Here is a 144,179-nt window from a genome sequence, read left to right on the forward strand (position 1 = left end):
TGAAATTCCCTAGATTTACAAACCTGAGCAGGAAAGCACTTTCAAGTACAGGGCAAGCATAAATCTCTATTATTAGAATACATATCTCACTTAACAGTGTGGATGTGATGGTTCAGAACTGGCATTCATGTTTCACACTGGTGAAAGCTGCTGTTAATGGCCAGTCATGGGATTCTCAGTCACTGTGAAGTGTTGTGACAAAAAATCATCTGCATGTATCAAGGAAAATTCCCCATCTCTCTCTCAGCATGTCACATGTTGGAAAAAGGATGAAGCACAGGAAAGGACCTTGTGAGAAATGAATTCATAAACCAGAAGCAGAGCTGCACTTGGACACACAAATATGGTGCCTCAGAAATAGCCTGTGACCTTTCTTTTAGCAATTGCTGTGTAGGTGGGATCAAGGGCAAAAGACCATCTCCAAGTGGCTCAGTCTCTCACTGTGAAGAGAGATGAGCATGTGAACATTTGAAGGTGCTCATGTGTCACTGTGAACAGGAGGGTGTAAGGGTCCCTTGTTGTCAAGTGCAACTTTGTGTACTCACACCACCCATCTGGTATGTGCAGCTTATTAAAGGTAGGTGAGCACACAGAAAGGCAAGCCTATGATTGTGAAAGCAAACAGAAACTTAGGAATTAGAAGACCAGAGCAGGTCACCAGCTCCTGAAGAATCACAGTTGACTGTGTTGAAACCTGCTGCATTCCCAGTACTTGAAAAAGATTTCAGGTGCATCAGCACAGGTTATTAGAAACCTAATCCCTTTTAAAAACAAACTTTGTGGGAACCATGCAGCACTGCTCTGTAGTAGGGTTGAAATACAGCAGTCTTTCCATTATTTACATTTCACACAGCCACATCAGGAGATTGTGCAACTTCTGGACTACCTTTATCATTAACAGGGAAAAGGCAAAATATTTATTCTCATTTAATCTGATTAAACAAATGGAAAAACTACACTGGATGTTTCCATAAGGTTGAACTAAAATCTAGGTATTTCAGTGTTGCTTATCCTCATGTTGATCTTAACCTGTAGTGAAGAGGACAGAAAATTAACATGAATGGAAGGAAGAAAAAGTAAGAAGAAATCCCAGCTCCACCTCTGTACAGTTGTTGAACCAAACCTAATAATTATGTCCAGATTCTCTGCAAGTGTTGTGTGAGCATTCTGCAAGTGTCGTGTGATTGCTACAGACTGGCTTCAGATTGGCCTTTTGCTGTTGGAAGGGAACAAATAATATGAGATGGAGTTCTTACACAGGCTTCAAGTAGATTAGGGGCTTGCTTTTATTGCACAAATTGAATGGTACAAAAATCACAACCACACATTCAGGATGGACAGTCTGCTTAGGAATACTAAAGACTTTAATGGGCAGCTTCCTGTGTGGTATTTAATTCTGAGCATGTTAAAAGAATATTTTTGAAATGTTTCAAATATTGTTGTGAAATAACTAAGGAAATTAATGAGATAGGACTAAGTTTGGTCAGGTGATGCTTGATCAGTGATTTTTGCTTTTTGGTGTCTGCTAGGTGTGGCAAATTTGTGATCAAGTTTAATATTGCAGAGAGGTTCCTAGGTCTCAGTAGAGAGAATCACTGGCTCTGGTGATAACCACCTGGGAAAGGTGATGGAAACTTAGAAAGTTCTCAGGGTGCCTCTGCAGTGACTCAACTGTTTCTGTTCTGGATGGCTGAACAAGACTATTTAACCAATATTTAACCTGGATTTAACCCAGGAGTGTTGGTGTTCCGTGTTTTGTGAGACTAAACCAATCAATCAAGAGCTCCTTGGTATGTCTGAGAGGGATATGGTTTTGAGTCCAGGAGACTTTGAGGGGAGGAATGTTCAAAGAGGCATTGGGCACAGTTGTTTGGGTAGCGTGGGTTGGGTAGCGTGGGATGGCTGCAGCCAGCTTCAGTAGGAATTGTCAATCAATTCACAAAAGGACACTGTCAGAAGAAAAGGGAGGTTTGGCTGTGGTGGCAGCAGCTTTGATTAGCTGGATTAGACATGTGAGAGGAGAATACTGTGTAATTAATTTCTCTCCCTCTGTGCTTTGTCATGGAAGATGGCCCTGATCAGAACTTCTCTTGGGACTGGGGGTGTCTCACTAAAATGTGAACTGATTGGGTGAGGATTTCTCTTAGGTTTCAACATGGAGTGACAGAAGTTTGTCTAAACTCCCTTCATGATGAGCTGCAGGTGGTAAATCCCTAAGGTGGAAGGCATTAAACTAGCTGTTTTTCTAGACTATAATTGTGTGTTACTTTGGGGATAGAATTCCACACTGGAAAAGGTAAGAAGATATTTAAACAGAAAAAAAAGCTATACTTGATGTCTACTGGGCAGTCCTAGAGCAGATGCAGCAGTCAGAGGTACATGTCTGTGAAGTTTTTGAGAACTGACTGATGTGGTCACTTTTCTTTTTCTCCAGAGGAGAGGAATGAGATACAGCTGGAATTTCTTTGCTGATTGGTTGGACAACAAAGCAGGCTTACAGATGTTTATGTTGAAAGAAAAAGATGATGTCAGTGTTACACATATGAAGCAAACAGGGACTGTTCAGCTGAGGAGAGGCATCCATAGGGTTCCCTGTGTATCAGCTGTCACCATCAATTGTGTTGCAAAACCTGAGCTCATGGGGGTGAGGTGAACACCAGCCTAATGTTAAACATGTTGACTGCTGCTTTGTGAAAAATTCCCAGTAAGGCTTTCTTGTTGTCTGGGAAGACTTAACCCTTCTAAGACACTCTTATAAAGCACCCAAAGGAGAGCTACAAAGATGGTGAAGGGCCTTGAGGGGAAGTGTGAAAAGTGGCTGAGGGCACTTGGTCTGTTCAGCCTGCAGGAGACAGAGGGGAGAGCTCATTGCAGTCTGCAACATCCTCACAAGGGGAAGAGGAGGGGCAGGCACTGATCTCTCGGTGACCAGTGACAGGACCCAAGGCAATGGCCTGAAGTTGTGTCAGGGAAGAGTGAGTTAGGATATCAGGAGAAGGTTCTTCACCCAGAGGGTGGTTGGGCACTGGAACAGGCTCCCCAGGGAAGTGATCAGAGCACCCAGCCTGACAGGGTTCAAGAAGTGTTTGGACAATGCTCTCAGACACATGATGTGACTCTCAGGATGTCCTGTGCAGAGCTGGACCTGATCTTTGTGAGTCCCTTCCAACTCAGGATATTCTGTGATTCTTCTTGTAGACTGAATCTGTAAGGCTACAGAAATGTGCTGTATAAAACTGTGTGTGCAGAGTTGTGTGTATTTGCACTTGTCACATTGAGGCTGCCCTATCTGTAAGACTCCTGTCCCTTATTAGACTTGCTGTGTGTCAATGGGTCACCAGTAAGACTTGGTTACAGATAGTGAAATATGTTAAAGAGAGGCTGATTTATTAGGGTTTAACTGTCATAAATCCAGCTGCCAGGAAGTTCAAGGATTTATTTAATGTGGAGACAGTAAGTGAAGGATTTGGGACAGGACTGAGGAGGCTTTGCTGTGAGTGCTTCTGCTGAGCTGAGCAGTTGTAACAACCTGCAGTCCCCTTGTAGCGAGTGCTTTGGTTAATGTCATCCAGTGTTTCCCTTCTCTTGTCACAGTAACCAAGTCAGTGTGCATCATTTGCATGAGCTTTGTTCAGGATGCTGCTGCTTAAGTGCAGAATAGGTAAAACAAGTGTACTTTAATTTACAGCTGGTGTCACTGCATCCAATGCTTACACTAACTATAAAGCTTTCGTGGGAGTGTAATCCGAAACCGTGGCCTGGGGCTTGGAGGAACTTCCTGGACTCCTGCTGCCATCCCTCCTTGGGGGAATCCTTCGGGGCGATGCTGATAAATGTCACTGGCTAGAACAGGTGGAATATCACGTTAAGGATCTAACCATTTTGGTATGTTTATTTAAGTAAAATAACCTGTGGAGGTAGGAATGAATTCTGGAACTAAGGTTGTGAAACATCTTGAATCTGGACTAGTGTCCTCAGCTCAAAGGTTAAAGGATCAGCTAAAGTATGGGGGAAGGGCACATGTTTTGGAGGCTGGTCTGCAACTGTGTCTGAGGACTGGGTGAGTGGGTACAGAACAGCAGCTGCTTTTGCTGCTATGCCACTGGTGCTGTCTAGATCTGCAATTATAGGTATGAAAGGTTTCTTTGGGTCAATGCAAGTAAATTTGCGGAGTTTCAATGTCACATCTAGAGCATATAAAGCCTCAGAGGAGTTGCTGTTACCCTGGTCAGGTTTAGAGTATCCTGAAGTTCTCCTTTCTTTGGTAAGGGTGGTCCTTACTCTGAATGAACATTTCTGGCATGTTTGGATGTAGCTTGCCTTGCTATTTCTTTTATAGGTTTCCAGAGGACCACTTCTCCCAGACTTCTAAGTGTAAATTTGATTAAATGTCAAACAACTTCACCTGAAGCACAAGGGAAATAGAAATAATAGCTACTGACTTGGCTCTTTTACTGTACTGCTGTCATGAGTTAAACAATTGAAAAGCCCACTGAACCCACACAGGCTCATTTCTGGCAGCATTCATGCAATTCTGTGCTTGCATCTTTGCTGCTGCAGGGATTGTCGCATTTGCCTGTTCAGTATCTGGATGATACATCATTTTGTCACTCATGAGGTTTACCACCAGATGCAACCATAGATTCAAAAAGCATAATAAAGTATCTTCATGAGGGGTGGTGGGAAAGAGTTCCTATTATTTTCATTTGGTTTTACAAGCAACATTTTTCCGAGTTGCTCTTCTTCCTTTCCCCACTTTTCAAACCACGTTATTCTGATGTAAAATGCGTTTGGCATCAGAATCTTAAATTATTCGTTTGTTGTGCATTTGAAAACACCCATTTGTGTATTTCTGAAAAGGACAGTAAAGCTTACTGCTGCAACAGCCTACACTGGAAACAATGCTTGAGGCTCCCAGCAGGAAGATGATCCCCAGGGTCGATGCGATGAGGTGTGTGTGAGAAATAAGACAACAAAGGATATTTGCTTTCACAGGCAGGAGAAGAGTTTCAGTTTCTGTTACTATTTCAATATTATGGGAAACTTCTTCAAGGCCACCAGTGTCTTTCCCTCCAATCAGCATGGCAAAAATCTCTATCTCCAGTTCAGCCTGCAAGCCTGCAGCCACCTGGGAGAGACAGAGAATGACTCACAAGTAAGGTGCAAGTTTCATACATGGTCCCCTTCAGGAGTCCTTGGAGCTGGAGACTGATGCCCCAAGCATGTCAGTGTTAGAGGCATTTGGACAGTGTCTTTAATGCTATGCTTTAATTTTTGGCTAACCCTGAAGTGGTCAGTCAGTTGGACTAGAGGGCCATGGTAGGTCCCTTCCAAATGAAATAAAATAAAATATTCTATCTATTCTGAAAAGAACATAAAGGTAGGGAGGTACAAAAGGGGCAGATGTGAGGAGAAAAGAAAAGAATGGAAAGTATTCCAGCTATCTAGATGGATTTCTGTAAGGTCTTTGACACAGTCCTCTACACCATCCTTCTTTCTCAATTGGGGCCTTTAAAGATCCCTTCCAACCCACACTATCCAATGATTTCAAGTACTGGGTTGTGGCTAAGGCTCTGGACTAGGAGGTTTGATTTGCATTCTGGCACTGCCTCTGCACAATTCATTGCTTCTTGATTCCATGCATTGGCAAGATATTGCCTGGTATTACATGGATGCTGTGGCCAGCACTATTTATTCAGAGATAGTGTGTAGGTAAAAAGACAGACTGAACAAAAGCAGAAAGAATGAAAGCTTCCTACTTAGTGAGATAATATGCTATGGTGCTTTGCTAGATAAAAAACTTAAGGTGGAGAACAGTTGGAAGCAGGACAAGAAAGGATTGGGGCAATAGTTTACTAGGGTCAAATCCTGAGGGCAGGAAGTTAAGTCTAGGCATAAGACAGAGCAGATATAACAAACACCCTAAGCAGAAGGCAAAACTCAGAGGCAGTGGTAGAGTAGTCCTGTTTGCTTTGAAAAAACTCTCTATTACTTCACTGCTTGACCTGCTGCTTTCCACTGAACTTAACATTTTTATCACTCTGCATTCAGGCACAGGCCGAGACTCGAGTGCTAGGAACACTTAGCTGAAGGTGGCAGAGGGACGGTGGAAGACAGCATCCCTTCAAGTAACCTTAAACAAAACTGTACCCTGGCAGCTCTATTCCCAGATAGCTGCTGTCCCAGAAAGGTGCCCTAGCTAGCCTGAGGGCCAGCTGGGTCTAGGAAAAAACCCAAAAGCTCTCCTGTGCAACCTACAGGTCCTGGTGTGTACATCACTCTCAGTCCTGTGTATGGAGGAGGCTGCTTCACCCGAAACCTGTCAGAAAGAGAAGAGAATCAGTTTGCCAGAAACTGTTTCAGGCAGGAGAAATCTCATCAAGGCTGCCTGCTCTTCCTTTGCTTTTTTAAATGACAGCAGAATTTCTTAGCTCATCCTTTCCATCATAATGTACAAGTTGGACTACAGCAATTCCTGGGCTTCTTGCCAAGGCTCAGGTTTCTAACAAAAAAACCCCAAAGGAGCAGATGAATGGGCCAAAGTAAGCCTCCAAAGAGCTTGTTAACATTGCCCGGTCCTTATAAGAGAATATGAAACAGCACCATTTTAAATCTGCACATTCAAAGGTAGCTGAAGTACAAACAGCTTCTTGGCAAACACCTGTGTGTTGCAGACCCAAAAGTTCATAACAATCTTTATTTCATGTCCTTTGATGTGATTCTATTGCAGGAAGCATGATACTGCTATGAATTTTGTGCAAATAATCTTTAATTAAATTGTACCAACTAAAGCAGAAGTTTTGCTTCCTCATTTCTTACTGATTGTTTCACATCTGAGACTCAGTCTTTTTGTGAATGCAACTTCCTACTGCTCAGATTTTTTTTTCAAGATCATTAGATCAGGTATGACCTTTACTTATGCATTGCTCTGGAACTGATCCTGCAGATTTCATTCCCCCCTTACCAGCATGCCCTTGCACCAGAAGCTGTTAAAGCAAAGGCAGTAGAAGAGGCATTCCTAGGATATGGCTCCATCTTATGGAAAGCTCTGGCAGACCTATGAAGTGGCTGTGAGAATTCCTGTGCTTTCTCTGAGTGGTAGGTCCAGAGAAACTGTACTTAATTTTTGTCAGGATCTATTTGGAGACATAAAAACCAGGGTACTAAGAATTCAAACTAACCTTGAGAAGTTCACACCAACATTCTTCATGATTACAATGGTTGCATAAATGCAGCCTTCCTTTAGCACTCCAAATACCACCCTGGGTGGGATGAGATGGAATTTGGTAAGATCCTGTCTTGTTGCAAGAGAAGATGTGCTGACCTTTCCTGAAGCAGGATCTTCTATCTTTGCAAACAAAATATGAGACAAAGAGAAAGTTGGTGGCCATTAAGTCAGGTAGAGAATTACTTAACCTATATTTAACCTCTGTTCACTCACCCTGAAGAATTACAAAAATACATCCTAATTGAGTAAAAACTGAAGCAGCACTTCAAATACTGTCTGGAAATTTATCCTTGAGGTGTCTCAGGGAAAATGGGGGAAGATCTGCTCTTTTGGAAACAGAGCTTTCAAGTAAGTGCCTGATGCAGAATGAGTTTTTCCTAGCAGCTGAGAGGAAAGGTACTTCTGGAATTGCCAATAAACATATATAAATTGCAACAGCCATGTTATAGTAAATAGATTCAAAATACCTTCCAGCATTGCTCCAGGGTGAAGATTTTATGGAAAAGAGATGACTCAGATGATATGAATATTGACAAGAAAGATGTTATTTTTTACCTTTTTATTTGGTATGGTGGTTGGTTTTTTCCCCTGAAGGCATGATGGTAATATTACTCTCTCTTTTCTTGTCTGTCCTGTAACATCCACCATCAGACTTGGAACTTTCTGTTGAAAGGCTGTCTCTTCTGCCCCCTCAGTCTTGTCTGGAAGGGAAAGATTTCCAAAAGCATGAAAAAGTGACAGATGGATTGAAATTCATATTGCAAATATTATGTCAGAAGTTATAAAAAGATAGCGAGCTGCTCCAACTACATTCTGGAAGGCAGGTGTACCTCTTGTGCTGCTGGAACCATCATCTTCTTTGGATGGATACTGCAGGGGAAGGCCAGATGAAAGGGATGATTCACTTGTATCAAGAAATTCAGCTGCTAAAGGGAAAATAATGGAACACTGAGTCAAGTGTTTTTTATGATCAAAATCTTTTTCATAAACATGTGAAAAACAACATCAGTCTTTAGCACTTTAATTTACATAGTCTTGGAAAGCTGCTACATAACCATGAAAGGCTGGGAAAATCTGCATGCAATGTTTTGCTCTACTGGGCCACAGGGATCTCTAAAATGCCTATTGTGTGATTAGTAATTTCTTGTTCTCTGGCTAACTGAACTATAAACCATAAAGGACTAAAAGAAAATCCTGCACAGGTCTAATGGTGATTGAAAATGAGGAAATATGGGAAGTAGTGGGGGTCTGATAAAGTCCCACAGAGGACTATTTGCCTGATATGAATCTTTGCTGTGTATGACTTTTAATCTCACTGTATAATTTCAGTAACTTGTTAGGCTGCTTTTTAAACAGAACTGAAATATTCCTCTCAGATCTGAAAAGCTGAAGCTGAGATAATGATCCCTCTTTCCCTGCTTCCTGTCATAGAGTCACTGTCTTCCTCCTATGTCCTCCAGTCTATCTTTAGCCTGCATGTTTCCTAGTCCATATTGCTTTTGCACCAGTTCCCTCTTACCACTGAGTTTCAGAAATAAATCTCCCATATTTTTCCTACAGTCATACTAGTTATTTTCTAAACTTGGCTCCTTGGTTCTTGTTCACCCACCCCTAACTATTATTTATTCCATTCAAGTTTCTTGAGCATTTTTCATCTATCCAATTCTCATTCATAGCATAATTCTTCAGCTTAGCATCCAAAGCTGATGGTTCTTCCACATTCAATGATGTCTGCAAGGGCTTCTTCCTCCTGAAGAAGATACAAAACTGATGCCAGACAGTCGATTACCTCCACTGGGTTCTCTTATCAGCCTCAGAGGCCAGGTCTCACTTGTTTCTTTTTGAAGTGGAGGAAGTTCCTTAGACATTGCTTCCAAATCAGGAAACTGGAGAAAAGGAAGAAAGAGGGCTTAGGTTTTGCAACTAAACACCTAGGAAAACCAGACAGCAAACACCCTTCTCCCCTTGCAGAAAAATAAATGAAAAAATTTTTAAAAAAGGAATGCAAAGGAAACAAATAAGCAGAAACAAAGTGGTGACTATAAAAGTGGTAGAAATAGTTACATCAGATTACAACCTACATTTCTGAGTATGCTTTATGCACTTACATCATTTACCAGTAGAAAAGCCCCCAAGATCATCTCTAAATTAGGAGTGTTTGTTTTACTTATTCCCTTTCTAATAAGCAAGGAGAGGGGTTTGAGGGGTAAGTAAAAAAATCCTGAGGTTGAGCTTTGCCCTGAATCAGGCTCTCTCCAGAGCTTATGTAAGGAATTTTATAGAGTTTGTTATCAGTGAACATATACCATCTTCATCTGCCATGGTTGTCTTTTGTAATGGTTTGTTGAGATAAAAACCCCAAATTGTCTTTGGGAGCATGGGAGATACTAGTTGGCCTAACAGACTTCATCCAGTTTTCAGCTGCATTACCTTTTGTTGGTAGAAGGTTTTGCCAAATTCAGATTCAAAATACGGAGCATAAATATCATTTATCAGTGCTGCGAATAAAGCTTTCTGTTTATCCAGTTCTTTCCTAGGGATGTTTTTCACATTGTTGGTAAGGAAAAGAAAGAAAAAAAGCATTATAACTGAGTTCAACTTGTTTTTCAGTATTGTGCATCAAAAAGTGGATTTGGTAAAGGCAAGTGGCATTTTCTTGTGTGGTTCATCACATGAAGTAATATTCTTGTAATTGGCAATTTTCTTGGAGGTGGATTAAGAATTGACTGGTCAGAATGCAGACAGACAACAAGCTGCCTGCTATGAGGAGCTCCTCCTCAGAACATACTCCATTTCTCTTAACCTCATGGAACATGTCTGGGACTGCCACTGGTGTCTTTCCAACCTTCCAACAAACACTTCAAGCTAAGAATTGGTATTCCAGATACATTGCTAAAATTTTGAACACAAAACTCATCTAATTTCATTATCTTATCACAGAAAGACTTCACGGCTCTGTGGATACAGAAAAAGCTGTTCAAACTTCTGAAGGTAAGGCTGACCAGAGTAAAGATCAGTCATGTTTTCAGCTTGATATAGCCCAGTTTTACACTATTAGAATTTCACTGACTTGCAGCAGGGTCTAATATCAGCTATAAAATGATCAGTCTTAATCATACGGAGAGTTTAAACACTGGTTTTAGAGCCAGAATTGCACATGATGTTCTTGGGTGCTGACTGCTCAGATTTATATATTGAAATTATTTTTTAATAGGATCCAAAACAGTGTGAAATGCTATACGAAAATGTAACTCTGAAATTCTAAAAGGCTTTTTTATCTCATGCAAATCAGAAATAATTAAGAAGCAATATGGAAAGCCTCACATGGAGTGCTGTGTCCACTTTTGACCTGTCTGGTGCACAAAAGGGCCACAAAGATGATTAAGGGTTTGGAAGACCTCTCATGTGAGTACAGGCTGAGAGAGCTGGGACAGTTTTGCCTAGAGAAGCTTTGAAGCACCACCATGTGAGATGGTCTGGGGTTCTATTTGAAAAAATCAGCTTTTATTTGTGGAATACCTGAATCTTAACCTAAAGCGTCAGCATTTGAAAATATTAATATACAGTATATTCTACACTAGTGGCAGAAGCTGAAAACAAAACAAAGGGCTTCCGACTTCAGCCTTGGTTTGCATCGTGCAAGTTAACAGTAATGCTGCTGGGTTTTGGGAAAAAAAAAAGACAAAAGAGACTCAAACCACTTTTACAGCATTTCTGTTGAGCAGAAAGTACCCCATTATTTGCAAGCAAGCCATTGCACCATCACCCAAGACCTGGTGAAATCAGTAACATTCTTTACCAAAGCAGATTAAGCTGGCTCATAAAATAACTTGATCCTACTAATATTATTACCAGGTCTCTTCCAGTTTGCTTTTCCACTTGGATGTTACTCCATCCGGACTGAATCACCCAGAAGAAAAAAAGAGAGAGTAGTGGGAATGAGAAAACTAGTAGTCTTCTATAAATACAAAAATATTTACAAGATAACCCTGGAAAGAAAATGCTTTTTGTGAGAGTATGTTATGTAAACACTTCAGGTGGCTTCTAACTCAGACTCGTATGGTTTGCACAAAAATGTTTGCTTATATCTGCATTTTTATTAGATCATTCAATCCAAGAAATATGCAAAGTCCTTTTCCAACAAACTTTGAATTATCTTTCAGATATGGAAAGAGAGCCATAGAGGGACAAAATAATCACAGGACAAGACAGTAAAACGTTGCCGTATGTATCTAGGGATCTAGATTCCAGCCCTTAATGACAGTCAGTAAAGCACAGTGCGCTTGGCTCCACCCTTTGTGTCATTTCCATTTGCACCAGTGCTTGCTGCTCTGTCCTACCTGTCCTGCTGGTCCTGTCTCTGTGCAGTGCTTGCCTTCCGAGTGTGATCCTGGGCAGGAGGAGCCACTGCCTGCTCATACAGCTGGCTCACACGGGCTGCAAGGGGAAGGGCATTGATGAATGGGCTTGCTCTGCTGCACAGGGTTATGAAAAAAAATCAAAGGATATTTTTAAATGCATCCTTCTGCCACTTTATGGAAACCTAACAGAATCTTTGTTACTGTGAGGGAAAAGGCAGAAAGAACTTCATTCCAAAATCAAGATCAGAGAATTAACAGATAAGAAGTTGAATTCAGTATTGAAAGGAGAAGAAGCAGATTAGGTTCACACTCCCACCCTGTATTTCCTGACATATTTTTCCGTTCTTTCAAGATACAAATAGCTGTGAATAGGAAAAGTTGCTGACATTCAGCCACTCTCTAACTGGGGTGCTCTGAGGTCTTTACCTACAGCTGAAGAAAATAATGTGGGCTTTCAGGGACCCTTATTACATTTAGATTGCTTAAGCTTGCTTGTGCTTAATTGAGGTTGTGAAGCAGCCATAATCAACATTCTCATGGAAGGAACTGCTAGTTCAATATATAAAATGGAGAAATGCCAGCCTTTCCACATTTAATATTGTGACCAGCTCTATTAAAGAGTTGTCCTGTCCTCTGACATATTTTATAAAGTGTGTTGTTTACTTTATACCTTGAAGCTAAATCATGGGTCCAAAGAAATTTCCTTGTCTAAAAACAATTTTCTGTGGCGAAGTTTAGGAGATGTGAGTATTTGAGAGATATGATCCTATTAGACTATGACAATATCTCTTAGTGTTCTGGGAATTACATGAGTTCAAACTTCAAAATGTGGGGGTTTTTTTGGTCACCTTCTTCACCATAAAACATGATTTTATTTTTCAGCTTTTTCTATTTTTACCTGTTTCTAAGAGCTTTTCTTTCCCACTATCTTCTTCATTAGCAACACCACATTAAAATTGCACCTCCATTTAAGAGGAAGCTGTTCAGCAAGAATTTGTTGCAGCAGTTTCTGTTTATTTTGCACAGTATGGCGTTTTTGACAAGTAGAAATATTCTTGACAAGGAAAAGAACACTTTAAAGATGAGCATCACAAGGGGATAGAATGTAATGAATTTTTCTACAGAAAAGGGTGATGGGTTTTTATAAGAGATAACTTTTATTTGTACATCTTGATGTACAAATGTGATGTGACGGTTTGAGATTAGATTTTGAAGTGTAATAAATGACTAGGATTTACTTAGTTGCTTTGAAAAACTTGTCTGAAAAGTTGTTACTTGCATAAAAATAGCCAAGTATTGTCATGGCTCTTACAGCTAAGAAAATTCACTACATGAAAATGTCAAATACACATGCCTAAAACCAGGAATTATTTTTCAGACGTACTGGATCATTGATGCTAAGAGGTCCTAATCATCTGTGAGAGTTACACAGAAGCATGTGCATAGTACATAGATGAATTCACCTTTATATTGCCTCTTTAAAAATAATAGTACAATACTTTTAAACTTATTATGATATTTTTTAATTAAAAATATTATATATATTTAATTTTAAAAGTACAGGTATTCAAATTTTTATTACCTTTATCACTGAGCTTTTCAGTTGACTTTTTCCAGTCAGGGAAGGACTGCAATGAAGTAGGAATAACTGTGACTACATGAGAAATAAAATTCACAACAACATCTTATTCAGAGGATTTATATTATAAACAAGTGCTATCTTGTTATCCCCACTCTTGTAGTCACATTGTCAGGTATTTCAGTGTGTCAGAAAACATACGCTGGGAAAAAAGGAAGTACAATTTCCCTGTTCTAAACAGGTATTTGACTCCTTCTTGATGACCCACTGCATAGATAGCTTTTTATTTTATATGGTCACTTTTTATTAGGTCAACTAAGCTAATTCCTAATCAAATTGAAATCCTTTGGCAAAAAAATCTGAAAAAGATGTACCTATATTGTATTAAAATTAGACTCCCAACAAGTTAAATGGGAAATGTGTTCAGGAATTTGCAGGCTTTGTTACTGAGGAGGTCTCATGTGGCTGGCTTACAGTAAAGTGAATGAGGGTTAAGAGGCTCTAAAGTGTTTCCTTTATTCTCATGCTGTCTCTGAAGCAGTTAACTGGAAAGTAGAGCTCCTGACCAGGCAGTCTGGGTTGTAACAGAGCTATTGGAGACTTGGGAGCAATGTGACACTGATTCCTGGGTCACAGCAGGTGCTCACTGAGACTGCTGCAAACAAAAGAGTTGTCCAATGTGAAATCTGTAACTGGAAATGAAGGTGCTGAAGGTAGCCAGGACAATCAACAATAATTAGTCACTAGACAAGTTCACTGGATCTGAGCAGCATGTGAGGTTCAGCACCTGGGCCTCATTGAAGTAAGTAAATGTCTGCCTAGAGGATAGATGCAGATGGAATTACTGACAGATCATTTCTCTGTCCCTTTTTCCAGAAAAGCTGTGATCCTCTTCTATTTACCCACCTTTCCCATTACCTATTCCTCTCCTTTTTCTTTTTGTGCTCTAATTATCCATGAAAATTCACAGATTATGTTTAAAAAAACAAAATGCTGCTCAGCAGTAATAACAGTATTCCTCCAGACTGTTTTTGTATTATCCCAAAAGCAGGGTTTAAATTCTTACTATGGAGGTGGCTGTGGTTGAAATAGAAGTCTCCCATGTGCAATGACAACAGACTGGAAACATTTTCACCCTGATGTTGGGGGATATTAAAAAAAGTAAATTACTGGAAAGTAATTTTGGTCTGTGTGTTTGGGAACATATCATTCAGTAGAACTCTTGAACTGTTTTGAGCATTTCTTCCCCAAATGGCAGCAGTGCCCAGCTGAATTCAGACCAGCTGAAGGCTAACTGTGGCTCTGCTTTACCATTAATCTACACCAGAACTGGCTCTGTGCTGCTCTGACATTTGCTGGTTTATGAATGGATAATGTGCTTCAAGCCGCACACTTCCAATGCAATACAAGGGTTTTGTTGAAAGAAATACTTAAAAAAAATTTGATTTTCTCACTGTAACCTGTTCAAGGAGACTTGCAGCATTCTCCTTTTCCTCTTCTGTTCTTGGTTCTTTCACATTAATCTCTTCCAGCTCATTTTCCTGCTTTAAGATGTTCTCTATATATTCCTGGTGGAACAATGAAAAGGAAGAATAAAGATGCAGATGTAGGCTTAAAATAGATATTTACATTGACATAATTGTTCCAGCTGCTACAGAAAAGAAGCACATTTCTTTTCCCACATCTCTTTAAATCAGTTGGATAGAAAAAAGGGTTTTGAACACACCACTCTGCCAGAAAGCTACATGCAGTACAGAACTTTACTAACAGACAGGTTTGTAGAAACAAATGTTTCCCACAACAGTTCTTTTTCACTTGTTTATATCTCTTTAATCTTATAGGAGAAAGGAAGAATATTTTCCTTAAATCTTGATTTTGCTCTGACAAAGTGAAGGTGAGGCTAAAGATTTAAGACACTTCATTCTGGAAAAAAAAGGAATTAATTAAATATTGATTTATGAGCAATGAGATTATTTTCATTGCACATTTATGCAATTGTTGCAACTGTTTTTTCAGTGCTAGTAATTGCAGTTCTTCCTTCCCAGTGTAATAAACAGCATTCAACTTTCTCTAAAAATCAACAATATATCTGGGTGATGAATAGACTTCCCTTGCCATTTTGGTGTGGAACTTTTCTTACACTGTTTCCCTTTAAAAGATCAGTATGCAAATTAAAGAATAATTTTAATATATTTATAGACTGAAAAACTGGTAACATTTCATTCTGATAGACTTGAATATCCCAAACATATCTGGGCTGGCCAGCTGTCAGTGTTTTTCTATTGCAAGCATGTTTTCTTTGAAATGTAATGTGGGTAAAAAAAAAATTATATAAATGGCTACAATATATTACTACCTTCACACATGTCATATGCTGTTAACTTACAAATTCAGTCTGCAATGCCATTATCAAAATAGCTTAAATGAATAAATTACAGGACACATATATTTTGTTCTTCTCTAATTCCTAAGTAATAATGGGGTTTTGACTCTAAAATCTCTTCTAAGAGCATCTTCACAATATGAATTAAATAAAGGAATGTTTTACACTAACACTGAGAAGGGCAAAGCTGCTCACCTTTGGACACCATCTCAGAACACTGGCACAGGAGGTCTAGCTTGTACCCTGCTATGAGCAAGTCACTAATGAGGGATGACCACAAACCTTGTCAGAAGGCTACACAGCTATTTCCTAGACATGGATAGAGTAACAAACTCAGACTGAAATCTGGAAATGTTCTACATTGATTTATGAAAAAAATATATAACCAAAACCAGAGTGTGTCTCAGTGTCTCAGTGACCAAGTTACTTGCAGAATTATGGTGAGCTAGAAATTCTTGTTCAGCTTTATAGATTTAAATTCCTAAGGTTTTTTGAAGGAAAACAAACCCTAAGCAAAATAAAAGTGAAGTAAGAGATATCAATATTGACAGCAAGGAAATCATATGTTAGAGTACTGTCGGTCATGTATGCTGGATTGGATCTCGTGTATTTGCTCAGAAAGCTAGGTTTCATAAGAGGTAAATGAAACAATTGAACTTTTTCAGAAAAACACTTACAGCACCTATGTATGAAATAATTGTTCTTCAAGCATAGTCGATATTTCTCAGGTATATACTTCACAGTTATCACACCCAATTCATCTACTTGTTTGTTCTCTTTTGCTTACTGGAAGAATGAATAAATGTGGTTGAACTACCTTGAGGGAAAGATGCAGTTTTTCTCTTAGTTCATCACAGAGTGGCTTATACTGGAATAGCTGGCGGATCTGCAGTTTTTTGGGACATTTTCGCACGGGGGCTGGCAAGGACACACGAGCTTCTCCGATGCTGAGACCCCTCCAGGCATACCTTCTCACTAGGGGACCTTTGATCTCCTTCTGAACAGAGAGGAGCAAACAAAAAGAGCAAAACCCAAAAATGCACCTATTGGCAATATGTCTCAGTGGAAAGGCGTGTCATAGACCTAGACAATAAAGCCAGTAGATTCCTGGGAACAATTTATCTATGCTAAAACATATTCATTTGATAAGACAAACTCCCCTTAAAATTGCTTTATCCTCTCACTAAGTGTAAAAGAATGGGACCATACATTTCCTGACACAGCCTACCATTTGCTCTGTCTGCTTAATAAACTGAATTTAACATTCTTACTGTTTAGAGCTTCATTTCCCCACAGAGACAAACATCTCTTGCTTTAACATGAAAAGACAGTTTTGAAACAATTATACCTCAGGAGGAGAAGATTCTTTCGGAGTCTCTGGCTGTAGATATGGAGGAACAATACTCTCTGGTTCTTTCTTCATTACCCAGGGGGATGATTCAGCCATAGGCCGGAGGACAGTAATACTTAAAACACCTGGTTTAAAGACAAATTTTGCTAAGAACCAGTTCAAATTAAAAAACAAAAAAGTGTCTCAGACCTACAGAAAAAAACTACCTATCGAAAAAACATCTTATTGCTAACACATAAAAGTCCTTGCATCCATGGCTACAGATAATATCAGATCACTGTGTTGATTATAGAATAGTGGTACAAGTTCAGATTATTCAGCCCATTTGTAACAATAACTTGCTTATGCTACTTGCTTTGATTCTTGGTTAACAGCTCAGTTGTATAGTTGTGGGGAGTAGCCCAAACAAGGAAGAGCACAGCATTGACCCATGTGTACTGAATACTAATCTCAGAAGTAGTAGAACATATTCAGAACATGCATAATTCTTCATTGTGTATTATACTTCATGCCCTGATCACTGGATGGATTCCATTGGAGATTATTTATTTGTATTGTTTGCATAAATTTTGATGTTCTTCAAAATATTTTTTCCAGCCCAACCCAAAAACTTAATCTACTGTGATCTATCCCACAGGCGACCTTCAAAATGGGTATCACCACTGAGGTACTTTGTCATAATGATACAAAATTGTGAAACTTTGCTGTAAAGACAAATAGACCCAGTATTGTGAAAGGTAGAGCAGGAAGTCAGATGTGCTACTATTACAAATGATTGCTGGCTGTAAGTAAAATTTTTTTACTGAGATTTTGACTGGGTATGTATGCTCTCCATCTTTCTGATTTTTTCACCTTCTGCATTTTTCTGGCTCCCTCCATGTCCCTTCTTTTTTCTTTTTTCCCATGGCAGAATGACTTCATTTGGTTTCTGCAGTCATTTTTGTGAATAAAAGTACATTTAAAAATGTGCCACACTTTATAAGAGTAGTAAGTGGGAAACCTGTTTTATGTCATATGCTTATGACATAAATCTATGAGAAATTTGTCTTAGGACATTATGGCTTGAAGCAAATTTCTGTCATCATCCCCTCATATTCAGGGGAACCATACTTTCCTCTTTTTAAAGATTTTTTTTTTGTTAGCAACTACCTGTTGCTACAGTGTCTTTTATAGAAACACAGCAGATCCAATTACCTTTACAACAAGCAACAATTCCAGGATATAATTTCTTGCATTGCTACTACAATGTGGTTGTTACCATGTAGTATTGGCTATTCCAGTCACATTTTTTCAGCTTTTTAATATGTATCCTTTCCAAAAGACAGCCTAAAGGTCAACAACAGGGCATCACTCTCCTCATTGCTACATAATTAATGGAGACTGTGATACATTCAAGTTTTTTAAATGATAAACACAAAGAATATATTTAGTTGGCAATTGCTTTTATTTGTGTGACTGAAAGTGGATAAAGATATGCCATTTGTTAGTTCACTTATCCCTTAACAGTGTCCTTCAGTTAATTCTCTGTTTCTCAGAGTTTTCCCCCAAACTCATTTCTTCCACTCCTAGAAGGCATGGATCCTTATTTACAAGGGTAAAAACATTTCCTGCCCAAATAAGAGTTTTGAAACTTTTCAGTTCTTTCTATTAGTAGCCTGTCAGAGAAGAAACATTTTCTACCTGGCTGTTCTTGTACAGGATCCTGCAAGACTGCAGTGGCAGGATCACTGCAGGCCTCAGCCATATACTCGCGTACATCCTTTGTTCGCAGGAGCTCCGTTCCAGAACCATCCTCAGAGATGATGAAAAACCTGCACAGCCAAACACACACACGGAGCTCTATGAAGAGAGCAGAACTCCAGCATGATGACATCAAATGTACAAATACAGGCAACCGAACAAAGGGAGCACAAATCCATGAACCTTGTAAAATACTGTGTAGTGAAGAAAAGTAAGTGTTAACCTATGAATGCAATGCAGTTTACCTGGGGACATGCTCGTTATCAGTGACAGGTTTGTTAACATTATCTGCTGCTGAACTCCTGTCCTCCTTCTCATCAGAACCACTGCTGGGAATGCACACATCTGTGCTGCCATCAGCCAGGACCTATAGCAGAAATTATGTGAAATTACTTGAGTTAAAAGATCCTTTTAAAACAGTGACTTGCTGGAGAGCTTTAACATAGCCTAGCCCAGTGAAAGAGATAGAAAAACACATTTCACAATGAGCAACTGGAAACTCCCAGGAAAAAGAAATAAAGAGGAAAACTGAAAAGACAGTAAAACCCCAACAACATTTCTCGAAAGACATGCTGTATCATAAATACTAATATCACACACTGGTATTTAATAAATTCCAAAGGACTGTTACACAAAAATACTCACTCACTGGTCAAGCCAGGTAACTGTAATACTCAAGACAGACATTGATGTATACATACTTAGTGAGCTTCTACAGTATTTTCCTTCTTGAAAACACTATGTGCTTATTAACTAAGGTAACATTAGCATATTCAAACAAGATAACTAATAATGACCTAAAAAGGAATACAAATGCCTTTTTCAAGATACAATTTAAATAAGGGTGATTCAAAGCACAGTCCATTAACTGAATCTGACATACCTAGTTTTTAATCCTCACTTGCAGACCTGATTATTTGCTATAGTACAAATCATGCTAATTAAAGGTGAGCTAAATTGTACACCGTGTGTTCTGTTTCAGTCTCTCTAAAGAGGGATAAGTATATAAAAAGAATATCCATCACATAGTCAAGAAGATATCAGAAACCTGATTCTGGCTACTTTAAATATTACAAGGTTACAATTTGACTTTGAGAGAAGTTTATAATAGAATGTAGAAACTTGTTTTCTTCTGTGTATTTTACCTTGAAAGTATTTCCTTCAGGATCCATCATCTCACAAATAGTGCTGGAAGTGTGTTTCATAACGTATCTCCCTGCTTGTTTCTCTTCTTCCTTGCTGCTGAAATCATAAGCTTCATGGCTGTAAACTGCTGAGCAGTCTTCATCAAAGAAAAGAAAGCCTCCCTTGCTGGGTAAAACCTATGACAGCAAAAAGGGAAGAGGTTCAATCCTCAAAGGTGAAAATTCTAAATTAAAGATACTGTGAAAATGAAGAACAGATACAAATCAAGAGGACAGCTTTCAGACATTCAATATTGAATCATCCAATTTAGAGGAATCAAAGGGGAGAAAGAAGGAATATGAGGTCCTAGAGGTAGGCTGATCTGAGTCTCTGTGATATTTAACTTCAGGAAATTTGAGACTCTGATTTAAATACACTGTACATTTGTGAGTAAGTATCTAAACATTGGCAGAGTATGAAAGAGATAGAGTAATAGGGATTAGTGAAAACTACAGAGAAGGGAGGTAATGAACCTGAGAGCTGCTAATGGCAGGGAACTTGGAACACAAAGATTAAACATCACTGTTACAAACTAAAAATAATTCCCACCTGATATGTTCCCTGTGGCTTTGCTACAATAGATGTCCCATCTCCAAAGACAGTACAACAGGTACCATCCTCCCAATCTGCTACAACAGTAGCAAACTCAGGATGCTCTACTCGCGTACCTTTGCGCTTCTTTGTGATGGCTTCTGAGGGTTCATCTAAAAATTAATGCAGAACAATGAGACAGGAGCACAAGAATCATGGAAATGTCTTAGGATTCAATTTGCTTTTTCTCTCATAGTGCTGGATTTTTATCTTTTCAGTGCAAGACCTTCATAAACTTCATAGCATCCTTTATCACATATTTTTATGTTATGTAAACAATATGCAATCTTTTAAGTTCTGGACTTTGTATTCAATATAGGAACACCCAACAGTAAAAAATATCTGTAACCATCTGTAGCTGGCCAGGAAAGTACACTCTAATGTACCAAGTATGGTACTAACCATAATGATCTGCATATTTGCAATACACAAGTTGGATCACTGAAATTCTTTGTGTCTGTAATACAAACTCTAAAATGTGAAGAAATTCCTATTCAGCGACACAAATCTTGGAAAACAAATGATAACAGGCATGTTAATCTGTTTACTGCCTTTCTATTGAAGAGATAGGTCAGTTCAAGGGATTTTGACTTTTGAAATCCTACAGGGAGATGTCCCTGAACATTTTCTGCTAAATCAATAATGGTCTTTCCCTCCACTGTGTTTGAACAGCCCAGATGCCCACACACTAAATTGTCCCCTTCATTTTAATTAAGGAGAACAGGACTTGTCTTGCAAATGAAGCAGTCATACAGAATACACCACCAGCCAGAAGAGTCACAGATGATCTTTAGCCCAACTTATTTCAGGCAAATACAAGTTTCACTTTTCTTGGCAGGCCATTTTCCACAGGCATATTCAGATATTTAGTACCTCCAAGGCTGGTGAGTCCATGGCTTCACTGGAGAATGTAAGGATGCCTTGGTCCTTTCATACCTCTTCAGTTAAAACTCAAAGCTTCCTTGTTATCATTAGGGCAGGGGAGAGAGGGCAATGAACACACTAAAACCCTGGCACAGTGGTCTCATGGGGAAGGAGGACCATATAGGTACGAAAGAAGGAGATTAAATTACTTGCAAGAGTATAATTTTTGCACTGAATATACTGCTGAAAGAAAGCAAACAAACTAAGCCTAGACTGCACTAGTGGATCTATTATCTAGGCTACTGGTATAAGCCACCTTTAGTATATATTTGGACAACTTTCTGCTTCATAAAGTATTAAGTGCAAGAAAAGTAAGTGCTCCCCTTTAGATATTACCTGTTTCCACACTACCCTCTGGTACAGAAAGGTCTTCACATTTTTCATAAAAAGATGTAATCCTGGTACCATCAGCATGTTCTACTACTTTGTTACCATCTGGCTTTTCAACAATTATCACTTCATCTTCTCGTACAGTCATAATCTGAAAGAAAGAAGGACTACTTATTTATATTGGCCCTGCGATACTTGTGACAGCAGCAACAATATTAGGGATCAGAACTGAAATTCTAAAGAAGCTTGCCTACCACATTGTCATCTACTTGAGAGACAGAGGAACCACATTTTCTTCCAAATCTAAAGCTACTGCATTTCTAACAGTGCAGTAACACAACCTGTAGGATGCTTTAAAAGAATAAATCCTACAACTTATGATTGTTAGCCCTGTCTCTTAGCTTATAGACAGTGCTACAGTAACACCAAAGCAGTTAATACCATTCCATCAGCTGGGTTCGTGGCCTGATACATTAAGAGAGGCTTCAGATCCATTCTTGTGGCACCCTCTGTGCCCACTAGAATGCCTAATGGAGTTGTTGTTATCCAGGTTCCTGCCTTAGGTTGTGTAGAAATGGCCTTTTCAAACTCATCAGACTTCTGAGACGGTAGTGATGTCTTGTCACTGCCTTTTCCTGCAGAAACAAAAAATTTCTGTATCAGACTTGATGTTCTCTAAGGCAAAAAACAAAACCAGTGAAGTTCAGTTTGTGAACATTGCTTTTGACAGAATTGCAAAATGAACTATTTAACAGGCTAGAAGAAAATTACAACTCCTGCTACTCAAAGACATGATCTTGAACTAGGCTTATCTTATGTACTTCCTTACAGAAAAAGTAAATAGCATGCTAATGCCATCAATCCTGTGGTGCATCATAAGAAAAGGATCTCATTATGAAAGGCAACTGGAGAGATCTTACTAGGAATGTTCTAGAGAACTCTTGTCTCCCATATTCAGGAAAAATAGACAAAGTGTATGCAAAAGACAAGTGTAGTCCAGAGAGCAGGCAGAAAGACTTACAGCAATTATCTAGCAAAAAAGCACCCCTGAGGCCAAAAAGAGATGAAACTCTTAACTAGAAATTTGTCAAGAATAAGCAGGGGAGAAGGTGAAAAAGTGATCATAAATAAAGGACAAGAAATAAAGGATATACACTAGTCAGAGATACTGAGAATTCATATTAGAAAATGGTTTGTCAGAGTTGTTCTTCTTTGCAGGTATCTAAAGGAATATCCTAAGAAAAAGGACTGGACTTGACTCAAAAAGTCTCTTATTGAGACACCTTTCTCTTTGGCAGCAATTTTTAGTCACCTATTTCCAATAAATTTTATGTTAATACGACAGGTCAGAATTATTCTGTGTACTAAGTAATACCGACAGTGATCTTGGACTACACTCTGAGGTATGAAGTAAACATTATTTCGTTCTTTCTCAGTCAAAATACAATAAGAATGGCTATATTACCACCAAGCATATGTCCATACAACCAATTGATAATGACCAATAGTAGTTGCCTTGGAATACATGGAGTGAGAAAGAAAAATTTATCCTCTGTGAGAGAAACATTTCTTAATTTAAAGACTAAAAACTGTAAGAAAAAAGTAAGGACTTAACACTACTGTAGTTACAAGGATTTATTTTAAAAAGACCTTGTGCTCACTCTGCTATCAATGAAGTTCTTACACAACCTTTTACTTATTAGAGTCCTACCATGTTAGAAGAAAAATAAATTTGGAGTAGGAGAGAGATGATTTGCTATGAAGGTAACATAGCAGTGTGCAGCAGCTGAGTACAGATAAATTTGCATTTTCACATTGTCAGAATTTTCAGACTAAAGATATATGCTCTTTGTTAAGTATCATCAGCCCTGCTAACTTTATATCTGTCCAAAACACAAGAAATATTACCTTTCTTTGTGCTATTCTCAGATAAATGGTCTGATTCTGGTAAGGGAGATTTCACCTGTATTTCATCTGCAGGTGGGGGTAGGACAGGACCAGAATCAGGGCTATTAATCACCGTGCCATCAGCAAACAGAATCTACAGAAATCAAGGACATACTTGAGGTTAAAATAAATTCAAACACCACAAGAAAGTCTTAAAAAATGTGTCACAAACGTGATAGTCACTAGAATACTGTAGGTGATGAAGAGGAAAAAAGTAAAATCACTCAGAATGAATACAAGAAATAAAGAAGCTATCTTGAAGAGAACTAACAGAACAGACTATTTCAGTTGGAAGGGACCTACAATGATCATCTCGTCCAACTGCCTGACCACTTCAGGGCTGACCAAATTAAAGCATCTTGTCAATGGCATTGATCAAATGTCTCTTAAACGCTGACAACCTTGGGGCATCAACCACCTCTCCAGCAAGCCTGTTCCAGTGTCTGACTATTCTTGTAAAGAAATGTTTCCCAATGTCCGGCCTGAACCTCCCACAGTGCTCCTTTGAGCCATTTCCATGTGTCCTGTCAGTGGATTCCAGCGAGAAGGGATCAGCACCTCCCTCTGCACTTCCCCTGTCAGGGAGCTGCAGAGAGCAGGAGGTTGACCTCAGCACCTGGCTCTCCAAAGCAGACAAGCCCAGAGCCCTCAGCCACTCCTCTCAGGATGCACCGGCCAGCACTTTCAGCAGCTTTGCTGTTCTCTGGACTCACTGCAGGATCTTCCCACCCCTCTGGAGTGGTAGTGCCCAGAGCAGCTCCCAGCACTGCGGGTGAGGCCGCAGCAGCGCTGAGCACGGAGGGTGATGGATGATCCCCCCTGTGCCCGGCTGTGCTCTGTGTTTGATGCCCCCAGGACACGGTTCCTGCCCTCTGGGCTATGCCCTGCTGGCTCTCACTGAGCTGCTGCTGCCCCAGCACCCCCAGGGCCCTCCCTGCAGGGTGCTCTTCAGACTCTCCTGTCACAGTTTGTACTTGTGCCTGGCATTACTCTGTCCTATTCTGTAGAATCCAGGAGTTGGTTTTGTTAAATTTCATCCCATTTGTCACTGCCAGAAGGAGTGCTATTTGCTGCAGTCTGTGGATCTAATTAATGGGGACTCTTCTAATAACAAAAAGCGTTATAAAAACAAACAGTAAAGATTATTCTTTGACTAAATGGTCATAGGTTAATGACTTTTTTTTTGGTAGCAGAGATAATGCATAATATGTATTGACATATTGACCTGTACTGAAATATTACACATGTCTAGGAGTGCTGTGAACTTTTTTGGCCATTATGATATTCAACAAAAAGAAGTCTTGGTTACTCATCAAATTATATCTGGTTTCTGAGATCCATTACGCTCATCTCTTGATATGCATGTTCTCTGTGTGTCTAGATAAACTCTAGAATTACTCCAAACATCCCTAAATTAATTTATAAATACAGTAAAATGTAGAAAAGAAATGGACAACATATAGAAACAACTCTTGAAATTGTTACTGTAAGGAATAATTTATTTCTTCTTTTTTGAATGCTGTTCATATGCAATAAATTTCTGATGACTCATAGACATTAAGTTAATACAAAGAAGGATGCACTCATCATCTGTTTAAGCAAAGACTAATGCAAAATCATTTTAGGCACATAAGATCTACAGTTTTTCTCTCAGGAAATAGTATGTTGTGAATATATAGACATACAGCAGCTATTTCTGAAATGGACATATTTCTCAGGAATCCTGGCAAAATGTTTTAACATCTAGTGTGATGAATAAATGTAAAGAACTTACACTAGGCATTGTGATCTCCTTAGACAGGAAAAAGAAATTCAGGAAATAAGGAATTATTTTGACAGATTCTGAGTCAAATTAGATGGTACCTCTTTCTTCTGTTTGCTAACTACATGTAGAGTCTTAGAGTTTAAAAAAAAAGTTGCTTGTGGATTGATTATAAAATTTGCAAAGATAGCTTATAGCACCTAAACTAACAAAATTCTACACAATAAAAATATGTGTAACCAAAGCAGGTACTTAGGAATATACAGACGTTTCCCCTGAAAATTTAGGGTATGTAAATGTGTCTACAGGAGCTCATGTCTTTTCTGGATCCCATATGAGTGTTTAAACTGAAAAAAATTACATTAATGCTTTCATATTGCCAAAAATACTCAAAGCTGAACTAATCCACACTTCAGAAGTTTAAGTTTAGGAATGCACTTCTCTGAACCATATTCAGCTATTTCCTAATAACAAAATTGCCTAAAACCTTTTAGTGCCTGAAATTTTCATACTTAAATCTCGCTAAGTTCTGACTCTGAACAAAGCCAAGAGTACTTTAGTCTTGACATGGCTGCATAATTCAGTATTACTTAACTCCGTCATCTACAAACTGGACACTTCTCAATCTCAGTAGACAAAAACAAGTTTAAGGGTAATCACTTTCCATTTCATTGAATCATACTAAATTGCAGTGCTTGCAATGAATTCTACCAAACATACCTGGGTAGATCCATCCATCAGGTGCTTTATGACAGTTCCTTGACTAGTGATGACTCTTGACACCTCTTGTTCTTTTTGCCTCGCTGGAGGTGAATAAAGATGACAGTCCTTTACCTTTTGGGGATAACTCTGTCTAACCATAATTTCCAGAGCAGGCTGCTTAGCCTGTTTACTTTGGGTGTCTTCCTGCTTGATTTCACTTTCTGTAACCTGATGTTCCTCCTCTCCACTTGGCATAACCTCTTCCTTCCCTCCACTTGGCATAACCTTTTCCTTCTCTTCCTCATCTGCTTTGCCGTTACTTTCCTCTACTGTCTCTTTCTTTGCTTCAGTGGCAGCGGCTTCACCTTTCAAATATGAAAACAAACTTTGAATTACTTAGTACTGCATAGCACACATTCAAACAGTGCTACACAGCCAGCACCACGATGTCGACAGAAGATGTGCAACTCTAGGTGAGACTAACCCTCCTTGGCTGAATTTGTAATCCACAGAGTAAAAGACAGACCCTGATTCCAGTGCAAAGTTCAAAACAGTCACCTACTCAGAAACTCTGCATCCTCTTGTGAAGGTGGCTGTCTTTCCAAATGAAAACAAGGGGAATGTGACGATGGATTTCTTATGGATGCTAAACTTTTGGAAGACTAACATCATATGATAGGAATTCCCTAACTGCCCATAAAGGTGAAAAAAACCCCAACTGAGTTTCACCAAGTTTGAATTTGTAGAGAAACCCAAGTAATATATTCTGTCTGCTTGAGCAAGTAAATTTCTTAGATTAAATGATGGCAGTGTTTTGAGTATGCTAAGGGATACAATTATGGTAATTTTATTGAGAGACTCAATGTAAGTGTCTGTAATTGCTCGCTCTGTTCACCTCAACTACTCAGCATTTCAACTTATGCTTCCTGCCAAACTATGTATGTTTGAGAACACTCTCCATGTTCATTACTTCATACCAGATTAATCAGAGCACATTTACTGAGCTGTACAAATTTGTTGTACATAGGTATTAAATGACATCTGTACATGGCTGTTTTTAGAATTAACTAGACGACAAAAAATTTCACATTTCTCTGATTCAAAACCTAACAGCGTGACTAAAAAACTCCAAGATTTAGTACAGTTTAGAACATGCAAAGATGAATCTAACAGTAATTTTCAAAAACACTGCAGAAAATAATTATTGCAGAATATTTGTCAGGCACAGAAGCTTTAAAGTATCCATATACCCTATCAGTCTTCTAAAGGAAATCCAATGATAAGGGCAGAAAGGCTTATTCTGGGTGTTTTCTCTCTATGTACTGGATGGCATAAACCAAAGGACTTCTGTGAAATAATTCCTGTTTGAAACTGATTACATCTTTTAGAAAAGCAACAACAAAAAAAACCCCCCTGATTGTAAAACCAGCAGCAGAGACTCCATCAAGCCTTGGTTAGTTTTGTTAATAATCCTTACCATTTATGAGTGTAACATTTTTACCAAATGAGTACAACTTAAACCTAGTACAAAGTCCTAGTTTTCAGTTTCAAGCCCCTGAAAATTGTAATAACTTTGTATACCTGTGTTTACCACCTATCACCAATTTTTTGTTTTCTTGTACTTCCAGGCTGACACTAGTCACTCCTTTGACCTTTTCTTTGGTACTTAAATGGAATTCTCTGGTGAAAAGAGCTTATTATAAGATACATCTTCTGATGCTTTAATCATTCTAGCGATTCTTCCCTGAATCTTTCAAATTATGAACATTTTGTCTTGGGGGTTTAAGTACATATGCTTTCAAAGGAAGTGCAGACATGGGTAATGTAACCATCTTCCTGCTATCGCTCAAGATTCCTCTATATATATGTATTTATTTATTGAATTTGCTTGTTTTTCTTTAGTATTCCAATCTATGTGCATATTCAAATGATTATCCAACATGACTCTCAAGGGCTTTTTAGGGTTGCTACTTCCTTCCCCTCAATCTTTTATGTTCAACAACTTGTGATTCTAGATTTCATATTTGTTTGAATAAAATCATATTATTCATGTTGCAAATACTATGAAATAGACATTATGACAGCCTTAGCATTCTGACATGTTGAAAACATTAGAGTTTAACATCTAAACCCATCAATGAAGAAACAATTTTCTTCTGTAGTCTTTGCTTCTCTGAAATTCCTTACTTTGCAGTGTTTCAGAAAACTAACCTTGAAACCTTTCACTGAGGAAAGTTAGTACAAGTCCGTTGGGACAGGAGACATTCAAACTCGGAAAAGCAGGAGCATCTGACACCTCTTGTGCTTGGGGAACTGGTTCTTGCATTTCTACCTACAGAATGAAAAATTAATTAGGTTCTAGTCCACATTTTAAAATAATAAAGAAAATTGAAAGTACAGTTTTAGTGTGTATAGATTCCGTTTTAACAGTGGTTTGTTTCTTTTTTTAGTGCTGTCTACCACTCATATTTAACATTTTCAGAGTTTATGGATTCAGAAGTGGAAATATTAGTTATTTTCTTTGATAATGCTATCTTTCATTCACCTTGAAGAATCATCCCCTCAAAAACCTATGTAACAATGGACTACACTATGCCAGTAGTCATAAGATGAAAAAAGTTTTGGGTTGCAGACATAGGTTACAGAGAGAACTTGTCCTGTTATTATTCCATATTCTTGCTTTTTAGGAGGAGAAATACAGGGGGGAAATGGCAGATGTTTTGTCATCTGTTTTTCAACATTAAAGATGCTGTATATTTTACAGTTAATTTACATAGTATTACTGGTAATTAAGGCTACTCTCAATACTCTAAGATTGTAGTAACAGCATCATGAGGTAGAAGTCACAGAATAGGGCAGAAGTAACCCTCAGTTGTCATCTAATGCTCCTTGTCTAATGGTAAAAACAGTAATCAAGTATAACTGCACCATTAGTGAAAAACTCTAATGTAAGGTATTCTAAAAATTTCCAGGACTGGAGGTTTCCTGGTAAACTGTTCCAGGGCTTTACCTTGCTTAGCCTTACTGACATTTTCCCAGAGACTGACCTGAATCACTACTGCAGAAAATCAGTTTACTTCTAAATATCTCTAATGATACAAGCTCACATAATAGATGATGGTTATTTTTAGGTCTTTACAGAAGGCTATTCTGTCTCTCAACTCAATATCAAAGAAACCCAAACTAATTATTTTAAATCTTTCCCTCTGGTTAAGTTTTCAAGACCTGTAAGCTTTCTTCATGCTTTCCTTAAAATTTTCAGGGTGGCTCATGTTTTTCTCGCAGTGCAGTATTCACAACTGGACACAATACTACAACTGAGACTCTACCTGCCCTAAAAGAAAAATTACTTCACATATTTAGCAGGCTATACTCCTCTGCATTTACATCTCAGTGGTCTTTGCCCTTCTCACAGGAAGATGGCATTGTTGACTTACGGATAGCTTCTGATCCATGGCAACTCTCAGACCTTTCTCTATAGAACTGTTACTGACACAATTGTTATCCATTCTCTAGATATATACAGATTATTTATATGTAATTGTAGAACCTACCTCTTATTCCTACTGAATTCCATCCTATTTTACAGACCATGTCCATGTGAATTTGTTAAATCCGATTTGGATTCTAATCCTGTTCTCCAAAATACTTGCAGACTCAAACAGACAGGTGCTGTATGCACTAATAGGGATACTCTCTATGCAAAGTAATTCCAAACCAAGTAGCTAAAAACCTTTTGGTTTAGAAGTCATCCTGACAGATTTTTAATTATAGGGCTATTTTTCTATAGGGTTCATTTGTGCCCTACAATTGCTGTATGTTATGCTGAGTGCTGTTTGGCAACTCCCTACACCACTTTCCATGATGAAATCAGGTAAAGAGCCCTTTTTGTGGATATGCACAGAACAGCCACAGTGTTACCTCAACCACAAGGTACTAAAAACTACTTCAGAAGAGAAATTCAGAATTCAAAAGATTTCCAAAAGATTTCCAAAGATTGATTCATACTTTCCAAAGACCTGTACTATGATAGAAGTGCTTCAGTTAAAGGCTAAAGTAACTTCCTCAAATTGCTAGTTCCTGGCTTGTTATGAGCTTAAAAGACCAAATTACAGAGCAAGGTACTGCAAAACTGTCTTCACTAAATTGCTGGTTGGTTAGACTTTTGAATATGGGTTTTGGAAAGACCAAAGAAATTCTACTTGGTTAAACTAAAAATTTAGCAGTTCTTTTAACTGAGATATTAATAATCATAGAATGGTTCAGGTTGGAAGGGACCTTAAAGATTGTTGAGATCCAACCCCCTTCCATGGACAGGGACAGTATCCACTAGACCAGGGTGATCAAAGCCCCATCCAACCTGGCCTTCAACACTCCCAAGGATGGGGCATCCACAGCTTCTCGGGGCATCTGTTCCAGTGCCTCAATCACTTTCACAGTAAAGAATTTCTCCCTAATATTTAATCTTAATCTTTCAGTTTAAAGCCATTTCCCCTTGTCCTGTCACTACAAGCTCTGGTAAAAAGTTCCCCTCCAGCTCTCTTGTAGCCTCACTTAGGTACTGGAAAGCATGCTCTAAGGTCTTCCTGCAGCATTTTCTTCTCCAGGCTGAACAACCCCAATGGTTTCAGTTTGTCTTTGCAGGGAAGGTGCTCCAGCCCCCTGATCACCTGCAGTGTAACAGCTGTAACTGTAAAGCCAAAATTGACAAAAGAATGTGGGCCATGGCAGACTCACTGCTTTACATCACGGAGCCATAAAGAATAAGTTTATTAACAGCTGCCAGTATGTACATATGAGAACAACTGAAAGAATAAAACATATCCTTAGGAGCACCACAAATTGTTAGGAGTTTGTAAAGGCACAGCTTAAAGCCCTCTGAGAAGAATATATGTTCCTTTTACAGAAGTTCATGCTTTTGAATCTTTGTTTTGTTTCTTTGGTTTGGATATTGTCTCTGCTCTCACCTTTTGTTCTTCTTTCTGTACCGCGTTATCAGGTGGTGAAGGGGCTAGTTTGCGACGGCTTCCTTTGGTAGAAGCTTTTCCTGATTTTCCTCTGTCAAGCTTATCTTTTTTTCCCTGAGATGGTGTAACAACAGAAACTGTTGGAACTACCGTCGGAAGATGAACAGAAGGGATGTTCAGAATTCTTTCTAAGACAAGAGCTGCTTCATCATCTAAGGAAGGAAAAGCAAGATTTTCAATGTAATTAAGCTTCATAAATGTAGATGGCCATGTTTTTTTAAAAAAGATTTTGTTCACTGAATTTTACCTTAAAAATAATAACCACAGTGGGGAAGTTTGTTATTTCAGATAGAGGGACTGTATATATAAGAGTACTTAGAAAATCTTTTCACAGACTGACAACTTATTAGCCCAAAAGACATCTTGAAACTATGGCTTCCCACAAGTTGTCACTTAGTTGTCACCTCAAAAATAAAAAAAATATAATTTCAAAATTATTTTTTACTTCCAGAATACTTAGAAGTGGAGAGATTCGGAATCTAGTATCTGGTAAATGATCACTGTGTTCTGCTTTATCATGGACTGATCCAGCATAGGCAGACTTGACAAATTTTGTACTACATATTCTATTTTGCTATAGTTCTTCAGAAAGATTCTAACGATCTAGACTTGATAAGGCTCTTGCAATTCTTCAAGCCAAGCATTAGGACAGCCTTCTAGGCATGTCAACAGGAAGGATTCATGTTGCCTTTCAAAACAATTTCTTTAAAATAAAAGAAATACAAATTTACATTTTCTGTAATTATTTCAACAAACTGACACTTCATTTTCATAGAAATTTCACCCATGCCTTTATTTTGGTTGCCCCCCAAAATAAGAATATGGTGTCTGAGGGTAACAATGGAAAACAGTGGATTGTCAAGACTGAGATAAAGTGACTTTAGAAATCTTGAGAGAGATGTAAAATTCCAGATACATACATTCACATGTCTAGGACTTGAAATTGTACTCTCATGATTTTGTCAAAATATAAAGAGCAAGTGCAGAGGTTCTATAGTATCCAGAATCAAAAGCCCTGTAGGTGCTTAAGCAGTCATAAAGAGACAAGGAGATTATTTCTAACAAAAATGTAAGGTGATTGGAAATTAACCTTTGATAATGCTGGAGAAGACAAAGAATAATTCAAAACTTGAAGAAATATTAACATCTGCTCCGCAAAAGAAAAAAAAGTTGCATAAAGCTGAAAAACATCTTGAGACCTTTTGTCACCTTAGCTTGCCTAAAAGAAAGATGAAATAGATAAAGTATGAAAAACAGTAAGAAAAATGAGAATTAGAGAGCTTCCAGAAAACTATTTCAGTACTGCTTGAAAAAAAGGTAATTTGCACACAATTTAACTGATCAGTGGAGAGAAACTGCACATTTCATGTTATACCATTCTGCATTAGGGATGGATGGCATATGAGAATCATCTAAGGGATTATTTCTGGTCAGAATTATTCTGAGCACTTGGAATACAACGACCCATGGGGGTTTGGCATAAGCAATGATCATAGAAAAACTGCAAGCAATGAAAGAATGACAGTTTGCAGCGCTCTAAAGCCCAACATGGCAAGGATTATTCTAATGCAGAATAGGATGATTATGTGCATGTGAAAAAACATAAACATCACAGCTGACATGTAGGTGTTTAATCAGACATGTCTCTCTTTTATGCCAAAATCCAAGTTTTTGCAGGCCACTATTGTGAATGCTTTTTTGACCCAAGTCTAAGCAGTCTATTTTTTTAGTAATTAATTTGTAAAATATATTTGAACAATTAAAACTGAGTGTAGAGTTGAATGGTTTACCACAGTCCACACAAAGATGCATTCAATTAAATGTTTTCATATTTTAAGAGCTGAAAAATGCTGGAATTATTTTCTGATCAGAGAAGGATTTCACTTTTATCCATAAGACGGTTTCAGTGGCCTTCAAATGTAATGGAAAAAAAAGCTCTTGGTAAAAGCAGACGCTGTTTTCACTGTGGTTTTCTGAAGCAATTGCTTCCAGTTGGTGAATGTGTTTATTGAAAGGCTCAGAGAAATCCCTCATTATGTCTGCACAACTGTAACCTAAAGTCCAACTCCTAAAGTAAAATGAAAACTCCAGAATCACCTATATAAGTTTACAAAAATATTATTTCTTGGAAAACCAAGAAGACTCCACAGCAAATCACATTTTCTTTGGCTCAAATTAATTGGCTGATTTTGCTGGGCTACTTAATAACAATACTTGCACTGCTCTGTTTTCACAGTAAGCAGAAAAACTTGGAGACCTCCCTCCATTTTGAAAATTGAATCAGAATATTCTTGACAATGTAATCTCACTTTGAGCCTTGCTGAAAATTCTCTACCATGTAGTAACAGCTGCTGAGAAAGGAAGAATTGCATGCAACAAATTATTGGGTTAAGGAGTATATGAAGGGGGAAAAAAGGAAAAAAATTCCCCCTATGGTTCTCAAATATCCTCTTCTATTTGCTTACTTTACCTGCCTCCCCTGTAGGTCCATAATAGCTCAGAGACAGCTGGATTCCATTTTCCAAGGTGGCTGAAAAAGATCCAAACTTGCTCACAGCTTTCTTTTTATTTTTCAATTCTTCTAAAAAAAAAAAAAAGTAATTAATTTTAAGGACAGCAACACATATCAGAACCACCTGACCTGTAAACCAATGGCTGGTGTGAGAAGTGGGGTTGGTGTGAGAACCTTAGTGAGGATGACTAGCCTAAATAGACTAAATGGAGCAGGGAAAACCAGCATTCCATTCTTAGGGTACAATATGATAGTCAGTTTTGTGCAATACACCTGTGGTTTTTAGCCAGAAATAGCATTCTAATTAGTTAGATGTGTAAAAACAGGTTTAACAGCAACAACTAATGTAAAGTCTTATGGAATTTAGGCAGTTCAGGAGTTATGAGTCCTTGTTTCTTGGCTGATAAGAATGTTAAACTGCCCATTTCTCTTGCATGTGGCCTATGCACTAATAAAAATCACTGTCCCTCGCATGCTGTCACAAGGACAGGAGCTGAACTTCAATTATCCCTGAGGTTCTCTTCCCTCCCCTCAGGATATTCTATGATTCTATGTATGTACTTTGAGGAGAAAGTAAAAGAAAGGACAAAAAAGTTGCAAAATTAGATCCAAAGACAGGTCTGGGATTTGTAAAAGTGGATCAGGAGTCAAACTCACATAGAGGGGCAGATCAAGGTGTCAGGTGATGAATATGGCATGGTGAAAACCACATGAACTAGGCAAGATACACCTCCCAGACACTGGATCCTACCTTGCCTCTACTTGCCTCTACTTCAGCTGCTGCTGCCTTAAAGAAATGTTCTATTGGTAAGAGAAAAACTTGGGATTTCCCATATGGGCAACATATGGGAAATATGATATAAGGGCGAGGAGTAGCAGAGAAGACTACAAAAGCAGGTTAAGGCAGGCCAAGCTATCTCCCAAACTCATCAACATGGGACACATCCTGAGACCTTGCCTGTTCCTATTTCTTGTCTGTCATTGCAAGGCTTATTGCTGAACATCACTTGTAGGAAGATGTTTTGGAATTTTGACTGCGTTACACATTTACCATTGTACCATCCAGCCACTGTCAAGTATCAGAGTGGATTGATTCTTGTCTTCCCTACTGCCTTTAAAAAGTGCTCCTGTTTACATGGGAGAAAAGCCTTGCACTTGTGTCCAGTAAATACAACTTGCCTCAGACACTCACACTCTGGCAGACCCTACAATGATACAGGTCAGCTGTCAGAAGTGCAGACAAAAAAAATCTAGTCTGTAGAAGGGATGTAAATTTTGTATTAAGGCAACCTACAATTACATTGCTGGTAAGCAAAGGGGAGAAGCAAGAGCAGGATGCTTTCTAACACTTGTGAGAAACAACTGCTCACTTTGAAAATTTTAAAAGGTTTAATAAACCTTAGCAAAAATACAACAAAAGGACTACATAGGGAAAAATCTGCAGCACTGGGAACTGCCCCTCATGCATACCACATGGCTGGTTCATCTTCAGGATGGATGCTCAGTCTTTTATACCCCTGGGGGTTGCATCAGCCAGCTCTGGCCCCTCCCAATTCTCAGTCAGCTCTTCTTTGCCATTTATCGGTGGAGACTGCTTTCCTGTGACTTGATTGGAGATCATGCTGCACACCTAAGCACCAAGCTTTTCCATTCCCAGCTGCCCCAGGTAAGGGGCACCTGTGCACGCCTTCTTTTTACCTGTCCTAGACAACCCCAGCTGTCTGATGGTCACAATACAGGGGGAAAGGGGACTATGGGGAGAACAGAGGGCATCTAAACCACAATAACATAACTATACACCACTAAAGCTTTTCTTAATATTCACACAATAGTCATCCCTTAATTGCAAGAGCCAATCATCTCATTATCCATTTATAACACACTGATGAAGAAGAAAAGAGCTAAAATGTATAAGTTATCCTTTTCCAATACTCTTCAGTTTGGTGACAGGAATTCCATAATGGTTTTGGCAAACATATACACAAATTATTAGAAACTGTCTTGCTTCTTGGAAACACACTTGCCTGGGTTCAGAAAGGATTTGGATTCAATGCTTTCTGAGTATGAACAGTATATCAACCAACAGATGAAGTTGCTGGATTGCAGAAAGATCTGTTTTCAAAGCAAAGGTCTTGAGGCCATAATGCTATGGTCATCTGACCCACAAAAGGAGGTTCACATCAAAAGGGGAAATCTTCCCTTTCATTGTGACTTTCGTCACAAAGTCACAATGGTTTTAAGATCCAAATGAGTCCAATAAAGAAGAAAACTATTTTCTTAAGGAATGGTGATTTCCTTGATTTAGAAGAGAGACTGGTTTGCACATGTTGACCTTCACTGTGCTTCTACATCTTGCTAAGACCTCTTTATGCAGTGCTTAAGTCAGTCAGCTGGATTTTTGCTTTATTTTATGGAACACTGACTTTTCTTATTCTCTGCCAATGGTAACAATATATTTTCTGTTGGTTGGTAAGTTTTGCATCCAATTATTAAATACATCAAACTATTAATTCTTTATATCGGTGACATCAATCCACTGACCTGATGTAATTTGCTGTTCTTCATTAATTTCTTGCTCTTCAGCTTCCTTGAAGTTTTCCTTGGGGTCTGTTACATGAATGAAGAAATTGTGCTTGTCTTTCATTACTTTCACCTTTATCAAAGTTTCTGTAAAGCAATAGAATACTATTATTGCTTCCATCAGGCTTCAGAACTTACTTGCACCCAAATAAATGGTGCACCTGCTACTTTGAGTAAAGCACTCAAAAAAAAGAAAATTGCTCATAACTGGACTGAATCATGTAGTAGAAAACCAAGGTGACAAAATTAAGGTTATCTGAGTTTAGACTAAATATATTATAAACTTTCTGATAATTAAATCTGAGAGTCTGCAGAAGACTCTGTGGCATAGAGATATTGCATTTGACTGGAAAAATAATTTGAACATCCTGGAAATACAATGCATCAGTTACCATTGAAAAAATAAATATGAACTGATTTTTCTGCATTTCTAGTTTTCTGGTACTTCATTTATCTATCAACTGTTAACATATTACAGGTAACTGTAAAGATTAATGATGATAGAGCCTAATATGGAATTTCTTTAACTGAAGTTTTACTGCTGAGACATGAAAAACCATTTCTGGATTAAGAAATTATTCAATTAGTTAGCACTGAGTCAAAGCAAAACATAAAGAAAATAAGAATCACTTTTTACAAACTCTATCTTCTCTACTTGAATCTGTCCTCCATCGGATGGGAAAAGATACCGATTGGTTCCTGATACTTGAATGATATCGTCCCCTGTATTGTAGCCCTGAAACTGGAAAAAACAAGTTTTAAATTATCTGTAAATGAGAAAGGCAGTACACATGAAAGAGGTAAATGAAGGACAGACCATCAGGATCACACTGTACTGCTCAACATCTTTTGCTTAGCTATTGAACCAATATAAAAAAACCTTGAGCAAATATCTAGCATGCCATAGTCATATCTAAATAATTTCCCCGTTACTAACTGAGGTAACTTCTTACATGTGAAAACCATCATGGAAACTGAACAGTAGCAAGGAGACTGGTGAGTTAACATACACTGTGAGAGAAAGAGAAGTTCTGATCAAGTACAATGCCATGGGATCACATAAAGGTCAGGTAAAGATTCAGCTTTCTGCCCTCTAGGTTTTGGAATTCAGATACTGTAAATCTAATTAGATTGCTATGCCTTCCACAGTGCTACAAGATGGAAAAAATTATGTGACCGTATTCAAATAAGTCCAGACTGAAATGCCATCTATTTCTGAGTTTAAAGTCTGTACTTAAGCAAATTTAGACTGAATCACATTGATGTGTGCAAGTTTTGGATGCATGATTGACTCTACAAATATAAGGTGGTGCAAACTGCTGAAAAACTGAACAAAACTAGTGAAGAGCTCCCTCTGTTAGTGCAACAGGCAGAAAAAGGAGAGCTGCTTTGTCCATTGAACTGTCTAAACATGAGTTCCTGGGATTGCCAGGGACATGAAGTACAATTACAGTTTAAGTTTCATGTGCCTTAATCTCCAAGAGTGAGCTGAGATCCACATTTCCTGTTGCACACATGCCAATGGAGTTACTTTATGAAATATGGGAAAACTATGTATTTTAGATTAGGGCACTTCAAGAACATGAATTTTGAAAGAGGATATGTAAGAAATGGTGATTTCCAGTGTAGGCAGTCAAAATTTCAACTAGGTATAGTAGTTCCTTACTATGGAAGATGGGACAACTTCTTATGTTCCCCTTTCCTATCCTCTCCCAGAAAAATATCACTTGATCAACTTACGTTTGCGTTCATGTCATATTACACTAAAAAAAATTAATAATCTGGTGTAAGATAATCTTGAACATCAAGAACTGCTTTTTAAAACTTTTAGAAAAGGATCTGCTGCTAAAAAACAGAGGTAACAAGACCCAGTTAGGCTTAATTTGCCCTGAACTCAAATTTCACAATAGATAATAGCTCTGCTGTAATCCTAAATCTGTATATAGTTAACACTTTTCTAATGTGGTATAATAATACAACTCCTTACCTTATAAACTTTCTCAGAACATGTTTCTGGAATGCTATGATCCTCCTCAAGTTCAGTGGCTTTTGCTGACTCATTTTGATACTTGTCTTCCAAAGGTCTTCTGTTTGATCCTTTATTTCCTTTTTTATTTCCTTCTTTACTTCCTCTTAAATCCTGGCTTTTCCTTTTACTTTGCAATTTTTCTTCCTTTTCTTGTTCTTCTTCCTTTTCTTTTTCTTCTTCCTCTCGTAATCGGTCCTGCTCAATCTTCCAAGCCTACATTCAACATTAAGAATTAGTCTGTGTTTATCTTTGTACTACAAGATATTTCATATGTGCACGCTGAAAGGAGTAGAAGCAAACAAAACCAAAGGAATCAAAGTTCTAAGCCAAAACACATTTCCAAATGTGTCAAAAGTCTCACAATATCACACACCAAATTTTGGATAAAATTAGTGATTCACTCAATCTACAACAGCAGCCATTGTTGACCACAGGAAATGAATCAGGTGATTATTCATATCTTACATGATCAGTCACAGGAGAATGATTTTGTTGAATACTTTTCCACAATGTTTACCACCAAACCACAATGCATCATTGGTATTGGTTTATTCCCCAAATGCAACTGTGAGATAAAATGATTTTATTTTTTTACATAAAGAGGAATGACTTGTCAATGCCAAAATTATCAGCTTACATTAGAAAGACATTTGAGATTTTCTGGAGCATTTAGGGTTTTGTAGCCCTTTACAGTCTAAACATATTGAAGGAGAAGTGTTTCTGGGGAAGAAATGGCAAGCATGGAGAATTACAAGTCAGGCATTAGCCTCGATTGAGCTGTGACAGTTAACCTCATTTCCTCTCTATATTCCATATCAGGACTTGAATTGCACAGCATTATACACTGTGAGGAAGATGAGACATAATATGTCTGTGAGGAGTCAAAAAAAAGAAAAAGAATACAATATCAATAAAACTAGATTTGTGCAGATTAATGGATAGTACCAATGCTATGACCAAAACAACTGTATGCTTAATCCCTGCCTCAGCCAGAAATTTATTGTGTAAAGCTGGACAAGTCAATTAATCTGCAGTGAATTTTCATAGATCCATCTATAAAATGGGATTCTCTGACATAAGGGAACTCTGAGGTACAATATTGACATTCCCTAATTTCAAAAAGCTGTAGACAGTGAAAGTACAGTTGGGTACACAAGTATTTCCATGAATCTGGATCTTATCTTTTCATACCTTTAAAATTAGAAGACTTCAGTAACTAGTAGGATATTATTCACAACATTCACTTCCTAGTATTGCAATTATAAATTACTTTGGAATGCCTAGTCTAACTCCAAATAGTCTTCTCTTAAGAAAAAAACATAACATGACTCATAATCATTAAGGACTAAATTAAAGAAAATAACATATACAAAAAATAACAAAGAGCAGAAAGACTAGGAGGATTCAGTCAAGCCCATGTACAGAACAAAGGCTCACCTTTCTAAGAAAGCAGTGCTATCTAGTCCATTTCAGAAACATAAATATTTTTGCCTCACCTTTAGAGAATCTTCTCTGATAATGGGACTTTCTTCTTTCTTGGATTGAGACTCTATTACATTCTCAGGTTCAGTCGTGCTGCCTTTTAAAAGTGAAAGGGAGAATAAGTGGGTTTTAAATACAGGAAAATAAAATAATTTTTAAAAATGGGGAAAAAATGTGCAAGAAAATAAGAACGTATATTTAAAAATAGGAAAAGCATAATAGTACAATAAAGCAAACCTTAAATATATTTAGAAATAAAATAGAAAGTCTGTTTAGGTTAGAAGAAACTTGAATCTCATAACTGGGGACCAAATCTCATAACTGGGGACCAAATAATATATCAACAATTTGTGTAAAGACTGGCTGTCTGCTTCTTGCTATTGAAGACTTTGCTCTGGCAGCATTTGTTTGTTTTTAAGTGAGCCAGAACAAGCTCAATACTAGAGTCACAGACGTTACAACCTTTCAGGACAAAAAATCCCAAATAAATGCTATTTGGATATTCAAACCTTCACTAAAGAAACACTCACCATAACCTTCATTTACTATTACAGTTTTACAGCATCTATGACTTAATGAAAAGGGTATCTTACCTAAGTGTATTTTATACTATGCTTGGATACCCCATACTTACCTTCTGGAAAAGGTGATTTAAACTCAATTAAATTAACACTATCAGAAACTTCTAGTTAAATTGCTTTACATGATAAAGTAGAAATTGCAGTGTCAGTGAAATTGAAAACACCCAAGAACACTGTTGCCCATCTGCGTGTTCCAGCTAGAGGTGATTATCTCCTTTCAGCAAGTACTCTATGAATCAAAACTGTCATGAAGCACCACATGGGCAAGATTCAGTCTAGCTCTTGTGACAGCTAGAGATGTACAAATTATGATTTAGTAGTCATAACTGTACTTTTAGTTTCCAAACTATAATCAGAGGTGTTAACTGAGTTGAGGAGTAATGTTTCTATTTTTGTAAATGCTAAATGCTAGTCCTGGGAGGCTTCAAAGTGCGTTCTCAAGAAAGGCAAAAAAGCAAAGGTTAAGCATAAACAAATCACTGTTAATACCATTTAAATATACAAGTAGAAAATTTTGACAGAAGTTCTTTTTTGTCAATAGGGGTTTTCAGATTCTGCTGCCTGCTGAACAGTTATTGTATGAACAGCTTACAATTTTCACTACCCAAAATGTTGCTTGTAATTCAAGTTTGCTCTGCAGTCTTGTCAATTCAAGTTTCCAGTTTTAGCTTCTAGCCCACAGCTTCTGACTTACGGCTTTTATCCTGCCCTTTAAAAAGGAATTTTCCTGAACCATGTTGCCAGCTTTAACTACTGCTCACCTCTTCATATGTTCAGTCATCTGAACAGATACAAATTTGTATGTAATTATTAATCTCATTAGACAAGCACAGCTATTGAAAATGTAAATTGATACTAAAGCTGTCAGTTTTCCAAACAGAGAAAGATGCAGAATATATAAATATATACATTTAATTAATTCCAAAACATATTTATGCCTATATTTATGCCTATGTCAAAACAGTGTCATTCTATGAAAAAACACATGCAATTCTGCTCTGAAAAAATCTGTGTCTCAGCACTTAGAGTGAAAAATTAATTTCCTAGAATACATAAAAAGATACCCGCTTTTGGCTTTCTAAGTAAAGCCAGTTTTTTTGACAGCACTGACTGACAGTCCTAGAGGGCCTTCTGCCATGGCTTTTTCCAATTTAAAAGACTCTATTTCCTTACCCATCTTCTCTTTTTGGTATTTAGCTTCTTCCTCTTTCACCCAGTCTTCAATTGAGTTGGCCACCAGCTCAAGATAGTTTCTGAAAAGCAGAATATTCCTCTATACAATACAATACAATACAATACAATACAATACAATACAATACAATATAGTACAGTACAATACAATACAATACAGCACAGTACAATACAATACAATACAATACAATACAATGCAGTATTCACTAATGTGATTTCAAGTCAAACAAGATCACTTGGCTTCTCAGTTTCTTATACAAGTATTATTCTATAATCTTTGAGACAAAACTTTCATTTGAAAGGATTTCTCTCAGTTTTTACAGGAAGTAGTACTTTTGCTTATTTAGTATTTGCTTAGTATATGTTACACTAGGAATTCTGGTTATCCTTTCTGCAAAGAAATGTAAGAAACTTCTCTGCCAAAGAACACGTGCTAAAGAAAAATCCAGGAAATTAGAAAACTTAAAGACATTCAGTTCCAAAAGGTACAGACTCATTGTCAACCTTACTGTTTTGCCACTGAATAACTTATTTTCTTAGCTGCTTTTGATTTATATTGATTCTTAAAATATGCTTTACTTGTTTATTCAGAAATGGAAGTACTATTGTATATAATGCAAGCTCTTCTTTATTGGTGTGACAAGAAAGGTGTTTGAAAATTGCCATCCAAATCCAGATGAGAGAATCAGTGTACCATAACCTGCCATGAATTAAGAATATTCACAAGTCACAATTAAGTTGAAGTGAGAACTGAAAAACAAACTGATCCAGAATTTGCTGCTGCCATCTGCAGTTGCATTGTCTCATCTTCCAAAGGTATCTGACATGACTGCTCAAGTAGCTCACCAAACAACTGCTCTCAAAAAAGGAGGAAGCCTGGGAATCTTATATGCAACTGCCACTCAACCCCTCATTCGGAGTTTTATCACAATTCTTCAAAGTAAAATTCTTCATGTGTGCAAAATTGAAAGGAGCTTTTGAAGAATGCATCAGATTCAGTTGCTGAGTATATATAATATGATATGTGACTTCATGATATTTTGTGTTTACAGTTCAAGATGATTCAATTGTATTCAAAAACTCTGTGTGTAGCGGAGGCATTTGGGTATGAACATACAGATAATACAATCACTTCTTGACCTCATATCAGTTTTAAAATCCTTATTGGAGCAGTCTGTCCAAGAGAATTAATAAGTCATGTACACAGGCTGGGACACACAGTTCAGGTAAAGCTTCAAGATATACAAGACTCTCCCAGCTTCTGCAACGTAGGTGGAGTTTGCTTTGGGAAATTTGCACGGAGAAATTGTTGATCATATATACACTCAGTAGGGAGAAGGTTATTCTGTTTGTATCTGAAGAAAAGTGCACAAGCTATAAAAACCTATGATGTTGAAAACAAAAGGCAGAACTAGTCTGGAACACAGAGTTGCCAGTACTGGAATAACTTGAAGATGAATATATGTTATAAATAAAAAAGAGACTATTCGTGTGGAAAATATTTTAGGCCAATGAAACAGTCATTCAAAGTCTAAAATACACATTCTATTAATATGTATTCTGATGTCACTACTGCCAATGTCTGACTCAGAAGCATTTCTCAGAAAGGATTATTCTTTTCCAGTAACTTGTGTAATGTGTTTACTATGAAACTATAAACAAATGTCATTAAGATTAACTTTGAGCAAAATAATGGTTTTGATAATGCCTGAATTGATTTGGCTTCCTGATAGAGTGGCCACTTATTCTAATCAGAATTAAAATGTTTTATATATACACTTATCATTGGAGGTATATGTGTCCATGCCTTTGGATTTCCTTACTCAGTGGCATCCATTAGATTTCCCATGCAGACTCCTGCTGCCTACCCTTTAAACAGCATAATTTCTGAATTTTTGAATGTTCTACATGAACTACAGGATCTGATATCCATAAAGAAGAAGGAAGGTAACTGGGATCTCCAGGAGCAAAAGCTGCTGCAATATCAGAAATTATATTTCCTCTTTGCATGAGAATTTGCTGTAGCAGGACTCAAATAAAAAGAAATTATTCCATGATTCTGTAACCAACTGATTAGCAGATAACAGATTTATATTCCAGACAGCAATAATGAGCTGTCACTCTACAAAGACAGTCTGTAGTCTATAAACTGTCCCAATAAAGAAGTAACAAGTGAACACAGATGGAGAACTCTTATCAGAGAAATTTTCAAGCTCTGCATCTATTGTGCATTTGTAACACTTCTGTGATGAAAGTGTGACTCAAAGCTATATCGAAAATTAGAATGATAGCAATTTTAGTAAAATAAAAAACAATAAATTGTTACTAAACTCATCAGGAGTCACTTATTTCTTACAAAGGTAAAAACAAGTAATACTACTCCTAATTAATAAGTAGAGTTTGTGCCCATTTCTGGCAACTCAGTAGGATCTGGAAGCTAACTGCAGGCAATAGCTTGAAGCACTCCAGGTATTTAATGAGTGTCTTCTACAGAAGTGTTATGTTGCTTAGAAACATACACTAGCAAATATTTATGATACTTTTTCTGGAAATCTGAAATGATCTTTAAAAGTAAGGCTGAATAAAGTCTAAAAATGTGCTGATTATTTTGCAGAGTATAAGCAGGTATCAGTGGCACATAACAGAAGCAAAAGAGGACCTATAGCTCTTCAGAAATTCTAAGTAGCATATATAGCAGTGATGTTGAATATCTCTAGGAAAGAAGAGCAAATCCAAACCATCTTGTCAGTGTTCATGCCATTTTCTTTAGGAACTCCTTGCTGCTTTGAAACAGAAGCTGGTGAAAAGTCACTGGACAAAGTAGGCATGCCCTAAGCAGAAGTTATCTTTAATGTCTAAGCCTTGATTCAAGGGGATGTGGAAGAGTAAGAAGTAGAAAGCACACAGATATATAATGCAGATAAAATGCATAATTTCTCATTTAGACGCAAAATTAGCAGCTTTTCTTTTGCAGGTATCAAGAGCCTTTCCTGTCTCTCAGCTGCTCTTGATCTATTTCAATGAATGCCCTTTCAAGATGACCAGCCAATCTGAGGTTTTACGACCCCAGAGATGAAGAGTGGCTGTTTCAGGGACAAATGCTTCCTGAGGAAGTCTGGTACCTCCCTCTGCTCCTACAGCACCCATGTGCTGTTGGCAGGAGGTGTTTCTCAGTGTACACAAACACCAGGTCACACATTAGATGTTCTGGGGTGTGTGACCTGCTCTCTGGCGTTTGTTCCAAAAGCGTATGGGTCTCCTATGGGTCTCATGGCATATGTGTCAACTCTGCCCAGAAAACCCAAATGCACCAGGCAGCTGTTTTGTGGCACCAACTTTTTATGTTTAGGAAACTTGAATTAGGCAGCTAAAGTCCAGTGTCACAAAGATGTGTAATAACTGCTGGCAGAGTAAAGAGTTCTGGGTGCCAACAGCCCTTGAATCCACTGACCCTGTGCTTGGGTCTGTCTCAATGAAAGACCCAGCTTTACTACATCTTTCACTTATCTTTTGGGGAAGATTTTAGCTGCTATATAAATGCAAAACCACTGACACCAGATTTTGTGGATCTGCCCAACAAAACAGCCAGCATTTTTTCCAAGGAACTTTGAATTTCTGTTGGTAAATATCTTATGGCTCAGGTCCTATTCCCTGCTAATCACAACAGCCTGTTTTCATGGCAAATAATATAAGTCCAAATGCCTGGAAAGCTGAGATGGACCTACAGAGAGCTCTTTGACTGATAGCAAAGATACAAAATACAATACAAAATATAGCTTCAGGAAGGCACATTTTCCTTATTTAGTGTTCAAACATATACAGGTGTCAACAAAAGCTTATTATTAAAATTCCCATAATATGATAAATGAGGCACTACACACAGAAAAGGATACCTGCAAACAAGCAGGGGGGAAGTATTTTTATACTGGATAATTTGTTTGAAATTTTATTTGATAAATCTAATTAATTCATAGAGCACTAGAGTGACATTGTTAAAGATACCTCAGCTGTCTCCCCATGATATTTTGATATTTTTACACATCAGTACATGGACAGTTGTTCTATTTTCAGTAGTTGTATCTACATCATAATTTATATCACTGCTTTGGTGCAAAAATGTGTTCCAAAATAAACAGGTCCACTAACAAAAGAGCTAAAGTGGACATATCAACCACTTGCACACCTCTAACTGGTGAGCAGGTACTGATAAGGAATTAAGAAGAATGTGTTATTCTGTGGGAAAAAAATTCTAATATTAACAAAGGGATTTGAACTTTTCTCAAAAAAAATTCCCACAAAATCACTCAATTTTTGTATATATAATAGAAAAACCTGATAAGTATATACTTAGACAGAATTTTTTTTAATGTTCTTCACCTGGAATGTCCTACAATTTTCTTGATGTGGCATTTCTAATGATTTTATATGTATGTGTACGTTATTTACATTTTGATACTTGATGATAAGGAGCTACACTCTGCATTATTCTTACTCAGAAAAGTTCAACAGAATTCTGTTGATACAGCACTGTTTTTGACTCACATGACTTTCTTTGTCATAAATGTGTCACATAGTCATTTCTAAGCTTTGCCCTAAGGCTTAATTAAAATGGCTTTAATTAAAAATTACTGTGAAAGGGACAGTGAAAATTAAAATGGCTTTAATTAAAAATTACTGTGAAAGGGAAGACAAAATCCATTACCTGAATCCCACATTAGAGTGCAGAGCAATATTCCAAGTCTCTTGGCTCTGACGATGTTGATTCATGGGATTGTGAAAAACCATTAGTAAAGAGTTATCTTGGCTATGATAAAAGGAATCAACACATCTGTATTCTTGGGATGCTGTATGAAGAACCTGAAAAGGAAAGGAATAAAGGTACATCTTTCCTGCAGATGGTAGCATATGTTCAGAGGCTACACAGCACAGCTTTGAGCAACAGGTGCTCCAGAAAACTGTCTTGCAAGATGTACCCAAAGCATTTGGATTCCAGCAACCTGAATTGTTCGCGTAGGTGGAAATTGAAACTGCATTGCTATTCATGTTGAGAAGAGATACCAACTATACTTCACCTTCTGACCGACCATGAATGAAAAAGTTCAGCTACAAAAAACGCAAATAAATTAAAATATTAAACAAATACTTTAATAAGTTTAAATAATAAAATACTTAAGTAAATAGCAAATAAAACCAGAATTATCATATACCAGATAAAAAGAAAACTAATTTACTTTTTTTTGTCTCAGTTGATTTTACTTGGTATTCAATTTGCTTTATCATGGCCTGCACATCTCTGAGATTTGCTGTGATCTACATTTTTCCTCTCTGCTCTGTACTGCCCCATAATTTTCAATATTTATATTGCCTGCAGGTTGAAACTTATTTTATAGTCATAGGTAGAAGAAAGCCTTCTTATAAATTATTATTTTTCAGAACTATGCAACTGAAGGTTCTAGAAGGATCTGTTCTATGATCTTTCCCGGAACAGACTTGAGGTTGATTAAGTTGGTAGATCCCAGGGTCCTCCTTTCTACCGTGCAAAATGTTTCTCTTTATCTAGTCATCTGGGACTTTATCTGACTGCCATGACTTTTCTTTCAAAAGGTTATTTTCAGTTTCAATAAAATGCTATTTTTTATTTACTTTCAGTATATTTTTACTAGACTCACTAATTATTGGTAGTTGAAGTAATATTAGCTGCATTTATTTATTAGCAATATTTATGCTGCATAAGAAGGGATGCCCCATGCATTGAAATGCATGACTAGACTTTAAAATTGTCACACGAAAGTGGTGCTGCAAAAGTCCAGGCAGCATTTCCTTCACCCTTGTGTAGCATGTGTGAGGTTCAAATAAGAATTACAACCTCTGAAGCTCAAGGCAGCACAGGAACTAAAAATCCACTCTTACCAAGAGGATGCCTCCCAGTTCAGGCCAAATACACCTGAGCATATCTTTCAGATTTGTCCTTCTGTCTTTATGCAAGTTTTTAGTGCTTAACTTGCAAGATTTCTATAAATGATGCTTTTAGCCCTTAAAGGGTGAAGTACTGTAACAATCAAATTTTCTATTTGCCCATGAAACATACACTGCATAGGCATTTGCAAAGGATGTTTTCACATCCACTGCACTGAGTCCCAAAACTGCTACAGAGGATGACCCCTAAGGGCAAGGTCATTTTATCTCCACCACACTTTCAGCTAAGAGACTTGCTGCCAAATAGGACAGCTCCACTTTGGCCAAACCAGGAAATAAAAACCTGTTACAAACTAAATTTCACACAAAGAACTGAAAAATAGCTATAGCCCAATGATTTTTGGTAAAAATGAAAAACAAAACTGAATCAATTATTGAGCAGAAAAATACCCTGAACTCCACTACTATTACTTTATACAGGGTTCTGAGGGAGAACTGTACAGATGAAATTGTCAGTTCAAAGATACCTGATGAAGAACATGTGGTTGAAAATGCTCTTCCAAACTCCAGTCTGTCAAGCAACGCCTCTGTGTCTTTTTTATTTCTTCTAATTTTGGTCCTAGGCCATAATTTTCGAGACTCACCTCAAAATACAAGAAATCAAAATAATGAATATCAACATTTCAGTGTCAGTATTAAATTGACTGTAATCTTGTTGGATTAATAGACAGCATCCCATGTTGCACCACAGTTAACTGCACAATGATGAATATGTGCAGATCCATATGGTACTGTTTAATAAAAAATACAATTACATCCAAGCAGGTCTGGTTTTGGACATTTTATGACAAAATAATCAAAATACTTTCATTATTAGCTTATATGTTTTTGAGTTCTGTAAGCAATCATGAGTATTCAAACATGTCCTATGATGTAATTTTAAAATTGCTATGTTTATTATGGGATGTATGGCAGACAGGTGATTCTGAAGATGCCAAACTACAGTGTCTTCTAGTGTGACACAGTTTGACAATTTCTTTTAAACTTTCACGTTTGTATTTGTCCCCTGGTATTCAGCAAAGCCAGAACAGAATCATCATTAACAGCTTCATCAAAACCTGTCACCTTGGATTTCAAAGAAAGTGATTTCACAGTTCCGAAAATTATGTCAGTATTTTCCCAACATCACAGAATTGACATTTGCATGCAGCATTGCAAAGGAATCCCCAGTAACATGGCCTGGCATAGAGCAGTATCTTCTGTTGCCTCATATAAAGCCTAGCTGACTCCATTCCTCACACTTGCCATATCAGAATAAAGATGATCCAAATCTACGTTCAAAAGAGGATAAACCGGATCATCTTCTTCATCTTCGTCACTTGTTTCTGTATACCCTGCAAATTGAAAGAAGAACTTAAGAATTGTTCCAGAAATTTCAGCCCTACTAAGGTTGGAGTAGTGCAATTTCTTTAGTGTCCCTGATGAGATTGACATCAAGTTGAAGCTTCCTTTATTCACACTTGTCCTATAATTACATTTTCAGCTCTGCAATGCTTCTTTACTAAGAGAGCACTTTAAAACCCAGTGGCAACAAGTGCCAGATAATTAAATAAAATTAAAAGAAAAAAAGAAGAATTTATAAAACCCACTCAAGTAATCCTTTCTATGTGACCCATGCTGGCCCACTAAAAAGAAGTACCCTCCAGAAGAGGTAGCCTCCAGATTCATAAACAAAGAAACATTTTTCTTCATACTTTAAAAAGCATTCTTTTGCACAAATGACATTAAACTAAAAGGCAAGACCAATTGTTCTGCTATTTTCACACATTTTTTGACAAATGCAAATTTAAAAGTTTGAATGAATTTGGCTTACAGATCCATAAGCTACTGACAGAATATTAGCTCTCCTGAGGATCTGACATTGTCATTCCATTGTTGCAATGAGCATCTGATATGAGCAGCATCAAATGAGAATTTCAATTCTATATTCTTTTAATTAAAAAAATCCTTTTAATAGAATTCTTTATTCCCTAAGTTTAGGGCATAGGTCACTAATATTTGATCAAAATTCACATGCACAGGAAAATTACTTTTTCTGGTAGAAAATGCACCACAAAGTATTTGTTTGTAAGTGTCTTATAACCAGCTCAGGTCCCAGACATACATCTTTAGGCTCTGCTTCTCTTGGAAATTACTCCTATTTACTGACTGCCTTTAGAAGACTGAAGAAACCTGAAAGCAAATGTTTTATCTTCCTGGTGTCTGCTTTTGTGCTGCAGAAGTGCCGAAATGTTGTTATGCTTGTAACTGCAAAATTTAATATCATGACTAAGTACAAAAGCAAAATAGACCAACACCCAAAAATGTTCCCTGGATACAGAAGAAAAGCAGCTAAGCAGGACTCATTTTTGTCTGCTCCAGCCTTCTAAGGAAAGGATCCCATCTAAGCTGCTTGCTTAGACATCTCTATTAGGAAAGCATGGACTATATCACAAAGTACTGCATCCAGCTCTGGGGTCCTCAGCACGGGGAACACATGGACCTGTCGAAGTTGGTCCAGAGTAGACACAATGAAGGTGAGTGCAAAGATGGAGAACCTTTCCTGTGAAGATAGGCTCAGGGAGTTCAGCCTGGAGAAGAGAAGGCTCTGGGGAGCTCTTATTACTGTGGCCTTAGAAGAGACTTTCTAGTAGGAGCTGTAGTCATAGGATAAGGAGTAAAGGTTTTAAAGGAAAGGAGGATAGATTCAGACGAGGTATAAGGAAGAATTTTTATTATAAGGGTGGCGAAACACTGGAACAGGTATCCCAGAAAGGTGATGGATGCTCCATCCCTGCAAGCACTGGAGGTCAGACTGGACTACAAGAAACCTGATCTAGTTGAATATGTCTCTGCTTATTGCAGGGATATCAGAACAGATGACCTTTAGAGGTCCGTGCCAACCTAAACCATGATTCTATGATTCTGTGATCATGAACCAAAAGGTATAATTGCTTAAAATGATCTAATTTCTACTGTTCTTGTGACCTGAAAAAATAATCACTTGATTTTAATGTTGCATTTTGGCCAACACATCTCCTTTAATCAGGCCAACAACTTTTCATTATGCTAGAATCTGCAGGAGAAAATGCAGAACTAGAGAAAATTCATTTTACCTCATCTACAGTTGTTAATACTGTAGTCAAAATAACTCTTGTTGTTATTCTTGTATTCCTACAGAGTTACTCAATGTACAAATACATTGAGGCTATACAAATATTTGAAAATTTGGTGACTTGTGCAAAGAAGAAAAATCACATCCCTGCAATAGCAAATGATATGGTAAGACAAATAGTAGATTCAAATTCTTCAGGAGTAACGTAAACAGAAAGCTTTTTACCAGAGCTTCTTGGAGATTTCCCACTAAATTTCTTTTCCATAAGGAAGAGTTGTCTCAGCTGTCTTGCAAACACGGCTGGATTATCCCAAGGGATATAAGACTCTTCAGAATCACCTCCAAGCCTAGATCCAGAGCTCTCCAGGAAACCAGAGTCACTTAGCTCAGTCAGCTTCAGGCTTTCAAAAGTAAACACTCTGAAGGCTCTTTCTACCTCAGCCCAATTCAGAAGTTCTAAAAAAGAATTACAATCATTAACTGAAAACGTCCTTACAGCTCAGCAGAAAATAAATACAAGACTATTTAAGTGTATTGTTGTTGGCAACTCTGCAAAAGCCAGCAGCAATTTCCTTAATGGTACTGGATCAACTTATGTGGGCTACATTTTACACGGCATTCAAAGTAGAATGCTTCCAAATTGCAAAATGATATGCCTACCTATTAATTCATCTTAAATGAAGTGGTTCCTACATCTGAATACCTTCTGGCTCATTAACTTTATATAAATGATGTTGATTTTAAAATACTGAGTAGACTTTATCAGGCCAGTTAGCAACTAGTTCTTTTCAGTTCATGAAATGTTTCCATTATCTGTAGCCACTCAAAAAAGTATCTTTTTTTTTCTCTTCAGAAAGAATTTTACACATAATTTAAACAGAAGTATGCAAGGTAAAAAAGCAATAATAATCCTGTTTATGCTTGTGTGCATCCATGTCCATATAACAATGACAATCATGCAAAAGACTGAAGTTTAAGAAGGTAGTACAATGCCCAAATCACACAAAGAATATCTTCAGTTTGAAATGTTTTCTTTTTAGGGTGGTTAAGCACCTAAGCACATAATATATCTTGAGAATGTTGGATCTCTCATCTTCTGTTCAAATTAATTATCTCCTTTCATAAAAGCAAAGGCTTTGCTAGTTAGGAGAGTCTGGCAGTACAGTATGTCTCAGTGAGGATTATCAAATTCAGCTACCCATCAGCTGGAAGACTGTAGCAATAGTGAATACTTTAATAGCTTATGGTCCAAAATGTACATACCAGCAACTAGAAACAGTACAGCAAAGTGTAAATTAATCCAACACAGGGAATTCAGGATGAAAGAGTTGGGAAAGTACCTTCAAATCCTGTGCCTTATATGATGACATGAATGCAACCAAAGGGATTTGGATGTTTATATTTCTTAATAACCTAGAGCAGACTTTTGATACTACCTAAGGGTATTTATGTAGTCTTTGGGATTGTTTCCCAGCATATGTCATGGTGGCAAGCACACTCCAAGAAAAGGTAACTGCAGAAGTGATTATGGTTGGGGAAGTGAATGTATTTTTGGTTTGATAGAGGGACTGTTACAAAGTAGCTTCATTATTAATACCAACAGCTTACACATGAATAACACAATACACAATATATTTCAGAATACATTCTGAAAGCTGTGTATTGTTCCATAAAAACTGTCTACCTAAGACACATGTGCTTTACCTCCAAAAGTGAGTTGATAAATCAACACAGTTTACACCAGTGTCGCTCAAAATGCATTCTACATTCTAGGACCAAAATTGCAATTTTTACAGCTGTTTTTTTCCCTCAGAATTAGTAAGCGTTTGTATGTTTGCAAATATAAATAAATAAAGTACTTCCAAGGTAAGTTCCAGCTCTTAGTTATGCAATATTTAACACTCATAGAGTTGTTCCCATTAACCATAAAACTGAGGTCTGAAGTTAGGGTTAACTTTTAGAGTAGGCTATAATTATATATAAGCAAGTATGTGAAAATGGGAAATTCTGCAAAGGTATATTTGGCAGCTTTAAATTCTTGCCCCAGAATTCCTGCTATTTGAGAAAATCATCAACCAGAAATAAAAAGAATGGAAATGATATCAGTGAAAATCATTTTACCAGTAGTAAAATAATACATGAGCTCATGAACTCTGGCCAAGCGTTTAGTGTTGTTTTCAGTTGAAGGAGGGGTGAAATGGATAAGTTCTGTAAGAGGCAATTTATCCATCATTTCATGCTCAATCTTTTCTGGATCGACATTCTCTTGGACCTGGAATAAAAATCAAAGTACCAGAGTTAAAGTAAACTTTCACACATTGACTTTCCAAAACTTGTGTTTGAATAAAGAAGTCTTTTTCAGCAGAAGATATTAGCATGTGCTTAAGCCAGTTGGACATAAACTTATATTTGAACATGTGCCCACAGTGTGGTTTTGAATCATGGTGTCAGATACTATAGGCAGAAAAATATTAGACACATAAGAGAATGACTGACAGCATAATAACAGACATTTGTTAGAAGTTATTTGTCTGTGCTAGCTAGACTTAAAAATACAGAAATATATACTGATCTATACAGACAGGCAGCAGGTACCTTCCATGGATCTTTCAGCTGGCCTGTGCTACTTAGAGTAATGAAATCAATAAACTTATTGATCAGTCTGTGATGAGAGGCATCCCTCTATATCCAAGGATTTTTTTTTCAGATGTAGTAGTATATTTCAGTTTTACTCTTTTTAGTATTACACATTATGGTACTTTTTTTCTTCAACTGCATATTCCAAATGTTTGTCCTCTCTCTTTCCTCAAACATTGTGCTATATCCTGAATTTCCTCTTCAGCAAGTATATAAAATACATCAAGCAAATGTCTCCTAAGAGCATCTCTTATGTTGATTACTCAGCCCTTCCTTCTGCTTGAATACATCCAATGTGTCAAAAACTTGAATTGTTTCTGAATAGTTTTAATCAATGGTTGTCAAAGTACTCCCCAGATAATTTCTAATCCAGGAAACCAGGTAGACACACCTTAGCTGTGAAATCTAGAATTGTATTATCACTTTTATTATCCTCAGTGAAATTTTAAAGTTTAATGGTAAAACTACACCTTGCCTTTGGAAAAATTCAAGACATTCACAATGGTTTTTTGATTCAGAAAGTTTGGGAACAGTTACTTTGCAATAATCCCAAACTATGCAGTCTCTGAACCTTTTTGCCTTTGTTAGAATTTGGCAGTATCTTGGTTACATGCCATGCTGCAACCATTTAGCCAACCTGAATACATTTGTTGTGTTCATTAGTAACTGCTATGTATTTTCTTCTACTTCTCAGCATTTTAGTATTCAGTCTAATCTCCACGCTAAATCACCATTAGCAAATTAGCAACTCATGCTCCATTGTATCATCAGTGTTTAACAGCAAATCAACAGTTCTGTAACACCTCTCATCTATGCCAAAGGCTAAACGTTCTCATTAATAATGCAAATAGATCACTTAAATCAGTATGTTTGTGCTCCATGTTTGTGAGGTGCCCTCCATCAGAAACTCCTTGCTTCTTAAGTAAACTAAACATGTGTTGGTGTGTCCACCTCAGTGGAAAAAAGATCTAGGATATGCAGTCTTGTTGTGCAAAACCAGCCCTCCTCCCCTTCTAGTGCATTGAGCATTCACGGCCTGCGAACTTTGGAAATATTTATATATAAACAGTACATATATATAAACAGAAATATTTATATATATACTGTACCTTCAGGAGGTGCAACCGCTGAGCCAGGACATCGTGGTAGTTAAATAAGAGAGGGTACTCGGGGGTGACCCTCTCTTGTACATGGGGTTTAGGAGAAAAGTAGTCATACAGATTCTGTTTAAAAAAAAAAGGAAGAGGTATTAAGTCCCAATAATGAGATCTGTCATTTTAGTAAATGAATGAAAGACACACAAACCTTTTTTTCACTCATAGGAAGGTAAAGAGAAGGAAGGACAGAGATTATATGATCTGCAATGGCACGATGCAGCTCATCTTCCTGAGGCTCTAGTGACACAAGACTTGGTGGTGGAAGGTCTTCCTCACTTGCAATAACCTGGCAAATACAGTATATGTTAGCTTTCATCACAGTATGACTGCTGCTTAACTTTACCAGAAATACCAAGCAAATCCTGCTATAAGCTAAGCACACAACCAGAAATTCTGTGAGGGAAGAAAAGTCTAATTTTTTTCTACAGGTAGCAAAAATACAATTTTCCAAGTTAGTTGCTGCACAAGGCAAGGACTGTGGAAAACAGAATTAAATGTTTTCTCTATTAGATGCTTTTGAAAGGATAAGAAGAAAAATATTTCCAATTTGAAATGTTAAGGATTGTGAAGGAATACAGGTAATTTAAAACTGTTTGTCTTTTAGGTGCTGGACTTTATTCTTACCCAGTCTGTTTTCAGGCTAAGTTATGAAAAGAAAAAACCCCAACATTATGCTGAAACGTTACTCCTAAAAGGATTTCCAAATCATATTGTGTGTCTCTTCTAAATCAGATTGTGCCTGAATTCAACAGAAGTCAGATCTCTCTAGCACTAGCATTGATGCTCTTATGTTAGGCTTGACCTAAGACCTTTGAACTGAGTAAGCCAACAAAAGTTGAGTGTCAATAACACTGCTGAAGGGCACAAAAACTTGTTATTGACTCGGATAAGAAATTGCACCTTTCTCCTAATTTGATTATATTTGTAGTCTTCAAAAATTAATTATGGAGTAACACTATATATATATATATATATATACAAGGTAAGTGGACAACATGAAAGACAATAAAAGTTTGGAGTTTTGACTCCTTTGTATTGAACGTCCTTGCTCAGTGCCTCAATGCACTGTCTCATATTTTAGGTTTAAACAGATGAATTTATTGATCTTTGACAATTCATTATATTAGGTTAGGTCTAGGCCAAAATAGCCACAGAAACTAAAAAGAGAACATTCCCACCTGTTCCAACATGCAGCTCAGCATTAAGGGTACAGAAAAGTACTCCTCAGGAATTTGATACAGCAAGTCATTATAATATCTCATGTCCACAGAAGGAAACAGAACGGAAGTTTCTTCTGCTATATTAAGAGATAAAAAATTAAGATATGTTAGTTTTGAAATGCCAATTTATAGTCCAAATGAGTTCTGCAAGTTTGCAGATAATGCAAAACTGGGAGGAACTGTTGACTCTCCCAGAGGCAGGGAGGCCCTGAAGAGAGACCTTAGGGGCAATTAGGGGGCTGGGCAATTATCAACCTTCTGAAGCTTAAAAAACAGAAGTGTTGGGTTCTGTGCCTGGAATGAGGCAACCCTGGCTGTACAGACAGACTGGGGAATGAGATGTTGGAGAGCAGCACCACAGAAAGCAACCCAGGGGTCCTGTTTGATGGAAAACCTAGTGTGAGCCAGCCATGCCCTGGCAGCCAGGAGGGCCAGCTGTGTCCTGGGGTGCATCAGGCACAGCATCGCCAGCCAGGCAAGGGAGGGAATTGTCCCGCTCTGCTCTGCACTGGGGCAGCCTCACCTTGAGTCAGGGGAGCTGTAGGTTGGGTATTAGAGAAATATTCACCCAGAAGGTGGGTGGGCCCTGTAACAGGCTCCACAGGAAAGTGGTGAAAGCACCAAGCCTGACAGTTCAAGAAGCATTTGGAAAATGGTTTCAGGTACATGCTGTGATGTCTTATGTGGGGCTAAGTTGGACTCTGTGATCCTTGTAGGTCCCTTCCAACTCAGAATATTCTGTGATTCTGTGAACTTTCAGAAAATATCTATTGAAGAGTCCAACAGAGTTAGAGATCAGACAAAATTACTAAAATGTTTGAAATCTGAATTTGACTAGGAACAATTAGAAAATAAGATTTTATAAAGAACTTGGTTATCACCACTCAGACACTTCCACAATGCAATCACCAGGATACACATCTCCAGCTAACTGCACAAATAATTTTGAGGATTTGTGCTGTCAGATGAATGAATGGTTTGACAGAGGGATCAACTACAGATGGGTGCTTTAACCCTTTAAACATACTCTCTGACAGAACTATTGTTGGCAGAATTTCTTCTTGTTTCCCTCTTTTCCTTGTAGGTGACATCTGTGGTGCTGGTTGCTCCTGAGTGAATGAAAGGTAAAAGAAAAAAATCAGAAACCATAAAACAAATGGGTATTGCACAAATAGGTGAGAGAACTTAGTTTCATTTAGCTTTGGTTACTCACCCTAGACTATATGCTAAACTTTTAATTGGAACAAGATAGTAAGAATGTAGCACATGGTCTAATAAGCTACTTTCTTCTGCCTATTTAACATTTTTCCTACTATAAATAAAATAAGGAAATCGATCTTGCATAGAACTAATAATCTTTTATTTTTTTGACAGTTCATAGATCTGCAACATTGCACAGTAGCTCTGTGCAGGCATATTGATTTTTCAGACACAAGAATGTATCATCAGACACTATTTAAGAAATTTCTACACCTATGATACATTATGTCTCTAGGATCCTTCCAATTTCCCTTTTCTGTTTCCCCAATGCTCAGCTATTTTTTTCCCATTTTTTGGGGTTTAAATGCTAAAACCAAAAATACAACTTTCATTCACTGAAAATTATTTACAGAGTGATGGTCCAAGGTGAATTTTTGAGTCAAAATTAAAGACAGGCAATTCTACCCTATAATTAGTTATTCTCAATAAGAAGAGAAGGGTTCTTGCCTCAAGTGAAGATGGTTGTGTTGACTTGCTCTCTGGTAACACAGCCACGTTAATAAACTTGGTGTTTTCCAAGTAGTTGCAATGCTGTCTTCTCCAGTCCAGGCAGTCATACATCAAACAAGCAACGTGTTCAAACACCACAGTACCCAATTCAAGCTGTGAGAGAAAGGATGAAGAGTGTGTATAAAATGTCATGTAACTTGGTGACAGCAGTCATTAGGTCTTTAACCAGCAGATCTACATCTGTTTATAAATTTTCCAAAAGACTTTTTTCCTCCACCAATTCAGTATGTTTTATAGAGTTATTCTAAAACCTTCATTTTATTTGCCTTCACACTGCCACAGTAGAGTATGGACTGTATATTGCCAAAGTGCTTTAAATGTTATAAAGTCTTACTTGTCTTAACAGTAACTATTCAAGGTCTGCTACCTTGCAGATGGAACTTAAGGGCATTTTTTGGGTGGGAAGGAATGGAAGAGAAAAATTAAAGTATTTTGTAATGTATGTACATTTTCACTAGCGATCAACCTGCAGCATATATGCAAGTTCAATAATTTCCCTGCTCTAAAAGGATAAAAAATAAAACCCTAACGAGGTAATTAATATAATCTCATATTATTTTCTTTCTTCTGTTGCTCTTTGAAAACAAAGAAAGCCTCAAGAATGGCATTCTGAAATCCACAGTTGTGAGTGAAGGAATGTCAGCATAGTGCCCAAATGTCCAGAAGAAGGGCACTGTATCTGCAAAATTCTGACAAGGTAAGAGTCATGGTTCTTGAGGTCAAATACTGTGGTTTTCACCAAAGCTTGGGAGGAATAAAAAGAATAATAGCAACAGCTATTTTAAATATTAAAGGTTCTTGTACAAATACCAATACTCTGTAGGAGACCACATGAAACACTCAAGTTTCAGCAGCTTTAATGGATGTATTCCTCTCCTGTACAACCTGAACTTTGTGGAAAGGATGGTATTATTGTCACTTTTAGATGATTTCTGTAAAAAGCCCTTTTCTGAGTGATTTTTTCACTTTTGTGAATTTAGGGCAAGTCTCTTGTACCAACATTGAATGTCTCAATTTTAAATTTCCTAAAATAGAATACAGTGAAGAAGCACAACTGACATTAGGCACTAAGAAAAATAACAAACCCAAAATAACAAATAAAAACATCTGCTTTCCTCAACTCAGTGGCTCTTCCTGACCCTGGGAAACTGGCAATTCCAAATCACTAAGTTATGGAATACTTGACTCTATTTCCATAACATTTAAAGACTAGAAGAGACACTTGGGAAAGAAATTCTATTTGCGAAAACAGAATGTTCATTAATATTCTTGTACTTTTGTTTTCCCAGTTCAATATTCTTCTGAAGAATAACGCCTTTTCATCCATACATTTGTATATGTAAGGTATCACTAAAGCATGTCAAGGTTTTATATAAAATGTTGGAGTGTTTTCAATGCAGTCTTTTAAACAAAACAAGATTTTTTACAAAGTCATAAGTAACAAAACCCTGCTACTCAATGGGATCCAAGCAAAGTTTAGCATATTTACAATTTTGTAATTCAATTTGCCTGGTGTCTCCTCAGGACATAGATTTTTATCGTAAGTTTTTAAGACTAACCATTAGTGACTCTTCAACAAAGTAAATATTTTTAAAAGTATTTTCTATTTTAAAGATCTCAAATCTGAGAGCAGAGACTACTTGCAGTATGCAACACTCTGTCATTTTCATATTAATGTCTAACATTTTGCCCCAAGAATTTTCCTCCTGTGTGTCTTGCACTTCAGAGATGCAGCAAGCTTGGACTCAGAGATTCTCCAGAAAGTCCACAAGAATGGACTTACTTTACCAACCTATGATTTCAGAACTTATATGCTCTGCACCTGTTTCTTAAAAAACTTACAAACTTTCTTACTTCTGTAGGGCTCATGAAATTATAACTCCTGTAGGGCTCATGAAATTGTAACTCCAATTTGTTTAAATCTGTTTCAGTGACAGATGGTTTTTCCTTTATTTCAACTATAATATAGGAGCTTGCAAGACATTAAAAAGTAGAAACCCTGTAAGATGTGATTATAGGGAAGATAGAAACTGTTTTCCCAAAAGGGGCTTGGCACGGTAAGATTACATTAAGAGTATAATGAAAAGTAATATTATAAGTAGCAGGCCTACATTCCACAATTAAGGCATTTTCAATGAATGCTTTGGAAATCACTGTGAGTTGTTTGTATACAGGATCTACCAAACTACAAGTAAGGGCTAGAAGAATGTAGTTTAACCCTAGAATGTCCTTTAATCCTAATAATACAGACTACAAATACAGTAGGTTAAATTATAGCATGTTGCCTTATTTTGTTTTAGCAGTTTGTATTTTCATTGCTGACACTGTAGATTGAGAAATGCTGGACTCTTTTTCTTCACTATATGTGAGAATCTAGGATGGAAAACATTTCTAATGATTGACTTTCTCTTTCAGTGCCTGGTAATAATCCTGACTCTGCAGACTATAATAAACTAGAGCCATGTTTTGGACAAAAATAAGCAGTACTGAGTATGATAAAGCAACATTGTATATCAAAAGGTATTCTTGCATTCAGCGAATTTTTTCTCATGTGACTCTTCTGAGGTGCAGTAAATAGGCCTGATGTTATGAGGACAAAAATATAACTTCTGTGTTATTTCATACACACATAAGACTCTCGAACAAGATGCAAACATGCTCAATAACTTTAAAACCTCGAACTATTTTACAACCCTTCTGCTGTGGCCTACCATATAAAGAAAATTCAAATCAGGCATTTTTATTCGAAGGACTCCTTGTAAACAGATGCTGAATGAAGTTGTTGGATACATAGGAAATAATTTTTGTTTACGATTACAAATATACTAACTACCGTGGTTGTGTTTCAGAGAAGACTTGAGATTAAATTCCTTAAGTGTTCTTAAAAATTACAAACCCTAAAGCATGGCGTGCACTGTAAAAAAACAGAATGTACTGACCAGCATTTCTCTGTCTGTCCAATCAGGGGGAAAGTCACTTTCCTTAACTAGGCAATGAAGCCTGGCAACATCAAAGAGACTTGATCCATGCTTTCCACTGCTCAGAACGGGCTCCAGGAATTTCCAAAATGTTTCCAGGTCTTTCTTAGCTTCATCTTCCCTTCTTTTCTCTGCTTCTATATCTAAAATATATGAGTATTTGACAAATCATGGTACAGTGTTTCCCTTTAACATAAAGCACAAATCATGTATCAGTCTACTCTAAGTATTGTTAAAGTATTTCCATCCTTAGAGTCTCAGCAAATATCTGACACCTAACTTGGGGATTAAAAATACCCTCCAAATATCTTGCCATCATCTTCTATTCCAAGTACAATGCTTGATCCTGAAAGGAACCTGAGGGGCTCATCTGGTAAAACTCCTCTGCTCAAGCAGGGTCACCAAGAACAGATTGCCCAAGACCATGTCCAGATGGCTTCTGAGTACCTTCAAGAATGAAGACTCCATGACCTCTCTGGGCAGTCTGTGACAGCGCTCAGTCACCCTCACAGCAAACAAGCATTTCTTTGTCTTCAGCTAACACCCTCGGTTCAGTTTTGCCATTGCCTCTTGCCCTGTCACTGAACACCACTGAAAAAGAGCCTGGCTTTCTTTTCTTTCCACATTCCTTTCAGGCATTTATACACATGGATGAGTTCTCTCCAGATTCTTTCTTCTCCAGGGTTAACATTCCCAGCTCTCTCAGCCTCTCCTCACATGAGAGATGCTCCAGCCCTTTGAACATACTTGTGGTCATTTGATGGACTCTCTCCGATAGCTCCTTATCTCTCCTTTACTAAGGAGTCCAGAACTGGACACAGAACTCTCAGTATGGCCTCACCAGTGCTGAACACAAAAGAAAGTTCAAATCCTGTGACCTGATGCAGCCTTGGATACCACTAACCTTGTTTGCTACAAAGGCACAGGGCTGGCTCATGTTCACACCATTGCCACCACCCCTGAGTCCTTCTGTGCAGAGCTACTTTCCAGCCAGTCAGCCCCCACCATGAACTGGTGCAGGATTTAGCCCTTGCCAAATTCTATGGGGTCCTGCCAGACCATTTCTCCATCCTGTTGAGGACCCTCTGAAAACCAGCACAATTCTGTATTGTTTCAGCCATTCCACCCTGTTTTGTGTCGTAAGAGTACTCACTGAGGGAACTCTCCTGATCACTAACAAAGATGTTCAGCTGGACTCACACCACAAATCCCCTCGGATACCCTCTAGGCCAGGACATTCAGCCAGTTTTCAATCAAACTCAGTGTTTACTTACCCAGTTTCTTTATGAGAAGACAGTGCCAAAGGTCTTACTGAGTCAGGGCAGACAATATTCACTGCTTCCTCCTCCTCTACCAAGACAGTCATTTTGTCATAGTAGGGTTATCAGGTTGGTTAAGAATGACTTCCATTGGCAAATCCATGCTAAATGACCAACTTCTTGTCCTTCATGTGCCTGGAAATGTTTCCAGGATTAGCTGTTCTATCATCTTCCCAGAGACACAGAAGAGTCTGAGTGGCCTTTACATTCCTGAGTTATTCCTGCCATTTCTGAAGATAGGAGTGATGCTTTCCTCCAGTTTTCAGGCATGTTTTCCAATTGCCATGTTTTTTCAAAAGTAATTAACAGTGGCCTTGCAGTGACATCACAGCCAGCCCCTCAGTATGCCTGAGTGAATCCCATCAGGTCCCATAGACTTATGTGTGTCCAGTTTGTTTAAGTAATCCCTAACTCAATCCTTTTCCACCAAGAGACTTTCTCCAGACTTTCACCCTGTCTCTGGGGCCTGAAAATTCCAAATGCCATTCATGATCACAACCACTTTTTCTTCTTTCAAGGTCCTTTAGCCAGTCCTTATAGGGAGGCTGTTTTCTGGATTGAATAGAGTTTATTGGTATTTTTTTTTTGTAGTGTAGAGTCCATAATTCTATTCTCATGACAGTCAAGCAGCAGGGAATAACTGTCTCCCTTGATCTGCTGGCTATGTCACTACAGCTCAGGATAGCCAGCCATCACTGATGACACATATTTAGCTCACTGCTTACCAGCATCCCAGTTCAAGAAAAGTGTTAACAGCCTTGGGACAGCTGAGTATAATTACAGAACATTATTCTGAGGCATATTCTCCTGTGGCTGGGGCCACAGTCCCAAAGCAGCCAACTGTTCACTTTCATTGAAATTACCAAATAAGCCAAGTTTTCTTACCAGTACACTTCCTAACAATTCACAGAAGTATGCATTTGATAAAACATTCTTTGGTGGCTACTGTGGCTACAAACTCTGCCTGCTTAGTCAGTTCCTCTTTCTACTGTCCAGTTTTTGCACTGGCAAACCATTTGGTTTGGTGGCCAACCAATGGCAATACTACTTTTGCACTGGGAAACACAGCTCACACAAACACAAGGCATAGAGAGGGAGAAAAACACAGCCGGAACAGTAATTTCCTGTATATAAACTTATCTCCTTTTTACATATTTTTTTTAATGACCAGATTACCTTCAAGTGAAAGTGAAGATTGTTTTTGAAGTTTAGTTGCTTCTAAGTATATCTGCAATGGCTTGTAATTTTCAGAAGAAATTTGAATTACACTTGAAATGTTAATCCCAAGCTCAGTCAAGACAGGTAACAACTGAAGATTGGGGAAACCCAGAATGATAACATAATAATCAGCACCATCATCTGGTTCATCATCTGTTCAAAACACAACAAAAACAAATTGAAATAAGAACATTCGTCATCTAAACAAAATAGATGTTTTACTTGACTATATGGGGTTATGCAAATGAAGGTTACAGAAATAGTTCTTTTATACTCTTATTGGGAAAATTACATATAAATTCAAAAAATATGAGCATAAGACTCAGTTCTTCTGCACCAAACCACCTAGAACACAGCAGGAAGAATACAAGTCAGAAGTAATAATTGTTTGGAGAAAGACCAGGAGAAAAACTGCAAAAGCTGATTATAATCAGAATGTTGTAGCAGCATTTCTGTAATTGCTCCTCCCAAAAGAGTTTAGTGTCAGGACATATGCACATGCCTTAATGGTAGTTTAAACTATCCTATTTCATCCTGCATAAAGCTGGACATAGAGCTGGACAAAAAGTAAGTTACTGTATCTTACATGAAAGATTACCCAAGTCATAATAATTTCAAAGGATTAGCTGCAGGTATCAGCTGACTCACTGCTGACTCCTCCCTACCCAGCAGGTTCATGTTCACTAGATGTAATTCTTGGCAAAATCCTCATCAACTGGTAATACCAATTCACACTAGTCCTTTTAGGTGGCAGGGGCATATCCAAATTCATATTAAAACACAGATGAGGAGTTTCATTGAGTGCCTGTTCTATTTGGGCTTATCAGTTACGTAGAAATATGCATAGCAGCATTTCAGTACCAAAGCAAAAGGTTAAGCATGATATAAATAGACATGAACTTTCTAGAAGCTCTAGAGTGGTGTAGTTTCCTTTTATGCCTTATGGAGAAATCCAGGTAGTAAGACTGGTATCAAGTGACTTAATTCATCCAGTATAGTTATTTATCTTAAGTTAACAGAAACTGTCTGCTGGAGGTCCTGTATCTCTCCATCAATGCTGAAGCACATAGAGTTAGTGCAGACAAACCTACACTAAAAGCAAATCACAGCTTTATACTCTATTTAGCATTAAGATCCTTTCTTATGCTTACTAACACATCAGATGTAAAAGTGCTTTACTGACTCCTCTACTTGTGGGACTCATTTATCCAAGGAAGGAAAAAAGGTAGCCTGGCACTGACATCTGCCTGTGCTCGGCCAGATGCCCAGGGCTATGCAAATGCTGCTATCACCTGGAGTAGCAGGCTCTCTGTTGCCTGTAATATTAGCTAAACATAAAATAACACGGAAATTTAGAGAGAGACTGACTGAGGAAGCAGCCACCACAGTCCGACAAATACATTGCATAAGGTAAAAATCAAAACCAGAAGAAAACTAGCTTATTATTTCACTCCTAGTACTGAAAATGAAATACATAAATTTGTCTCAGCTACTGCAGGAAGAAAAATATGAGCACATACATTTATTGAACATTAATTATTTTTAACAAAAAAGACAGGTGTCTGCACAGTCACCTACAGAGATCCAAAAATTCCAATGTGTACATGCTGAAGACTGCCTGCCATTTTAAAATTATAATTATGATTATGCTAATAATCATGACAAGCAAATAATAGTCAGTCAGTTCTAATTATCAGTAACTAGTCTGTATGCAAAAGAGGAAAGACATTAATGCAAGTAATCTCAATATTACTCAAAAGCAGAAATATTTAATTTCAGAAAGATGATAATGTATTAGGTATGAATTATAAAATGACTGCTAGCTACCAGAAACAGATTGTCTTTGAATTTAAGGCATGGTTTTTTTCCCCCCTTTCTTTATACAGCTATATTAGAACAAATATAAAGAGGGGAAGCCTAGATTGGAAGTAATGAAAAATTTTTTCACTGACAGGGTTGACAACTCTGTCAGCTGTGTTTTAAACTATAGTACAAGGAGAAAGCCAACTTTGGATACTGATATTTAATTATTCTGAAATCTTTATCTAGGATAGGCTTTCTGTGGGATTTATTTGGCTAGTTTATTGTAGTCTTACATATGCCCAAACATTTTGATGTTGACATGCCACATGTAACTTATCTGTATCTTACTTCTTGGACTGCACAATCCATCCTAACAGTGAGCAGAACACAGTGCCCTCTTCAAATGCAAAGTGGCAAAATTTTGATATTGCCAAATAGATCTTGACTTTTCAACATGGAATAAAACTAAGTATTCCAAAGGTTTACCAGGAGTATATCACCATATTTTACATACCAATGTATTTGTCTTTCACTTCCACTTCTCCCCGTTGTTTGAATTTGGTGTCCTTTTTAACAGGGGATGATGACTCTGACTTTTTTCCTTTACTATCTTTTCCACCTGTCTTATCAGGAGATTTCTTATCTTTTTCTTTTTCTTTTTCTTTTTCTTTTTCTTTTTCTTTTTCTTTTTCTTTTTCTTTTTCTTTTTCTTTTTCTCTTGCTTTCTCCTTTTCTTTTTTCAGCAGTTCTGCCTGACAAGATGAATAAATGAAGTCTCATTAAAGCCTTTGTGAAGAACAAAGGTCAGACTGTTGAAAAACTTTAGGTGTTCAATTTTTTTTTATTTTCACACTTTTCCCTCTCAGCTGCTATAATATTCATGTGGTGGAGCTGTCTTGAACACCCTGCTTTTTCCTACTCAAACACACATTCAATTATTTAGATGCTCTTACTCAGTCATAATGCTAAGACTTCACATAAAAAAGGAACTGCAAGAAGTAGGTAGACATTATATCTACCAAACTAACAAAATGCATATGGATAGAAAGATGAGTGAAAAACCCCTGTGCTTAGTTACTTCCACTACAGCACTTGCAGTAGCCAGAAACCTTCCTTGGACTGAAGGGAAATATGGCAAAAGTTCAGTATCTGTTAATATCTTTAACATCTCTGTTAACACTCTCGACTATGGTGTAAAATGGTACCAGCCCTATTTTTCTTTGATGTAAATATCTGTCTAATGTAAACTAGAATCAAGAGTTGTGTGTTCATTTCACACAGGATATTACTCAGCTATTCTCATTATCTTCAAATAAAAACACCTACATAAAGCTTTTCCTAGTAATTTAAGAGTACAGGACAAAAAAAGATATTTTAAGTGTCCCAAAGCCTCACTCTATAAATCCAAAAAAATTGAGTCGGTCTGAAATGAAAATGATAAAAAATATATTAAGGTAACGTAGGTTCTGTAAAGCAAGAAAGTGTCCACCTTATTTTTGCCCAGCAAAATTACTACATTCAAACTATGCAAAAATTACATTTCAGGATTATAAAGCTAAATTGAATTTAAAAAAATATTAACTTAACTTATAGTTACAATCCTCCTGATGCCACTTTAAAGGCTATTAAAGCAATTAGGAAAGCCCTTCATGCAAATGAGAGAGGTCAGCTAACTGTATATAGTTGCTTTCCCTAGATCCAGCTGAAAAGCAGACTTTCCAGCTGTGGAAGTTGTATTTTGTTCAAATTTAAAATCAAAACAGAAAATATTTTCCTGCTTTTCCCTTCCTTCTTGAATTTCCTTTCTGTAAAATTTAGAAATGTCTTTGACAGAATCTTGAAACTATTTCCACTGTGTAATGAAGGATTTGGAGACTTTCATTACTTTCTTTCAAATTTGTTCCACCTCTGACATTTCAAATTAGAAATTTTGATAGTACTTCTTTGAATTCTAAGCTGATGAACACATCAAACAGATGATACAATCATCATGCCACAAAGATCAAAATCAACTTGATCTATTGCATCTGCATAATTTAAAGTAATTCTTAAATAAACAGAGACATTTATGGACTTGCCAAGATTCTAACAAAGAACATTACTTGACCTAAATACTTTAGAAAGTAAGAGCCTCTCCTTTCTTGGACTCTTTCCTTTTCCTTTTAATGTCATATTATTCCTTCCCTACAAGGTGCAGCTTTTGGTGGAGTTTCTAATAATCCATTAACTTCTGCAATTTTGTTATTTTAAGCTTCACATTTCAAAATTTTACTACCTCAAACAGTTTTCTAATTCAGAGACACTTCTTCTCTTCTGCATAATATTTATGCCTGTCAATTTATGACAAGCTCCTGCTCCTAATGAAATACAGGATGCCTTATTTTTGGTTATTTACATATTGTATTAGTTCTGCCAATCCATTCTAGATATCTATTTAAGAAAAAGACCCATGGACAGATATGTTTGCTTTCTGAGAACTGATTTGTGAGTAAAATCCTGTTTTCAACACCCAGATTGCTGGCAACAGAACTTGTATTGTACAAGCTAGTTGGAAAGGATTAAAAATTCTATGGCAGCCAATTTAGAGAAAGAACTCTAAATTAGAAGTCAGTTTCTGCCCACTCTGTACTGCAGAGCATCCTCATATCCAAGAGCCTTCCAATTCTTGACTCTCCTTCAATGGCTCCACTTGTGTTTGCCTGCCACACATTGATATAGATACAATTCAAAGGAGGTGACAACTTTTGCAGACAGTTTGGCTAAAACAGAGAAGTAAGTGCCAGAGACTCTTCAACCCTCAACATTGACTATCCACCAATTAACCAGGGAAATAAAATTACAGTTACAAGACTAATTTTGCTAAATGAAAGCTCCAAAGACTCCATTTTAATATTGAATTGCCATTAAACTTCAAAGTTTTGTTTGACAGTTTACTTACAAGAACTGACTGCTATCTAAGAAAAAAGCAATTTTTTTTCTAATTCACTATTAACAATCTATTCTACAGCTTCAGCTTTTCAATTTCTTTTCAGATTGAAAACACATTATTTTTCTCATATTCTTCATATATTTCTATGGTTTAAATTATCATTTCCTAATAAATTGAATTCTGTGGGAACAAGACACAATTTTAATGGAATCACCCAGCATTCAATGTTCTTGTGATTATGTGCTACACTTCATCCACCAACTTCTCCCACAAGTAAAACTATTGATAAAGAAATTTACAGATTTTTCAGCTATACAAAATCCATTAAACTATTTTCTGCTTGCATCTTTTACATACACAGACTCCTTAGGTCTCCATATCATCACACTCCACACTATAGGTTTTGACCAATTAACAGGGTAAACTTACTGCAGTAATTGTATGACTTTCTGATAATTAACTGACTTTCTTCAGTTTCATGAATGTTTGTTGGAAAAGGACTATAGTAAAACCAACTGTTCAGTAAGTTGTTGAAATGTAACACTGACAACTCCAAAAGATGTTAGAAATAAATTAGAGGTCTGATCTGTGATTCAGTGCAAGCTTGGTGAAATTCCTCCTAGAACAAATAAGCAATCTGTCCCAGACAATCTTGGAGCTAGTAGCGACGACCTCGGAGACAAATGGAAGGAAGCTTTGGGAACACTGGAAAATGTGGTACCTGGTTCTGAATTACTTCAAAATATGTACTGTTTTGAGAGAGTTCAGAGGAGAGGAACATGCATAATAAAAAACGAACAACCATGGTACATATTTGGGTTTGTTAGTTAAATATGTAATAGATTTCTGTAGAATGGAGTGTAGTGATTTTCCATACAGGGAGAACTCAAACAGATTTAAATGAGAGTAGGGTTGGTAGGATCAGAAACCTTTTTCAAATGCTCACGTTGCAGAGATAGTTCAGAAATAATACTGGTTGCCATGGAAAAGCAAAGACACAGCACAGGGAAGTTTTCAGAAAAGGTTCAACAAACATCTGCCAGGAATAGTTTATGTAAATATTATCCTGCCTTAGTGCTGGAGGATGGAAAGATAAGTTCTCCAAATTCCCTCCAGAGAGGAGAATCATAACAAGAACTCTGTCATAGTCTGCTCTGTGTCTGTCCTTGATACCTTCCAAGTAACAATCTCTCCTGCCTTTACTTCAGCAGGGATACATTCAGCAGAAGCCTGTTCTGAGCTCTATTTTCTATTGGTCCTAACACTCAGCTAAGCCATTACTAGCTGTCACTCTAGCAAAGACTTCTTCCATAGTGTTTTTATTTTCTTTTTTCCCCGTGCTCTCATTGGCATTTGAGTAATTGAGAACTTCATGCACAAAATCTAATCAACTTTAAAAAATATTTCTTATCACATTTCTCTTTAATTACAGTTTTAGAAAGACAAAGATGAGAAGAAAGCTGGATTTACAGAAGCAACACCAAAGAAGTGTCTTCAAAAATGTAATGTTCCTAGGGCATACTATAGTACCTTCTTTTCCTCTTCTCTTCTCTGAAGAGCCTTCTGTTTGAGACAAAGCAATTGAAATTTCAACAGCTTTCCAGTTAGTGTTGCAGGAAATTTTTCACCCTGGTCCAGAAAGGCTTTGGCTAATTCCATCACCTTGAAAGGAAAAAAAAAAAAATCACAACAAAACTACTACTTGCATAGCTTTAATACTGCACTTGACTCATATTTATTTGCATGCTGAAATGAGCAAGTGCTATCTCACACTGCACTGCGTGTGGGTTGAAATGGCCACATTTACAGACAAAACAATGTATCAGTAAGATACACCACTATTCTTTGGTTCCAAAGACCTCAAATAAAGTTATTTCAGCTATAGTATGCGATAAAACTAGAATGGAAAAAACCTATGATTTATGAGAAAATCAACAGACACAGAGTTCTCACAGGAAAATGTAATTCTCTTTAGGTTTTAAACAAAGAAACAACATTAAGAAATTGCATATTACAAAGCAATAAATTAAAAAGCACCTAACAAATAGCAAATCAAGGGGAATAGTGTGCAGTACTGTTTACAAAGTGACCAGTGTCTGAGGGACTAGCCCTAAATGAAAGATAAAAACTTCTTGAAGGGAATTTGAGAGGGTCTGTCTTGGTGAAAACACACCTCCTCCCTGTGTAATTCTGATTCTGTTGGTATGCAGCCTAATTGGGGTGAAATAAGGCTATTGAGTTTTCTTAGGGTGATGACAGCAGCAGGAACATACAGCTGCATTGTCCAGATGTGTGGCATTGACAGGCTGTTTTATGACTATGTTTTTTACAGCTTGTTTCCACTAAATTTCATACAACTCACTAACATCTGGGCCGTTTTCCTTGGAGCCTCATAACCACTTTATTTACTGCGAAAAAAATAAAATAACATAAAAATACCGTTAAAAAGTTGTTATATGTTTCTTTTCACTTGTGTTGTCTCTGTAATAAAGTTCACCTATGTAGGAAGCGCTGTTGAGGAATAATATAACCATAATATTTTCTTACTTTTGTTTTTAAGCAACCATCAGCTTTATTTATAACCATGGCCTGAATTAGGTGTTACTCAAATGCTCTGACATGTTTCTCTTTTCTCCTCATGGAGCAATTACAGTTGGGCACATATGGTGTCAATTTTGCTTGCTAATACTGAGACAATGAAGGTGCACACTGCATCTCACTGAACTGTGTCTTGTCTGTGCAAGAACCACCATTAGCTTTGAGCTTTCATAGATTCTTGCCTAGTTTATAAATTTTCATTTCTCACCTAAATGTAGCCACTAAAATGCTTCTCTGAATAAAGCAAAGCCAAATCAGAGTCCAGACTATTATATGCCAAATCATTGTTTCATGCAAACAAAAGCAAGGAGCAGAGAAACAAATGTCTTAAAATTCAGATATTTTCCAAGTTGCATAACAAGGAGAAAAACCAAAACATATGCATTTCAAAACCCTTCCAAAACAATCCTGCTCTTGCAAGACAAATAAATCTAATGATCTTAACACACAAAAAACACAAAAAAGGAAGATACATCATGATTAAGATGAGTTTTGCTTTGTATGTTTTGTACTCAAAGTAAGACTGGTCACTAGCTCAATAAGCCAATCATAGAAGGCTTCTGGAAAGACCCACTGACATCAGAGCCACAGCAGAAAATCAAGGACGAGTTAAGAACAAGACTTAAAAATTACCACACACTGTAGGCACACTAGGAGCTACTAGTCATTCCAACAAAAAATAGTCACCTAGAGCTAGGTACACAAATTGGTGCTCTGAAAGAAAAAGACATTGGTAGAAATATCATATCAGTAATTTCCCTCAGAGAGAAAAATTCTCATAAACTTTTTTTTTCAGAATTGATGTTAACAACCTATGGAAAGTGATGCTTCTCACTGGTTTAATGTAGATGAGTTGCACATTTCTTGAAACACAGTAGAGGGGAAATGGAGGGATTCTGGAAGCATTCCTGAAAAGTGTATATATAGTAACTCAGCTCAATGGCAGTTGCTGATTTATTGTTCATAGAAGAAGAAAAAAGTGCTTAGATTCTTAAACCCCACTCTTCCTGAGAATTTTAAAGCATTTTACCAGTCAAAAGCAATGCATAATAATTATTCCTATTTTGTAGATAGAAAATACAGGAAGGAAGAGACTTGCTGAAGTAGAGTGGGCAGGAAGGACAAATTGTCTTATGTGAGCCATGAGAAGCATAACCAAAACTATTTAACAGGAATACATTCCATGACTGTGGAAAGAGGTCACACAAATAAAACAAAGACAGAATGAGTGCACTACATTTGGCAATACAAAGAAAGCAAATATCTTTTCATACAGAAATGTAAAATATGCTTTATACAGGAGGAAATTAAAACCAATGCTAAAGACAGAACATAGATCAATCCATGCACAGTAGATAAAAAGAAGGTAAATTTATTACACATCCATATTTACTTCATCTGTGGTCCTGTGAGTTATGCAGACACCTGGCATAAACAGTTAAAAATCTACAGAGCCTCAAGTGAAAAAAAATACCAAACAGAAACCTCAAGACAAAAACTGGGTAGGAATACAGCAGGAAGTTTTTCAGCTACTATGAAGTGGATTTGTTACTGATTGGCTATACTTCATTCCACCAGTGACGACCTTTTTCTTATGTGAGAAACCATGGAAACTTGTATGGACAAACTTAGTTAGGTAGGGCCTCTTTTCCTCTAAAGCAAGGGGAAACTTAGCATTCCTCACACAGCAGGGATCACACCGGTGAAGTGCAGAAAGGCTTTGGTGATGCAGTATTTGATCTCATATGGTGGCAGTATGAAGCACACAGAGATTTAGCTGTCTGGTGCAAAGGGCATGTATTTGGAGCCACCCAAACACTGCATGAGTGCTTGTAAGTGACCCTACACCACTGACAGATGTCAGCACCATTGAGATAGGAGATAGGTCTTAAAAGTTACGGGAACATTTAAAGCCAGAGTCTTTGTGCTATCTTTCTTTGAAATGCCTCTTTTCACAAGATACAGAACAATTGTGGCTGCCAAATTATAATCAGAAAACCTTCCAAAAAGATAAATTAGATTATAAACTTTCACAGCTTTCTTACTACCTGGTAGCAGCAACATTGCTTGCTATAACAGTGGTCAGCCCACTTCACAGTGTAGTTCTCCCATACCCAGAGTGAGCTTTCTAAAGCCCTGTCTTCCCTCTTATTCTTGAAACTGTAAGAAATCCAGACCATCACATATGCCTCAGACTCATCTAACACTTCCTCAAAGAAACAATAGTTCCTAGAAGAACCAAATAAGTAAAATCCCTTAGTTGCTGACACAGTTCAAGTTAATTTGAAGCAGGATAGTCATCAGTCAAGAGGCTCTATGGATTACACAATCAAGATGGTAATTATTCAGATGTATTTTCCTGAGCAAAATAACAAAAGTACAGGAAAAAAGTGATCTTGACTTATTAAAATTGGCTGTCAGTCTTATGAGTCCTTCACAAGCAGCTTTTAAGACAGACTAGGGGACAAAAGCTGCATATGTCATATTTACATTTTGTTTTTCTAAAGAAGACTTCTTTAAATATACTATTACATTCTTCTGACTCTGTAATTGTCATTTCATTGACTAAAGCATACTAAAGCAATCATTTTGAAAGAATACCAGGAAGGATCTGAGCTAACTGAAATAACTTTTTTTTTCAGATGACACCTCCTGCGTGTTGAAAGAATTCAGTTTCTCATAATAGACCATTCACCTAACTTGATTTTAACTTTCAGACCTCTTCCCACCTATGGTGTCAAAAGACCACTTGCTTAATCATTATTTTTCACTACTGAATTAATGATGCACAGTTCAAAGAGAGTTTAAGGACTCATAAATCAATAAATCAATTGCATATCTGAGCAGAGCTCCATGTAACCCTTACGTATCCACAAGGTAGACTCTAAAACGTAAGACCAGCCAAATGAGTCATCTTTGTTACTCAGTGGAGATGTATTCCAGAGAACGAAAATAATTAAAGAGGATTTTATGATTTCTTGTACCCCACAGAGTTCTTCCAACTCAACCTACTAAAATGAAGCAATACTGAGCAAATATGAGTGCTGTTCACGTGCTAAATATCTTCCTTTCTATTGTGAGAGCATTTCTCAAAGCAGAAGCAAATGGTTGCTTGTACTGTAGAAAAATAACCTGTCACTCATATGAGTGAGTCTGTTTTTTGCCAAAACACAACACAGCTTGATCTGGTTAGCAGAAACCTATTAGACTTATCCATTGTAAGAAACTCTGTTCTCTAAATCTCTCTCTACAGAAAATCTGCAACCTGAGGGGATATTTTAACTGAGTTAATCTCTGGGATGTTCTATGAGAATTTTCTAACACACATGTACAGTGTTATGTCAAGTACTTATATTGTGTTTAAAGAAAAACAGAAATGGTGAATAACCAAATTTCAGTAAAGAAGAGAAAATACTTTACAAAAAAATAAGTAGACTTTTATAAGAGAGCTCATACAGGAGCTCTCATCATCTGGCATGTACATTTCCCATGGCTCCCTGACCATTAGCTGCTATGAAAACCCAACTGCTTTAAGGCATACAAATATCCAGTGATTGGAAAGATCAGGCATTAGCACTGCTATTTCAGGAAACCTGCACAGGGAAGGTTTTTTCTCACATGACCTTTCATAGATCTGTTTTTTTTTAACACTGATTGGGAGGCAATAGTTAAAACAGCATTTAAGTGATTTCAGAACAATGCCTACAGAACCCAGATCCTTTTAGAAAAAGAGGACAGGCCAGTCTGTTGTGATTTGTGCTCAGATGAAGGGATATACTGCTATGATCAAACACTGAAATATTTACATTTCAGTGGGATGAATCTGCCCAGTAAATCTTTCCATTATGGTACAGAATATTTTAAGCTTCTGAGAACTAAATTGTCTCCAGCAGTTTCAGCCAACTGAATCCACACAATGAACACCACACAGCTAAAAGATTTAGTCACGCTTCTCTAACATTGCATCTGGCTAGGAAGACAACCCAATCAGAGGTGGAACAAAAAGATCAAGAAATAAAATTGCCTCATCAAACCTTGTGCTGGCAGAAGCCATCTAGCTACATCTTGACAGAATTTCCTTAGTCACATCAGAATATTTGAGCTAGGTAGTTACAATAGCCTTGTAGACTGGACACCAGAAAACTGGGCAGGATCTTTCCACCTTGGTTGGTCCAGATTTGCAAGAGGGCTTTGAGCTTTTTTTTTTTTTATTTGGAGACAAAGGATTCTAGGATTAGTTGCTGTACTTGAGAAGAATGCCATGCACTTTATTGTCCTTAATGAACCTAATACAGTCCCCCAAAAACTTTGAAGACAAAAAACCAGAAGACAGCATTGCCTTTGGCTACTTCAGAGAGTCCCTCTAACACTTCAAGGATGACATTCTCATAGACATAACTGCTGTTTCCTCTAGTTACACAGACATCTCAACAAAACCTGCACAGGAAAAGCAGAAATTTGATACCAATTTTCATGTAGGCAGGAACTCTTGTAATCTGTGAAGGAAACTCAAAGTGTCTCCAGTGTTCTAAAGCAGATTTTAAATAGGTAGATGAATTTCAAAAGGTTATCAATTGTCTTCCCTAGAAAATAAATTGCTAACATTTTGAGTATTATGAATGGCCTCAGGCCAAATAATTACAACTAACAGTAATAAAACAATAATGCATGTTTCTAAAATCCTAGCTTTAGTACTATGAAGAGTCACTATTCTGAAATGAAACTAGGAGATGTGCATGTCAATTGCTTCATGTAAATATTAGAACCTGGCCACCCAAATTTTAGGAAGCAAAATTAGAAAACACAGGTCGTTTTCCTGCTCAAGCTTGAGACTTTTCCCCCCAGTTTTAACATTTAGAAATGCTGGTACTTTTTAACATGACACATTACTCCTGGAAAGGGATACTGAACTGGAGACACCCAAACTGACAGTGAACAGCTACAATTTATAGAACTGCCTGGTTCATAGCAACAATGGTTTCCTCTAACGAAAAAATTAAATCCAAATGGAAGGCATACAATTTGATAACTTAAAGGACTACGCAGACCACTTGATCATGCAGTGGCATCAGATGATCTGACAATGGCAAAGGCTGATGCAAAGACATGCTAAACCAAAATTTACAGATTCTTTCCCTAACATCCTTTTAAGTAGATTGACCTAAATACCAGGAACCAGCAGACAGAGTAGATAAATGCTCCTCAGAAAAGACATCAAATAACTCAGGTAAATACACCACCTCATTTAGTGGATCATTTATAGAGCATCTGATATTCTGTAGTATAAACTGATAGGAAATTGGTAACAGATAGAAAAGAACTGAAAACCGATGAATAGATAATGCCCACAGCAGGATTTAAAGTCCCTTAACCTTCCCTGAAGCCAGTTCCTCCCTAAAAGGCATATTCGTTTAACAACAATTCCCAAGTGTACACATTAAACCTCTGTGTATCCACACAGTGTAAGGGCCAAGTCCTTCTGCAATAAAATTCTCTTCACTTGCATCCACACAATACCACTTGACAAAGGCTGACTGGAAAACTGCTCCATTTTATTATGACATTTAAGTGTGCAGTATGAAATTTATTTTGTACTGGAATGAAAAATAAAACTAAGTATTTCTAGCCTTCTAATCATTCAGCATGGCTGCCAAGGTTGTTTCTAGTGTCAAATCCTCTCATGAAAACAATGACACCAGATAAGTTTTGGCTCCTGAGCTGTTCCATTTTACACCAACTTCTAAAATTGTTTTCGCTCAATTGGAATGAAAACAAAATCTTTCTAACTTGTATTAAGAACAGAATTCTACTGACATGCATATATAGAGTGAGGTTTGGTTTTTGATAGGGCTATCTTTACTTTTGAGAAAGCCTAATCTTGACCACAACCTTTGTTAGGGTGTTGTGTCAAAATCTATACACTATCTATACACTTACACAAAAATAGGAAAGCTTTGATTATATGTTTCTACAAGAAATAAAAAGGCTTTCTTAAAGACACTCCTGACTAAGATTATGGTTGAAACCGTTAAGTGCCCCATATCCTGGCCACTACTGGGTTTGCTTTTCTGCCAGTGGCAGACAACTCTTCTGAGCTTGTACTTGGGTGAAAATATTCCTTCCCATAAGTGTTATATCTCTGACATTAAAAGTCCCCTTTCATCAAGCTAAACCCAAGATTTTTGATTTTTCTACTCTAGGAGTTTATTATAATGAAGACAAATAAATGCATACTCCATATCCCTAGTGCTACCCTCTTTATTCCTTTTTCTAAAGATATTGTTAGAGACAATGATGAGAGTCTAAAAAAGGGGCACAGACAATAGAACGATATAAGGTAATACAAAGGTATAAGGTATATAAGACCTACAGATATAAGGTAATACAAAGGCATAAGGTATATAAGACCTACAGAAGAGAGGATATGAAAGATATTTAGAAAGAGAGCATCTATTCTTAACTTTTTAAAAAATGAAATTCAGGCCACTGGGGTGAGTAATATAAGGTAGTTTTGAATAATTATACACATGCACACACACTTAAAACATATTTTAAATATGTCTATTACCTAACTACAATTACATATAAAAATAATACAATTATACATACTACATTATACAAATGTATATAACACTTCATGGTATAGTAGGAGCACCTATCCCAGGAAACACACACTCGGTTCCAATCTAAAATGAACTTCTCTCTACATCATAATGCAATTAGCGCTTCAAATAACCTTACCAGCAGTAACCCTTACTTCATAGGTCTACACTCTACACATTCCTAACAAAGCATAAATTCACAGGAATGCTTGAAAGATGCTTTACATCCACTGCTTCCTGGCTAAACTTATTTAACTTTTTTCAACTTGGGCTTGTTAATTGTTATGTTTTATGATTCTACAGAAGTTCTTAATATCTTGGTTATATATTTTGTTTTGGAAGTGACAGAAGAGGAACCTGTTTCTTGTACGCCCAGAAAACTCAAGGCTTCTTCTGTATCTGCTACAGTCTATTGCCTATTAAGGCAAGAAGTACTGTGAACATTATGCAATTTCTCAATGATAATGGCATCACAATCTTAGGGGGAAAAACAACAATAACAATAACAAGCCCAAAGAAAAAACCCCAAACATGTAGAACATAAATAATTTTAAAACAATAAGATTCTATTTCTAACCAATTAGCTTTTAGTCCTTTAAATGAGCTGTACAAAACATGAGCTAATTAAGATTTAAATGCAAGCACTCAACTGAACTGGATTTTAATAGCAAAACTATGCATATTATGCTTGGCAAAAGGAGGATCTAGTTTGGGAAACTCTTTGGTTTGTTTATTGAAACTGCACAACTAGTTGATATCTCATTATGCCTAGTGATAAGGGTTGGCTGTTATGTATCTTGACAGTAAGCCTGGAGCTTCTCCTGCTTTTTTCTATCCAAAGGTTTGAAGTTTCTGAGCTGACACTGCTTCCCTGTCAGCAAGGAGGTAAAATAAAGTGAGGTTTTGTATGAAAACAATCTGTCATGCAGATCTGGAACAGGAGAATCAAACAGGTCTTTCTGTCGTCACCCAATGACGACAGAAAGAATGATTTGTAGTCAAAATTTTGTATTATCTTCTGTTTAAATATTTAAAGTTCCAGCATGTGATTTGAAATCTTATGTTTGGTTGCTCATCCCACATGAATATCAGAGATAATTTACATAAACCATGTGGGATTACAAGATCCTGGATAATGTAATTTAAAAGTCCTCCCTATTTCAGATCCAATGAAGAAAGGAAAAAAAAAGAGACAACAGATACCAGCAGATATAAGGATGAGTTTATTTTTTAACTGTATCAGACAAAAAGAAAGACTGAACATGCAGACTAACCAGCATTAGAGGTGAGGTGTAATTTAACCAATAGCATAAGAAGACTGTGTAGCCAACAGCATTAATTCCTTTGTTTGCTAAAATGTAGAGATAATGAAAAGCTCTGAATGACCTTGAGACCTCCCACCACCAAAAGGCCCAGAGCTAAGAAGGACTAACAGGATGCTGCTGGATCCACGGTGGTGTTATTTTCTACTTGAACTCTCTCTCTCCCCCATCTCTCTTCTATTTCTTAATTAATTGTAAATAAAATCTGTACCATTTACTTTGGCATATGGTCTTGTTTGCACCTTAATTTGGGCAGAGGCATCTTTCAACAATCAGATCTTAACAACACTATCGTATTTAGTAGTGGCAAAATATCTTAATTACACGATGTTATTAACCTTAGTAGAAAATTGACCCAACAAACAGGTGCATAAACAATAAAAATACACACCTTAATGATAAAATACACATATTTTTAGTTGTAGCTCTTGTTAGAAAAATTATACATGATAAATTATGAAATCTGTTGATATATTACAGGAAGCATAACATTTTCCCTCTCATATATAAGGAAAAAAAATTAACTCCTCAGCACCTTTATGAGAGAATCAACCTAACATCATTCAATTAAATGCTTAAGTACAAAATTACCGAGCAGGACTCCAACCCCCATCAAGTCATGTAAGAGTCAGAAAAGGTGTTGGGCACCTACTTCTCCTGGATTTGGAAATCTTTTACCTACATATTTATAAACCCTGCCCTGAGCCTTTTCACTTTGTACAATAAGAGTGATATGAAATACAAAACAATGAAATTATTGAAAGCCTAAGGGGAATAACTTAGAGCAGAAAGCAGGAATTATTTTAGCATTATATAATTAGCTTGCAATGCATCATGAACCATTTGTTAAAGATTCCTGACTTCTAGACACTGCAGACTACTGCACTGAAATTTATTAAAACCCCTACATTTCAGTGGATGCAAAGTGTAAGTACAATGGCATGGGTAACTATATTACTATTAATACCAATAATAACTACCTTACTATGCATGCCATTAGTCCCAAATGTTACATGTCAGATGTTCAAAGACCATTGAATGTCACGAAACTCACAATACCTCGAAACATGAATACGGAAACTTGTGGAAATGGCAGCACGTTGAATCCTGCCACCGAGAACTGTATGTGGCAATGATAGAAATGCTTCTCTCAGAAGAGCTTTTCACAACCCTGTGTTTTGTGCCAACCTTGTATTTGTTTATCTTTGCTAGTGGAAGCAGTGAAAGCTTTCACTGCTCAAACTGCACATGGAATGTATGTGAATATTCAGGAACAAACTCTGCCCAGGGAGGTGGGATCTTAATGCTGTGGCAACATGATCGATCTTTTAATTTGCTACAGCCTGAACGGAAACTGAGTCCAAGCAAAAGGTCAGAACAGGCATTTTATATTCTGTGTTAAAGGAGGGGAGGAAAAAAATGTCTTTGAGGAGTAAAGTAAGTAGCTAATGAGACACAGCACTGACAGCTGGAATTTAATAAGTGTCCACTTCACAAGTAAAATTGCTGTTAGTAATTAAATACAGGTATCATACAAAGCTTCTGCTTAGAGCTACAGTTCAAAATCCTTCTGTCAAGTAGGACTGAAGAAGTTTTATATACCAGGTAATATAAGGGTGAGTTTGCCTGGGAGGCTAGTCCTAAATGAAGAGGGTTAATTGCATAAAGTTCACAGTCCTTTCAGTGGTAAATAATTCCAAAGGGACTTGTTCAGATAGTAGCCTGGCATTACTGAAAAGCAGACCGCAGCTAAAAAGTACTCTTATAAAGTCCACCAAAACCTGAGACACATAAAAAGTTTATTAGTCATTGCAGAAATAAAACACAAACAAAGTCTTTTTAGAGGGATCCAAAATTCTTTACGCTCCAGGTCTTTAAGGACCATAAAACTCTACCTGAGAAAATTTTAAACAATCTTCTAATTAATCACAGGATTTTATCACCTCTCACAAGCTGTAAGTAAAACATTAACAGGGTAGGAGGAAGTACACTTTGTGCTAAGCATGACTCCAAACCCTGCTGACATAGCCCACTTGATGAATCAGGTTACATCAAACAGTTTATCATGGGTACTAGCACACAGAATAGTGTTTCATACAGGGGACTGCATACCCATAAATGAAGGTATAAGTTTCTAAATTATTGGGAGGGTCTGAGAGAGAAGAGTCTGACAGGTTTTCCGTAATTTGAGACATCACCATCAAAATATGACCACGTAACATATCCTTCAATAATGAAAGTCTTATTCCTGAAAACAGATTTTGATCATGACTTAATCAGCAGTCCGACAGAATATTTCTGGTATCACAAAAACAAAGCAGTTTAAGTATCTAGATAGTTGAATGTTTTTACCAGCTAGAGCCAACAAATTTCCATTTACTCAAGAATGTATAACAAAAACACACAGCTCTACACACTTTGGGGTAAGAGAGTACTGACTGTGCAATACCTGTTTTAACCCACCTCATAGTACATAGGCATATCCTTAAGCCTTCTTCCCTTTGGACGCCCAGATTCTGCAACCTGCAAGTAAATAAAGTATTCATTACCCAAAGTACTTCACTCATTATTCCCTTTTGTAAACACTACACTCACACTCCAAGAGAGGAATCATCTTATGGCAACCCTGTACCCTAGGGAGGGAGTTTTTTTTGATCAGCACCTTGAAGAAAAGTCTGTAACAAAACTTCATTTACAGGGAGCAGAGCAGCTTACGTCATAAGCCTTTCTTTTCCCATTTTTAACTCCTATGAATGAGAGCAATGAAGCTGGTAAGAAGAGAGAAAGTTCTATGAGGAGTGGATGAGAGAGCTGGGGGTCTTCAGCCTGGATAAATTAATTTCTTAGGGGAGAACTTGTCACTTGCTACAACTGCCTGAAAGGAGCTCATAGCAAGGTGGGGATCAGCCTCATCTCCCAGGCAACAAATGACAGGACAAGAGGAAATGGCCTCAAACTGTGCCAGGACAGGCTCACACTGGACATCAGGAAGAATTTTTTCACAAAAAGGGTTGCCAAGCATTAGAATGGGGCTGCCCAGGGAGGTGGTAGAGTCACCATCCCTGGAAGTGTTCAAGAAATGACTAGATGTGGCACTTAGTGCTGTGCTTTAGTTGATAAGGTGATGTTCAAAGGTTGCACTTGATGATCTTAGAGATTTTTCCTAACCTTAATGATTCTATGAATTAGTGTAATTTTTGAGACCTCCATAGAGTAGTTTATCATTACCAAAGACCAAAAAAGGCAGGATCTAGAAGTGACATCTACAGTTTGGTTCATTATTAAAAGTTACTTTCTTGAAATACCTGTTTGTAAAGGTCTTCACATGTTATCACACTGAAGAGTTTTCGCAGTGGCACCTGCACAGCAAGAGCCAGGGCCTGGATGTGCACTTCATCTTCAATCTTGCTCCCGACAACGAAACTGATGCTAGGCTTCCAGTCATCCTACATTCCCAAATAAAATATTTAAGGTATTAAAACTCATGCCAACAAAAAGTCCTCTGCAGTTTCAAAGAGTAATCTGGTAGGGACGGCTTTATGTCACTTTAAGACATATTAAACATCACTGTATTAATCACTGAAATTGCATGCAACTCGAAAAAGCCATTATTACTTTGTCCCAATTCTTTCTGCCATCAGGTGGCAGCATTATGCTACGCAAAACACAAATGCCTACTAACAGCCTCAACCTTTTCCCGTGCAAACGATGCATTAGCATCTCACAAAGATGTACTAACTTTTAAACTGCATTTGCAGATTTGACAGTTCAGGTAGCAAACAAGAAGTGAGTTTTGAATATACTTATTATTGTGATTATTCGATGTAGAAAAAAATTAGCAATTTTCAGCTCTCTCATCCTGTGAATTAGATAATGCCCAGATACTATTTTCTGTACATTGTAGCATTATTTTTGTGATGTTTTGTGAAGTATATTTATGCATAGAATGGCTCTTGTGTGGTTTCACTAAATATTCTGAATAAAGAAAAAATACCAATGACAAGTTGTACACTACAATACTGATAAGTTAAAAACATTTGCAGTAGCATACAGATTACTGTAATGTAAAAAGTGTTTTCAGCACTATTAAAAATGCAGAATAAGAGAAGACTGGAACACTTTCTTTAGTGATGCACATCTACAAAGGTTTAAAAATTATGTAACTTAAGGAACTTTTACTGGTTACTGTCTTTCACATTACTACTGGAATCCTTTGCACAGAGTTGCTATCTCCAGCAATTCTACATCTCACTCTCAAGTATTCTTTATCAGCATTAGTGGTGGCTGAATTGGGAGCATTTTGTAATGGCTGTGATGTACAGGAATCGCCAATTTTTATTGTTTTTTTCAATGCATGTCTGCATGTGTAAACTGCAAGGTTATCAATGCAGCTGCATAAAGGTAAATATAGAAAGGGATTCAGTCAGATCAAGGCAGTTCCAGGACAGTCACATTAATCAGAGCAGAGTCACAGTCCAGTGTGCATCATAGCAAAGAAAGATTTTAAGAGATTTAAGATAGGGTGGTGACTTTAGGATGTTGAATATTTTAATATATTTATATTACGTACAAAGTCCTTGTAGAATAGGAACAAAACCTGAGCTGAATTATGGTAAAGTGAGGAAAAGGACCATTCTAAGAAAAAGACTCAGATGGTAAGAGAAGCATCTTCTTCCATTTTTATAGTACCATTCTTAATTTGTTCCTTTTCTTAGCTGGTAAAATGCCTACCCAAATGTCTGCAATTTGAGTAACTGATGGCTTGGGATGGGAGAAAGCCACAGCTACTTAAGTTTCAAAACAGTGCATGTTTGTATGGTGGGAAATGGTTTGTCAAACACTCAGGGTAACAAAGGATAACATCACATGAGTATGCCTCGTTTTTCTAACTACAGAATATTCAGAAAAACAAAAACAATGTAAAGATCACCTGGGTCATTAAGTGAAACTGCAAGTAACTACAGATCAGATAACTAATCCAAAAGGGTGCCTACAGCTCCACACATCATGAACTTGATGGTTTATTGCAACACAAAATAAACCTCAAGTTTTTAAAATTATGAAGTGCTAGAGAGATCAAACATATCTCTGATGCTCTAGGAGTGTGCAAACATGGTGGAATTTATGAGTGTCCAGCTGCACTGGGGCAGCAGACACTGCTTATTGGAGAAGTGGCAGCAGTAGTGGGGACTGCATCAAGTACACTGAATTTAATTTTGCTCTTTGAAGTCTTTCTGCCTAAAGCTGCAAGATAGCTACTGGTGCACTGCACTGTGAAAGAGCTCTAGGTATTCCAATATTGTCAACATGCACAGGAGTTGCAGCTAATCTGGATTAAAGCTATCACTGTATACCTGACAAGAGCTGGACTGTAAAGCTTCAGCATTCTTTGAACAGGAAGTATTTAGATGCCCATGCTTGAGTGGAAATGCATCATTTTCTAGGCTCTCAGAACTGAGATTGAAATGCTCTCATGTGTCAGTATTCTGGTGTTCCCAGCACTGACCAGCACACACAGAATCTTTAGAAAAACCATCTACCTGTGGCATGAGCTAATGGAGCAATTGTTATCACTACACTGCCCACTTCAGGGGGGACCACCAAGAGAGGGAAACAAGGTCCAGTAAGTCTCACAGAGATGCTGACAGCTTAAGAGCAGCAAGAATCAGGAATGCCAGGTTCTACTGAGCATCCTATGGTAAGCATGGTCCAGCAGAGCAATACAGAGGTTACTCCCACAACTTCCTGCAGTTCTTCACATATGTATATATATGAAAAAATCTATCAGAGAATTCTAAACCCCTGCCTTATGCCTTCTTTAGTTCCTCCTTAACATACTGATAGCTTGCTGCCCACAAATCAATCCTGCTTACCACCGATTAATAACACTGCAACAACAATGTCTGTGGAACCTGTCTTCCTTATTGTCCTCTCTCTTCTTATTTTTCCACCCCTTGGTCACAACTGTTCCTGTTTAATTTCTCCTTCCTTTTCCACTCTCTTCTCCTGAGCTACACCACTTGTCTTAATGTCTCCCCCACCTGTGACTTGCTCCCCAGCTCTTGTCCTCTGTCTCTTGGTTCAGCTAGTCTCCAGTTTCATTATCCGATCCCACTTCAAGCTTTCTTCATCCTCAGATTCCTTCTCCATATTCTTATTCCCTAGCCCATATAATTCCCAGGCATTTTCAGAGTTATGGTTGAGCAATGAGACCTTCCTTCACAAAAGTACTATAAGCTTTTTTAAGAAAAGAGAATTTTCCTTGTTTCACTGTGGTGCCCTCCTTCTCAGCAGCCTGTGATAAAGCACCAGAGCAAAACACCAGGGTAGGTCCTGATTGTGCAAAATTAATAGTTAAAAAACACAACAGGACTTATGCAAACAAAATTATCCAACCTCAGATTTTTTTTATCCAAGAAGAAATTATCATCAAACGGGCCACATCTTCTTCCCACTGAAAATGCTCTGCTTCAAAGAAACAAGGTGATAAATCTGCTCCACAGAACAGCTATGAGAATATTTATACTATAGGCAAACCATTGGCTAATACATTAAAATCAAATACATGGAATGAGCCTCTACAAGATAACTGAACTGGTAGTGAAAATTATAAACTTACTTAATTCTACAGAAGTATATGCAGCTCGATACAAGGTTTTTGCTCACAAATTTAATTATTATTAGAGACAGCCTATACCTCCCTGGTGCTAAATGAAGAAAAGAAACAGCTTTTCTTTAAAAAGTGCAACACCTGGGAATGGGAGCTGGAAGTAGCTAGTAAATATCCAAAGCAGCAACACACATCTTCACAGTCAATAACGATCTAGACTTCCCGGAGTCATTAATAGCATGCCATCTATTTCCAGACTCACCAGTTTTGAAGCCTTTAAAGATCATTTTTCAGAAAAGCTGCACACTGAGAACATGAAGTCAATAGTCAATGTGCAGCATAAATACACAGCTTAAGGTGTTTAATTGATTAGACTATTTTCTGAGGTTAAAAATCTAGTATTTTTGCAATACTGCCTTTATATTATCGATCCTGTAACAGTATCCTTAATGTTCAAGGCACTGAAAGGACAGAGAAGAAACAGACCCTGCTTCTACAGCTCACCACCTAAAATCACAACATAAAAATGTGAAGGAAAAGTAGTAAAATGTATATGGTTACTCTAAAAATATTTTCTCCCTCAATATACAACTGCTCCTCTACTTAGTTTTATTCTTTCAAATGTTATTGTAGTATGAAGGCTTGAGAAAGGATCTGAAAGAGGATAGATTAGTGACCCTAAGGCTACCTCAAATGACATTCCCAGCTTAATGAACAGGATAGAAAAAACCATAAAAATAACTACTGGAAAATCATGGAAACAGTCCAGGTGGGTTGCCACCGAGAATTTAACATGAGCGCTACAAACTGCACAAAGAAGACCAAAATGCAGGGAGCAGATATCCCACAGAATCAACAATGCTGGTTCAAATGTGAATTAAAAAAAAATTGAAGCTGGAAATGTGGCATTGGCAACTGAATACTGCTTAAGCAATCTGAAACAAACTCCAATTAAGGGCCAGATCACTTTCACTGGAAAACATCCAGTGACAACCATTGCTACAAATGACACTGTCCTGGTTTTAAAACCCCTGGCCATGTCAAGAGTCGAAATGCACCAAAGTCTCTTGGTGTTAGAAATGACCATCTGTGTGGGAAACTTCTATGTCCCTCAGCTGGAGAGGCTCCAAATCTGCAAGATCAACCTAATTCTGGAAGCTCCATGTAAGCAGCAAATGGCTGTCCAAAATCCTTGCTTTCACAAAACATAGAAGGTGCATCATCTTCTCATGATTTTGCTCTCAAGGCTCCATTGTGTTCCTCTGTAATGTGATTTTTCCCAGCTCTTAAAAACCAGTACACATAGCCTGTATATCTAAATCACAGCAGTACTGGAATAGCATAGGTCTGTTAAGAAAATATCTAACTTTAATTCACACTGAAGAAAAAAAGCAGATGTAGCACACATTTTTTTTCTTCTTTTTTATACATATCTTGTTTTCTCTGCTTCATTTCCTAGACACAAAAGCCCAGCTGTTCTATGGAAGACAGTTGAACAAGTCAGGTATATTGTTTATTTTTTCAGTATCAGTTTCTAGATCTCTTTGGCCAAGAAAAGCATCAAGCAGCCATCTTACCCTCCTCCTGTTTCCAGACAATCTGGGTATATGTTATTTTATTTTTGTGGTACTTACTGCTGTGGGGTTTTCTGGTTTTTTGTTTGGTTGCTTTCTCGGTTGTTTGTCTGTTGGTTTTTTTTTTGCCTGCTGTGTGTTTGTTTTGTTTGATTGTTTGGGTTCTTTTCTCTTAGGCCAACAACCATTAATTTCATTTCATTACAGCACAATTTCAAATTTACCTGTAAGGGCTGAGAAGAAACATTCGAAAACTCAAACACAAAACGTCTGAGCATCAATTAGTGATTTATGAACAATTAGAGTAGTAACAACTCTAGCTAGCACTCTTTACTTTCAACAATGAGGGAGCTTGTAAACCAGTAAATACAGCTGGCATTACTCAGAAAAGTTGTTTATCAGGAGTTTTGTAGCCTTAAGGTGACATCTCTGCTTGGAAATCTGCAGACTCACTTTCATTGCTGATGACACATCCACACTTACTAATGGCTTGTGTTCTTAAGAGCCTGAGCTTTTGCTGTACAACATGGGCAAGTGAGAGAATATCAAAGCTCAACAGAATGTTAATTTTTCTCTGAAGACGAAGTAGTATAAATAGCAATCAAAAGACGAGCCATCCTATTCAGAACATTTTTAGGGGTTTCACAAGATTCTAAGCTCAATTTTCAGGCCCTAAAATGAAATGAGAGGAATCATACAGATGGAAAGTCAGCACAGAACATGCCTTACTGCTGCTGTGCTTAGTTATACTAGTTAATAAGAACAAATAATAAATGACAGTTATCTCAATTAAGGGCTGTATTTGCCCAGAATTCACCTTTCACTTAGCAAATACCACCCTTTAGCTACTTAACACATGCAAAGTTTAAAACTACTTAAGAATCCTAATTTATATTTTGCAATTTAATTCTGCAGTGAGCCCAACCAAAATAGATTATAAATATCTGAAGGCAAATACAGTTTGCAACTCCATGTTCTTCTGCATAGCACATTGCAAACAAGAAAGATAGACATAAACTATAATGTGAGCCTCTGGAAAATCCATATTTCCTCTGTATGTATTTTTAAGTTGTATGTTTGCCAGTTTTCACAGTGCATTTAGTAAAAGCAATTATTTGGTTAGTAAATACCATTTAAATCATATTTTAGTAAGTATACTCGTTCATAAAAATCTTAACAGCACTGGTAAAATGCTTTTCATAGATTGAACTAATAAAATAGTAAGTCATAAACACATTAAAATGTGAAATTTCACCACTCGCTCTATCTGGTACAATTTAAAACCAGTTGTAGCAAATTCCCTTTGCCTTCACTAAAGGGAAAGAGTACTTTTCAAATTGATACAAGCAGATCTAAAAATTCTTTACATATGAATTATGAGGAGAGACATTTATTTACTTGATAGGAGTTCCTGTCATCTCCCAAATCATTTCCGATACATATGGTATTTCATATACAATACTGAGGACGAGTAAGAAATAAGTTTTGCGCACTATGCCTGGTGAGATCTAAAATTCAAGCTGTTCAACACTCTCTTTTACAGACTGCTTTCAGTTCCTGAGCTTTATATATTCAAGTTTAGAACTTTGTATGTTGCATGATTGCTGGGGTAGGGCGAGGGAAAATGTGGTTAGACTATTTGCAGAATGAGATTTGATTTTTAAAAATCATGTTTATCCTTTAATAAAAACCCCTATGTGATTAAGTAGTTAAGATATTCAATGCTCTCTGTGTTCAAGAGGAAGGAATTAAATTTGGCAGCAGAACCGTACTTGTGTCAAAGATTTGCTTTTACAGAGCATGTTTATTTACACTATGTACACCCACATTTGGCCACACTTGATGAATCTTGATTCACACATGCTCAGAAGAAATTTGCTGGCATTTGACAGTTTTGCACCGAGTGTGCTCTTGCCCATGACTGTAAGAGCTGAATAAAAACACTCCTGCAGTAAGAAATTTCAGTGGCTGCCCAGCATCTCAGAAGCCCGAGTCCAAGCTGACCACAGCAAGGGGACAGTTTTTCCCAACTTCCCAAGGCTCTGTCTGTGAACAGCATGGCAGAGAAAGTGAAATTAGCTTAACTGGAACAGAAAGCAGTCAGACAATACCAGAATTATGGAAACAAGGAATCTCAAGTCCCATGGGTACAGGAATTATGATAATCTTTAATTAGTTGATTACATATCTTTCCCTACAGAATTTTTTCCCCATTCAGTGAACATTCAACTTTTTTTTTTCATCTGCCTCAATGAGTGGTCCAGAATAATACTAACTTTGACATTTCCTAACTTTTGAGCATTTTATTTCCTACCTTTAAAAATAATTCAATATAATGGTTTGCATTTAAGAAATGTAATAAACTATGTGTAGAGGCAGCAGAGCATATAGAGCACCTTGTTCAGTGAATTCACTGCACAATATCCACAGCCACAATAAACACCACCATAAAAAAACATAATCACTAATTGGCACCTTGCTAGTAAGCACCGGAGGAAGACCAGGAACAGAGTAGGTGATGGAGATTGAACCTTCACCCCATTCTTATACTTCAGGGATGTTTCCCAAGGGTAGGGACAAGATTCACAAGTAAGAAAAGGCTCAAGCATCTTAGAACTGTACTGAAAAATCTGTGTCCTAGGGAAAAATGGGAAACAACAGCCTAAGCTATTAAAAAAGTGGTCTTGTTTGGCTAAACTTGTATTATATGGTTACTACAAAATAAAAGTAAAAGCAAGTAAATATTTAAGAGATTTTTGGACATCTGTGGCCTTTTCAGGAAAAGCAATTAGCAAGTTTAAAAGCCTCCTCCTGAATTAAAAGGTCCCCATATTTAACCAGTGCTGCTGGCATATTAAAAGAAAAAAAAAAACCACACAACAAAACACAAACCCGCATCAGCTAAAACACAAACCTGCCTTTTTTTTTTTTTTTTTTCTTTAAATAGGGCACAACAGGAACCTAGAAAACAAGGAAACCACGGAAGCAATTTGTCTCACTTGCAGAAGACGTGCTAGATAAACACATGTGAGATAAATATTATTGTTTGCTAAACTACTGCCCTATTTTGAAACCAAATTCTCTCTTGCAAGTCAAGATTTATGAGAATTACATTGCTTACACAGAACCTGGAAACCTAAATATGCCTTTAGATCCTCACACTGTGTAAAAGAAAAAAAAAATAAAAAGGAAAAAAAAGTGCCTTTTAGCTGCACACACTCGGGCAGGAAAATTACAGCCTCACATTTTCAACGCTACGGTTAATGCTGTGTCAGCACCTCCATCAAACCTCGTTGTTCAGCAGTTTATAAAAAGTTCACTCCGAGCCGAAACTTGGCACCCAGAGCCCAGAAAGGAAAGTGCCGAGGAGAGGAGGAGCAAAGAAACCCGCAGGGCCACGCTGGTGGCGGGGGGCAAAGGGGCTCCGCCGCACATCGGGACCATTCACGGCCCTCCCGGGGCCCCCTGGACCTCCGGCAGCCGCGACCCGGGCCCGAGCCGCCTCCAGCCCGCTCCCCGCTTCCCCCGCGCCGCCGGCTCTGCCCCTGGGCTGCCTTCACCTCCTCGAGGCGGGCGGACACCAGCGCGGGCTCCCAGGTCGGCAGCACGGACACCGGCGTGTTCTGGCCGGACTTAGGCTGCTTGGGGCCCATGGCGGTGCAACGGCGGTCAGCGGCAGCCCCGGCGGCCCCACGCGTCGCCCCGGAGACGGCGGCCGCGGGCGCAGCCTGGCCTCAAGGGGAGCGCTGGGCCCGGCCGGGGGAAGGCGGGGGGAGCTGGGGCTGCTCAGCCTCGGGAAGGGACATCGCCAGTGTCTGTAAATAGCTAAAGGGGGTGTCGGAGCATGGAGCCGGGCTCTGCTTGGTGATGGCAAGCCACAGGACAGGAGGCAGCGGGCAGAAACTGATGCCCTGGAAGTCGCACCTGAGTATGAGTGCGAACTTTGCTGTGCGGGTGGCCGCACACTGAAACAGGTTGCCCGGGAGGTTGTGGAGTCTCACTCTCTGGAGATTGGCAAGAGCCATCTGGATGCAACTCTGTGCCATATGGTTCTAGGAACTCTGCTTAAGCAGGGAGGTTGGCCCAGATGCTCCCCTGTTGTTCCTTCCAACCTGATGGATTCTGTGCATTCTCTTTTTTGGAGGTTTTTGGAGACTTTTACCATAACTTTTGAGACAATGAGAAGCCTTCATCACGGCCACCCGAAGTAGAAGCCTCACCGAGGCTGCATGGGGAGTTCTGGGGTGACACACACTCATAGGGGCACCAAGTGACATATCTGGTCCCCAGGGCACCAAGTGACACATCTCATCCCCAGGGCACCAAGTGACACATCAAATCCCTAGGGCACCAAGTGACACATAAATCCCCAGAGCCACATGGCAGCACCCTGGCAGCTCTCGGCGTGGCCCTGAGGAGGGTGAAGGAGTGAGCTCCAGGCCTGGCGCTGGAGCATGGCCGAGCGGCGAGGCGGGGGGCGCGCAGGTGTGGGCAGCCAGGCCAGCTCCCAGGCCCGAGTGGCTCTCCAAATACTACCATATGTTACGGCACTGGGACCAGGAGGGGAGAGGGAGGCACTGTTGGGAGAAAACAGGAGAGCTGCCAAGATAAAGAATTCATTACAGAAGAGTCATGTCGTGATCTCACACTGGAGACGAGTGAAATATTCTGTGTGATTTAACATTTGGTGAAAATACCCCAAACCACATGCTGCCCTTCCCCCACCCCCTTATACCGACCAGGGTTGCTCAGAGCCTCCAAATCTTTATTTTATTTTCGTCAGAGCTTAAAACCCTGCTGTGTGGTGTGTTACAGTCTTAGTCAGGATTTCATTCTGGGATGATACTAAACTGGTGTGTGTGCTGTATAAAACACCTTTCATTATGCAGCTTTAGTGAAGGAATGGGAATTTAGCTTCATAGGGGATGTAACAGGCAAATCTCTCATCTTTGTAATTTGCGGAAAGGTATCTTCCCAGCATTTCTAAATAGTGATACAGTTGTTAACATGGGAAAGCTGCACAGTAGATTTGCCAACATCCATTAACATTTCCCCCAACCCATCTCTTGGCTGGTATCCATTTTTTCTCTTTTTGAGTTTTTCTTTTATTATCCACAAAAAACAAAAATCAGGCTTAACTTGTTCAAAGAAACAGGCTGCATGACATTCCCACCATATCCTATTCTTCACTAAAGTCTTGGATACACAGCCTATGCCTGCAGAGGTGCACTGACGAGAGTATGGAAAAGAGAAATGGGGCAGGATCTGATGTAGCAGGTGATGTAGCAGAACAATAGAGAGGTTTGGGGATGAATGCACAGATAATATTGCTACATATCCTAAATATGAACCACCCTTCAGATTTTTCATGGCTCAGTTTTCAGGAATTAATATAAATTTTGGGAGGAGCGACAGGACAGGGTTGTGCACCCAGATCTTGATGGTGTGGCTGGAATATGCATTACCATGCATTTGGTGGGAAATAATAACTGTTTAATTATGCCCATACCTGTATCTGTGTGCTCAGATCATTGGAAGGTTAAAAACCAGAGAGACTCATATTAGCCAGCCAACAGCTCTGAGAACACAGAGTAGCTGTGAGAACCATGAAGTGGCCTGTTTATATCTACTGTGGGTTTGCCTGATCCATGAGGACTATTTGAAGGAAATGGTTTTGCTCTGCTTGCCACAATAGTAAATGCATCTTGATAACTTGTTTGCTGTTGGCTGCTGTGGCAGATAGCAAGTCCAACTGAAGTAGAACTGCTGATTACTAGGACTTTATACCAGTTCATTTAAAATTACCTCCACCACTCTCACAAACAAAGGAGAGGAAGAAATTGTATTTATGCTCTATTAGAAAGGGTTGTAGTGTATGGCTGCTTGTCCCTGTCCATTTTGTTGTGCTGCCAAAGATGCCTGTAGGCCAAGCTGTGAACCAGATCACTGAAATCCCCTTGGTTAAATTGTGAAACAGACAGACAAATCAGAAATACTGGGAAACTACAGCCTTTGTTTCCTCCAAATGGTCTGGACTGCACAAAATCCAGCTGCATGTTTTGCAGTTGAGCCATCTGAAAAACTTCAGCTTCGTTCTGATAACTAAAATAACGAAGCTGCTGCAATCTCAAAACTTGTGTTAGCAAACCTGAATGTAATTCAGCTATACTGATGGGCCTCTAGTTAGAGAATAGGCAAATTTCAGATTCAGAGAGACAGTATGCAGCTTGGGGTGCCTTCAGAGAAAACAGGAATGTTCAAATGTAAGCTGGACATTTCCAAGAGGTGAAATTTGGTCTAGTGCAAGAGTTATTGGGACTATCTGTGATGACTTTGTGCGTGACAGGAATATTTATGGTGAGATTTTCAGGGAGAGTGGCAACCCAAAACTGCCAAGATCAGCCTTTAATTTTTTGGCTTATTAAAAAACACCACTTGTGAATACATGTGCGGAGTAACCTAAGACATGAATTTACAGTACACTTGCAACTCTGAATAATGCTCTGTTTAAATTAGGTGTGGCTCACTTTTCCCTGGGAGACAGGGTAACAAACCTGTGTGTTGTGAGTTTATACAGGAGGGTAAGAAAGCAAGCATGGTTAATACTGGAGTACCAGTACTGTAGTGTACTGTGGAGTAGCTAGACACAAAAACATGTCTGCATGCCCACACTTTTCACAGCAGTATAGAAGCAGAGTTTAAAAATGGGTTATACTCTTTACCTCCTTCAGGAAGAGAAGGAACATTGGTTGTCTTTTCTTTTAGGGCAACTTAAAGAACATTTGCACTTCCTTGTTCTTCAGTAAAGTGTGGGGAGTGGAAAGGCATTACTAGTTGTACATGTCAGTTTTTCTCTACTTGATATTTTCTGAAAGAGTATGGCTGACTAAAGAACCAGTAAAGGTTTTGACTCTTATTAATGACTAACTGAGAGGGGAATTAACTTTAATCCTGCTTGTTTTGTTTTAAAAATGTGATTATTTTAAATTCTTGAAAATTATTTGGAAAAAATGATCTTTTCAGTAAGAACCATCATCTTCTCAGCTTTAGCTGGGAAGTAAGCAGAATCTCTTTGCTTGAGTCCTTAAGAAAACACTTAATTGCTTTATACTGCTTTCATAAGATTTAAATGTTGCTGAAACAGGGAGGCTTCCTGAATTATGGCTTCAGAAAGCTGTTTCTGTTTTAGAAAACTGGCCAGAAAAGTTGTCTAGAACAGCTAATATGGCTCTCAGCACTAAGGAAACAGCCTTTCATCCTCCTTATATTTCTAAAAGAAGAAGAAAGGTATTAAGAAAAAAGAAAAAAGCACACTTCCTCCCCCTTAACCCCCCCACCCCCCTCAAGAGAACACTGTTCAGTCCTTTTTCCCCTCAGAAAGGAAGAAGGGGAGGAACATAAAACTCATTTTGCTTTGCTTTCCTGTTTCATAGCACTGCAGCATCTGGGCTGGGAACAGCTTTTGCTTGAAGTTTGCAACCCCCCAGGACACAAGTGTCTCACAAGTTACACAGATTTGACAGCTATAGCATGTGTTACCAAAGCCTCCCTGAACTCTCACATACCAAGCTGGATGCAGGAGGTCTTTGCCTACAGTTGCTGCTCTGGCCACCAAATGATTCTTTATAATTTATTTCGTAGTCTCTAAATTTGTTTATGTAATTTGCATAAAGCTTCCCACATGGGCTGAATTGGCCCTGTGGATGTGGACCAAGTATCTGTTTTGGCTTTAGGATCTAGAAAGGTTATTTCTACATCAGTAAATTGTAAGTGCACGTGCCCTGAAAGGGGTAAAGGTTAAGTCAAGTGTAAATATATTAACACATTCCCCTTCTGAATATGACATGGTGTTCTTATTTTTCTAGTGCCAAAGATCAGTAACTTCTTCATTAGACTGAGTTTTAATCATGAGATAATAAAACAACCTCTCCTTCTCAGACTGTAATGGGCCTTCCTGATGAAATAAGGGTTGCTGGATGTTTGCTGAGCTGTGAGAACTTGCAGGGATAGTAGAGGGAAAGGGAACAGCTGAATTGTAAAGACAGTACAATTCAGACAAGTCTATCCACCACCTGGCAGGGCCTGCCTTCCAGAGCTCATCCATTCTCTGCACACTCTGGGCCTTACCTATTTAAGCTGGTCCATCTAATAACCTGGCCAAAAGCAAAGCAAGTTGTAGACGTTCACTTCTCCCTCCAGCTCGTGCATTTAGTGGATGCCTGGCCAGTCAGTTTTTTCTCTTCACTCAAATGTTTCCAGCCACGCTGAGTTATAAGTGTTTGTCGCCTCTGTTGTTTATCACCACTATAACATACAGAACATATCGAACTTTCTGTATATAAATATGTTTATATTTAAGAGTCTCCACCAACTTTGTTTTACCAGGAAAAAATCTCAAAACTTGCAAGGCCCTGTATTTAATTTTGGAAAAGATGCTTTCTTAGTCTGCTCTCCCATGTGCATGCATATGCAAGGAGAATGTTTTTTCCTCTCTATAGCAAATGGCATAAGGATTCCTGGCAAAGCTCAAAATGAAATCCATTATCATCTGTCAGTAAAATGATTTCCAAATTCCAGCTGGATGCTGTGCAACAGACTCTTTAAAGAAAGATCCCTGCATTTGGTATTGTAGTTCCACTGTCTCTAGGTAACTGAATTTTGGAAGTAGATCAGTGCTATCAACCAGCAAAAAAACATCCAAATTCAGGTATCTCAGGTTTTATTCCTGATCCTTTCCAAAACAGATCACAAGTTGTTATATTTCTCTCTAAAGGAAGAAATCCAAAGAAAACATTCTCCCAGTCTTCCAGAAAGCCAAATTCCTCTTCTCCACTCAATTCTCCAGCATTTTCAAATCCTGCATCATCGCATGCTTTCTTCTGGCACAAAAGGAGTAGTTTCCCTAAGGTTATAAAGTCTTTATGGAGATCTGCTTCAGTAGATAGTCCTTACTTCTACCACCATCCAGAAAAGGTGACTTGCATAGTAGTGCTGAGCACTAACTGCTAACAGCCAAACAAAGCAAAGTCTAAATAAGTAGGATTTGAAATATTATGCCATTACTGGTGCAAAAAAAAAAAAAGTTTATAATCCATTAAAAACAAACATTAGCACCATAGAGGGTAAACAGACTTGCGCTGTATGCCAGAGTTTGCAATGAAAACATTGATGAAAAGAGGTGGAAAGACATGGTGTGTTTATTTTTTTTAAAAACAAGAGATTATTTTTTAAAATAAGTGTAAGCTGTACTGGAATTGGAGTAACTTAATGGCTAGGGCTATACTTCTTTGGCCTTGGTAGTCTCATTTAGTGAGCTTTTAGTTTTTAGCTGGATTTTCTTAAGGTGATGTCTAATGGCAGAATAACTAAATTGCCACATTATAGACTATACTGAAACTGTTGCTTTGACTTTATTTCCCCTCATTTCTTTCTAAACCATTTTCCTGAGTGTATACACCCCCCCAATAGATCTGGTTCAGTGAGCACATTTTGGAAAGAAGTACATGGAGTAATGACTATTTCCTGCTCCATTTTGGCTCTCAGTCACACTAGTGCCTGAAATCTGCTTTTTAGAACAGACATGACTAAACTTCCCAGTCCTAGGGCTATATCACAAAACACTATTATGCCTTACAGTGTTACCCACTAAATCCTTTACTCTCTTATAACCCTGAAGTGCAGCTACTGTCTCCTTACTGCAGACTAAAAGAACATCCTGTGCTTCTCTCTTCCCCACCTGCATCATTCTTACTTCACCAGCTTTTCTTATCCTGAATCTCCAGAATTCAAGCTGGACCTCACACTGTGGCACCATAAAGAATCAAATCCAGCATTGCCCAGCAGGAGCTCGTCTTTCACCAGCACTTCTCTTCTGCCAGTCCTTGCTTCTAGACACAGCTGGTCCATGTGATCTGAGCTACACCCGCCAAGAACCCCATCCTGTGAACTCCAAGCACAGTGCTCCAATTAACATATTTGTGCAGGTGAGGTCTTCTTCCTCATCAGCTGTGCTGGAATGCCTCCTCTCTTGTTCTTTATTGGGCACCCCACTACCAACCATTTCCCAGGCAATTAAATGAAAGAAATGAACCTGGAAAGGTGAAATAAAAGAACACGGAAAGGCTGGCTTCTGCGATAGCTGGTGAATTCAAAGCCTAAAACAAATTTGTGAGCACTCCTATAGAAAGTCCAGATAATTCCAGAATTTACTTACTCCTAAGGGCATCAGGATCTAACCCTGAGCCTGTACAGTGTCCTCTGCAAGTGTTGTAGCCCCTGTTGCTCGGAAAAGGAAGGTGAGAAACAGGTGATGGAGATGAGCAGGCTATTGGCAGTGTCTGCCTGCCAGGGCCTCATCTTGCACTGTCCTACCAAGACAGTGAGAGTTGGAAAGTACTATGAAATGTTGTTTACCTTTGTGAAATTATCTGTAAGGGAGTAGCATTCTTCAGTTTCTTTGGAAGGACACTATGCAGTTATGTGAAATAACCACTAAAAAGGACAGTTTTCTGCCCCACCAAAGTCCACATATGTATCCTTTGTGCAAGATTTTAGCAAGTCTTAACAATATGGGAAGTTGAAATAATTTATGCTGTCTTTTTTTCTGCAAATGACAGCAAGACCAAGGCTCTGTCAGAGTGATTTAATTCTCGGAGAACTATTTATTTAAAAATCAAATTAAATAATTTTAGGAAAGAGAAACGGTATTTTCATCTCTATGAGATGCTAACACTTGCTTTAATGTAAAATCTCCACTTATTACTGACAGATGCTGTATAATAAATAAAAGTTAGAAATATTTGGTAATGATTTATCATCAACATTGGATAGCTACTGCCGTGACCAGCCATTTATATGGATTCAGTCAGCTTTAAACAAATAAAATGTGGCAAGTTTTTATATTATATCATTGCAGAGATCGAGTTCAAAAGCATTTCTAATTAACACTTTTCTTAGTTAACAAACTGTGTTAGCACTAATTCCCATCAGTCAAATTCCTTAACTCACATTAAGATTAGTCAAAATGAAAAAGCTGGCCTTTTCCATCTCTCTCCGTCTCATTACTTCAGACAAAGCAAAACATTTACTGTGGCAGGGATGCAAGATGTGGAGGGGCATTAATGGAAAAGGTGGAGTGCACAACTACCATCTGGCCATGCTCCAGATACATTGACTTGCTTGTGCCAGTGCTTTCAGATCGTGCATCCTTAGTATTTACTTTTGCATCCAGTGATTTTTAAGTGAGGTAGTAGTCAGCATTTGAAAATAATGTGGCTAGATTTGAGATAAACACTTGAGCTCAGCAGTTTGGCCCAATGTACCAGCTACGGTGTCTGAAGTCTAATTCTCAACTGCACACTTAGGCTTGGAGTACGTAAATGTTGTAATGTCATTGTGTTAGTCATTGGGTATGTCAAATTAGGACTGTGAGCAAAATGAAAGAAAGCAGACTTCTTAGTTTTCTCTAAAATATAAGTTACATGCCAATAGCAAGCTTTTTTTGGTGAAAACATATTTTTTCACTTGCCTTGAATTATCTTTGCTTTTCTTCATCATCCCACAAAATCCTCTGATGACTAAACAATAATAATTTAAAGAAAACACTGACAAATTAGTTATTTTTACTGCAAACCCTCACTAGTAAACCTTGAGTACGATTACTACCAGTGTGGATCAATGAGCTGCAACTTGTCTAGTTTTCATTTAGACAAACAACTAACATTTGCAAGATTTAATTGATCTTTTGATTTTTTATTTTGTAACAGCAAATATTGTCTTTCAGAACAGAAGGCTAATTAACTGAAATTGAAAGTCTTCTAGTGTAATGTTGTTTAGACAACACTACAAAGACAGAACTTTTCCACCAAAAAGTGTGAGAGTTTGGATGGAATAAAAGACTACTCTGAAAATGAATCACTCCTAGAGTGGTTTTCATTTCAGAGGTGATGGAATCATACTTTGGAGATTATAACAGCTTTTACACAAAAGGCACAATCAGCACTTTGTGTTCCTTTCTGGAGCTCAGTACTTGAAATTCCAAGCTGGCGCAAATATGTCTCTGTTGGTTGTTTTGGGGCAGTAAGTTAGCTGTGGGAAAAGCTGATCAGTTCTGAAGTAAGGAAATTATTGACTACTAAAGCTCAACACTTTGCTCATTCAGACCTTGCCATCAGAGTTCAAGTAATTCTAGATGCTTTGAACAAGAGGCTGAGGCCCAGATCTGTAGGCACTGAGCTCCCCAGACACCTTGAGTGACCTGAGCTCTTGTACCTACGGCATCTTGGTGGCTATTACCAGCTTCAAAAGGTGTATCTGCCTTGCTCATCTTTACCCACATGCCCTGGATCACTGGAGGTATCCTTGCCTCTGATCAGAGTGTTATCTGATAGGGAAAAAACAGGGCAGACTGAGGTGGATTTCCCTTCTTTTCTGCCCAGAATGAGTGGATTAGAAATGTGAAGTAGGTATGATTTGCAGCACTTCTCATCCAGTGGTTCTAATACCTTTTAAGAAAATGTTATTCAGTTGATTCACTACATGTACTAGGATCCTCTTCAAATCAGAGACTTGGAGATGTTTCCTGCCCAGAACAGTGGAGTGCCCTGTAGAAATCACTGTCCTCTTTTGCTTTTCAGAGCATGGAAAAATGGTCGAAGGCTTCACAGTGCCATAAAAACAAATTTTTTCCCCCGAGTGTTCATGATAAAGGACTATTGATGCAGCTTGGCCTTTGGGAGGCATTCCTCAAGGTTTCATTAGATCATCATTGATATTTCATCAACTAGCCAGGAACAGAGTGATCTTCTGAAAGAATGAGTACATTCCCGATCCTGATTTTATCTATAGAAGTAATGCAAAGGTGAATAGAGAAAACAAAGGAGTGACAGAGCTCAGAACCCTGGGAGATACTGCATCACTGCTCCAACACACAAGCAAAGCAGTCTGTACAACTCCAAGTGTGGTGAAGGGTGAGAATGCACTAAAGGCAGGAATTTGAGGCTGGAAGAAAATAATTCCAATTATCCTAATGCAAATATGCTGCAAGTGAGGAGGTATGGCAATATTACCATTTGAGACTATGCTATGTGTTCAATGTCTTTTTAAACTTTTTAAACTGAGATATCTTGGCCTGCCTTAACCAATTCATTTGCCCATCCTCCCATGCTGGTATCTAAACCTTCACTTATCTATTTAGAATTTAAAGAATTGTTGAAAGGAAGAAACATTATGCACACACTTTAATCCGTTATTTTCTCAAGTCAGTGGGGAAATTGAATATTTTAATTGCTTTTTAAAAGGCTCCTGACCTAGATGGGAAGCCCTGGAACTCACTTGAATCAGACTTTTTAAAAGACCAGCTTATCAGCCTGATAAAGATCCAATTGGGCATATTTTGCCCAGCTGCTTTCTGAGTTATGTATGAGACTTTGAGGTGGTGTTTTTTGAGTGTTTTTTTTCTAAGTGCATAAGACACTTTTGTACCATAGTATGTATAAAACATAAATTTAAGAAAGAAAGAACAAGACAAAGCAAAGCTAGTTGTAATGTTAAATACCCATATTTTCAGTGTGGTTCAGTATGCATTTGTAAAGCTGGAGCTGCAAAACTCAGGAGAGATTGTTGGTAGCAGTGGAAGAGCAAGACTGTTCTCTAAGCTAACAAATGCTCAGTACTTTGTATACATGAAAAGTACAAACATAGGAAAGCAAACATCAGTAGGGATTCCATCCTTCAGGAGCAGGTATACATGTTACAGAGTTAACCTCTGCATTTAATCTGGAGCAGAAACAGTGGGATCTGTGTACATGCTGAATCATGAAACTATAGTATTTCCTATCATTTGCTGTTTCAAACTTACATTCATGACCTAGACCTTTGGAAAATTCTCCAAATTATGAAAATATTCTGACAAATCTGGTGAAAAGTAGACTTGTTACCTGAGATAGAGCTTATGGTAGAGACCTTGATTATTGGCTAGATGGCAGTAGAGTTTATTTATGTTTTGATGTACATGTACACTGTGTATCATACCACTTTGAAATTCAGCTTAATGTACTAGTGGAAAAGTTTCTAATATCACAGATGTACTCATCCCTATGCTAATGCTACTGTGTTCTGTTACATTGAACAAAAAACAATTTTCATAAGGAGAGTTCACTGTTTGTCTCCATACTTCCTTCATATTCGTGGAACGCAAAACCAAGCACTTGTCCCTTTTCAAGAATAGATTTCTAATTAACATTATACAAATCAGGCAGATGCCTGCTGCTCCAGGGCAGTGAAAGCTGTTTTCTCTCAGCTTCTCAGTTTATGTGTTTCCAGTGGTCCCTCTGCTTGGTTTGTGCAGTAGAGGGTTTGGGCAGGATATGGGCTTTGGTTTGCTAATGTAGTGATGTGGGCTATGATAATTAATCCTCTTCATGGTGGGGGTGGTAGTAGCTGTGTGAGCACGAGGACTTTTGTGTTCACTCAGGGAATATCATTCAAGATGGTTGTTTAACTCCTCCAGCAGAAGGATCCTGTTGGGGTGGGAGTCTCCATGTCTCCATAGAGTCTCCACAGGCAGGGTGTCTGCAGCTGGGGAGATCTGAAGTTTAGGCAACAAAGCATGTAGGGGAAGCTCTGGCAGCCAATCCCTGTGATTCCCAAGAATGCTAAGAAAACCAGTAGTTTGCAGACCACATAAAGTACACTATGGCAGGATCCCTGGAGGCTGAACTTGTACAAGCCCTGTGGTGCAGTACCAGTCACCAGCCCACCAGATGTTGGCAGGGCAGGGGAAACACAGACCAACCTGGCCCGAATATCTTTCATAGGATCAGGCAACATGCTGATGACACCTTTGAGTCACAGACCACCAGGATGATTTAGGTTTGGTCCCCTAAACAGGTGTTGATGCAGCTTGATGACATTATACAACCCCTGTCTCTTTCAGAGAAGGAAACTGCCCTGCAAGGGAGCTTTTCACAGTGTCCTTGGCTTCACTCTGTAGCTGACTGGGACAGGTTTCCTGGGGCCTCAGGGAATGGACACACTGAGATTCAGGCTTGGATCTGAAAAACCTGAGGCCCAGAGGAGCTGTTTTACATCCTTCACCTCCTCTTTGATCCACTGCTCACAGTGTCCTGTGGAGCCCTGTGCTGCAGCTGAAGCTGGTGCCCCTCTGCAGCAGCGACTGCTTTCAGCCCCGCTGCTCTGCCCTTGCCTTAGCACCTGTTGGGGACACGCTCTCCCAGGCAGCCTCAAGCCCGAGGAGATTAGATCCATTCATATCTGAAATGACAGGGGGTGCGAAATTTAAAATGGCTTGTTCTCCTTAGTGCTGCTCCCCCACAGACCCCTGTCCCCCCTGAGCAGCTGCCCCCTCCCACCCCCCAAAGCCCCTTGGAGCAGCTGCTGTCCGTCTGGCTGCCTTGGCCTCCTTGTCAGCTGTTTGATGTCACCCATCAATCTTCCATCTTTCCTGCAAATCTCTGATGATCAAGTTTCACGTATCCAGGACTCTGGCCGTAAAGCCCCTTTCACTGGTATAATTAGTAATTAGAGGAATAATGTTAGCAAACTCCTCTTGGCATAAACACTCAATCCCCATCTGTCAGGTCAGGAAATTCACATTAGGGTGAAGGCCCAACACAGATTTTTCTATCTGAGGTGAGTGACCGCACACGCTCCGCACTACTTAATTAAGCTGGCCACATGACATCAAGTGGGAACTATTTATAAGTGACCACATCAATTATAAACAATTTTCAGTGTTTTGAAAGTCACAGCGTCTTTCCTGCTATGAATCCCCATGGGCTTTGAAAGGAATGGTGTCTCTCAGCAATGCTCTGTAACACTCTGTAAGGAGACGGAGGGTCGTTGATGACTGGTGTTCAAGTCCATGGTTTTTTTGGAGCTGCACTGCTGAGATGACACCATTCAGGGGAGTTATCCTGTCATTCAAGTGTGACAGGTAAGGCAAACTGAGGACCAGGTCTCTTCACTGTAGACCTCTTCAGTGCAGCTGACAAACTCCTGATATTCTGCAGTGGGTAAAACTCAAGACAGACTGGAAACAAGGCAGCATGTATTTAACATGGAAAAGGCAAAATGGAATGTTTTATTATCCTGTAATAGACACTATAACTCAAGGATAGGATAATTGAAGGAAGCCTGATGCCTTATGCAGGAGACTGGAGCAGATGATCACAATGGCTTCTTGTGGCCTTATCATCTGTATTGTTTGGCTCCTCATAAGAACTACTGTTTCCCCTTCTGCAGAGGGGAAGGTTCAAATATGACTGAGGATTGAGCTTCTTGTCCTTCCATAATTATATGAGGGAAAGCCAGAAGTTGTACAGCTGGGCAAAAGCTCAGCAGCGGTTAAGATCAGAAATCCTTTTCTGGTTTTTTTGTTTCATTTATAGGTGTTGGTGCAACCAAAACAAAGATGAAGAAGCCAAGTCTGTGGCTGTGTTCCATGCCTGTAGTTGGGCAGACTGTAAATACAAAACCACAGCACCACAACCAAGGCAATTCTTATGTGCCCACTGGTTTGTGTTGTTCTGTAACCCAGTCCTGCCTGGTCTCTCCAGGAGATAAGCAATCTCTTTTCAGGTTTCTGAGCTAAATAAGACATAACAGCACACAAGTGTTTCAGGAGTGGGCAGAGAAACTTGAGTCACACTCAGATGAGGACCCATAGCTAAATGGAAATGGGAAAATATTATCTGATTTTTCAAGCAGTATTTAACTTTAAATTAAAGCAGTATTTAACTTTTAACTTTACCAAGGCCACTCCATAGCTTAAAGGGACCCTCCTCTAGGAGCTTTAGAGGGGCAGGATGAACTACAACTGCTAGAGTAGGAAAGGAGGACTTTGTAAAGAAAGAGAGGACCATTGAAAGTTATATATTTCCTGTCATAGTAATTTTCTTTGCAAGGTGTGTAGCTGAAGAAGGATGCAGACATATATTTTTTGGTTGGAACCATTCCTGGGTATTTTGAACACTGTCTCAGCGTACTAAAAATCAAGCTGGAGATTGAGTTCACTGTTAGATACAAAATAGAAATTAATACAACATGACAGGATAAACTGTATGAAAAACAGGGTTAAATTCATACAGTAGCATAACCTCATACTTTTGACCTGATACATACCTCACAATGCTGTGCTTATTTTAAACAACTTAAGAGTCTTTGACCTTAACAGTTCAATAGTATTGTCTTAAAATATTTTTCTGAATTATGTTCCTAGGCCTCAAAGAGGAAAGGTGAGCTCAAGGAAAAATAAACCAGTTATGTAGGATCACACTGACATCCTTAACAACTGGTAACTTAAGGTCACTTTCTGAAGCGCCTGTCACTTGAGCTAACTGAAACAACTGGTAACAGCAGAGGTTTGCTATGTGATGGTGAAGGTGCATGAAAAAGAGATGAGGTCATACAATTTGTACTACCCCAAACTATTGGATTCTGGAGAGAATGTGTGGCAGCAAAGGAGTGGTGGGATGCAGACGTTGCTCCCATGGAGACTGTGATCACAGTGGATCCCCTCTGCCATCTCCAAACACACTGTGATCCTTGTGTTCCATCTCTGTTCCCCTAACCTTGCTGCACTTCTTCCTTTTTCTTGTTCATAGGTATGTATTGACATTCAATCCCTTCTCCCCCATGGCTGCCCCAGGTTCTTGGCTCAGCTTGTCTCTGACCTCTTTCTCTGATTTGTGTCACTAGCATTGAGTAGTTCACTGATCACTATTTCTCTTCCATGCTAAGTTTACAGTAATTTCTCCCTGCCTGTGTTTCTCACTCTCTCTGTTGCTCTGTGCCACTCCAGCTTCTCAGAATCTTCAGTCCCCCTTGGTGTTCACTCTTTTTTCTGTCTTCTGTATGCTCTGCTCCCTCTCCAGCCTCAGGCTCTATGTAGACCAACTCTTTTACCTTGCACACAACTCTTACTCTAATTAATCTCTCTCCTGCCACACCTCTTCATCTGACAGGTTTCCAAATAGCTTGTGACTTCATCCTTCTCTCCAAGCCATTTCTTTTCAGATGCCTCCTCCTCTACTCTTCTGAATGTGGCCTTCCCTTTTACTTAGATTCCTGTCCCGAGTATTCCATCATTTCCTGCTCAGTATCAACTGGGTTTTATTCCTTCCCTCTTCCCTCTACCCTCCACATCTGTTTCCATTCAGTAGGTCTTCTCCACCATTTTCTCTGATTGCCAGTAGCAGATCATCACAGTCCTGAGGGGAGTCTGTCCTACCTCTATTAACTACAGGAGCAGTAACTATAAGAAGCAGTTTACTTGACTTCTTATGCATGCAGGGAATGCACAAAATCCTCAGTGACTTCACATGCACAGCTCTGACCTGCGCATATCAAAATGTGACCTTTGAACTTGGCCAAGCTTTGATAGTTTTCACAATGAGAAAATGAGGAACAGTCCTGACTCAAAAGACATTCTTTCTGATAGGACTACATTTTCCTTTGAACATTAATACTACTACAACTTAAAAAAACCCCCTCAAAATATGATCAATATGAGAAAAAAAGTCTATAAATTAATTATTTTTAAAGTTAATTTTTCCAAACAAGTGTCTTACCATGAATATGACCATGACCAGGCAGGGAGGGCTAGGAACAGAGAGGGAGAAGAGAAGGAAAAGTGAGTGGAGACCTGAAAAGGAAAAAAACCTATCCCAAAAGTGCCTATGTCTTCATTTCTTTAGCAGCAGTTTCAGTAAGTCTTTAACAGCATATGGTTATTATGGTCTTCTTTTTACTCCTCTGCCTGCGTTATCTCCTACTACTTCATTCAGTCCTTTCTGTAATTCCCTGTCCCCAACATTTTTATTCTTCAGTTCTGTACCTGTTTCGTCTCCTGCTGTATCTCCTTATGCTCACTTTGCACCTCATTTTGTTTTTCTTTCTTACTCTGCCTTTTAATTATCTCCTAAATCTCTTATATTGGCTCCTCTCTCATGTCATAATTTTCTTTCCCCCCTCAGTCTACTTAATGGAATAATTCTGGCTATGAAAAAAAAAAAGAAAAAGCCAAGAACAATAGCTATAAGGCCAGATGTCTGGACATCAGCATTCATTTGTGCTCTTACTTTTGGTCATACACAAAATGTGCCCAGCTGTTGCACTAAGCCCTTTAAACAATCAACAAATCCCTGCTCTGCCTGCCTGAATATATTAATGCATAGAACTCCATCTGGAATTGCTCGTCTTTTCTCAGGTCCTCTTAAACTAACTTATACTTCTGGGTCTGATTGAAAAAGGATTTTATAAAGAATATTTTGAGAGAAAAATAGCAAATCTTGTTGGTTGGAAATCTCTTCACTGACACTATGTTTTCCACTGTGAAGGCACTTTGTGTTTCCCCTTCATCCTTCTCTGTCCTCTGTTTGTCCCTCTGTTGCTTCATCTCCATTCCTCCACACATCAGTGCTGTGCTGCAAATTGGCTGGAGAATGTGTCTGGTTTGAAAGCCCCAGGCTGCTTAGTGATAACACCTGTCCAACCAGTTAGAGAGGGTACAGATCTAACAGGGACTGTGAAGGGAGGCAGAGGCAGCTCTCTCCATTCAGCATGACACTGAGGGTTAATAGAAGGAAAATATTGATGTTTTATTGAATTACTCCTATAGGTCAGATCATATAACATGCCCAAGATCTAAACAATGATCCTGTTCTGGAGGAATGTGTGGTTCAGACTGATGAGATAAACCGTTTGCTGGAATATCTCTCTGAGTTCACTAAATTGCTTCCCTTATTTAATTACAAATTAATTGAAAACACTCCTTGCCCAGTGGAACAATACTTAAATTCTGATTTGTTGATAGTATCCTAATCCTGCTTCGTATTCTGTAGACTCTCCCACAATTATGTCATCAGTTTTGCACAGTTTTAGACTTTGGCAAAACCTTTTATGCAGGACTCATTAACATAAATAAAAGAAAAAGCTGCAGCCCTGTGGCACACAAAGCCACATTAGTCCCAGCCACGATGATTCTGACATAAATAACAAAGTGGCACACTTGCATCTGATGTAAATTTGTTAGCAGAGGTGCTATCAAAGCTCAGAATGGAAATATGTAGCTCTGTTAGCAGAACAAGGAGATGAGTATTCAGACAGGAAGCAAATTAAATCTTCCTTGCTAATGAAATCTTGCAGGAAGAGGCTGAGTTATGGAATTAGTTGAATTTAAAGTATCTAAAGGGTCACATGCCCTCTGCCTGTTGCATTTCTAATCTTTAACCGGTACAAGATTACTCACCTTGCTGCACTTTCCAGTGCTTAGCACAGTCTTTCTCTTAATATTTGAAGGGAAGCAGAAACCACCTTGAAGCTGACAGCTCCACAGTGTGGTAGAAAAACCTGGCTGTCAAAGAGAAATATCAGAGTAACTTTCAGTCCACAGGAAGCAGGTTGCTAATTTTGCAGTCAAGTCATTTGCCTCTCTGTTTGGGATGATAATCTGTTTGCCTGCTGTGAAATGCTTTGTAACAATAGAATTCTGAATACAGCATTGATAAGGTACTTATCAAATTCTTACAAAACATCCGTCAGCCAGCATCACAAAGTATTCTTGCTCAGATAACCCAACACTATAAATTCAAACCACTATCCACTTTCCTTCACACTGGTAAAAGCTCATTCTTTGCCTTCCATTCTGTGTCTGATCCTTTTCCTGAAACACTGGTCATATAAACAATTTATATGGTGTACCAAAAAGGCTGACAGATCTGGGGAATTTTGGACACCACAAAGAAGAAAAGATATGATATGATTGATATGATATGATTGTGATATGATATGATTGTGATATGATATGATGTGATATGATATGATATGATTGATATGATATGATTGATATGGAGATTCTGGGTCTGGATTTGTCAGCCATCCCTAGCTTCAGTGAGGAAAGGGTCCTGGGAAGAGGGGATGTTTTATGCATAATGATTCTACCTATTTTGTGTCAAAAAGAGAAAGTTGGAGCCTAATAGGCATGTGGTACAAATCCTAGGGCTGTGGGGACACATTATCTCAGGAAGAAGCTCCTTTTGGAAGGCGATTAATACTTCCCACTCCCATCTTTATGGAATTTACTTCAAGTACCAGCCCCTCCCTGGTACGTAACAGTGATCTACTTGTGAAGTAATGAAAGAATGAATTGTAATGGCACAGTGGCTGAGTCCACACAAAAGTCACACCCTAATGCAGGTGGAAAAGCTGAGAGTTACTACCATCATATGAATGCCAAACAGCTATAGAAGACTTTTAGTTAGCTCACAGATGGGCATAGTTCAGAGGCTTCTCTGAATTATGCCCATCTGTGTTTTAGATCTGGAAGGATGAGACTGCATGTGCTGAGTTTTCCAAATACCTGGGTCTCTTACTATAGAGGAATCAGAAAGTCTGAAGCTCTGCATTTGGTTGGACTGTTTAGCAAGGGTCCTGGGAAAATGAGATGGTAAATACAGCCTGGGGTGATGTATGAGCAAGCAGTTCCACATTTAATCAGCCAGAGCTTATTTCAAGCTGGCACTACCCATCCTAGATATAGCTGGGTGTAATGGCTCCAGGACCCATCTGGACATCTGAATCTTCACGAGCAAAACAGGGTTTCTGCCAGCTCCTGTCTTCCAGTGGGGTAGGGAGACCACATTCCTCTCTGATGGGGGTGGGAGAGATGGATATGTCCAGTCCCTGTGTGATGGGCGCTCTTACTTACCTCTTTTATAATTCCCAATATGCAATGTCCCCATCCATTCCCAATATTGTATCATCAGTCAGAGAAATTTTAATAGTGCCTTTTCCTGAGGAATACCGTTCAGTGCAAATATTCTCAATTCAGTTCTCCAAAATAACACTGAAATAAAAATCACAATGTACCCAAGAAATAAGGATCATGAATCAGGGATTGCAAAAAATGCCCAGGCTTGTTTGGGTAATCAAGTAACAGAAGTATGAATGTATTGATGGGTACAGTGAACAAAAGGCTGTATCAATGAATATAGGTAATGGACTCAAAATTTTCAAGTTATACACTTTTTTGTGTTTGCAGTGTCCCTGGAGTTTTCAAGATAAGGAAAACCTAGCAGAGGTTGCAATGACTACAGGCACAAATGACTGAGGATTTTTAAAGATCATCTGAACATGCAAAGACTAGGTTTCTGCATCCCCATCTATGTTTTTCTAAAAGCCAATTTACAACTTTTCTAACATCACTTTTCCTAAGGCTAAAACAACCCCTGTCTTACTATTTTGACATGGTTGAAGTCACTTTAACAAAAACCAAGAGGATTAGTTTCTCTTTAAATACAATGAGAAGTGGGAATGGAAGAGAGCAAGAGACCCAAAAGTCATGGACTGCTTAGGGCAGAGAGGAAAATGTTCACAAACTGCTGACAAGATTAATATGGAGTTGATGGGAAACGCTTTCACACCAGGGTGCCAACAAATAAACACAATTCAAAAATATCATCCCTGCTGCACTGGGTAAGGGTGGATTCCCAGCAACAGAGAGGGAGGGGGAGACATTTAGAGAAGGCGGGAGACCTGTTTGCTCTGTGAAGCTTCATGCCCAGAATTCCTCTGTTGGAATCTGATAGCGGGGGGCTAGCTGGGCCAAAGGGTTACTGCTTTCTGCATAAAAAAAAAAAAAAAAAGCATCAGGGAAAGAAAGCTTGGGCAGGGGAGGTTGAGGACTGTGTGTGAAAACCTGGAGATCAAGTCTGTGCACAGCTGCTGCGGGCTGGGAGCTTCCACCTGCTGTGAGGGCTGAGCTGACTTCATGAGTGCTTCAGGATTTGCAGAACCTGAAGATGAACAAAAGGGCAGAGCCCTCTCCCTGCCTGGCACATAGTGGGAGGCTGTGCCTGGTTTAAGTAACACATTCATGTCTTGCTAGTGTGGGCTGTCTCAAAAGAAAAAACACGCTTGGGGGAAGGTAAGGTGGAAGAGCATGAGGAGAGGCTCCTGCACAAACTGAAAAATGTGCTCTGAGACCAACAGTTTACAATCACTTTACCAAATGTAACAACAAAAAAAAGTTGCTGATTATTTTCCTTTTCCCTTTGACCTTTTCTGTCTTCGTTCTTTCCTTCCTCTGCCTTGTCTCATCTCCCTTACATGCTGCCATATTCTACTATTGAGGGAAATGCTGCCATTTCACTGCCAATCACCTGTTTAAAAATGCAATTTAGATAATATTTCAGTTAAGCTGGGTTGAAATTGCCAGGCTTGAAAACTGAACAGCACTGGATTATGTGTCTATATATATCAGCGGAGGAGATTTAATGAAATTGTTCACTAATGAAATCTTAGCTTTAAGACTTCACATCCCTTCAGAGAAATGTGACATTAAGAGCCCTCTGCCTCTATGACAGCCAAGAACTTGAACTGAGATTTTACTCAATAAAACTTTACAGTAGATTTACAGTAGTCTACAGTAGATTTTACTGTAAACAAATAATATAAAACATTGCTGAATTCAATGTGATTGCCACCAGTTACTTTAAAAAGGAGTTTTTAACCCCTGTGTTCATCTCCTTATGGTTGAAAACACAGACATCGTAGTCCTGTCCTGCAACTCTTCACTCTTGCAGTCCTAAAACTTCCATGCCATGCTAATTATTTTCCTCAAGCCTTTCCACTCCTGCCATTTCCCATGGGCAAATCTACTTCCCACCCCCTTCCAGCCTTCAGCCATTCAATGTCTAGTGCAGGGTTTGCACCCAACAAACCACACAATGGTTTAGTGATGTGCAAAAATGGGGACTATGAAAGGCAATAAGCAGAGTCTGTCTCCTTGCCTGTTTGAAAGGGAATGTTTAAATCTAGGTTTCCAAAGGGAAAAGGCACTGGAGAACTCTGTCACACCGCTCCACCTGTACCTCTATTGGATGAGGAAGGATGGTTTTGCTTTTGGGGCTGGTCCAATTGGTCTTGTAACATTTGGGTTCCCACAGGAGCATGACAGCTCTGTCTGTGTAGCAGCTAATGCCTCACAGTTGACCTCCAGGGTCAAGGACATTGTGCTGATCTGATGACAGTAATAGTTCTGTTGACAGATGCATTTCAGCAGCTGTACTGCCACTTGGTGGGACTTCAAGTTAACTCTTCCTGTGCCACCTGACACCGATGGCTCAATTGTAACTTGCATGAGACAGATTGTCTACAGCCCCTTTGCCCTCCACGCAGCATAAACCTCCCCAAAATAAATTGCCTCATCACTTTAAGAAAGAAATATTCAGATTCTAAATACCAAGCTCTCCCTACAGCCTCTCCTTCTCCTTGACTTAGTCTGTCCAGCTTTATGCCTCCTTCCTCTTCTCTCTTTTCTTCCTCTCAAATCCCTGCTTGATTGTTAAAATGCTCATTTAGACCTTGTGATCTTTTTATGGTTCTACTCCCTGCCACTGAGACCAAAATTTTTCCCTTGATGAAAAGCGTGACTCAGCTGCACTGAGGATCCTGGATGATTGTTGTTGATGAATCTTCTTCTTATTCTGTCTCCAGTCTCTCTGATTTATTCCTCTGAATTTTTTATCTGTCTACCTCTTTCTCCTTCATTGATGCCCAATCCTTATGTTGAATGACATCCCTCGTTGCACTAGTGATGTTTTGAACTTAGATTTCTTTTCACTTTCATCCTCTTCAATGTTGGTCCAATATTCTTATGTACCCACTCAGATGTTCTTACAGCACATTTTCTGTGACATCCTGCCCTCTGATAGGTCTCTAAGTTTCTTCCTCTTTATTTCATTTCTTCCTCACTTCTCTCTCAGCCCTTTTAGAATCTTGCTGGGATCTGCTTCCCTAACAACATCTCTAGCATCTGTGCTTATACCTACTCTGCTTCGCTTATCTTTGACATGTTTTTTGCCTTGTTTTCCTGTTGACTCCTGTTGGCTTTATTGCCCCAAATAAGCATGTTTTCATCCCTGTTCTCTGAGTTTCCCTTAGGACTTTTGTAGGTGATGTAGGAAAGGAAAGCTATTCCCAGCTTTCCTCACTCAGGAAGCTGCAGCATCAGCTGTTGTACCTGCAGTGACTTAGCTGAGAAGCACCACAAACATTGCCGGATGCTGCATGGAGGCCACAGAGCAGGGCCAGCTCCATCATCCCTCAGCTTCTTGGAATACTCCTGAGGTTTCATGACAGCTACACTCAAGCCCAGACCTAATTATCCCATGTACAACTGGTTTGTGTATGTGGACAGTAAGATGAGAGAGCCTCCCAAAAGGGCTGCAGCCTTTGGATCTACAAGTCTGACAGTCCCAGTCTGCAATCCTGTAAGATGGAGGCATGTCCTTTGTGTTTCAGGACTGGCCTGTAAAAATAGAAATAGATGGTTATCCTGCATCTGGAAAATAACAGTCTGGTGCTTTCTGGCCTCTCTCACTTCTAGACCTTTTTTTCCTTTCCCCTCCCTCTCTCATGTTTTAAGGACTAAATATTCTGACACAATTGAAAGCTCCTTCTTGGGTAATAAAAGTGGCTTTGGAATCCATTTCTATAAAGGTGAAAAAATACACAACTGAGGAAAGAGAAAGAAATGTAAAATGTGTGAGATTTTTAAGAACCTTTGCAATACATACAGAAATAGAAAGGTCATTTTTTTTTTTCTGATTTTGACATCAGAGTACCATTTGAGATACACATTTAAATTTTTACTTCTTTCCGTTCTTTCCATTCTGGACTGTTTTTTCTTATGCTTAACTTTCCACTGACTTTGCTGAACTTCTTTGACTGCTTGGGAGCTTTTATGGAGCAAATTGGCACATCTTTGTCCAGGTCCTAGCAAATAGAAACTGATCATGTGCCTAAAATCACCAACACGACTTCCTTTGGCACACACTACTCTTCCTGTCCTAATCGTAAGAACAATCTACAACTTAATTTCCCAGTGAGACTGCAACATTGCTTAACACCCATTTTGATAGAGTATTTGTGAAGGGTTTGAACTACCAGAATGATATGGATCAGTACAAGCACCCTCCTGCTGCCTCTCAACTTTATTAGATTAAGGAAAATTGATCTATCTCCAAAGTTACTCTCTAGGCTTACTATTGCATATGACTTTTTCCTGCTCTGGATTTAAAGAAATAGTACACGTCTCTCCATTGTCATCTCTTAGCCACAGGAATTTTGTCAAGCTTGGAAAAAGAAATAGTCAAAAAAAAAAAAAGGAGAAATTTTGAGATGCTTGTATTCCTGTGTTTCAAATATATTGTATACATATTTTTTAGTGGACAGCAGTGAAGTGGTTATTTCTTTCTAAATGGGATATTATATAATTCTGCTAATAACCATGATGCCTGTACATCCCTTGTTACCATGACTGTAGTGAGTAAGTGATAAAAAATATTATACTCTCCCTTTCCTGTGGGGAAATGTTAAGTTTGGTTTGATTTTCTAAAGGAATGCACCACAAAAAGTATTATTACTTAAAAACAGCAACAAAAACAACACCCCCCCCCAAATAAATGAAAGTACCCCAAGTCTTTCAAAATATATAGGTATTGCATTTGTTTCTAAAAGTGGCAAGACTGACCATTCACTTTTCACCAGACAGAAAAATTCTGCAGCCTGACCTGGGTCCTGGCCAGGCTCCTGCTTCCCGTGGTCAGAAGCCTCCCTCTATCGACCAATAATCTCACTGTTCAGGAGGAGGGAGCTTTGGCCAGAAGCAGGAGCAGGACCTGATCTGCCAGGTATCTGGGACCTCTTGTAAATGGTCTTCAAATCTGCAACAACAAAAAAAAAAAAAAAAAAAAAAAGTAATGATTTTATCAGCACAGTTTTGAATAGTCTCTTCACTAACTTTTTTTGTTGATTAAATGTATGCTTATACTGTTGAATGAGTTGGTCCAGTAGGACTAGGAAAATTAATTCTTTCTGTTGATACAGAATAAATTCTCTTTCTGCTGCTGTGTCTCTGCTCCTAATGATAGTGAAGAAAGGAAAAACTTTGGCCTACATGTTTCTTACCTGAAGGGCCTTCAAACAAGAGCTGTGAAGAACTTAATCAAGAACTAGGTCTTGCATTCAGAGATGACTGCACCACCTTGGCTATATTAAAACAGTTATCATTTGAAGCCACTCAGAAAAACTAGAAAAAAATTTGCTGAACCTATTCTTTCATACTTCTTTGGGACAAGCACTCATAATGCATTGTTATGTATAAAAAGCCATTTTCCTGGCTCCAGTAATAAATTTTTTTTAAAAAATCCATTAGAGTCAACAAATGTATGCTCTGTTTTTAGGCTGTTTATTCAAATGAGATTATCATGGGAAAATACAAATTTGCAGAATTGTACTTGCTAACAAATCCCAGTGTACCAAACGACAGAGAACCACGCTCAGGCAGGCAAGTAAACAGGACCCTTTCTAAAATATGCCTTGCCCTGAGTCATGGTGATGATGGAGCAGATCCACACACAGTGTAAACCAGCATGGTGCCCTAAACGGCAGTGGAGTGCTGGTAAAGTGCCACTGGATGCCTAAATTGTCTGGGGGAAACTGGCGTGGTTCTGGGCTTTGTCATATGCACTGACATGCTGATTTATTATTAAAATTTAGGGGTGCACAGGAGAACTGGACAATGTAGACTGTGCTGCTCTTTTGAGTTTCTTAGGAAGGCTGCAATGTGCACCCAGAGATTTTAACAGGACTGCTCAGAAGGTGCAACTGGGGAGCATGAATTAAGAAAATGAAGAGAGTGAGAAAGCTCAGGGAAAGAGGAGAGTTTGAACATATTTCTAGACTTGCAAGACCAAGACTACAGCTGTGGGAATAATTTAAAAAGCACATTTTTTGGATAATTTATTTTTGAAACTCTGCAAAATTTGTCAAATCATTTATTTGATGAGCATTATTTGACCAGCTGTACAGAGAGCCACACTGGAGTGCTGTAATGAGTGCTTTGGAATGCGACCAGCGTTAATGTGCCTGTGATAGTTGGATAATTCTTTTACCCTGCTCATTTCTGTGGTTTGCCTGTAACTATGGCCCCACTTGATTGCTGTTATGATGTGAGCTTTGAATTCTCTCTCTCCTTTGGCCTTTTCCTCTTGGCAGTTCCTGCCGAGCTGAGCCCTGATTAGAACCACAGCAGGTCATTTGATCTTCAGATGGCTATAAAAGGTCTGTGCAAGTGACCATCCCGCTCCTGTCCCAAATGGACGATCACGCATAGCACACATTGCCGCGCTCCTGGCACCACTTCAGCAAAACTGCCGAGTTTTTCCTCCCAGAGCTAAAGCATAACACAAGGTACAAGGAGCAATTCCATTTAATGTCCCTTTAAACTGTCAAATTTAGCAGGACCTTTAAAACAGATCAGACTTTAAAGTAATGAGGGAGAAGTACTGTTCCCCTGCTTGAAACTGCAGCTGGGTTTGTTACCATCAGGTGTGATATGAAGTCAGCATTTTTCTTGAAGACTTTTTCCTTTGCCATTGTTGCAATCTGGCACTGGAGATCGGTGCCTCATTCCAGGTTTTTAAAGGGAACTATAACTTTCCTGAAGGATTTTATTCCTTGTCTCCTTCTAAATGGATTTCGTTATTTTGTAATTTCTCAAAAATGAGTGAGTTTGATAAAATCCAGATATTTGGAATCAAGATGGAGAGTTCAGATAATAACAGTTTTACTGCAGAAAAAATAGAGGTTTAAATACTCATGCTATTAAGTAAAGTTTATAGTAATGTACTGTTCTCTTTCATTCATGGGGTTCCTCAGAATACTGATCCCCTTTCTTGAGAAACTTGGGCTGTTCAAGTGCTGATGCCATTTCCAGGTGAAACAGCATCTAGATTATCTTCCCACCTTGGTGGGAAACAATCACGGGAGGGATCTCCATATCTCAGTATCTGCATGCACCTTGCTTTGTTCAAAGACATGTTCTCTGGAGCACAAGACTTTGAGTGCTGGACACAATTGTTTCTTTGGGAATCTCAGCCTCTAATGGAACTCACAAAAGACAGTGTTTTGAGAGTTCACTTCAGTCAGACTTTGAAACAGAGAGGGAATTTTTCCAGTGCTGTCCTTAGACACAGATTATATCAAAGGCTGAAATTCATAATGCAGAAGATCTTCATATAATTAAAATGCTCCCGTTTTTCACTAATTGCAAGTATTGCCTTGGTGCAGGAACAACACGAGTTTTAGTTTCATTATTTGTTTTTGTTATTTCAATAATATTCAAATGGTGGACTTACAGAAGCCTGAAGTTTCAATCCCAGCTTGAAGATCAGCTCATTGACACTACTTTGGGCTCAGCTTGTGGCTAAAGGTCCCAGGAGGAAAGAAACATTATTTTGCTGTTCTGTAAAACTGTCCTTTAAGGTCTCTCAATACACTCTACAGTTCTCACAGGACTGATCTCAGGCTTGAAAATATTAATAGCAAATGGCTTATGAGATTGAAGTAGCCCATTTTAGATTTTATCTCCCCAAAAGTTATCCTTATAAATGCTTTCAAAAATTACATTTTTAAAAAATATAATGGAAAGAAATTATAAAATGTAAAGCATCTTGGAACATATGATCTCATTTTTTGTTTTGGTCATTTTGACTGATCAGCTGATATTTGAGTGTTCAAATCAAGGAGTTTTTTTACTTTATTAAAAAAACACAGTAAATTATATTGAGAAGAATAATCAGCTAAGGAAAAGAAATGTGGTTCACAAGGTGGCCTATAGAAAAGTGATTCAGCACTGAAATAAACTCTGACTGTTCAGTTAGTCTTATATGCAAATAATTATCATTATCATTAACAGTGCCACTTCAGCAAATCATGATAGCCTATAAATATAGAAAGGACACTCTTATTCTCAGTGAATTAATTAAAAAAAAAATTGTCAGGTATATTTTGTTTTCATATTGGAAGTATTTTTAACTCATTCCAAACATTGGTGCAGAAATTAAAAGCTAAATACTGGAATGCCCACACAAACTCAAACCTAAATTTCTCTTTTATTACTGTTCCATCACACTTACATTACAAAAAGTTATATCACAGAGTTCTGCCAGATGTCAGGGAACAAAAACTCACACACTACCAGGTGAGGGGAGGGCGAAGAAATCCATGTTGCAAAACCAAAGGCCAACCACAGAAGTATTTTGGCAACAGCTTTCATGTGAGGGGATCATATGTGTCTCCTGGAATGCAAGTTCAGCAGTACAGCAAGTGCAGGAACTTCATGTGCTGAGATGGCCAAAGGAACCACTTTCCCCTGGCATTTCTGCTTCGGTCCTTTTCTGGAGGCATCACCTGTTTTAGCAGAAGTGCAAGGATAGGAAGTACATCTGTGGTTAGATGCTGCAGCTCACACACTGGCATTTCAGCTTGACCCAAAATCTACAAAGCCACCTTGTGATGAGTGGTGGGAACAGACATAATGTCTGTCCTCCCATTTCAGCAAAATTCGGCAGAGCTTCTCAGTTGGTTACTAGTGAACAGTTCCCGTCAGAAGGAACTGAAACAGGACACAATTTATTTACAATTTATTTACAATTTATTTACATTCACATTCTGAGAAATTCTAATATTTCAACATTCATTTCTGTTCCCAAAACAAAACACAAATCATAGGATCACAGAATATCCTGAGTTGGAAGAGACCCACAGGGGTCATTGAGTCCAACTCCTCGCCTTGCACAGGAGACCCCAAGAGTCACACCATGGTGCCTGAGAATGTACAGGTGCTTCTTGAACTCTGTCAGGCTGAGTGCTGTGACCACTTCCCTGGGGAGCTGTTCCAGTGCCCAGGCACCCTCTGGGTGAAAGAACCTTTTCCTAATATCCAATCTAAACTGACACAAGTCAGGCCATTTCTTCGGATCCTGTCACTGGTCACCACAAAGAGATCAGTGCCTGCCTCTCCTTTTCCCCTCTCAAAGAAGTTTCAGACTGCAGTGAGCTCTCCCCTCAGTCTCCTTCAGGCTGAACCGACCAAGTGACCTCAGCTTCTCCTCACAAGGCTTCTGCTCAAAGCTCCATTTTTGCGGCCTTACTTTGGATGGTGTCTTAAAAAAATTAACAACCAAAATTTCTCCTTAAAAAAAAGTGATTCAGAAATAGTGAATGTTTATATATTTATTTAATATCTTGCCCAAGCTAAACCCCTGAAACTGATGACGTTGTTTTGAACTCATGAGGTTCATCCTGTGAAACATCAACCCATGATACACTGAATTCTCCCCACTAAAGCCAATGCTCTCTAGGGAGTTCCTTGCCTGATGCCTCTTTGTTACAGCTCTGAATATAGCTTAGTAGCTGCATTGCAGCCTGCACCTATGGTCAGTTTTTGGTTAGAAGAGAAGCACTGTGACATGAAGAGGAAGGTAACTCACAGGGAAGAGTGACAGAGCAGACACTTCAAAGAAGCAAACAGAACAGAAAATCCAAAGAGTTCAAACAAGCAATGGTCTGATGGGGAAATACAATTCAAGAATGTACTGAACTGAGGTGCCTAAACTTGTAGATAACAAAGCCTTGAAGGAACAATCATCCTTACATCATCTTTTACTAAAACAGAGGCTTCCAAACTTCTCCCATTGCTTGTCTGGGAACATGTGAAGTAACAGGAATGGCACGGTAGATTTCATCCTCTATATATCACTGTCATAATTGTGCTTATAACCTCAGAGGCCTGTGTGATGGGATGAAGATCTCTCCATGCTAAATGTGATACAAAACCCGCAAAATAATCCCCTTCCAGATAAAATTATGATGGAGACAAAGAGAGGAGGCAGAAGAAGGATCGTAACTGATACAAGTTGCATGTACTCTCCCCTTTATTATAGCATCAGCCATACTCACTACACATGCAGCTCCTTGCACCTTGTTCAGATAGGACGTGTATTTGTCCCCAAAAAACCAAAATGAAGATATCATCTTTTCTTACACAGAAAGGATGTGGATCCAAGGAAGCATACCATAAACAGTACTGGAGATGGCTCAGAGGATGCAGGTGTTATAAATTATAAAATCGTGAGCCAAAATTATCAAAAATTTAGCAAAGATTTATTACTTTGTCTGCGAGACCGAAGTTCAGTCTTCAAAACCACCACAGCCGAAAAGACAGCGTCAGGCCCAGGATTGGCACCGGGAGAACTCAGATCTGACCACCTGAGTGTCAGAGTCTCTTTCCTTCATGCTCGTGGCTCTGCGCAGCAAGGTTTTATACAGTTTATTCTGCCGAAGGAAAGATGACCGAATTTTCTTTGTGTCTCTTCACATGCCTCTCTGCACATGTTGCTTTCCATGTGCAGAGGTGGACAAAAACCTTGTCCAGGTGTGCCATTGGTGTCAATCGGCTTTGGAGGAGCCATGTATTCAGATGTATCAGGGTGGCGCCATTGGTTATCTCAACAGATGCAGTCGGCAGGGCAATAATCACTTTTGGGTATGTCCCGACAACTCGGGAAACCAGTGATCATCAATCATTGCTCGGAAGCTTCTATTCTTACGTTAAAGTGTCGATGGTTACCTTAACGTGCGTCCGGGAACTAGTTGAATCTAAATAAGACAGCTGCTCCCTGCCAGGGTAATCAAAAGACATGGTTTGGATTTCACAATATTTTATACCATACTTTAATAGCATGAATTGTCCCTACCATATATTACACAGGGGTGAAGGAAGTGATCCTGAACAGTGGAGACAAAAGTGGAAGAAGCTGCTGCTGGAAGACAAATGGTTGCTTCATGGGGAGAAACCCTTTGATAGTATTTTTTTATTATTTTAAAATATAAAAAGAATATTCTGCTACATGTCTCTATTAGAGAAGAGTGTTTCAAAAAGCATGGTGGACATGTGGAGGAGCAGATAGTAAAGAAGATGTTTATCTGAATTTCCTATATCCTTATTCACATTCTGCACATCTTTGGAGTACACACCCTGAGCACAGGGGGAATCAGACATCATGGCTCACCAACCTGTATGGATGAAATGATAGCCTGTTCCCCTCTGTATGTGACCAGAATTTCCTGTGGGTTAAAGGCTTCTTCACAAAGTCTGTGACCTTGGTGTAGTTCAGCCACGTGATGATGAAGACAGAAGACACAGCCAAGGCATTCTCTGCTAGGACAGCCTCCCAGCTGCCCATTAGTCGAAAGAAGTGTCACTTGAAACTGTTTTTGGAGGTGGCTGAAGAGGGAGTGTTCTGCAGAGTGGAATAATTTTTCTGTTAGTTTTTTGTTGCTGTCAACTTTTCCAAGTCCCCACAGCCCTTCCTTCCATCAAGTGACAGGGAGGGAGATGAGCACATGACTGAAAGTTATTCCCCATTATGCCACTGCATACGTGCCCCTCACATGATGCGGGGTGGTGGCATTTTTGGCACATGGCCTCTGTGCATCTGATCACATGTCAGGAAAGGAGAAAACAGAGAGCAGCTCTCCCATATGAGGCTGTGTAGCTGGTCCCATGCTTCCCCTATTTAAAACTTTGCCTTGGTTATCTGATAGGGAGTGGAGAGTGGAATATTGTGAAGTGAGGTAGCAAGGAAGTCTCCTGAAGGGATGAAACATTCTCTAGGAGAAAAAGTCAAGAGGCTGTTTAATTTATTCAGATTTAAAAAACCTATTTACCAATGCTCAAACCTCCAATATAAATACAGAAAGCACAAACTGGACCCTAGTGAACTTTTTCCAATTTCTTCTAAACCAGAGGTTCTTGGTTTTCTCAGAAGATGCATGAGAGAGATGGCAGTCCTATTATCAGAACCTGACAAAAAAATCAATTCCAATGGTACTTTCAATGTTCTCACTATGAACAGAAAATCTGTTTGATACAGTAGGCCTTACTAAAACTATTTCCACTACAGTTTACACGAGGCATCATTTTACCAGTCTGCCATCTAAAGAAAGGAACAGTCTTCAGCTCACAAAGACACCAGATTTCTATTTCAATTACTTGTGTCACAGGATCTGATTTACTGCTGGACAGAGGCTTGATTGAGATCAGCACAGATCAGTTTAGCATCATTCTGGAGAGCTCCCTCCCTTCCCCCAGCCTTACGCAACCCTTCTGGACAAGTGTGACCTGCTTAGCATGACAGTGAGTCATCAGGTTGGCTCAAACTGTCTCCCCATACCTTTGAGATGGATGATTAAGATCCAATTGCAGGCCAATTGAAAACTTAACTAACTTCAGCAGTGCCAGTGGTTAAAGCTGAAATGAATTAATCAGTGAAGCATCCAAGGATTCTATCAGGGGTCATGTATGAGTGATCATTGCTGTATCAATTTTCTACCCAGACACATTTATTTAAGTTGTGACTACCTGTCAGAAGGAAATAGTGGCAATATTTCCTAAGGCATCCCCTGATAAGGTTTTGGCTATTCTGAAATAATGTGCCTTTCATCACAGAAGAGCCCTAAATGGAGCTGTATGCCAGTTTGCTTTTGCAGAAAGCCAGGTGTCAGGAGTACAATACTAATGAGAAGTCATCAACATCCAGTGTTCAGAATCAGGAGGTGGGAGCAAGGCTACAGGGCATTTATGCTTTTCTCTAAGTCAGTATGAAGGATGTAAAGTAGATCATGTTCCAGAGTCTACCTGTCTGTGGAAGTAACAAATAGTGCCTCTTTATTATGTATTAGTTGTATGTTTGGTGGGCCCCACCCTACCACTCTACCGACATCACTGCTTCCTAACATGGTGGGTGTCCCACTGCCGCCCTTCCTTCTCAGCATGCTCACAAGATAATTCTGATTTCACTTGTATAACTGTGTACACAAGAAATGTGAAAATACTGATTTTGTCCTTTTCACAGAAATGTCAGAATCTCTCACTTGAGGGCAACTTACAACATGGGATTACAATTAATTGCATTATTTGCTTGGAAAAAATAAAATAGGACTCCCTCCCACTATGTCTGATGAGAATAGAAATGTGGAGGAAACATATGAAAATGAAAAGCTAGCAGCATGAAATGATCTTGAGAAAAGAGAGGGTTTTTATTCAGGCTCTCCTTTGAAAGTTTGGCCATGAGGTGAGAAAAAAAAATCTGATATTTTACTGGGCAGGCTTCTCAAATTACTTTTCTATACCTTAAAGTTTCATGGTACCTGCAGTACCAGCTGGCAGACCAAGTATTTGTCATTTGAATAGTGTTATGCAAACGTGAACAACTATCATTTACCTTTTGCACATACTGTGAGCACTGGTAAGAGACAGCTCTAAGACAGGCAAATACAACTGAGCATCTGGATAAATCCCAGCTTGGCAATGACAGATCAAGCAGGTCTTATATGTCTGGAAGCTTCCTCAGAATTGAACTAAATCTAGACTTAAATTGCAGTACAGTGAAGCTATTCCTCAAACTTCCTGTGAGGTGAAGGATTTAGACCTGCTATGGAATCAGGGAACTGACTTTGTGGGTCCAAGAACATCTGAAACGCACGAAAGAAAGATCATAACACCGAGATAGTTCCTGCAGCTGGATGGTAAAACTTGTTTAAATTGCTCTGTGGTATAATAGGGAAGTTTTCTTTGGCCATCACTGATGCTCCAGGAGTTTCTTGAAGGGCTTCTTTATAGGAACATCTGGGTTGGCTGCAGCAATTTCATCATCGGCTCTCTAGCAGTATTTGCAAAGCTGGTTGTCTCTGTGGTTCCAGGATGAGTTATGTAAGAGTGCTGAGCTTTTCCTGTGTCACAGCCTCCCATGTGTGACTGATCCCCCTCTGCTAGCTCACACACCAGACTCCATTTCATGGCTTTTCCTCATCTTTCATGGTTTAGTCACATCAAAATATTCCTTTACTTGCATGGCAAAAATAACATCTGCAGGAGCTTTCCAATGTCCTGTGATTGAAACTAAGATACAGCAGGGTTTCTGTGTGGGTCTAACATGCATGTGAGGATAACACAAAAGAGTGCCTTCTCACAGCTTTCCCAGCAGGTCATTTTGATTGACATATTTGTAGAGGCTTCAGGGTGGATTGTAGATTCAGCTGGCATGTCAAACCAGATGGGAGAATTCCACCAAATGCACAATGAAATGAGAAGTGCTGTTGTATGACTTTCTCTGCTTCTGACAGATGGATGGGAAAACAAAATACCTCTTCATAATCTCCTTTTCATTCTGAGGGCCACCTCTATTCCTCTCATCACCTTCGCCTCTTCTCCTTCTGCTGTGTTTTCCTTTTCATTTTGTATATCCCTTCAGCTTCTCCTGTCTTTGGGCTTTTCCACATAACCATTCTTTTCTCTTTCTTTCCCTCCCCCAAGTGTTCTTTGTTGCTCTTATTTTTCTATAACCAGAGGTGTTCCCAGCAGAGAAAGAGCAGACAATGCACAACAATTTGTGCAGCTCCGGGAGGGGTTAGTGAAATTTTCTATCCCAGTGTGGAATGAAAAACACCAGATCAGATCAGGGAATGAATGAACCTTGTGGCGTTAGAGGTTTGGCAGAATTTTCTTGCTATTTTGGTATCTCACTGAACTAGATGGAGTCAATAAGTCTTTTTCTCTTGTAATTTTATTCCCCTTTTTTTAAAATTTCTTTTGGTGATTCAGAACCCAAAGATGTTTTCCTAGCCCAAAGGGATCTTTTGTATATGTCAGGGACAAAAGAAATACTCCATTTGCTGGGCTGGTACAAGTAGTTACCCTATATTATAGCTTTCAAAACAACAGAAGCTATCATCAAGGTTATGTCTGGACTTTTATTATAATCTCCCATTTCAGTGCGTGGTCTTAGCTCTGGAGGTAAAATGTTTTAGGAAGTTTGACCACAACCTCATTGTATGTTTTTTAGTTATGCTAGTGAAAAAGGTTTCCCATCACATGATGTGTTTAGATGCTTTTTAATCAAGTAATACTAAGAAAAAAAAAAAATTACAATAAAATGAAGGCACTCTGAAATATGAAGTTAATCCTAAATCACATTAAAACAATTCTCTGCAGCAAAAGCAATTATCATGTTTTAAAACTTTGCCTTCTACCAACTGGATGCCCTTCTGTCCTCCAGCTGCTCATAATTGTCTATATGAAGAAGGCAGCTGAAGAAAGCAGTAAAAGCATCCTTCTCCTTTCACAGAGCTGCACACATTGTCTACAAGAGGCACCTACACTGCTGCAGGGCTGTCAGTGTACCCAGCATATTTTGCTTTAAAGCTCAGACTCCCCTAAATGTAGGATTGCAGTCCTTCAAGCTGTGCTCAGGAGTTTGACCTGTAGATACAGATACAGGGGAACACACCATCTACCAGCCATTAAATGCAGCACAAGTGAAAGAAAAATAAAGGTGCTCTAACAATCCTTATCATCAGGGCCAGAGTTGTTCAAAACAAACAAGGATTTCTTTGGCTACAGACTGAACAGAAGGACCTTGTTTACATTATTTTTGGCAGGGTGGGAAGTGTATGGTAGAGCTGAGTGCAAGTCCTCTGGGAGAAAAGTAATGCACAGAGGTCTCCTTTGCCTCTGGAGAGGCTCAGTGGTCAGCTGTGGGTCAGGATTTAGAGAAGATGGTTCCTTTGGGCTGCTGAAATGCACATGCTATAGGTCATGAACTATCCTCAACTGAGCACCCCCTGAGGCTTCCCACAGTCATGTCCTGCCTTACTTCCAGCCATGGCTATTTCAAAAGCTTCTCCCCCTCAACCACTATCCAGTCCTTTGTGGGCATTCCATGTTTCTTCTCAAAAACTGATCAAGGCCCTCAGGCCCTTCTTACCATGGGGACAACTCAAATCTCTTGGCAATGCCAGAGGGAGGGATTTGGTGCATGGTGAGCACTGAGCCATGTGGGCTGCGCTGGAGCAGGATCTGCACACTCATTGAGATACCTGAGCATCTTCTAAGTGTGAAAACTTGAGCTCAGGCTTCATCCAGACCCCCAGTTTTCATCCACAGAGTCTTTCATCAGTGCCCTCTTTGCTCTTCATATCTGTTGAACGAGACAGTATTTGTGAATGTCCAAGCAGTTGTAAGCATGAACTCATGGCAGAAGTTCCCGTACAGGCCACCAATTTCCCCAGCTGCCCCTGGCCCTACACCTCTCATGACACCCAAAGTGCAAAGAGTGTGAGATCAGGCATGTGGAGACAACATCACAGCCATCATTATTTGTTTTGAAAGTGGTTTAGTGACGCACAGCCACCTTGCTGTAGCTGCCCACAGATTTGGTAACAGCTGAATCTTTTTTTCTCATCCACTGACTCAAACTGTCTGCCTGCATCTTTTTAGGGATTTGCCTCCAAAGCTAATGGCTGTCCCAAATGTTGTTTAATAGTTTCCACTTCCACTGCAGAGCAGCCTCAAATTCTGATAGGGTTTTGCAGAGTTCATAAGCTCCACAGGAGGGAGTCTTTACCTGTACTTAAATACCACACCTAGTTACTGAAGGTATTTGCCACCTAAGTTATGATTGGTAAAGGCTGATTTGTGCTTTTTCTGCCAAAGGGTCGTGGATCAAACGAAGTGCAACCTCTTGGTCAACATGGGATTGGAATCTGGCAAACTTTGGAAAGTCCATGAAAAATATTTCACATGTAATATTGTAGCATTGCTGAATGTTTTCCAGTGAAGCATCAAGCTCGGTTTTCTTCTAGAAATTGTAAAGTGATTGCTTTCCCTTTCTCCTGCCATGACTTTATGAAAGTAATTTAACTTTGCCATGTGTTATATAAAAGAGAATAAGGAGACCTGAGGTCTGGTAAAAGAGTTGGAGATATAAGCAAAACCAAAAACCACCAGGGAGATAAAAAGCAAAGCTTTTATATAGACAGTCCAGGATATTTTGAAGAAGATAGCAGGATAGGAAAGCACATAAATTCATGAGGATAGAATGCATTTGCTGGTTGCAACATTTGACAGCATGGTGCTGCCCTGAACTGGGAGGCTGAGTTGTGCCAACCACTTCAGGTGTTGCAAGTCTACATACAGTGACAGACAGGCTTCTTCATCCACCCCATGGGGCAGAGTGTATCAAAGAGAATCTTTCTGATTCATGAACGAGACAGGATTAAGAGCAGAGTTATGAAGTCGGAAATAAAACACATAGGCTTACTGTGGAAATGAGGAGGAAAAAGATACAAGGGTTTAGCTCGAGAAGGGTACTGCAAACAAAGGACTTGGAGTGCAGGAACCAGGAATGACAGCTGCTGCCTGCAGTGCAGCTTGGGAAGGGAATAAGTGGTGGCTTTGAAGGACTCCTAAGGCACCCAACACAGATTGAGAACCTCCAGGTAGGCTTGGCTGGGTAATGGGTACAAAGCAAACAAGCACTTTATGGAACATTCCTGTCTGCCACATTTGAAGTTTAAAGTTCCTGGTGGAGAATGCTTTGATACTGCTGACTTGATAATACTGATTTGAGAGAGGGAATAAACCTACCTGTTTTAAAGGCAAAATTCCAGTCCTGAAATTTAACCTGAGTTTTATTTGCCTTTACTGAGACAATAGTAGTGGAAAACTCATTTGCATGCACATTTCTGCTGTGAATCAGAGAAGGACAGGAGTAATCTTAGTGATTCATAAGCGTATTAATCAAGCAGTGCAAAGGAGGTTTTCCATTTCTACTTCCTCTATGTTTTGGATAAACAAGTGGTTTGCTTTCTAGATGATCAGAAGCTCCTTTTCTACTTGCAGCTTGGAAATATATGTGTTGTATAAAAACACTCTTTTCTTATTTTATGTGCTTCAAACAATGGAGTTTTCCATACAGGGAAATTATGGGGGCTTGACAAAGTACAAAACCAGTTTCTTAGAAGGTTTCTTAGGCAAAACTTGGAACAGAATCTCAGATGCACAGTCTGGTGGTCCCTACAAGAATGGCTCCTCTCTTATCTGCCTACTCTAACAGCGAAGATTTTTCTTCCTCAGGCATCCTATTGTATGCTGTGATAACTAAGCAGAACAAAAGTGGTATTTCTCTCCCTAAAAGGCCTCCCCTCCTTCTGTCTCATTTCTCCACCTGCAGCTACTCTTCTGATAGGCGCTTCTCCTCGAGCAGAGTGCTTTCTATCAGATCAGGTTTTGCTGGATGCCCCTGAGAGCAGTGTAACCCCTGCCCTGTGCTGATGGATTGAATAAAGCCACTAATCGTTAAGTGAAAGTCACACCAGACTTTGTATGGAGTGAAAGCAGGGAGCACAGTCTTCAGCCTCTAGGGCTTGGCAGGTTTCACAACAAAACAGCTGGCTGTGAGACATGGGTGCTGATGGAATACATTAATTACTGTCGTCAAGGTTTTAGACACACTTGTGTGTTGCTGGTAATACCAGCATGCAGGATTATCAGAGGAATCACTTGTGAAAAAGAAAAAAAGTGGAGAAGGGAAGAAAGGAACTTGGAAAGAAGGTTGTCTGACCAAGGTCCACACTGCGTTTGCATGGGCAAGACAGACTTGTCGACTTTGACCAGTGCATTCCATGGCATCCACAGCAGATGCAGGGAATTTTTCTGAACATAGTGATGCAGCTCAGCCCTGTTACCTGTAATGGGTTTTGCAAACCAGACCTGTTTGAGGGCCAAATTCTAGAGCATTTTAGCCAAGCTCAGTTGCAGGTTGTCCAGTGGTAGTAGCAGGCTCTAGGTTTCCTCCTGCAATGTGGTAGAACTTTGTATTTTCATCTCATATCCACTGCGGTCTTGAAACAATGGATGAAAGTGTTTTTACTTTCAGTCTATACAGAAGAAAGTGGAGGCAAGGCTATATTTGCAAAGCCATTTAATCAGCCAGTGGAAGAACCAGGATGAAATGTCACAGGTTGCTAAACAGAATGCCTGATCTTTGAGTTCAGAGGCAAGTGATGAGTCTCACTGTTTTCCAGCACAGAGATAGGCACATGGTGAGGCTGAAAGGAGCTCTTAGCTTTGTGGTCCAGGGCAGGGGTGCCTCTGCTGCCCTGTGGACTTGTTCATTACTAAGATGAGCTGCCAATTTTTAAGCCCCACCTGCCACTTCACGTGCAGTGGGGTAGAGCTCAGGCCACAAAACCCCAACTAGTCATTAAGAGAAAAAGTAATTGACCTTTTCTTGCTTGCATTAACTTTGCTGATCTTCAGCCCTGAAGCATTTATTTTGCAACAGATTCCATCACTGCTACTGCACCAAGGAGGCAGAATAATTAATATGGTTTGTTTTGGTTGGAGGAAAAACACTCTGAGCCTCTAACAAATATCCTCTTGTTAGCAATTGGAAACATATAATTAGGGCAGACTCTTCTGTTACTTTAACTAGATTTCAGTTCCCCCCCTTGCTGTTGCTCTCTTTCTCGTTTTTAATGAGATACCAATTTCCTCCCTTCTCATTTGCAGATGCCTTTCCAATAAAACAGACAGCTTTGATTTTCATCTTAGTGTGCATTCTTAGCCTTAATTCATTCCTCTACATAAGTTGCCCACCACACTCTCCATGTGCTAAACGGCTGTTAATAGCTGAAAAATTAACAAGGTGTTTAACACCAAAAAAAAAAAAAAAAAAGGGGCTAAAAAAATCCTTTTCTTGTTTGGTGGAAAGACTTGTATTTTTGTCACCTGCCAAAGCTCAACTAATTCTAGGCACAGGACATCTTTTTGCAAATCCACCCAATCTCTCTTCTGCTATACTGCTTCTAGTCTGTATCTACTACTCTATCTTTCCCCAAATCTAGAATCCAGTCTTCTTTCCTATAAACTGTAAAGAAATCCTCCACTTTCCTTTTGTGAAATTGACTGTAGGCCAGTATATTTTAGTTGCAGAAATGCTGTCATCTTGTGGGCAGCCCAGGAGGCCCTGGAAGATTTGTAGGTGTTGAAGGCATGAAGAGAGGGACTTTTCTTAGTGCAGCTGATTCAGTACAGCCAATTCTTCCCCTGAGGTTTAGGGAGATGCAGCCTTGGCAGGTTTGGTCAATAAACTATTTATTTATGAAAATTTATTTTTATTTCACTTAAATAGCTCTTTAAGACCTGCAGAAATCCTGAAACAGTGCAGAGTAGACATCACTTTGCAGCAAAGAATCTAGGCCTTGTTTCAGTCAGTCCAGCTACCAGGTGAGATTTTCTGTAGGTCTTACATGTCGTTTCTGTTGTCTGATATGTACCATCATGGAATGCTAACTCAATAATTCTTATCTCTGTAGAACTGAGATGGCTCTTTGTTTGGATTTTGCCTCATGTCCAAGGGAGAAGCAGCTGCTGCAGTCAGTAGCTGGCAGTGTGCTGAACACAGCTCTGATACTACCTGATGCTGGAAGTGTTGCACTACAGAAAATGGTCCTGTTGACCCATACTGGAGCATTTTCCCTCTCTTGCTCAGTTAGAAATGGAAAAGTGGCTTGTGCTCACTGTTTCATGTCAGTTTTAGTCAGATATCATACTACTGTAGTATCAGAAAACCTTTTGCTCCCTTTGCAAGTAATCTTTTGTACAAGACCTTTCTTGGCTGGTACGCCTTAGTCAAACCAGTCACTGAGTAGCAGTGCCAAAGGGCAGCAAGGTCATACAATGAAATCTAACAAAATTCTCTGCAGAACATGGAGGAGCTCAAATAGCCTCATTGCTTTCTGGCCTGAATTCTGTGATTTTGCATTGATGTTCTCCTGACTTTATCTTAAAACAGAGGTTGAATCAGCCTAGGAGGTGGTCTACAAGCAGTGTCTGTACTTTGACCAATTCCCTTTGTGAATAGTGGATTTATTATGCAATCCCCTTACTTAGAGATTATTGCTCTGTTGCTTTAGTTAAACATTGCACCCAGTCTCTCACTTGTATCCATCCTCTCCTGTGGAAGGAGAGTGCTAACAGCTGGCCAGGATGGGTGGAGGAGGTGACTCTGCCATGACTGCATGACCATTAATGCATGTGTGATCCAGGCCCAAACAGACTGCAGGTGGTGCTCTGGGGAGACACCCGTGGTGAGAGAATCCACACCTCTTTCCATTGGTGTAGCTTAGTTCCTTACTAGAGGAAGATAATCTATACCAAGATAAGCATGAAGTGTGACTGTATCAAAAGCTGAGGCAATAACTCAAAGGCAAAAATAAAGTCAATACCTCAGTTTATGCTGGTACAGAAATGAAAGTCCAACAAGGCCAAATGTTTAAACCAGAGTGAAAGATTATTATTTATTTCTATTGTCAAAGTTTTTTGGGTGCTTAGGATAAATTCCCTTTTGTTCTGCATGTTGAAAGGCTTTTGGGAGGAATCTTTAAAAACCAGGATCCTATTTACTCCGAGTTGGTGTCAGTCTGAAAAAGGCACATGGAAGTTTCTATAAAAAACAAATTAACTTAGTAACAGTGGTATTCTGGGGGAAAGGGTTGCCCTCTCCTCCTTTCTGAACTGGTGCATAAATTCATCAGACCCTTCCCTTCCAGCTCCCTGTCTTCATGAAAATGAACTCTGCATCTGATTGTTCTCCTTGGGACAGATAATTTGGATTTTCTGAATGAAAAGTGTCGCAAAGGTAGAATAGAAAAATTGGTAATGATTGCTCATTCAAAATTAATTTTCTTTATTTTGGCCATTTTGATGGAAAGATGGGAGGCTGGAAAGACAGCAGGCACAAAAATTCATCTTTTAAGGTATGGGGCGAAGATCCCTGTCAGTCATGAGTGATATTTTCTGGGTAGTTCTGAGTAATCTGGAGACCTGTTTCTCTGACAACTGCAACACCATAGTCAGACAGCATAAAACCCACAAGTGGTATAAGCTAAATGAAAACTAACGTGTTACTCAAGCAGAGTTGAAAATAGAGAATTCTTTAATGGCAAAAGTTTTAGCAAGTGTTGGTGACTCAGCGTTCAGGTCACTAAAACACAGAATTAAAATTGCAACCGTAAGAATAATGATCTGTTGTAGCACTTTACCCAGGGACATCATAAATTCTTTGCCATTTGAAGTCTCTTAATGGGAACTCATTGTCTTTTAAAAAGTTATGCTTTGATTCTGCCAAAAATTAATGGCTGAGATGGAGCAATTGCTTGACATTTTTTTTTTCTATGTTATATAGAAGTCAAACTAAATCATCACAGAGTTCCCTTCTAGACTCTATAAATCTGTGTGAGCAATCCTCATGTAATTCCAGCATCAAACACCAAAGAGGGTAAAGTATTGCAGTTTGACTAATGAGATAAGAATGAAGAAACCTAAACATAGGTGGTCTACTAAGGGGGAAAAAAAATTCAGTGACATTTATTAGCTGTGGAACTCCATCTACAAGAGATGGTGAAAGCCAGTTCTTGAGTCATTTGAAACAGTGATGCATTTGAAAGTAGTTCAGAATTGCTGAATATAGCAAAAGGAGTATGCCTTCTTTAATAGTCTAACAGACTATTAAAACAATGGACTTTTCCAATTCTGCTCCCATGATTGTTCCACAGTGTGGAAAATTTGGAGAATATTAATGAAGAGCTAGGTCATGGGAAAATTACTGCTGGTGACTGAACATCCATGGACATGTTCATCTTATGCCTGTAGTGGACCTTTGTCAGCAGCATAGAAGTTAATATCACCACTGGCTTATTTTCCTTCCTCATTTCTTTTGCCACAGTAGATCAGTGAATGCTGCTGGTCATTTGAGTACTGTGGAAAGACAGAGAAACTGATCTCTCAGTCTCTCAGAGGTCAGTACCTGAGACTGGCAGGCATAACCTTTGTAACTGAGGGCCTCACCACATCTAACCATTGCTTGGTATCTAGAAATTATCACCACATCTAACCATTGCTTGGTATCTAGAAATTATCTGGCTGAATTGAGGCCATCCCTCAAGGCAATGTTAAAAGGGATGCAGATGGTAGACTTCAAGTGACTTCCGCACTTTACAATATATTTTACAGGAGAAGATAATTTCTAGGTTTGAAAACTCTGTAAGCATGGCTAGGACATTGATGTGGAGAGAGGGGAACAGCAGGGTAGGATAAGAGGGTAATTTGCAACGGTTGGCTAAAATTGTACCTTACATCTCATATTGTGGAGGCTTTATGGGCACACCAGAATCACTAAAAGGAAGAGAAGTATAATTTCTGCAAAGGTGGCTTCAAGCCTACTTTTTTCCCAAGAGTGACCCTCAACTGGTTGTGTTACTTTAAGTTGTTCTGTGCTAGTATTGGAAAGGTCCAGGTTTTCATTAGCACTTAATTAAGCCACAGTGGCCCTTCCTTCCCACCAGGGGCTTCCCTCATTTTCAGATTTCGTTAAAGGGGCTCTGTCAAGTTGGTTAGGCTTATAATGTGACTGATCTTTCCAGCTGCATAGTGCAGCAGGAAATGCCCAGAACTCAGCCCTAGGGCACTGTCTGCCTGTCTCTCTAAACTAAAGCCCATCCTTCAAAAAGCAGAGAACTACCATTTTCTCAAGTAGCATTTTATAGACCTGGGTGTGACTCAGGATGTGATGGATGCACCCAGTCTGTACCCTTGTGCTCTGAGTGCAGCCAGTATTTACACATGTATGATAGGCAGGCCAAACCTATGCTTGCCTTTCTTATGAGATACAGAGAAATACTGAGGCTTGAATGGGACAATCTGAAAAGTAATCCTGCAGGTGTGTGCAGGAGTCACAATAGACACAATTTTATTACTGAGTGAGTTTTCAGCATGTAGCCACGTGCCAGCTTGGTTTAGGCTGGGTTGAGAGGGACAGAGGTTCAGGAGCTGTGTCGTTTGAGTGGGTTATTCATTGAGTGTACTGGCCACAGCTGGAGCTGCAGGCAGGGAGCACATCTCTCCCCTTCTGCTGCTGGTTAATCTTGGCAGGAGAAGTGGCCATATGGCTGCCTCTTTGGGAGTTCATACTTGATATGCCTCTTTATGCCCAATTGCTTAAAAAGATTGAAAGAATAAAAATTATAAGGAGTTACATATACAAAAGTTAAGAAATCATGGGATTAAAGTTGCCCACCTGAGCTTAGCTCAACCTTTTCTGGAAGTGTGTTGCAATGTTGACTTTGCTGACCTAATTGTGAATTTGCTTTTTTTGCTTCTTTCAGTGCACAAAAAAAAAAAAGGGTGCTCAGGGACTGATCAGAATGAGATTATAAAGGAGGTACAGCTGCTTGGGCCTCACTTCTTATAGATAGTGGAAGGTGGACATAGTCTTCCAGGTCAGGCAGTAGAATGTTGTTGAAAAGGGGAAAGCAGGTGTGGGTTGGTGAGGAAGCACTGCACTAGTAAAATCAGGAGTTTACCTCAAGGTTTTGGCAAGTATTGACAACTTTGTTGTTATCTGAGTTTCTGATAAGTGGTTTGGGCTTCCTACGTTGTGGTCATAGAAGTTTCTCTCCTACTTATGATGTACATCACATCAGCACAAAAAATTATTTTTCAATCAATAGCCATATTGTCCCTAAATCTGAGAAACCTCTTACAATTTTAAATCATAAGCTGTTTCAAATCATGTGCAATTTGGAGTTTGCAATTCATCAGGGCACTCTCTGCCAACGCTTTCCATGTGACAAGAAGATTGACTGCTGGTGGTTCTCTGAGCACATTGTGGAGAAGGGGGCTTCCTGGGAAGGCGAGAGTTCATGGACACACGCTGCCTTTGGTAACAGCCAGTTAACAATGTCATTCTCCTGTGGTGGTGAAGATAATCACATCCACTGGAATCCACCACACAAGAAGCGCCATGCAGTCAAATATGTGAGTGGCAGTACTGGGTGCCAACAGCACATCCTCCTGCTACTCTTTCAAATCTCCCTGTCATTTTTTATGCTACCTTCCTGCCACCCCCGAGACCTAAGCATTTGTTTAATTTGTGTCTTGCATTGATCTGTGAGGACTGATAGTTTCTCTAACAATCACTCATGCATCACAAAGTTTCAAACTCAAGTTTGCTACAAACCCATCTGATGTCATCAGTTATCCTAACCCCAAGCAATCCGGGAGCATAGCATGTTGTTTTCCTGGCAGTGTGTCAGCAGATTAGCTCAGAATGACCAGAAAAAATATTTAATAACATAACAGTGGCCAGTGTGCAGTTCTGGACATTTCTCTTTTAGTCTATAAATCAAACTAATGACTTATCAGCCATCCTAGACTTAGTGGGGTTTTGGGTTTTTTTACATATAGGTAGCATCCACATATAGAAAAGCCTCAAAGAAGCTTAGCATTGCTCTGATGATTTGTATGAAGTAATGGCTGTAGGACATCTGTGCTATCATATGACAATACGACAAGCTTGAAAGAATTTTTCCCTGCCATGAAAGAGCATACTTCACACAGCTTATTTCATAAAAAGTTTGTGAATGCTATTTCAAGAGAGAGAAGTAAACCTCCTACAGGAAATACAGTTGGCCACAGAAAATAAATAAAACAACCTCCTGCATTCTCCCCTACTTTAGAGGTGTTGCAATGGATAGGGAATTGTCGTAGAGGGTGACATGTCACAGCTATTCCTGTAGCTGTAGTTTGAGATACACTTTAGTAAGTGTTCTTCCCTCAACTGTAAGAAATCCTGGCCCATGCAGGTCCTGAAAAGTGTAGGTGTTTCACTATAAATGTTAACATCTCACTATAAATGGGAGCATCTCATGTTACAACTGGTTTCTGTGTGGGACTTTGTCTTCCCTGACATGTACCAGGAACCCTCATGTAGATCAATACCAGTTAGAGCTGAGAGACTCAGTAACATCTTGTGATTTTTGTCAGATGTGATATTAGAAACTCAGAAGGTCATACGAAGCAGAACTAATCCTTAACATCAGGACTCCTGGGCTGACATAATGGAGTTGGATAAATGCCATGCTTGCACTGGTAACCTCATACTGGCGTGTGCCTTCTCCTCTTTCCTACCCCAAAGTGCCCTCCTCACCCTCAGAGGGTGACCTGGCACAGCTGTTTACAAAAACTGGCATGGACAGGCCTTTCTAAAACTGTATTCTTTTGTGCCAGTTGCAGAGAAAAAAACTTTCTTCTTTTCAGTATGAAAACCATATCCAAGTAATTCAATATTTTGGACTTGAATGTAATTTCCTCTTTTGGGCCAAATGACTTACCACATCATCAGCACGTTTGTTCTCTGTACAAATGGTATTTTGAGATGGAAGCATATCTAAGGAACTGTTATCTATTAGAAGCTGAATCCTCTTTTTCCTGGCTTGTTCAACAGCCTACTTTTAGGGGATTTAAATTCCTCTCGTCTTTATGTTCCTATCACTGTTTGGAAAAAATATGTAGGAAATGATGAGTGACAGGTAAAAGTTAGCAAAGAACAGATCTAAAGGCCAGTGGCATCCTTGGCACTGGCTGTTGATTACTCCATAAAGAGTCCTGCATGAATGCTGAGACAGCCTGATAGTTTTGGTTCATGGACATTAAAATGAAATAATCAATGATGTAACCATTGGAGCACAATGCTCCCATGACTTCACTGTCTTCATTGACTCCTGACTTCAACAAATTAGTACCATCTAATGATTCACTAAAAGTTCACTTGCAGACTGACATGACATCTGTATTTTCTCCCCAGGTTTACTATAATTTATTATTTTAAACAGAATTATTCTGCTTTGCCTATCTGTGCACATGTACTTTCCTGGCTGATCTCAGTGGGGCTTTTTGAACTGAGACTGTAAGTCAGACAGATTGTGTCTCAGTACATACCTCTTCCAAATGATCGTTCTCTAACAATCAGGATGGTTCCTAAAACGTTTCTTTCCTGAAGTAACCTAATTAATGAAAAAGAAATCAGTTAGATTTGCCTATAAAGGTTTCTCTCAAACTTCCTAATTACAGAAACACGTCACTAAAGGAAATGATTGCAGATTTAAATATGTGCAAAGAAGATTTATATATGCTGCCTCTTTTTTAAATTTTTTAAAATATTTCACTGGACGGACTGCCTTATACAAACATGAATGTTATAAATAAGCGCCCTGTAGCTTGCTTGGAGAGAGCTGCTGTGAGTCTGTAAAAGGATTTTTTTATTCTTGAGGCAAAAAGAGATGAGGCATTTTGAAGTGAAAAGTTTTTTTCTTGGTTACTGTTTTATTTTCTCCTCTTTATTCTGGAAAATGTACTGTTTCACAGTATTATGTTTTTGAGTCCCTTTATCATTTGGGAAATATAATTTGACAGTAGCAGAGACTATGCAATGTATAATCACATAAAATCTCACATTTGTGTCTGCTCATTTCTTGCATTTGTACTGCACACGTGACTATTCAACAATTTCTCTACATGTTTCTTATTTTCAAAAAGGTTTATTCACACTTTTGACAAAACAATCTCCTGTATTTTTTCTAAGCTGTATATCCACACATCTCTAAAGTAGAATCAGTAATTTTTAAATGGGAACAATTCCTCAAAAATCTATGTATTGCAATGTAAGAATGTCTAAGTTCATTATGTGTTTGTGTAATCTTCATGTTCTTCTTAGCTCCATTCACTTTTAGCATTAATTGTAACATCCTTTGTCTCTTTTTTGTAAGATTACTGACCAACACTTAATGTTATATCAAGTTTAGAATAAGATGTTTTCTTATAGTACACAAAGAAACATCACAGCCTAAATCCTCTGAATGACTGTCTGTGATTTGAAAATTAGTACAGGCACTCTGACTATTCAAGGGGACTACAGTCAAGGGGCCAAGAAGAAAAAACAGAAGCATTTCAAATGATTTTGTTCTGAGGTGGTGATGAAACCTTTGTGTAGTTTACTCCAAAGGTTACTTCGTACTCGGTGCTATGCTTAATTTTGGTGTTGGTTCACAAAATAATGTTGGAATGTTGAAGAAGGTATGAAAATCAGAATGAAAGAATTCTGGAAAACATGCCTTAAAATGAGAGATTAAAAGAGCTTACTTTTTTTAGCCCATGATTGGGAACATTAATGGGTAAATAAATAATTGTCAGTAGAAGCCTACAAAAGGCAGAGATTTATATAATTTTGAGACCCTTAATCTAGCTGATGGTGGTACAGTAAAATGTGGCATCTGGAAACTGAAGTTAGCAGATACAAATTTTAATAAAACGTACAGCTTCTCAACCTTCAGTATAATTAATCATCTTATCAATCAAGCTTTCAAAAAGCTGAATTTGTAATGGATTGGAAACTTCAAATTAAGAATGAATGTCTATTTGAAAGTTGCTTTCCAGACCAGTCCCAGGCTGCTGAGCAATTTGTCATGAAAGCCTTCTCCAGGTCATGGAAATGAGAATTTTTTGCCCATTTCAATAAAGGATATTACATAGGTAAGGAAACAAATCTTTGAGTGAGGATGTGATTTGCATTACATCAGATTCAGTGGTAACAGTCCTCTGGTGTTAACATCTATGAAGTATCACAATAAACAAATTGACAGATACATATTTAATTTTGCCCAAGTTTAAGTTTTTCCAGTTCCATTTACGTAACTGCTCAGATGTAACCCTTTGCATAGGCCTTATTTTGGAAGAAAGCACCAACCATTTAGTGGAGCAGGGAATAAAGAATGTTCCCACTTTTGAGCTATTCTTGCAAATTTTCATCACATCTAGAGCACTCACCTGGTTCTGAGATATGGTGTGAGGAAAATAACTAACATGGTTTTCAATGCTACAGTGAAATTCTGTTTTGGCTGATCCACTAAATCATCTTTGATAGAAATTTGTCATAATGGCAGTGCATCAAATCCAGATTCCACATGCTATATGTGGGTCTGTTCTATCAGTGTTTAATCTCCAACCCCCCACCAAAGCCAGTGCAAATTGATTTCTATATTTACTGATGAGCACTTAAGCCTATAGACCTCCTTCCTGCTGAATTGCCTTGACTAATACATAGGGAAAGGCATGAGGAAGCAAGAATGTTAGATTCAGATTCTGGTTCTTCCATTAATTTATTGCATAAACAACTTCAAGAGATGTCCCCTGTATGGTTTTAGTTCCTTCAATGGCCATGCCACTTGTTTAAGATGCTTTTGATTCACAAAAACTGAGAAATAATGTATTCTGTATTTCTTCATCCTGCTCTCATGTTCTTATACTGTTGTGTAGACAGCATCTGAGTTTCATCATGGGCTTCTTAAAATACGGGAAACATCATGGTAACACAGCTTAAATGAAGTATGTAAAAAGAAAAAGTAAAATCTTATGCCCCCCAAATTCTAGTTTATGTATAGCTCAGTCTATAATGTTTATCAAGTAGTAGTGTGTTCAACTGAAAATGTCTTGTCAGAGAGATTTAGGGGCATTTATTGCTTTATTTTAAACCTTAGGAATATCATACATAGAAGTTCTTGTTTATCATGCTGGATAAAATTCCTTGCTGGGAATACCCAGAGACACTGATTTGAAATTCTGAATAGTGAAGATATGTTGAATTGTTTTCTTTGAGCTGATAAAAAGAGCACTTCAACAAGGTGGCTGTGGACAAAATCAAATAAAAACTAATGTTTTATAGCCTAAGTAGAAACTAATTGTCCTTTCACCCTTTATGCCCAAGTATTTTAAGTGCTGCCTTTGCTTGGCAGATGTCTTATGTCAAGCCCACAGCCGCTTCATGGGACATGAAGGTCTACTGTCATTTCTTCCACTGTGCCCTGCTGGCTGTAGGACAAATAATTGACCCGTTACCCCTAGCTGGAAAGGCCCCTGAACAATGGGCTTACAGCTCCCTGTTCTAGCACCAAGCTGTGACACTGGGAGAGTTACAAGACACCTGTGTTGGACGAGCACTCCTGCTGTCCCTAAAGCCCTGCGCAAATGGGGGGAAATCTGCTGCTACCACTGTTTTAAGCAGCATGTCAATTAGACTTGTTCCAAGCAGGGTTCAATGACATGGTACATAAATTGGCAGTAGCAGCTGGTGACACAGCTATCCCAGGTCTCCACCTCAGCAGTGAAGCAGGACAGATGTTTGCAAGCAGTGGTCCAACCTAGTGTTCAGGGAATCATTTCTCTCCCTGGTTTCCCTACTGCCACACTGTCATCAGAAAAAGACCCAAGGCAAATATGCATAGTGCCAAAAATGTGCTATTGGTCGGGTTTTTAGGGGATGTGAGGAAAGCCCACTTTGAGTCCACACCTAGAAACATGGAAGCTAAACATTTCTGTCCAGACAGAAGCTGTTGTCCCTCTCTTCATAGCTTGTTCATATCTTGTAATCACAATTTGCAGAAATAATTTGTTTTCATTTTAATCTTTGTTCCCACCTCAGCAGGAAAGGTTCTGTTGAAGAGGCTTGTGTGCCTTTCTCAACTCAGCACAAGGTGAACATCCTTCCCTATTGCTCTCACAAAGTGTAAATCCTTTCTACTGCTCTGTGCTGACTGATCTGTCAGCTGCTCCTGCTGTGCTGGTGACCACCTCCAAATCTCTCCTGCTGTGCTTCAGGATTTTTCTTAGAGGTGAATGAGTGACAAGCAGAGTCCTGATGCAACAGAGCCACAGCAAAGGTGGTGCAAGAGAAACGAAGAGAGGAGACTCTCTCCTGTGAGTTTTCTCTCGGCAGGAGTCCTCAAGGGTCAAACCCCACCACTTAAAGCCCATTTCCTTTCCTCTGCTCCTCACTACTACCTACTGCCACCCCTTCCATTAGCAGGACCAATAATGGTTCCAAAAGGTCAAAAATGAGGTATCAAGTCTCATAATTTCTCACAGGAGGATGATCTCTGGGATGAAGGAGGAGGAAACAAATCACCTAATTTTTACCAAAACAGGGTAATGGGATCTGGGAAAAGGAAACCCAGGTAAGCACTTAAAAATCATTTACCTGATGCTCCCTCATACTCCTATGGCAGCCTATCTGTTCTGTTTTACCATGGGAACACATTCAAAACACTGATGTATCCCACAGAAGCCCAAGTGTCCCTCTGGGATCCCCAGCTGCAGGGCAGGCTGAATGCCTGTGGGGACCCATGATCCAAGGAGCTCTGACTGGTGTGGACTTTCATTGCACGGGTATTTCCCATTTTGAGCAAATTGGAAACAGCTTTAATGGGCATTTCCTGGTACCTGCTTTCCCCCAGTTTTTCATCTCTTGTCTTTGCTACAAACCCATGAATCCAAGCTAATCATATTTCTCTATAACACCTTTATTTTATTCATTCTGTTGCTAGAAATATGCATGGCCTCTTACTCTGCTGAAGCTGTGTCTGTCCTCAGCAGAGACATGTAGACAGACTCCAGCCCCTTTTCCCCATACTGCAGCATACCCAGAGCTTATGGAGCACACATTGCAGAAAAATATCCATTTTGTTGAGGGAACAAGAATACATAAATGCTTCCTTCTTTGTCCTTCCTTTTGTCTAACTACCCACCAGATGTTTCAGATTCTGTGGTTCACACATAGCCAAGTAATGCTCTTGTTTTTGCACAGCAGGAAAGAAAGGGATTTTGAAAATGGACGCATAGCAGTTCCTTAGGTCTGCTGCTTATCAAATATTTCCTGGCAACTCTCTGTAATCTCTGATCCCTCTTTCAGATTTTCTCTCTGAAGCAATTGAAGCCTTCTGTTTTACTATCAGCTCCCCTTCCATTTGATAAAGTTCAAAATGGCCTTTAGTGGAAATAATTTCACTTGGTAAAACCAGCTCTGATGTGGCACCCTGCAAAAGACATCTGACCCTACAATCAGGCCTGTGATATAAATGAACTCCCTACTTCATTCACTATTAAACATCTTGTCCTCATCCAATTTCACATTTTTCCGGTTGCATTTGTCAGTGCATATTTTTTTCTTTATGAAAATTTCTTACAGGAAAGGCACTATAACTACATTTCTTTTATTTTTCAGATGACTACAGGGCCAGATTACCTATTAGCAATTTTTATTCCCTATTGTTCACTTTCTTCAACTATGGCACCTTTGTACTATTGCAGTCTAAAGCTGAGGCCTTGATGAACTGGAAAAGTTTGTGCTAGTAAGCTGTCAACTCTTCTTAGATACCAATCTGATTTTGCAGATTTTATTCCTTTTGAAACTTTCCAAATGTTTGGTGATAGAACCATACACATGCTATGTTTAGAGCTTTACAGTTTATGGGACATGGCTTAGAATTTTGCTGTTTTCTTCCTCATCTTGCTTTCAGCCTGACAGCAAAGAATAAACTGATTTTATGCGTGACACTTGCCAGAGAAACATTGTGTGTTCTATAATCCCAGGCAAGTTTGAGACCAGTAAAAGGGATAGTTTTAACATTATAGAATCATAGAATGGTTTGAGTTAAAAGGAACCTTGAAGGTCACCTAGTCCAACCCCAAAGATCATTCCTGTTCAAAGTCTCATCCACTGTCTAGCAGCAGCTCACAGACACACTTGATTTTTATCATTTAAACCCTTCAGTTTTTACCACTGGATGATATCGGGGAACAAGTGTTTGTCCAATTACCAAAATAGGATTTTATGCTTTTTCTGCTGGACATGAAATGTTGATTTAGAATCCCATTCTCAGATGTCTATTCTTACACAAGCAATGTATATTTTAGGCCTTCTTAAATCTCCAATGTCTGCCTTTATCCAGCAACTCCAATGTCATTCTTAATCCTCTCAAAGTATTTGACTGGCATTATCTACACTTCTGCTATGAGTTTTGATTCAGCATGACATCATGATAAAATACTGCAATATTTAGGTTTTATTCAGTCTTGCCCACATAGCACTCAAACACTCATTATTGTCATCTAGAATTAGAGTGCAATTTTTATAGAAATAGTCCTGCTACAGATCATGTTTGGGTGGGGTTTTTTTGGTGGGGTTTTTTATTTTTTTTTTGTTTGTTTTTTTTGGCAAAATTACTTGGAATAAAATAAAACATGAAGAGGATAATCTGTTCACATATATAACATTGAGTAATAGTCCCAAAAAACCTATTTTTGCCAACATACAGAAAAAAAGTGGCAAAATTTCTCTCATGTTGCACTGACAAATGCAATGGGTTTTTTAATTCTGCTCTTGTTTTGATTGTGTGTTTGAGTGTTATCTGTGCTTCCAGGGAAAAATGCCATCCACTCTTATTTTTCTGAACAAATTTCATCTGTTTGACACCTGGGATTTTTTTTCCCAGGATGAAATTTCTCTCAAGAGTACAGTTTAATCTGGGACGCTTTTTGTTCAGATATTGCACCTCTGGGACATTTATTTTCTCTGGAATAGCTTAGTGAGTAGTTTCTGCAACTTTGGAAGAATTTTAGCAATTTTAACGGTGTCCCCATTCGATTTGATGGAGATAATAATTTTCATGGACAATCTCTGAAAGAAAACCAAACTATTTTGCATTTGGGGTATGCCATGCCTGCTGAAATACCTCTTTTCTTAGTCTCTGATTGCTACTGTTGTAATGTCTGGCAGTCCATTTAGCTGCCAGAAGTCTAACAGCCATTAACAAATAGCAAAGTAGTTTGCATGGATTCCTGTGGGGGAAAAAATAAAAACAGCAGCACATAGCACATTTCTTCTTTACTGCAGTACTCAGAATAATACAGTGTGTTTCCTTTTCTTTTTTCTTTTTGCATGAATTCCATGTTTGTACACTGACCACAGCTCTTCAACATATCTCTGGTACTTATATTTTTATTTGCTCACTGCATGGCATATGAGACCAACTTGTTTCTGTTCCTGAGTTATGTGCTCCCAGCCCAACTGTTCTTTTTCCTTCAAGCGCTGTCTGCTGTGTGTGTACCTTAAATTTTTAGATGTTGTCATAACACAGTGACCTCTCCTGGAGATCCACTATCACTCTATCATTGCTTCTTCATTTCTATGGAGACCTTTCCACTGTCACTGAAGACACTGATTTTTCAGCCAGCACATGGATTCCACAAAAAAGTTTTGTTTAATCTCACTAGATCTTAATTTTAATAACCTTTTAGAAATTTGTGTCACCTTGTTTAGTTGCTGCAATCCCCAGTTTGTTGTGTAGGTAAGTACCTCAGTATTCTCTAGACCTTTCTCTTAAATGCATAGTAATTGTTATTTGACATTCGGCAGCTATAAAGGTTATAGTTAAACCAATTGCCTCCTTAACTGTGTTTAGGGCACTTAATCTGCTCCAGAGAATTCGGGGATTTTCTCAAGTTCTCCTAACACCTCTGGCTGGGTGTAAAAACCCATTATGTGTGGAGTCTGCTGCATCAGGCCCGTGTTGTCTCAGTTCCTTGCAAACTCCCTCCAGATGTTAGAGCAACCTCCTGCTTCATAAAACTAATCAGAGTCCGCGCTGAAGCACATTCCCCCTGCACAGGCTGCAACTTTGCGTTGCTTTTTTGTGCTTGAGTGGCCGATTCCCCCCTCTCCCTTGCCTCTGGTGTGCTGCCTGGCACAGGTAACAAATGCTTCGGCACTGACCCGTGCTGGTGTGAAGGCCCCTGGGTTCCATTAAATGGAGCAAAAGGCAGTAAATAAACCGCATGGGCCGGGGCATTAAATCACTCAGGGTGGGGAAGATTCAGATGCCGAGGAGGTTTGGGTTGGAGGTGGGCTGTGTGCACTTGCACCCACACTGCAACTTAACACCCCTGCTGCAACTTAATGGCAATTGCAATCAGGCAGGGTGATGTCCCCTTTCTTCCTTTCACTCCCGCTCTTTTTACATTCCCAGCCCTCTTCCCAATAAATTAAAGCCTTTCTCCCCCTGCCCCTGCGGCCCCCTCCCTCCTTTTCCTATTTTGTTTTACTGCCTTCATGCTGTTCTTCTTTATTTCCAGCATTTTATTTCAAGGAGAGGGTTTGAAGTGCTCTCAGCCCATCTGCTGGTTTGGTTTAGAAGAAGGACTGGAAAGAGACAAGGGCTTTTGGAAGTCATGAACTATTTATAGCATATTTGTTCTTTCACGTTGGCACTAAACTTTGTTTATAGAATCACCTGCACTAGAACCTGAGCCAGGGGACCACAGCTCACTTGATCTAAAATTGGCTTTATTTCTTGAATTTCTTAACAGAGACCACATGTGTGTGTCCAGTGGTGTGTTTGATGCTCCCAGACATGTCGAAAGCACAAACCCAAAGTGCCCATGAGTGCCTCTGTGTGTATGTAAAGGGCTCGGAGTGTGCCCTTATGAAGTATTCTTATAGATCGCATGTGTATAAAGAATAAGAAGTGGGTTGTACGTGTGTGTTACCACTGTCTAAAAAATAAAGGTTCCCCAGAGAAAACTGGAATGAAAAAATTTTCATTACAATTTCTCCAGTCGGTTTTCATTTTCTCCAAACCGTGTTTTTGTCTTGGGTTGGCCCGATAAAACACAATGCTCATTTTTGTTTTCATTCTGCTTTAAATATTTTTTTTTCAAAACAAAACAACAATTTAAATTGAAACCGAAGCATATCTGTCATTTTAAATTGTTATTTTGACGTAAAAGCGTTTCATTTATTTTTCTAGCCAAAAAAAATTGACATTTTAATTTGAACCCAAACAAAATTTTTCATTTACTTTCAAAGTATCAATTACAAATGAAAATATTTTCCTTGCTTCTACTCTGAAAGTCAGACTGTTTTGTGCTTCTAAAATTGTAGGCACACTGGTTTGCAGGGTTTGTGTGTGCATAATTGTGGTGGTGTGACTATTGTGCAGGATTCCTGTTGAGTATTTGCAGGTGTTACACATCCATACTTCTGCAGAATGGGCCCTCATCCGTAGAGTTTGTACATCTACGTTTGCACAGCGGTGGTAAGATATGCACACATATGTTGAGTCCGTGCCAGTAATATCTACTTGTATTTATGTTTTTAGGTTTTCCTTGTGAATGTGCTTTTAATGTTCATGGGCTTGTTGCAGCGCTGCCAACAGTGTTAAAAATAACAGAGCAAGACTGAGTAAGTAACTCATAAGTTTTGAGAAACTGATAGATTTTGGTTTCTTTTGACCACTTTCCCCATTTTTTTCTTAGCCTATGGGACTCATGTTTTCAATCTGATCTTTACAGCTTTGATGACAGGAAAGCAACATTTTCATTGTAAAAGTAGATTTCTGATTCTGCGGTGATCAGTTTAAGAAGAGGCATGAAGAAGATAAGCAGGACC

At 38.8% G+C, this 144,179-nt stretch overlaps 1 protein-coding gene across 1 annotated transcript; it reads right to left on the bottom strand.

Annotated features, from left to right (window-relative positions):
• Positions 1-3,274: 3,274 nt before the first annotated feature.
• Positions 3,275-89,955, bottom strand: SPAG17 (sperm associated antigen 17). Its single transcript, XM_064702783.1, has 47 exons — positions 89,853-89,955; positions 81,414-81,554; positions 80,572-80,631; positions 69,117-69,248; positions 65,172-65,409; positions 62,813-63,007; positions 60,279-60,460; positions 57,277-57,432; positions 56,597-56,678; positions 55,528-55,646; positions 54,498-54,635; positions 54,302-54,415; positions 52,677-52,827; positions 50,781-51,011; positions 48,707-48,795; positions 47,929-48,045; positions 46,188-46,342; positions 41,468-41,547; positions 39,728-39,810; positions 38,190-38,444; positions 36,833-36,944; positions 36,164-36,289; positions 33,581-33,691; positions 31,051-31,262; positions 28,295-28,415; positions 26,102-26,448; positions 23,581-23,713; positions 22,114-22,307; positions 21,679-21,823; positions 20,377-20,531; positions 19,788-19,964; positions 18,888-19,009; positions 18,583-18,713; positions 16,900-17,027; positions 16,369-16,548; positions 14,629-14,736; positions 13,172-13,217; positions 11,569-11,665; positions 11,081-11,128; positions 9,659-9,761; positions 9,018-9,114; positions 8,059-8,154; positions 7,784-7,929; positions 7,182-7,348; positions 6,259-6,319; positions 4,975-5,128; positions 3,275-3,843 (listed from the first exon to the last, which is right to left on the bottom strand). The coding sequence occupies exons 1-47, from the start codon at positions 89,943-89,945 to the stop codon at positions 3,716-3,718; spliced, it is 6,456 nt and encodes a 2,151-aa protein (XP_064558853.1). The 5' UTR covers positions 89,946-89,955; the 3' UTR covers positions 3,275-3,715.
• Between the last annotated feature and the right edge of the window lie 54,224 nt (positions 89,956-144,179).

This window comes from Zonotrichia leucophrys, chromosome 1, assembly GCF_028769735.1.
Source record: "Zonotrichia leucophrys gambelii isolate GWCS_2022_RI chromosome 1, RI_Zleu_2.0, whole genome shotgun sequence".
In the NCBI taxonomy this organism is placed as follows: Eukaryota; Metazoa; Chordata; class Aves; order Passeriformes; family Passerellidae; genus Zonotrichia; species Zonotrichia leucophrys.

Excerpts from the sequence above, each read along its gene's own strand:
- SPAG17 (XM_064702783.1), bottom strand. The coding sequence starts at position 89,945 with ATGGGCCCCAAGCAGCCTAAGTCCGGCCAGAACACGCCGGTGTCCGTG. Across the intron at positions 51,012-52,676 it reads CATGTATTATTTTACTACTG|AACTTCTGAATTGGGCTGAG; the intron begins GTAAAATGATTT and ends ATTCTTTTTTAG. Across the intron at positions 7,349-7,783 it reads CCACCATACCAAATAAAAAG|ATAGAAGATCCTGCTTCAGG; the intron begins GTAAAAAATAAC and ends TTGTTTGCAAAG.